Genomic DNA, 118,985 nt, shown 5'->3' on the forward strand with positions numbered 1-118,985 from the left:
TACATAGTTACAGTCTTAAGGGCATAAAGTGTCCAAGGTAAGGCATCAGCAATTGGGTACCTTCACTGGAGGATGGCCAATGTTGTCTGGAAAACCTCTGTTAGCTGGGAAGGCATGTGACTGGTGTCTGCTCCAGAGTTCTGGTTTCAAAAGGGCTTTCTCCAAGGACGTTCCTCTCTAGGCTGCAGCAGCTGAGTTCCTTCTGTCTGAGCTTCTTATATAGGACTCCAGTGATTTAATTAATAACCACCCTGAATAGGTGGGGTCCGTATCTCCATGGAAATTATCCAATCAAATGTTTCACTCATAATTGATTGTCACATCTTCATGGAAACACTCAATCAAAAGATTCTAACCTAATCAACAGTAATACATCTGCCCCTACAAGATTGCGTCAGAGAGCATGGCATTTTTTTTTTTTGGCTTTTATAAAGGGGGTTTATTTGGTTACAAAGTTACAGTCTTAAGGCCATTCAGTGTCCAAGGTAAGGCATCAACAACAGGGCACCTTCACTGAAGCATGGCCGATGGCGTCCGAAAACCTCTCTTAGCTGGGAAGGCACGTGGATAGCATCTGCTTGCTCCCAGGTTGCATTTCTATCTTTTTTTTTTTTTTTTTTAATCTTCATTTTACTGAGATATATTCACATACCATGCAGTCATACAAAACAAATCGTACATTCGATTGTTCACAGTACCATTACATAGTTGTACATTCATCACCTAAATCAATCCCTGACACCTTCATTAGCACACACACAAAAATAACAAGAATAATAATTAAAGTGAAAAAGAGCAATTGAAGTAAAAAAGAACACTGGGTACCTTTGTCTGTTTGTTTCCTTCTCCTATTTTTCTACTCATCCATCCATAAACTAGACAAAATGGAGTGTGGTCCTTATGGCTTTCCCAATCCCATTGTCACCCCTCATAAGCTACATTTTTATACTATTGTCTTCGAGATTCATGGGTTCTGGGTTGTAGTTTGATAGTTTCAGGTATCCACCACCAGCTACCCCAATTCTTTAGAACCTAAAAAGGGTTGTCTATATTGTACATAAGAGTGCCCACCAGAGTGACCTCTCGGCTCCTTTTGGAATCTCTCTGCCACTGAAGCTTATTTCATTTCCTTTCACATCCCCCTTTTGGTCAAGAAGATGTTCTCCGTCCCACGATGCCAGGTCTACATTCCTCTCCGGGAGTCATATTCCACGTTGCCGGGGAGATTCACTCCCCTGGGTGTCTGATCCCACGTAGGGGGGAGGGCAGTGATTTCACCTTTCAAGTTGGCTTAGCTAGAGAGAGAGGGCCACATCTGAGCAACAAAGAGGCATTCAGGAGGAGGCTCTTAGGCACAATTATGGGGAGGCCTAGCGTCTCCTTTACAGCAACCATCTTCCCAAGGGTAAAACCTATGGTAGAGGGCTCAACCCATCAAACCACCAGTCCCCTATGTCTGTGGTCATGTTAGCAACCATCAAGGTGGGGTAGGCCAATATCCCTGCATTCTCCACAGGCTCCTCAAGGAGGCACTACATAATACATCCAAACTGGCACAGTCTCTAATGGAAAGCTAGAGGATAAAACATGGGACTGTATAACATAATGAACACTGTTGTGGATGATGACAGTGGTTAATAGTACAAATATAAGAATGTTCTTCCATGAATTAGAACAAATGTATGTCATGATTAGAAGGTTTTAATAATATGCTCTTAAATGGGAAAAAATACAGCTATTGCAAGCTATGGACTATAATTGACGGTAATATTTTAATATTCTTTCATCAATTGTAACAAAGTTACCACACCAAGGCAAAGTGTCAATAATAGGGGTGTATATGGGGTATGGGATTTTTCTTTTTTAGAGCAATGAAAATATTCCCAATTTGATAGTGGTGATGAATGCACAACTCTGTAATTATACCAAGAGCTTGATTGTACACTTTGGATGGATTGTATAATGTATGAATAAAAGTGAATAAAAAAATCAGTTGGCCATGGTTGCAAGGGTCTAGTTCTGAACTCTCAATTTGATTCCATTGGTCAATATATCAATCTTTATGCCAATACCATGCTGTTCTGAGCACTGTAGCTTTGTAATATGCTTTAAAGCCAGGAAGTGTGAGTCCTGATTCTTCATTCTTCTTTTTCAAGATGTTTATGGGCTATTCGGGGCCCTTACCATTCCAAATAAATTTGATAATTGGCTTTTCCATTTCTGCAAAGTAGGCTGTTGGAATTTTGGTTGGGATTGTGTTGAATCTGTAAATTATTTGGGATAGAATTGACATCTTAGTGATATCTAGTCTTCCAATCCATGAATATGGAATGTCCTTCCATTTATTTAGGTCTTGTTTTATTTATTTTAGCAATGTTTTGCAGTTTTCTATGTACAAGTCCTTTATGCCCTTGGTTAAATTTAATCCTAGACATTTGATTCCTTTAATTCCTGTCATAAACGGAATTTTTTTCTTGATTTCCTCCTCAGATTGCTTATTACTAGTGTATGGAAACACTACTGATTTTTGTTTGTTTATCTTGTATCCAGCCACTTTGCTGAATTTGTTTATTAGCTCTAATAGCTTTGTTGTAGATTTTTCAGGACTCTCTCTATATAAGATCATGTTGTCTGCAAACAGGGAAAGTTTTACTTCTTCCTTTCTAATTTGGATGCCTTTTGTTTCTTTTTATTGACTAACTTATCTGGTTAGAACTTCTAGTACAATGCTGAATAACAGTGGTGACAGTGGGCATCCTCATCTTGTGCCAGATCTTAGAGGGAAAGCTTTCAGTCTTTCACCATTGAGTATGATGTGAGCTGCGGGTTTTTCATATATGCCTTTTATCATGTTGAGGAAGTTTCCTTCTATGCCTTGTATTCTAAGTGTTTTTATAAAGAAAGGATGCTGACTTTTGTCAAAAACGTTTCCTTCATCAATTGAGATGATCATGTGGTTTTCTCATTTGTTATGTTAATGTGGTGCATTACATTAATTGGTTTCTCTATGTTGAACCACCCTTGCATATCTGGTATAAAACCTGCTTGATCATGATGTATAATTCTTTTAATGTGTTGTTTGATTCGATTTGCAAGTATTTTCTTGAGGATTTTTGCATCTATATTCATTAGAGAAATTAGACTGTAACTTCTTTTCTTGTAGTATCTTTATCTGGCTTTGGTATTAGGGTGATGTTGGCCCCATAGAATGAATTAGATAGAGTTCCCTCATCTTAAAATTTTTGGAAGAATTTGAGCATGATCGGTATTAATTCTTCTTGGAATGACTGGTAAAATTCCCCTGTGAAGTCATGTGGTCCTAGGCTTTTCTTTGTTGAGAGGTTTTTGATGACCATTTCAATCTCTTTACTTGTGATTGGTTTGTTAAAGTCTTCTGTTTCTTCTAGAGTCAGTGTAGGTTGTTTGTGGTTTCTAGGAATTTGTCCCTTTCATCTAGGTTGCCTAATTTGTTGGCATACAGTTGTTCCTAGTATTCTTTTACAGTCCTTTATATTTCAGTGGTGTCAATAGCAATGTCCTCCTTTCCATTTCTGATTTTTGTTATTTGTGTTCTCTTTTTTTCTTCATTGATCTTGCTAAAGATTTGTCAATTTTGTTGATCTTCTCAAAGAATCAACTTTTGGTTTTGTTGATTGTCTCAATTGTTTGTTTATTCTAAATTTCATTTATTTCTCCTCTAATCTTTCTTATTTCTTTCCTACTGCTTGCTTTGGGATTTGTTTGCCACTCTTTTTCTAGTTCCTCTGGGTGTGCATTTAGGTCTTTGATTTTAGCTCTTTCTTCATTTTTAATGTAAGCATTTAAATTTTCCTCTCAGTACTACGTTTGCTGCACCCCATAAGTTTTGATATGTTGTGTTTTTGTTTTCATTACCTCAAGATATTTACTTATTCTCTTGCAATTTCTTCTTTGGCACACTGTTTAAGAGTGTGTTATTTAACTTTCTTATATTTGTGGATTTTCCAACTCTCTGCCTGTTATTGATTTCCAGCTGCATTACGTTATGGTCAAAGAAAATTCTTTGTATACTTTCAATCCTTCTAAATTTATTGAGATTTGTTTTGTGATACAACTTGTTTCATGATACACTAGAGAATGATCCATGTACACTTAAGATGAATGTATATCCTTCTGTTTTGGGGTGCAAAGTTCTGTGTATACCTGTTAAGTCTAGTTCATTTATCGTATTGTTCAAGTTATCTGTTCCTTATTGATATTCTGTCTATATTTCTCTCTGTTGATGGCAGTGGTGTTTTGAAGTCTCCAACTGTTATTGCGGAGGTGTCTATTTCTCCCTTCAGTTTTGCCAGTGTTTACCTCATGTATTTTGGGGCAACATGGTTAGGTGCATAAATATTTATGATTATTATTTCTTCTTGTCCTTCTTTGTCTCTTATAACAGCTTTTGACCTAAAGTCTATTTTGTCCGATATTCGTACAGCTACCCCAGCTCTTTTTGGTTGCTATTTGCATGGAATAGCTTTTCCATCCTTTCACTTTCAACCTATCTATGTCTTTGGGCCTAAGGTGAGTCTCTTGTAAGCAACATACAGTTGGATGATGCTTTTTATCCATTCTGCTGATCTTTGCCTTTTTGGAGTTTAAATCATTAACATTCAGTGTTATTACTATAAAGGCAGTGCTTACTTCAGCCATTTTGCCCTTTGGCTTATATATATATATGTTATATATATATATATACAGTCTCTCATCTCCTTTAATGCCACCTCTTTTTTCTGCATAGTTGATCTTTTGTGATGTTTCTGACTGATCACTTTCTCATTTCTGTTTCCATATATTTTTAAAATACTTTCTTTCTGGCTGCCCTGGGGTTTGTATTACACAAGCTACATCTATAGCCTACTAACATGAAAATATACCATCTTAGCTTCATTAGCATATATGTTCTCTGGTCCCATATCCTTCTGTTTCCCCTCTTTAAGTTGTTTTTGTCCCATGTTACCATTTTATATTTTGCATGTCCATTATCAGGAAATATGCCTTTTTCTTCTGAAAAAGGGTATTCTGACTCTTATAGGAATTAAGGGTTGAGTTGTACATTAAGTATACAGTACTATTGGGTTTTGCATTTACCCTTTTAGTTACCCTTACTGATGATCTTAATTTCTTCACACTAGTCCAAGCCACTCTCTTCTGTCTTTTCCTTTCAACCTGAAGAACTCCCTTTAGTAATTCTCGTATGGCAGGTCTCCTATTCACAAACTCTCTCAGTTTCTGTTTGTCTGTGAATATTTTAAAATCTCCCTCATTTTTGAAGGAGATTTTTATCAGATAAGATATTTTTGGCTGGTAGTTTTTTCTCTTTCATTACTTTAAATGTATCATACCATCATCGTCTCGCCTCCATGGTTTCTGATGAGAAATTGGCACTTAGTCTTATTGAAGATAATCACTTTTCTCTCTCTTTTTTCAGAATTCTCTCTTTATCTTTGCCTTTTGATGTTATGATTAGTATGTGTCTTGTAGTAAGTCTATTAGCATTTATTTTGTTTGGAGTATGTTGCACTTCTTGGACATGTATATATATTTTTATGCAATTTTATTGAGATATAATCACATAACATATAATCAAAGTGTACAATCAGTTGTTCACAGTATTGTCATATAGTTGTGCTTTCATCACCACAATCAAACTTTGAACATTTTCACTACTCCAAAAAATAAAATTAAAATTAAAATAAAAAAAGGATATCCAAAATATTCCATTCCCCTCCTCACCCCATTATTTATTCAATTTTTTTAAATACAGTTTAATTGAGATATATTCACACACCCTATAGTCATCCACAGTGTACAATCAGTTATTCACAGTACCATCATATACTTGTGCATTCATCACTAGAATTAATTTTTGAACCTTTTCCTTAATCCAAAATAAAAATAAAAGCAAAAAAGAACATCTGAATCTTTCCATCCCCTCCATCCCACCCTATTCTTCATCTAATTTTTTCCCCATTTTTCCACTCATCTGTCCATGCTCTGGATAAAGGGAGGGTGAGCCACAAGGTTTTCACAGTCACACAGTCACACTATGCAATCTACATAGTTATACAATCATCTTCAAGAATCAAGGTCACTGGGTTGCAGTTTAACAGCTTCAGGTATTTTCCTCTAGCCATTCCAACACACTAAAGACTAAAAGGTGATATCTATATAGCATGTAAGAATACCCTCCAGAGTGAACTCTCAACTCCATTTGAAGTCTCTCAGCCACTGGAAACTTATTTATTTTGTTTCATCTCTCTTCCTCCTTTCGGTCAAGAAACTCCTCTCAATACTCACAGTGCTGGGTCCAGGCTCATCTCCAGGAGTCATTTCCTGCCTTGCCAGGGGGGTTTACACCCCTGGGTTTAATGTCCCACATGGGGGGAGGGTAGTGAGTTCACCTGCTGAATGGGCTTAGAGAGAGGAGGGCCACATCTGAGCAACAAAGAGGCTCTCTGGTAGGGTACTCCTAGCCACAATTATAAGTAGGTTTAGCCTCTCCCTTGCAGCAAATAGCCTCACAAGGGAAAGCCCCCAGATTGAGGGCTTGGCCCACTAAATTGGCAGTCCTCAATGTTTGCGGGAAAATCAGCAATAGCCCAGGTGGGGCAGTCCAACACTTCTACATTTTCCCCCAGTTCCTCTAGGGGGCCAGCAAATACACTTATACTCTCTGCCCATATCACTCTGGGATGTACCAGGATTTCACCTCAGTCTGTACAAACTCACCAAATCCCACTTCCCATTCAAAGCTCCATGCACCTATGGTGTTCAAACAAACTGATCATACAAGTTAAATTATCTAGTGTGCTACAGAAAATCTAGATCCTGCACCAGATAAACATCTCCTCCCTTGGTCTCATACATAAGTTGTAGTTTTAAAACACGTCACTATTGTCCTTTAACCTTAGGCCTGATTTGCCTTAGTCCTAACCACATCATCTTTATTCATATCTCTAATTAAAGTCTGAATTTTTTTTCAGCTCTTTCAACAGTTGCATATGGGGTAATACTGACATTCGTAGCTGCCAAGTTATAGCTCCAAGTCTCATCTGTCACACAGATACCCAAAGTTCCAGAGACTGACCAGGTTATACACAAGGAGCTCAGCATCTCAGGATTTAGAGATAACTATTACAACTCAGGAATAGATGTGACTGCTATAAGAGTTTACAATCTAGGGACCCTTTCAATAAGCATTTGCTTGATAAGCTGTGCTCTAAGATTCAGTTCTCAGAGTTTACACATTATAGTTAGTCCATATTAGTGAGGCATTATAATGTTTGTTCTCTTGTTTCTTGTGTGCTTCACTCAAAATGCTATATTCAAGATCCATTCACATAGTTGTGTGTCTCACAGCTTCATTTCTTCTTGTAGCTGCTCAATATTCTATTATATGTATACACTACAGTTCACCATTCTGTTCGTCAGTCAATGTACTCTAAGCCCACCTCCGTCTATTGCAAATAGTGAATACTGCTGTCATATATACTGGTGCATAAATGATCGTTCATGTCCATGCTTTCCAATCTTCCAAGTATATATCCCATACTGAGGTTGCAGGAACTTGAAACCCCCACATACCTTAGCTTCTTGTGGGACCACCATACTGTTGGACATGTATATTTATGTCTTTCATAAGACTTAGGAAGTTTCCAGCCATTATTTCCTTAAATATTCTTTCTGCTCCTTTTCCTTCCTCTTCTTCTGGGATACCCATGACACATGTTTGTGCACTTCATGCTGCCACTCAAATCCCTGAGACACTGCTCAGTTTTTGCTATTCTTTTCTGTACCTGTTCTTCTGACTGTATAATTCTGATTGTCCTCTCTTCTAGTTCACTGATTTCTTTCTTCTGCCTATTAAAATCTGCTGTAGTATACCTCTAGTATATTTTAAATCACTACTATTGTGCCTGTACCCCATAATTTCTGCTATGTTTCTTTTTATACTTTCAAATTCTTTATGTTCACACATTGTCTTTTTAATATCCTTTATCTATTTATGCATATTTTCCCTCGTCTCCTTGAATTGACTTAGGAGAATTGATTGAACTTCTTTGATTAGTTGTTCCAAATTCTAAGTCTCCTCTGAAGTTTTCATTTGTTCCTTTGACTGAGCCCTATCTTCCTATTTCTTAGTATGGCTTGTAATTTTTTGCTGATGTCTATGCATCTGATTATCTTGATGAGTTAACTCTAAAGGTCTGTTTCTCCCTCTTATCTAGGGTTTTATTGTTGATTGGCTTTGTATTAAGGCTCTTCTTTGACACTTGGTCCAACTTATTCTAGACCTTTAGAATAGCCCTTGTTTAATTGTTCAGATTTTCTCAGCTTTTCTTCATCTGATTCTTGCCATGGATATGTGGTACAATTTTTAAGATTGAACATTTTGTGCAATTGTTTCACCTCCAGGAGAAACCTTCCTTTCTTCTGTTCCTTCTCCAGGAATCTTGACCTGTTCTGTTTGTTTTTGTGCAGAATTTTCTCCCCAGCTTTTATGATTTGTTTAAATTCTCTCCTTCACTCAGTACCCCAATTTCCTTGCACTTTTCAGTTCTGGAACCCATCCTATCTTACAGCAGTTCAGTTTATCCCCCTGCCCCCCTTTTATTTCCTGTGAGGATTTTCTGCATCCAGTTTCTTCCCCATTAGGGTATCCCACCTTGGGAAGCCAGATGAGTTCAATCTGGAAATGTGGGTCACTCCAGAAAAGTCCATTTTGTGTTTAGGTGATCTAGTCAACAGAAACTGGATTGAATGACTGCTCAATCAGTTCTTGCCAACACTTCCAATACAGTTTCTCTCTCTTTTTTCTCCCACCCTCCGTGGTCCCTTTTGTATGCAGCACTCTTCAGCAGCTTGTGTTCCCCCCAGGTCTCTATGGACTTGGGTCCCTGTGCCTGGATATGCATGGGGTTCTAACTCACTGCTGTGAGTGGTGCTATAGTCTATGTATGGTGGAAGGGACCCAGGTTGCTGCCTCTGAGTGACTCCCAAGTGTGAAGAACTGAGTGAGGGGGAGGGGAATGGACCAGTAGGTCCAGGACAGGAATTTCTTACCTGACATTTTCTTTTTTTTTTTCTTTTCTTTTTTTTCTTTTTCTTTTTTCAGCTCAGCATTTGTGGAGTCCTTCTCCAGCCTGTATTATCTTCCAGAGTTCTAAGCAAGTGGGATTTGTCTCTTTATTTTCTGAATCTCTGGGGAGGTTTTCCAAGGGGATGTCTTATGTCATCATGTTGATGACATCACATCCATATAGTTTTATTTTCTATAAAAATGCCTTAAATTTCTTCTTTCTCTCTCAAACATATTGTTCTATTAAAATTCACACTCCAGGAAGACATCTGTCTTGTGGTATTGTGTACCTTCTGCACGCATCTGTATTCCACCTGGGGTAGGAGCACACTGGCCTTGATGAGGCTTTCCTTAACTTACTCTTTGTGGATTTACACTGGATGATGAAGATGGGATAGTCAAGAGATCAGGGCAGTGGGAAGGCCCTTCACATGCTGAAAAAATGAGAAAATAGATATAAGGCACCTGGAACAGTCACTGGAACACAGAAACCCCTTGGTAATTGTTATCTATGGTTTTTGTATCATCATTACCCCCATTGTCTCTGGGAAATCTGAATGTTGCACATAAGCTTTCTTACGGAAATTTGAAGGCATGTGAGGGCAGTGAGATGTCTCGGCTTTAATTGGGATAAAGGCTACATTCTCCCCATCATGAGGACAGATCCTGTGGTCAGGAATAAAGGGAGTCAGTCCACTCACTGAGGCAAGATCATGGTGAGAATGGGCACCCTGAGAATACCCCAAAGAGCTACACAGTAAAGAAAAACTGACCTAGCAGGAGACAGGGTCCACCATTGGGAATAGACTGAGGATTCCCAGAAGGAGTGTGGCAACTGGATTTCAGTGATGGAGCCTAAGGCTCAGAGCTCATAAACCAAGATCCAGAGTATCTCATGGCCATGGGCCTTAAGAGTCAGGGTCCCCTCCTGTAGGAGAATCCCTCTTGGAGGGATTTATGATAGCCTGCTGAAGCTCCTGACCAGGCTCCTGCCCCAATCTGAGAATAGCCCAGCTCTCCTGCCCTGTTTGTTGATCCATTGCCAAGACCTCACAGGCAACAGACCAAGAAGGACAATCAGAGAAGCCAGGGTAAGAGAGCCTGGTTGTTTTCCAGCACTGCTCAGGGAAGAACTCTGCCCCGCAACTTTATCATTCTTCTTGCTTCTCTCTTGATTTTTCTAGCCCAAGTTTGCCTATACCCAGTTTCCTAGACTTTCATTCTGTTCACATTATTCTCTTCTTTTCCCTCTTCTCTCTCTCCCAGGGATATTGTTAGAGTGGTTCACAAAGTAATTGGGGAGACAAATACTCATAATCTCAGTCTCATTTATGAATTAGTGTAGTAATACATGTTACCAAGCCAGAGAATAAGGATGGGGTAATTAGCTAGTCAAATGCCAGGACTTCAGGGCAGTCCACTGTTAGGAGTAAGGGCTCCCCACAGTCACCTATTCTGGCCCCAGGAGGTCTACTAGGGATAGGTGAATTGTTTGGCAGAGAGTTAGCTGAAAATCTAATGTGTTGTGACCAGAGAATCAAACTACCTTAAGTAGCCATTTCTCTTCTGAAGCTAACTTTATATCTGCATTCACTTTGTCCCTGGGTGAATTTTACTTTAAGACTTCTGCATCCCAGCTTGTCACAGCCTTGATATCTGCAGAAAGCAGTGCTTAGTTCTTCTCACAATTCTGTCATAAGTAACTGATCATAGCAACATAGATACCATTAGTCACAGGGACTTCCTAATATACAACTTCTATAAACAGATCCCACCATCGCCCTTTACTGAGGGACCAGGAGCCAGCTCTGGACAATCTCATATATGCCCCAAGCACAGGATCACAAAATGCACATCCATTTCCCCCTCAGCCACTCCTAGTGACCCTGGCCCACTTCTCAGGAATTCCTTTTCTTCTTGAAGGGTCCAACTTTCACCAAACAGGCAGCTGTCTGGATGATGGTGCCTGTAAAACTCTTTTGGGAGTGGCACTTGTAGTTCAAAGACTATACTCATGGTGCTACCGTCCTTCAAGCCAGCAACCCAGACTGACTTTTCTGGCCCCCTTACCCAGCCCTCCTGGGGTATCTGGAAAAAATTGGTCTTTAGGGGATAGTTGCTCTTTCTTTTCTCTCACTCCTTGGAGCCACCTTCACATCCTTCCATTAGGCCTCTCCTTACATTCTAACCTAGCTTCTAGCATTTTGAGGTTTTATCTTTTTTTACAGAGTGTCAGAGCCAGGTTGCATTTTAGTAATTATGTGACACAAGTTATTCATATTACTAATGAAGAGGAGACTGAGAAGACCAGGGAGATGATTCAGTTCAACACACTGGGTCCCACCCCCTGCTGTGAGCTAGTAATGTGTGGGGCACTATGTTGATAGACAGGAAAGGACCTGATTCCTGCCTCCATCTAGTTGGGAAGATTGGATACACATGTAAGAGTTAAATAACAAAACAAGGTAGTACTTAATCATCCAAATGAGTGGTACTGAGAGTAAATTCTAAAGGAGGTTATGTTTAGCAGGGATCAGCCTGAGTTAGAGTTGGCCAGGAAGATTCATGACAGGTGTAATCAAGCTGAGCTCTAAAGAATGGATAATAATTAGGAGTTGGCTCTTGATGAAGAAGAAAAAACAAAAGCAAAGTTAAAGAAAGCAAAACATCCCCTGGAGACAAAACGGAGACCAGTCCATTAGAATAGAATTTTGATAGAATAGTTTGTGTTTAGAGAGCAATGGGAGAGGCCATTGGTAGGAGATGAGTGGATTGGAGACGGAGCGAATAGGAGAAGGCTTTGATGCCAGTCTGGGAACTTTGACTCTTACCTTGTAGAGAACCACTGTAGATTTTTTAAGGGAAGAATGATGCAAGTAAAAGAATATTTTAACAAGATTCATACAATAATGTTGTATATGCTCAGTTAGACACAGGAGAGAGTTTAGACAAGGAGGCAGTTAGGAGGGGATGAGAGTCATCCAGCCAGTTGGTGGAAAGGGAAAGAAACATACAGAAGAGAACCAATAAGACTAAATGACTCAGGTCCCCACCAAGCTTTGACCATGCTGGGCCTTCAATATGATGGTCTACTAATGGATATGGGGATTAAGGGTAAGAAAAAGTTAAAAAGGAGACTGGTGACTTAGAGTTACGTACCCCAGAAATACATGCTCTCAATCTTAATTCATTCCTGTGAGTGTGAACCCATTGTAAATAGGACCTTTAGAAGAGGATTACTTCCATTAAGGTGTGGTCCGATTGAACCAGGATGACTCTTAATTCTATTACTGGAGGCCAAATAGAGAAAAGGCCACAGGGAACAGCCAGAAGCTGGAAATCAGTGGAACCCAGAAGAGAAAGAAGATGCTGCCATGTGCACTGCCATGGGATGGAAAAGCCAAGGAACCCCAAAGATTGCTGGCTGAAGATTCTGACCCAGGGAGAAAGCAAGCCTTCAAACCTCTGAAACTGTGAGGCAATAAATTCCTGTTGTTAATCCAACCCACTGTGTGGTATTTGTTTCAGCAACTGGGAAACTAGATCAGTTTTTAGTACCAAGAGGGGGTGCTGCTATGACAAATGCCTAAAAATGTGGAAATGGCTTTGGAATTGGGTAATGAGTAGAGGCTGGAGGAATTGTGAAATACTTGATAAAACAAAACAAAAAAAGCCTAGATTGCTTTGAAGAGCTCATTGGTATAAACATGGACATTAAAGTTACTTCCAATGAGGACTTAGAAGGAAATGATGACGAATGAAACTCGAGGACATTATGTTGAGTGAAATAAACCAGAAACAGAAGGACAAATATTATAAGACCCCACTAATATAAACTTACTATAATGAGCAAATGCTGAGAATTGATTTTGAGAGCATAGGTTATCAGGGGATGGAATGTGGGCAGAAATTGGACAATCAATGATGCAGGAATACAGAATATTCAAGAAGGCTTATTGTAAAAGTTCCTAGGTTGCAAACTCTTACAGCAGTCACATCTATTCCTGAGTTTTAACTGTTATTTAAGAGATGTTTATTTGTTAAAAAGTTTGTATTCTCTGTAGCACACTATCTAATTAAACCTGTATGTTCAGTTTATTTAAACAACATAATTACATGGAACCTAGAATAGGGAATGAGATCTTGTTATTCTGTACAGGTTAAGGTAATATCCTGATACACCCCAGAGTATTTTGGGCAGAAAATAAAAAAGAATTTGCAAAGTCACCGTGAGGGACTGGGGAAAAATGTGAAAATATTAAACTTTCCCACCTGGGGAATTCTGATATTCTTGCAAGCATTTGGGACTCCCGATTTAATAAACCAAGCCCTCGATCTTGGGGCTTTCCCTTATGAAATTTATTCCAGCAAAGGAGAAGCTAAGCCCACTTATAATTATGCCTAAGAGTCACCCCCAAAGAACCTCTTTTGTTGCTCAGATGTGACCTCTCTCAACCAACCTGCAAATAAGCTCACTACCCTCCCCACTAAGTGGAACATGACTCTCAGGGGTAAAAGTCTCCCTGGCAATGTGGGACATAACTCCCCAGGATGAACCTGGCCCTGGCATCATGGGATTGAGACTGTCTTCTTGACCCAAAAGGGGAAAAAAAAAAGAAACAAAATAAAATTTTAGTGGATAAGAGATTTCAAATAGAGTTGAGAGGTCATTCTGGTGGTTATTTTTATGCATTATATAGATATTCCTTTTTAGTGTCTAGTGCATTAGAGTAGCTAGAAGGAAATATCTGAATCTATTGAACTGTAATCCAGTAGACTTGATTCTTGGAAATGATTGTATAACTATATATATATATCTTTAATCATGTGACCATGTGATTGTGAAAACCTTGTGACTGACACTCCCTTTAACCAGTGCATGGGCATATGAGTAACAAAATAAAGAAAAAAATATATATATAGGGGGTATAAGGAGTATGGCATGTTTGGGGTGTTCTTTCTTATTTTTATTTTTATTATTTTCTTTATTTTGGAGTAATGAAAATATTCCAAAATTGTGGCAGTGAATGCACGACTATATGATGATACTGTGAGCATTGTTTGTACACTTTGGATGGATTACATGGTGTGTGAATATATCTCAATGAAATTGCATTTTTTTAAAAAAAAGCAGGAAATGATGAATGTGTTATTGGAAACTGGAGGAAAGGTGACCCTTGTTTTAAAGTGGCAGAAAACTTGGCAAGATTGTGTTCTGATGTCAGATTGAAAGCAGAACTTGAAAACAGTGAACTTGGCTATTTAGCTGAGGAGATTTCCAAGCTAAGCCTGGAAGGTGCAGCGTGGTTTCTCCTTGCAGCTTATAGTACAATGCAAGAGGAAAGGGATATGCTGAGATCCAAACTCTTAAGCACAAAGAAACCAAACACTGATGGTCTGGAAAATTCTGAGCCTATCCAGATAGTATGCTCTGAGACTAGGGCCAGAAGCAGCCCTAACAGGGACCTCCCTGATCTTCCAGGAAGTGAGTGTCCAGGACAAGTCTCCATGTGAGGGTTTAACTCTGAAGCCAGACAGAGGTCAATATTTTCAACTGGAAGTGCCAAAAACAGAAAAAGAGAACTTACAAGAACTTACACAGAACATACAACCAATTTTTGAGAAAAGTTGAATTCTCAGATAACAGAACCGGCTGCTAGGGAAATTAGTTAAAAGCCATGTCACTGGTGGCGTTCAAGCTCAAAAACCATCTGTTGGGAAAGTTATAGAGAATATTCCTCCAATCAGGGAGAGGGATAGGATTAGATGAAGTCTGAAATTCCTTTCAACTTTGACATTCTATGAAACTGGGTCCCTGTGAAGTGTAAGTGCCTTGCCCAAGGCCATGCAGCTAATTAGTGACAGAAGTAGGACCAGAACTTAGGGCTCTTAATGTCTGGTTCAATATTCTTGCACCTATACTATTTTTACTTTGCACCTTGATTCATCCCAAGGTTGGAATTTAAGTTGTCCTCTGTAGAACAGCAAAAGTACCCATATAAAAACAAAATCAGTAGGGATCATTTCCAAAATGAAACAAAGTCATATTCGATTCTGTTGCAGTGCAGCCTGACACAGTGGATAGGGCATGGATTTGGAAGTCAGTTTGACTGGCTCTGTTACTCGCTACTGTGCTGCTTTAGGCAAGTTACTCAAGCTCCACCCACCCCCACCCCACATGGACACTGCTTCCTCATCTGTAAAACAAGTGTAAATATGCCTATCTCATGAGGATGCTATAAGTGAGGAGATGGTTTTAGATAGAGATAGATCAATAAATTGATTGATAAAGACATGCATGCACACACACGCACACACACACACACACACACACACACACACACACTGCTTAGCTCAGTGTCAGGAACATAGTAGACAACAAGGATGAAATTCCATCTGTTTATGACTGGGAGGGCACAGGCACCTACCAATCAGAACTTAACCAGTTGATCTGCCATGCCAGTGTCCAAAAGGTAACAATCAATAAACAGGAAAGCAGTGTGGCAGGTAGAGACAACACGAACTTTGAACCTACACAAATCTCACTTTTAATCCCAGTCCTGTCACTACTAAATCTATGACCTTAAAATGGGGATGGTAGCATGGAATACATAATATTGTTGTATATTGTTGCATATAAAACTGTGTGTAACAAAGCACAGAGTTAGCACTTAAAAATGATAGCTATTATTTTGAACACAGTACTTAGCACTATATCAAGCACCTATTAGATGTTCATGAAATGATGGTTATCAGTATCCCCTTCCTCCCGTTGCTGTTATACGGCCCTGGACTAACCTGATCCATAAATAGTGTGGTGTATATCATACTGGCTGCCTTTAGTAAAGTCAATATCACATTATTTTTAATACCACCATATTCCTGGGCACTTCAACATTTCATCACATCATGTGGACTATATAAAATATATATTCCTCCTTCAATATCATTTTGTAGAAAAATATTTGAGAGGATATTAAGTTTTATCTTTGAAATTATTTTACTACAAGTAATTTGTTTGTTATTGGTTCTGTTCCCTCCAAAATCATGGTACTTGGGAATTCCAAAAAATGGAGAAAATCTAACCTAAGATCACTTTCCAATGTAAAGAACCTTTTATGAGCACCAAATTTCAAAATAAATGAAATTGATTTTATGTTACTTTGGTAACTTTTAAAATTTGATTTTGCAGTAGACTTTTCCTATATTAGAGTCAATATTTTTTTTCCCCAATCTCAAATATTGCAGGACCTTGAAAACCTCCTGGAACCTAGCACTGAGCTTCTAGTGCTTAATGGATAAAACAGCCCTGAGACTGGGGCAGCTGGAAAGACACTTGATGAATGATTAGGATCAAAAAACACAATTGGAAGAACCCCTTCCCTGGGTCTCCCTGAGTGAGACTGGCTAGCTGCAGGGCCAGCACCTATTTGAATGAAAACATGTTTGCAACTTCAGAGGACAGAATTTGCAAAGTCAGTGTTCAGCCATAAATGTTTAAACTAGCTCTCAGCTCCTGGTGCTGTTCCCATCCTCTCTCTCCAAAGCTCTGAGGCTTGGGTCTGCAACTATTCATGAATGGTTACCTGGTAATCCTTCCATCCCAATGGAAGAGGCTCAGAGGTGAGCCAGCAGAAGAGAAATTATTTCCTGGGGAAAGAAAAAAAAAAAAAAAAAAAAAAGATTTGCTCCCTGGTGCCCCAGTCAACTTCTTGCTGGGTTCAAAATCAATGTTTTGTTATCTTTGTGGGAGGAGTACATGAAGAGATTCCCACTGCGGAAAGGGTGAGTTTTCTTGGCGAACCAGATTCCATCTTGGAGGTGGAGGCACAAACATCCCAGAAATTTCCCATTCAGCAATGTAGATACTAGGATCCTCAGTGATTTTTATCACTTTGGGGAACATTTTATCTCAAAGGCAGAGAAGTCACAAAGCCAGAGGTAAAGGTGCTAAGTGGGGTCCAACACATGAACACAGACTTGAGAAGTTCAGTGCAGAGCAAAGTTCCCCCAACTTCAGGAATCTGCTTCTTTCCTTGACAATTTTTGCATTATCTTCTTACCTCCAGTTTTGTAATATACTGAATATTTATTAACTCATTTAATTCAAGTAACTCTTTGAAAATGGAACTCTGTAACAACATTCCAAAGAGTACTAGCATCACTTAAAAAATAGAAGTAAAAATAAATATAATATAATACAAAACAGTTTTATTAAATTCTCTCCAGATATTTTCAGCTGAAGACTCAGCCTGAGACCTGCTGTCTCTGTTGAAAAGAGAAAGAAGCAAACGTAGAGAGTGTAAAAGAATTTCCCTTCTTGTCCTAAGAGAAGACTTTCTGATTGATGTCATCAGGAGGATTAGAAAAGAATTAGTTAAGGCAGTGTTCACGCACCACCTAAAATCACAGAGACACACTCACCACGCTCTGCCTCCTTCTTCCACTGAGGGACACACTTTCACTTTTCAGCCTGGCACCAGATCAGAGGGATGGATTGAGAGTCAGGAAATTGGCTCCTTGACCCAGCTTTGCCTTTCACTCCACAGCCTTGGGAAGGGCCCTTTAGGGAATTTTATAGGCCCTTTAAGACCCTTTAAGGAACTTAAGCTCTTCATCTGTAAAATGAGGGAGAAGATTGAGATGCCTTCAAAAATCTCCTCCAGCTCTAACCCTCTGTCATTCCAAGACATTCTCCAACAGGAAAGAACTCAACTCACCATGTTCTTTCTTTGGCTGAAGCAGTGATTCCCTTACTGGGGTGACCATTCCAGCTTCAGTGAGAAACTGGGCCACCTAAGAGAGAAGAATCAGCCTGACACAGCACCCTTAATAGAGATACTTTCAGGCATGTCTGAGCTATCATGGGAGAGTGGTATATGGACCCTTGACCTATTTTTCTTCCAAGATTAGTTTCCCTTCAGGGTATGACTTCTCAGAGTTTCAAAAAGAAGCAAGGGAGAATGAAAAGAATATGGGTTTTAGAAGCAGAAAGGTCTTGATTCAAATTCTGTATTTGACACGCTCTAGCTGTGTGATGATAATGGTCCATGAACCTTTCTGAGTCTCAGTTTGCTCATATATAAAGAGGATAATGGAGCTCACCTCATAAACCTATGGTGAGAGCTAAACAATAGCAGTGTTTATTGGGTATGTAATAAGGGACATTATCTGCTGTGATTGAACAATTAATTGTCAGTGGTGCTCTGAAATCTCTTAGTGGCCCTGCAATTACTGCCTTACAGTATGAAATTCTTAGGACTAGTAGGGCTCACCAATGATGACCTACTCAATCACTGGCTCCTCCCCTCTGTTCCATTGTCCCCCTTAGGAGAGATGGCATCAGCCAAGACAGAGTTCCAGTCCCTGATATCACTCCTGTTGCTGGGGCTCTGGGTGGGTAAGGTCCCAATCAGTGCTAAACCCAAGCACATGACTTCAACTCAGTGGTTTGAAACTCGGCACAAGCAGCCCAGCCCTCAAGAATGCAGCAAGGCAATGAGCAGTGTCAATATACACAAAAAAACTCCAAAGACCTCAACACCTTTCTGTGTGACTTTTTCTCTGTTGTTGTATCCACCTGCCAGACCCCCTTCACAGCATGCAAGAATGACCATAAAAACTGCCATCAGAGCCAAGGGCCTGTGTCCCTGACCCTGTGTTAGCCTACCTCAGGGAAGTACCCAGACACAAGTGGACACATCCTTCATTGTGACCTGTGACCCTCCGCAACAGTAGGATTACCCGGGGTACCCACTGGTTCCTGTGTACTTGGATAATGTTGCCTCAGGCCAGGTGCTCCCTCACCCCCACCCCAAAGTTCTGCAGACTGCTGAGTCTGGGGCTGCATTTCCTCCTAGAGTTCATTACTGATCCTTACTGTCTTTGCAAATACAATTTCCCTCCCACACACTCAACTTCACATGCTCTTGGTTCTTTAAGGGCTTTTATGGATGCTCCAAATGATGAGGAAAGGGGTGCCATTCTCTTTAGTACTTCACTGCTGCTTGCTTGGCTTTCTGGGTGTTTAGCACCTTCTGGCCTTCCTGGAGGCAAGCACTCAGTATCTCAGCAAGAGAGCGCATCCAGGTTTTGTGGGGCCTGTGGCTAATGGAATTTTAAGACCCTCTTAAAGAAAAAGAATACAAAATTACAAATCAAAAATAAGGTCAGATCCTTCCTTGGGGCTGTGGTTGGACATTTCAGAGGGACCCCAGGCAGGTAAGATTGTATAAGGAGGGAGGGCAGAGGAATCTGTGCTGGGCCAGGACACATGGGTGATTTTACAGCAATAAAGAACTTTGTTGTTCCTGATTGAGTGCATATTACTGTCCGGGTAAAGTACGGGGGGTAGGGGTAGGGGGGTTGGAGCTCCTATACAGAGGTCCCTGAAATCCCTTCTCATCTCTGTGAGACATCATTCTTACCTGCCCTGCAGGTGGGAGAGAGAGCAGCACCCTCAGCAGGCACAGTCTTGGAAGTGCAGCCTTGAATTTGTCTTCCATCCCCTGGAGAAATGCCTGGTGGTTCCAATCACAGGAAGGGGAGGAAGGAGGCAAAGAACATGCCGGTCAGATTTGGGAACTGACCCCCTTGTCTGTGCCCATCAGCTGATTTCTTGCCTCACTGACAGGACCCAGAGCAGGAGCCTCAGTCATCTGAAGTGAATTTCCTTCCCTTGAGAGTTTCAGAATCAGTACCTGCCAAGAATCTTGATCTGGTCTTAACCAGTGCTTCTCTAATTAACTGAGGTGAAGGATCATGCTTACACCTAATCTGTCAGAGACCCATAGTTTCATAAAATGCAATAAAATGAATTACTAAGACAAATGAAATTAAAAACACAAATACAGAAAATACAGCCCCCGAATTTTTTATTATTAGATTCAATTAACATAACATCACTCTGCCAATTTGCCATAAAGGTTTTCAGTGCTTCCTCTCAATTTCTGCACTTATTTTGACATGGACCAGCAGCAGTTTGCACATTGGTAGTTTTGAGTAACAGTGGTGTAGATCAAGAGGCACAAACATCACAGGGTAACTGACTGCTGAGGATACTGAAAAGAGTGGACTTTTTCTTGGGGAATTCTCAAAGCCTAGGCCAGGGCTCCCAACATCGCTAACAATTCTCCAGGAATACTAAGCCTCCTCAAGCACAACACAACACAGATACTCACACAGAGAAACATACACACACACACTGATACATGCACACACACACACACACACACACACACACACACACATGCTCACCAGTAAGGCATCTCCTTCCCTCTTCCACCCCTGCCTCTTCCTCACACTTTCCTTCACATATTTAGAAAGAGGTTTTCCTACACAGAATCTAGCTCAAAAGGAAAGGATGTTTGGCAAAACATGGGGTGGCAAAGGAAACAGAGAATCCAGAAATTCTGATTCCCAGCCCCCTTTCTTGCTTTCTAGAACCACAGATCTCAGGCAGAACTCATGGCAGCCCAATAAGCCCACACTATCCCTCCCCAACTGTAGTTTCCCCTTTGGTACCAGGCAGCCCCTCCATCACCGCACTTGGCCAGGGAGGACATGCTGGTAGAGATAGAAAAATCAGCATTCTTCTTCCCCAGGGTCCCTGGCAGGCTCCACTTCCTCCCTCTGCACCTTAAATGATGGTGTTTCTCAGGATCCTATTCTTGGTTCTTTTTTTCCTTCTCATACTGCACTCTCCTTGAGTGGTTTCATATACTTTCACGGCTACAATTGCTACTTACCTGCCCCCAAAAGCATATCTCCAGCCCAGATTTACCAGGTTCCAGACACAAATGTCCATCTACTTACTGCTACCAGCCTTCTCAGTATTCCACAGGCATCTCAACCTAATCGTGCTCAGAACTAACTGAGCTCACGATCTTCCCAGCTTCCAAACTCCTCCTCCTGCAGCCTCTCTCAGTTTTAGTTAGTGGAAATGTCATACCAAATCGTTCAAGCTTCTAATCTAGGAGACACCTGTGCCAACTCATTCTTTTCTGTTTGTTTTATTTTGTTTTGTTTCCCCAGTAATTCCCCATGTAGCCTAGTTAGTTTCCCAGGGGAAAATATGGAGGTTTGGAGCTCCTGTACAGAGGCCCCTGAAATCTCTTCTTATCTTTGTGAGGGATCAGCCTCACCTGCTCTGCAGGTGGGAGGGAAGGCAGCACCCTGAGCAGATGAAGGCACAGCCTTGAATCTGTCGTCCCTCCTCCTGAGATCTGCCTGGTGGTCCCAAGTCTTATGAAGGGGAGGGAGGAGGTGAAGATGAGGCTGAGCCCTGGGACGCCGGTCAGATCTGAGGCCTCAAGAGGGCACAAAAGTTCTTGGCTTTCCTTTTATTTTCACTTTTTGAAATATCATTGGGTTCCTGACACATGCTCAACATGCCTTGGAAGGGGTTGTGATTTGGAGCTAACCAAACACAATCAAGGATTCACTATCTAGTTGAGGAGGCAAGATTCAATAATACATATGAAAGACTATCAAACAATGACAGAAGAGACCAATGAATCAAATGGATTCCCTAACATTTTTTCCTGCCTGCCCCAGGATTTTATTAATCCTGGCCTCAAGCTCATTCTCTGTTTAAAGTTAATCTTCCTGCTGTATCTCTCTATCCCAGCCTTAGGTCTATAACCAGGGTCAGCCAAGAGAAATTCCACTGCTCAATATCTGTAAGAGTTGTGATTCCAGAAGCAGAGAGGATTGTGGAAATAATTCAGAATACAATGAATCCTTAAATAGACTAGTTGTATCCAAACAAGTGGTGTAGCAACCTGGGTGGGAGTTTCTGACTTCCTTGTGGAGGCTGAAGAACTACAAGTGTCACTGAATCTAGGGACTGTGCCACTGGCCCATTTTGGAAGTAATGTCAAAGCACCCACAAAACAGGGCTCAGCAGGGCACTGGGTGCCTGAGAAGAGCTGTTCTGGAAGCCTGGGGATGAAATCTCTGCTGGTTATGATCTCTGGGCCACTGAGAACGTGTTCCCAAGAAGTCACCTGGGAAGGGGCTCCCCAGCCATTTGCGAGGGCATAATTATTTCCTGTTGGGTAAGTATGTTTTAATATTCTGATAATTTACAATTTAGAAATATTTGAAAGAATCAAATACATAGCATTAAATATGTTTGTATTAAGGTATTTCTACATGTTTGGTATTTTAGGTATTCGCAGTTTCAGAGGATTTGGTCTGCTACAGTAACAGATTGGAATTGTAATTCTAATTTAAAATGGGTAACTGGTTTAGACACGTGATTCAGATAGGACTTTCTTTTAAAATTAGGTTTGAACATTTAAGAGAACTTGGGAATTGAATCACCATGTTTATAAATTATTAGATTCATAAGAGTTTTTTTCACTACTCAGGGTTGTTTTCTATGTTAGTACAGATGATCAAATTACTTTTAAAGGATATGAAATATAATAAATTTATAAAATTTGTTTTTTAATGTTTAAAAATTTCATTAACTACATTTATAAATGAGTTAAATATTTATCAAATACCCCTTTTTAAGTGATTACTAAAAGTAACTAGTCTGTAAGTTAAGCATAAAAGCTTAAGGAAGAATTGGGCTTCTGATTTGCAGCTTTAAGATAGGAATATATATTTTGAAAAAAACCAAAACCTAAGTGATCTTCTGAGTATTTTCTGGGCATGAAAGCCACCCTAAGGGACCTTTTAAAAACTCACATTGATACTGCAAGACCAGTGCATTTTCTGTGCAGTTAGCTTTGATGACTGTATCTTCTGTTCTGATGTTTGTTGGTTTTACTGAGCCTTTTGGAAGGGAGGGGAGCCAGTTATGATTCAGGAGCCACGGCTCTGGCTCAAGGGCATCCAGCTGACAGTGGAGGCCCAGGAATTGAACGCAGGCTTGTATCTCTCCTCAGCAAGCTCTCTCTCCTCCCTCTGCACTATACCTCCTCCAGGTGGATCATGCTGGTGAAATGGTGAGGGTCTCCCATTGCATTCTGAAAGAACCGAGAAAGGGAAGCTGATCTTCCCTGTGGCCAGAGTGATGGTGACAGAGGAAATCAGCAAAAAAACACTTCCCGAGAAAGAGAAAACCTCGGGGTCCACAGTCTCCAACCTCAATAGAGGCTTTTCCTCCTTGATTAAATTTGAAGGCTTGAGATTACATTTCACTTAATGAGGTGGCTTAAAAAAAAAAAAACAAATAAAAACAGAATGTTAAGCAACTGGTTCCTTCAGTAAATCAGGCCTCTCATCTAGAAGTATGTGTGTGTGTGTGTGTGTGTGTGTGTGTGTGTGTGTGTGTGTGTGTGTTGTAAACACACAAGTATTCAGGGTGAGGTTTTCTTAAAGAAAGTAGGAATGCTTTATTCCACAAAGTACAGCTTCTTTGGGTTTCCCAAATCCTCATTTGGAGTGCAAATATCCTTTGAAAGAATCAAAACAAGATAACATAATAATTACTTGGAATCAGTGACTTGGGTACTAGTTTTGGCCTGGGAGCATTTGGAGGCATGGCACAGTATATAGAAAGAGAACACTTCATAATTGAGTTCTTATGAGTAGATGAAGATTTACCAATCCACTAGATGAAGATGGGGGGAGTATGGACAGAGCCGAGGATACAGACAATGAGCACAGAAAAAAGGATGTCAAGAAGCTGGATATAAACTTTTACCCACCTGCTTGGCTCTTCTGAAGACTGGGGGAGGAGGGAGGTCTGCATGCTGTTTTAATTCCTAGACAGCCTGCCCTAGGAGGGTCTGCTGGAGATCTGTTGATAAGGGCAAGGGGCTGCTGCTAGATATACCTTGTTAGGTCTTAATAGCTGCTTGTTGAACAACATTTGTTTTTTGGAGCAAAGGAATGGGGCTAGGAAAATATACAGATCACAAATCTGGAAAATTTATAAAACAATTTCTTTTAAAACTCTCATTCTGCTTAAAAGTCTCCAATGAAGGGGAATTTACTACCTATGGAGACAGCTTGCCATTTTCAGGCAGCTCTAAATATGTAATGCTCTTTTACATATAAACTAATCTAATTCTCTGTAACTGCAGCAATTCACTGATGCAAGTCCTATCATTTGGAGCTATTCAGAATAAATCCAGTTCCTCGTCACAATCAATCTTTTAAATATCTTAAGAGAGTTTCACGACCTCTACCCTCCAAATATTGTTCTCATCTGGTAATAACAAGAGCTATAAAATGAGTTCTACTCTTTGACCCAGTAATTCCACTTTGTAAAATACACCAAAAGAAAATAAAAGAGGAGAGGAGTATATTTGGGCAAATCTGTTTATACCTTTTCTTTGTGTAACAGAGAAAATTTGGAAATAATACAAATTCCTCGAAATCAAGAATGAATAATGAAGCAACTACTTGATGCTTTAATTGAAGCATCAAGTTAATGCTTTAACTGAAGACAACATAAGCAGAAATAATATCAATACATGGAAATATGTTTGGGCAATGATACAGGAAGAAAACAGGACACAAAATTGTATTTTCAATTGGGTTACAACCATATAAAAGAATATCTGGGTTTGTACATCAACAATGTCTATCAGTGGATTTGGAACCTTCTCAGAACTCCTTCTCAAAACCATATTTCCTCCAGACTCTCCTAATCCAGTGAACCTACATCTGATGCAGAAGACTTTCCACATTTGTTTTTAATTCTGCCCTGTGTATCTTCCATTTGCAAATATCCTCGAATGGACAAAGAACTTATGAGGGCTGAGTCCAGGAAGAAAGGAAGGCTAAGCAGCCAACCCCAAGGCTCAGCCTCCTTACTCTTGCCTAGTTTTTGTCTCTCACTTCCATTCCTTTTCTTCGGAACTTTCTGCTCCACTTACAGCCTTAGCCTAGATTAATAATATTTTGGGGGGACCTAGTCAGACATTTAATTTAGGTCTCCTACTTCAAGGAGCTTATTTTTAGATGATATTTTAGAGGCAGGGATGTCTATTATGAAATATGTACATAAACAAAAAATAAATGCATAACCAAATAGAAATAAATGCTGTGAGAATTTTTTTTTAATAACATTATTGGGAGGGGCCATGGGTGATAGACCATATTAGACCAGGCAGTCAGGGAAGACCTCTGAGAATGCATCACTTGAAGTTGAGACCCGAAAGATGAGAGCCACTAGAACTATGAAAAGAATGTGCCAGGCAGAAGGAAAAGAAAACAGAAAGGTGCGAAATTAAGGATAAGCAAGACACATTTGGAGAACTGAAAGAAGACCACTGTGGCTGGAGGGTCTCTCGTGGTTTACCACATCAAGGGAGGTAAGAGATGAGTAGAGAGAGAGAGGAAGAAAAGGAGTCATGTTGCAAATGGGAAGATCTGGCTACGGTGTGGAGAATGGCTTCTCAGAAGGTAAGAGTGGAGCATGGAAACCAGTATGGAAACGATTACACTAGGCACAGGGGAGACTGTTGGCCATGTGGACAAGACAAGTTGCAAATTTTTAAAGAAGTATTGCCAATAAAATAAAGTAAAAACCAAGGGAAAATTAAACAAATAATAGGATTGGCATATATACATTATGCAGACTTCTTATTCTAAATAACTAAGGTTTGGTCCCCAGTTTCCTTGGAAGGCAAGCTAACAAAAACATATTCTCTCAAGCTGTTCCTGTCTCCAAAATTCCCTGTCATTAATTCCCCCTTACCTTGAAGCATGGGACTGAAGCAGAGCGCTAGCCACAGGCTCCAAATGGACAAAGAGTGACCAGCCTAAACCCCAATCCAGATAGAAAGGCAATAACATTTCTTGGCACATAAGCTAGGTAATAAACATTACAGGCACAGATATTTCTCTTGCCTTCCCCCCAGGTTAAGATAACACCTCATGCCCTGTAAAAACATATTGGAAATTTCTTGGAATTTATTTTAACTATTATTTATTCTAGAAAAAGTCTAGAGAAAATGGTTTTTAACACTTTTAGGAACTCATTCAACACCAGCTACTACAAAAACAGAGTTAACATTTTGAAAAGGTGATGCAGTATTCAAAGCATTTATTTTATAGACTTTGACAGCTTAGATGAACTTAAAGTGGTTGAGAGTGAAGGCTCTGGAGGCAGACTGCCTGGGTTCAAATCCTGGCTTCACCACCTACTGTATAGCTTAGAGCTAATTCCTAACTTCCATAAGCTTGTGTTTCATCTGTCGTATGGGAGTCTGATAACCCCCAAAGAATCTGAAATTAAATTGGTGAAACATGGTGAGAACTGTTTGTGAATGCAGGAGAGGGCTTCTAAGCCCTTGTCTATTTCCAGTCTCTAATTCCCCCATTATAACCTTACCTCTTAGACAACCCCCCCACCACGTTCACACTCTTATGTACCCCCCACACACATTCACAAACTTCTAGGTAAAAGCCTGCACTCTTGGAGAAAGAGGTATTTAACCACTACAATCATAGTGACCTTACACAATAAAACAAACTCTTCTAAAGTAGCACAGATGAAAAATTTCTGGAAAAAAGGGGCAACTGGATTCCATATCCTGCGCTCAGACTCCCTCCCTCCATTAGCTCAAAAACTCTCAATGGCTTCTCTTTACCCATGGGGGAAAAAAACTGATCAACTCTTTTACCAGGAGTTCATGGATCCCCATAGATTTACATTCCACTATTTAACTATGGACTCTATCAACTGCTTGTTTCCCATTTGCTTCAGTAGAGTGAATGTAAGACATGTTAAGAGAAGGTTCAGACTCTCTCAACACTGAGAATATGTGAGCAGGTTTTGAGACAAGTGAATAAGTTCCACAAAATCTCCTCTAAGACATTTCCTAAATGCTGACATCTGTAACTGGCTTCTGGGCAGCACTTATGGAGTGGACACCAGGGGGTAGCAAAAGCTCACTCACTGTCCCAGCTTCCAGGAGCTAATTACAAGGAAGAGGGAGAGTCTCTGTGAGACCGGTTGTTGGAAAAGAGTTCTAACTCTGCTGGGAATAGGCCACTGGGTTTTGCTGCTCTAGATTCTTTTTTGACTCTACGGAGCAGAGGGGTCTTCTCACCTTGAAGACAGATGAGCATTAGCTCTCCTTGTCTTCCAGACTCAGAGGAGTGGAAGAAGGGTGGTATTTAGCGTTCTGAGGGTGCGAGGGAGAAAAGAGCCAGCTGGTCACCTTGGTGACGCCCCCGCTTCCCCTCCCGCTGCTCCAGCGACTGCCCCGAGGCTCCGGCCTGTGGGCCTCATCAGAACTGCATTCACTGATTCACTGGCGGGACATTTTCTACACGTCATCCCCAGCCGCAGTGGTACATGCCTTTAGTTCCCTCTCTGGGGACTCTTTGGCTTTCCAATCTTTTCCTCAGAAGGGGAGACCCTTTGGAAGGGCCCACCTCACTGCGGGGCTTCCCGGTGTCTGTACAAAGGAGGGGAATGGCATTTCCCATCTGCCCACTACCTGGCTCCGTCCCTGCCGGGTACTGCCTTCACCCTTTCTTTTCTTGCTCCTCTACTCCGCCCCTTCCTCCATCCTCCCTTTGGTTGTGCCTATGCCTCTTCATCCCTCCTGGGAGTACACCGCTGGACCTTCATTTCCCATCTGGATGCAGTGAAGATGCCCGGGCTTGTGAGGCAGAGAGGATGAAGCTAGAACTTTCTTAACTAGCCTACACCCTTTGTCTACTGTGTCCAACACCCGTCCCCACTGTCATGAGCCCTAGAGGCGTTGGGAGATTCTCTGTCGCCATCCTACAAGGACCACGGGTCTGGGGTCCAGTACTGAATCATTGATTCCGATGGGGGACCTGTTGTTTTCTCTCTGTAGCCGAAGAGGGAGAGATAGGGAATGTGGAGTGGAAGGGGCAGGGAGCAGAGAACTCAGAAAAAGTTTGCCGAAGTGCATGCCCCTACAGGAGGATCCTGATCGGGAAACCCTGCCCTCTTCAACCACAGTGTTCACCCCCCACCCCCACCCCTACTCCTAGCCTTCACCGCTCCCTAATTCCCCCATGCACTGCCCTCCCCGGGGTGCACACAGGAGCCCATTGTCGGAGCCCAGGGGCTTGAGGCCAGAGGAGATGGGAGGGGAAGGAGGAGGGCCGGCAAGCCCACGGAGGGTTAGGGAAATCCCCTGATTTCCCTGCCCTTCTCTGTACCGAGGATCCTGTCTTGAGCCCCAGGTATTGCAGAAGTCTGGCAACCGACGGGTCGTGGGTCTGCATGAAGGGAGAAAAGGGCCCCAGGCGATTAGAGACCGGAGGCTTTCAGCCGCCGGACGACCCCGGTCCTAGCTGGCGACCCCAGGGAATTCACGCACGCCCCAGCCTCTGGAGTGTTCCATGCGGAGGCTAAACGGATCCACGGATCCCGCCGGGCGCGGGGTGGTGGCGGGAAGAGAGAGGCATCCTCGCCGGGGCGGGTCCCCGAGGGTCAGGGTCGGGGCTACCCAGTGGAGGGCGGGGCGGAGGTGGAAGAGGGTTGTTGGTGAACTGGAGTCCTGGGTGGATTGGCTGGGGGTGTCCCGAGAGTCGAGCGCTGTAGAAAGGCTCGGTGCGGGAGAGGGAGTCCCGGCTAGGGGTCCCGCGCAGAGGCGGGGGGCGGGCGCTGAAGGGCGGGGCGGGGCGGGGCGGCCGTCTCGGCCCTCCCTGGCGGGGCCCCGCGGCCTGGGAGCCGAAGCGGGCCGAGCCGCCACTGCGGCCGGAGCTGTCCCCTAGCCAGACTCGGCGAGACGCGACCGGCGGGAGAGAGGCGGTGGCGAGCCTGGCCCCGCCCGCCCGCCGGAGCTCCGGACGCGACCCCGCGCTGAGCTATGGTGAGTCCCGCGTCGCAGCCCCGGAGTCCTCTCGGCCTTCACGCAGCCCACTCTGGGCTCCCAGCCCCGAGCCTCCAACACAGAGCCTCCTGCGCCCGCCTTTGAACTGCTGAGCGCTTCTGGGACTCTCCTTCCTCCGATTCCCCCTTCTCTTGTTTTTTGGTCTGTCTGTCCATCTGCCCACTACCTGGCTCCGTCCCTGCCCGGTACTGCCTTCGCCCTTTCTTTCTTGCTCCTCTACTCCGCCCCTTCCCCCATCCTCCCTTTGGTCTCTCCCTAGTCCACACCTCCCCCCATCCCCCCACCCCAGTCTTGACCTGCGCCTTCCTTTGCAGGCTATTCTCTACCCCTCCCCCTCCTGGTCCCAGCTCCTTACTCGGGGGAGATCCCTGCGGGCTGGTCCTGCAGCGGCCCTGGAAGGGGACCGGCCTCGGGTCATGAGAACTGACCAGCCTGGAACCACCATTTTCCATCCCAGTCCCCAGCCCGGTGAGGCGGGCCCACCCATCCGGCCCTGGGGGACCGGCCACAGCTGTGGCTGGGCCGGGGCCAGAGGCATGACCAAAGGGGGAAATTCCCGCCGAGAAAGAGGGACTGCCTTAGGGTAGTGGACCGAGTGGGGAGGAGGACTCACAGTGCCAGGGGGCGTGAAGCAGCCAGAGCAGACAAGAGATTGGGGGGAGCGGGGGTTGAAGTGGGGGGTGAAGTGTCCCCAGCTCACGCTGCAGGGAACAGAACCGCAGCCTCAGAGCTCTCCTGCTGCGAATAGGAGGGAGCACGAGTGGGAGCTCCCTCAGGGGCTAGGGGGAGCCTGGCAGCAGCAGCTCAAAGCACAGGAATCCGGAGGGCACTGTTAAGGCGAAGCCCACATCAACTGGAGTGGATACTCTCCCGGGAACTTTCACTCCAGGAGTACAGTCTGAAGAACCATTGCAGGGAGGAGTGGGCACTGCCAGTGCCCACAGCCAAGTGGGGGAGGAGGGGAGGCAGGGCCAAGGGGGCGCTCACTGAAGAGAGTGGAGGAGGGGGAGAGGCCCCTGCAAGGGGCCGCTCACCGTAGGGCGTGGAGGAGGGGGAGGAGCACCGCCGGGGCCGTTCCCTCAACAGAGGGAAGGGCACCCCTGGCAAGGAGGCTGGAGCAAGAAGAAAAAGGATCTGGGCCAGGGAGAGCTGACTCAGTCTCTCTGGTCTCTTCTTTGGTCTCGACCAGCAGGAGGCCTCCTCTCTATGCTCCCGCCCACCGCCTCCCGCCCCAGACCCCTCCTCCCCTCCCGCCGCTGCCGCTTCCTGTGGCAGAGACTCTCGCTCAGCCATGAGCTCACCGCCTCTAATGGGTTGCAGCTGCCTCGCTGCTCAAGCTCTAGCTCCCCCCTGCTGGCCTCGGGGCCGATGGCCCACTCGGCCTCCCGCCCCCCGCCCATCTCCACCCTCCTCCCACCCACGCTCGCAGCACCCGCCGGTCACTGGAACACTGGGGGTCTGTCTGCTCGCCCACACACCTTGGGGCCGAGTCTCTGTGCTGACGCATTGAATGTCCTTCTCTGGAGTGGCTGCCCAGCTTCTCACACAGTCAGGATAGGCCGGCAACTCTGGCTAGAGGAACTCCGAGTAACAAATACCAGTTTGCGTTCAGAGCAAAAGCTTCAGGGGGACGGTAAAAGAATAGGTAAACACAGTCCTCAGCATCCCATTCCCTATTTACTGCAAAGAAATCTGGTCAAAGGAACTTCAAAGGCCATCTTGAAAGAGAAATTAATTTGCATAGGAATGGCCGGAGGGGTGGCTGTTTAGAGTAGGGGTAGAGTTGGGGTAAAAGGCCCTCCTCTTAATTCACTTTGGGAGGGGGGTCTGGATGAAGCAGGGCTGAGCTTTGTGAGAGTTGGCTCCAGGTTGAGGTTGGCAGAGAGAGGTCCCATTGGAATCAGAAAAGATTTCACCTCTAATGCATATCATCACTGCATCCTACTCCCTTCAGCACGAGTTTCTTTTGTGACTTTTTCCTCTTTCAACTGTCTCCACCCAGTTCTTTGTAACCCAGTGCCACAAAGAATGGACAATTGCTTTAGATCCACTCTTGGAGATGAGTGCTACAAAGACCCAGTGACGGACAGTCCTTCTGTCCTCCTTCTGCCTCCCACCCACCCCCCATCTCTAGGATATGATTGCTTATGGCTGGTGCCGCTTGTACTTAGTGGGGGCTCCAGGTGGTGAGCACTGCGAGGAGGAGCTGTACAGGTTGGCTGTGTGAAAGTCCCCCAAACCCCGGAGTTCTAAGCCATCACCTTAGTCCCCTGATGGCGCAAAAGCCTGTATCTTCCCTCCCCAGGAGGGAAGTCACCCCAATTCACAAAAAGCAAGAATGGCCCTGGTCAGAAGCATTCACAACAACACATTCTCCCAGGATCTCCAAAAGAACTTGGATATAGACTGTACCACTAGGCCTGTGCACCACGACTGGCCCAGCCCCACAGCTCCCATTCAGGTAGCATTTCCCCACTGCCCACACTGTGCATTGTTCCGTGGGGCCACTTGGGCACACAGCCACTCCCACGCCAGAACAGCCCACAGGAGCCAGGCTCCGGTAGTCTGAGCCTGGTCCTGTCTCTCCCAGGAGCCTGAGCCAGTGGAGGACTGTGTGCAGAGCACGCTCGCCGCCCTATACCCACCCTTCGAAGCGACGGCCCCCACTCTGTTGGGTCAGGTGTTCCAGGTGGTCGAGAGGACTTACCGGGAGGATGCACTGAGGTACACGCTGGACTTCCTGGTGCCCGCCAAGCACCTACTTGCCAAAGTCCAGCAGGAAGCCTGTGTGAGTGGCTGCACATCCTTGTCCTACATTCTCTAAGAACCACTGCCTCACTCTAGAGACTGACCAGGCTGCCTGATTTCCCGCCACTCTGAGATGCAGCCTCCCCTAATACTGATCCTGCCAGAGGCACTTAAGCCTCATTCACCGACCTCCCTCAAACTTTGACCCTCAGAGGCACTGATCTCTGATACTAATTCAGATACTAACACACATACACTCAGACACTAATCTTCCCCAAATATTGACCCCTAGGAAACACTGACTCCCAAAGACCCTGACCTACAGACCCAATTGCAGATGCTTTCCCTTTTTCCCTCATCTCAATTGCTTCAGATACTAACTCCCCCAGATATGACTCACTAGAGATCCTTCACTTCTACAGATATAAAGACCTAAGAGTCTTCAGTTCCTCCAAGACAATGGCATCCCTGACCATGCCTTTGTAATGACTCAGTTTTTGCTACTCCCTCCTATGGACTTGCTTCCTAGAGAGTACTACCACCAGAAGTTGACCAGTCCCAATCCCTTCTCTACCAAATGAATACCCCAAGATATCCCTTCCTGCTCCTCTGAGACTGTAACTCACTGGTCCCAAGACCAGCCCTACCTACGTGATCCTATTCTAACTGCCCCCTCCTGCTGGTTTCATCAGCAAAGGCCTGAGCACAGACTCCCTCCTCTCTCCCCAGGCCCAGTATAGTGGTTTCCTCTTCTTCCATGAGGGCTGGCCTCTCTGCCTGCATGAACAGGTGGTGGTGCAGCTGGCAGCCCTGCCCTGGCAGCTGCTGCGCCCAGGAGATTTCTACCTGCAAGTAGTGCCCTCAGCGGCCCAAGCACCCCGCCTGGCACTCAAGTGCCTGGCCCCAGGGGGTGGGCGGGTGCAGGAGCTGCCTGTGCCCAGTGAGGCCTGTGCCTACCTGTTCACACCTGAGTGGTTACAAGGCATCAACAAGGACCGGCCAACAGGCCACCTCAGTACCTGCCTACTGTCTGCGCCCTCTGGGATTCAGCGGCTACCCTGGGCTGAACTCATCTGCCCACGATTTGTGCACAAAGGGGGCCTCATGGTTGGACATCGGCCAAGCACGCTGCCCCCAGAATTGCCCTCTGGACCTCCAGGGCTCCCCAGCCCTCCACTGCCTGAGGAGAGCCTGGGTACCCGGAGTCCCGGGGATGGGCACAATGCCCCTGCTGAAGGACCTGAGGGCGAGTATGTGGAGCTGTTGGAGGTGACACTGCCCATGAGGGGAAGCCCCACGGATGCTGAGGGCTCCTCTGGCCTCTCCAGGACCCGGACAGTACCCACCCGCAAGGGTGCAGGAGGGAAGGGCCGGCACCGAAGGCACCGGGCATGGATGCACCAGAAGGACCTGGGGCCTCAGGACCAGAGTGAGGCACGCCCATCTGGGGTGGGGAGCAGTACTGGAGCCACCCTGGGGTCTCCCCTGGGAGCTGAGGCTCTCCCAGAGGTAGCAGTCCTGGAGATGTCTGAGCCCCCAGCAGTGGCTCCAGGGGAACCTTCTGAATCTTGTCCCCTGAGGCCAGGGGAGTTTGGAGGAGGACCAGGCCAGGGGGCCGAGGGACAACCTGGCACCCCTCGGAGAATAGGCAAAGGACACAGGAGAAAGAAGCGAGCTGCAGGCAAAGGGGCTCCTAGCCGAGGAGGGGACAGTACCCCACTGAGGCCTGGGGACAAGGAAGAGACTGGCCAGCAGGAAGCCCTTGTCAGTCTTCCTCCACCAAATGAGCATGAGCTTCCAGAATGCAGCCTGGTTACAGAGGAGCATGATGGCTCAGGGAAGCCAGAGTCTGAGCCAAAAGAGGATCTGAAACCAGGAGAGGAAAAGAAGCCTCAGCCCCCAGAGGCCTGTGGGCCTACCAAAGAGGGGCCTCAAGAGACAGAGCAGGAGGGGCCGAGCCTGGTGTGTATGGCAGGTGAGAGGACACCCAACCAGTGGAGGCAAGGGCCAGAGCATGTCGGTCCTAGGGAAGGGACTGGAGGAGGAGCTGGGGCTACATGGGGGCAGAAGAGCCAGACCCATCCTCATTCCAGGCCACATCTCTGCCTGTGTCTGTGCAGGACCCACAGGCCCAGAGGGACCCCTCTCTGACTCCTCCAAACCACCCCTGGAGACTGTGCATGAAGTGAAAGGGGACAGCATCCCAGAAGAGGCCCTTCAAGTCTCCACCTCTGAAGACCTTGATGTAGCTTGGGACCTGATGGCATCTGGATTCCTCATCCTGACTGGTCAGCAGGCATCAGTGGTGAAGGGGTCAGGGAAAGAGGAGCAGTCGAGGTGGGCTTGGGAGGGAGGCAGGGTGGATGGGGGTAGCCAAAGACTGTCCCCAGCCAGGACAGCCTGGCCGTTTTGTGTCCTCAGGAGGGGTGGACCAGAGTGGGCGAGCTCTGCTGACCATTACCCCACCGTGCCCTCCTGAGGATCCCCCACCCTCTCAAGACATGCTGAGCACTGCTCTTCATTACTTCCATTCACTGCTCAGGTAACCGAGGCCCAGAGCTAGCACCCTGGCCATTAACCTCCTGGGTCCTGAGGACCCTGACCTTCTCTCTTCTCAGAGCACTGACCTCCTGATCTCCAGGACGACTGCCTCTTCACTCCCAAATTTGCAACTCATTGACCTCTGACCTTACTGGCCCCCACCCTCCAGGATAATATTTTCATCAATCCTCAAAATAAACACTCCTGACTTTCATTATCCTAACACACTACCTAGATTTTCAGTACATCTCTTCAGCCATTCAACAGCTATTTGAGCACCAAATACCTCTTAAGTAGCATCTTAAGCAGAGGAATTTAATTCATACCCTTCCAGGACATAGAGTTCCTACCTTCCCAGACCCTGGTCCTTTGACCAGCAGCCATGTGAATATAGACTCCTGATTCCTAGGTCATGGCCTCTTGGACATGCATCCCAGACTTTGGCCCTTTGCCCATTACCTCTCAAACATACTAGGAACTAATTTCTCCTAAGGACTATGCTAAAACCAGACCCTGTGCCTCTGTCCTTCCCTGTCTACTCTTCCCCAACACACACACTCTCTCTCTTTCTCTCTCTCTCTCTCACACACACACTGCAGCCTCTTTGGCTTTTCCTGTCCCCACAGGCCTGACCTACAGGTATTGGGGCTTTCCATCCTGCTGGACCTTCGCAAGGCGCCCCCTCTGCCCCCAGAGCTCATTCCTGCCCTGAGTCAACTTCAGGTAACCACTTCCTTGAGACAGGCACTTTCCCTGCATCCTAAGTCTTCCTTAGTGGCCATTCTGGACCACCCAGTTGCCCACAGTTGAGGGATGTTGCTCTCTGCCCTCAGGACTCAGGAGACCCTCCCCTCATTCAGCGGCTGCTGATTCTCACTTGTGATGACCCTCCTACTGATCTCCGTGGACCTCAGGTTTGATGAGCCCCTCACTCCCATGTAGTCCCCCATTTGTAGTGGAGAGAGGAATAGAGGCTGGTTGGAGCCCCAGGCCAGTCCCTGACACTCCAGGGTGCCCAGGCCAGAAATCCCCTGCCTCTATATGTCTACAGGGCGCTGAGATGCTGTCAGAGAATGACCTGAAAAGAGTGGCCAAGCCAGAGGAGCTGCAGTGGGACATGGGAGGTCACATGGACCCCTCTCCCAGCCGCTGGGTAGAGATACATCAGGTAGGTGTCACCCCCTTCACCTAGGACACTGGGCACCAGGATGACTCAACTGAGGACATTCTGAGAGGACAGATCTGAGGCATGACCATGGGTTGAGAAAAAGTGGTTTCAATTCAACAAGTGTTTACTGAGTACCTACCATGAGCAAAATGTGATGCACTCTGTGGGCTGTTGCAGAGATGAGAGGAGCATGCTAAATAAATTCGTAATAGGACAGGAGTAGTATAAGATTTTTGAACGGTGATAAATCATGAAACAACTGGAGAAGAATGCAAAAAGTGATGTTGGGGTTTTAGAAAGAGCCAAAAGTCAGGAAGGCCGTTTCTAGTTCCATGCACCTTGGACAAGTTATTACCTCACTTCCTGAGATGGTGCCCTTTTCTATACCTGCTCCCTGCTACCTACTTCACCTAAAAAGTATAGCAATTATGATATGGCCTCTAAAGGACCTTCCAGCACTTACCTTCCATGATTCTGTAAATTTAAGTGCTGTGAGTATTCAAGAAGAGAGGAAAAACATGACCTGAGCTGAGTATCAAAAGAGATCTGAAACACAGTCTCTAGGCTATTTATCAAAGGGCAGTGGACCCGAATAGGCAGACAGGAGGGTTTTCCAGGGTGAAGACGTGGTACAGACAGAGGGAAAGGAGACTCACACTTGCTGAGTTATACAGTATGCCAGGCCCATGCTAGATGCTGAGCTGGCATTATCTCTTTATACCTCACAAAATCCTCTGTCTTATCCTGACTTCACAGTTGAGGAAACTGAGGTTCAGAAAGGTTCTTGAACCTGTCCGAGATCATACAACTAGTAAATCGCAGAGTCAGGAAATGAACCCAGCTTTGCCTCCATAAAAGAGTCTCTGGAACTGCCCCACCCCCATCCTAGAGCGTAGGTTGCTCATCCTAAACTCTCCCCTTGATCCATTTGTGTGTGCATGTGTGTGTGTGTGTGTCTCAGGAAGTGGCAAAGCTGTGCTGCCTGTGCCAAGGTGTGCTGGGCTCTGTACGGCAGGCCATTGAGGAGCTGGAGAGAGCAGCAGAGCCAGAGGGAGAGGTACAAAATGATATGAGGCAGTGGGGATGGGGATGGGAATGGGGCTGGGGCTGAGATGATGACTCTCTGGTGGAACCCCAATTGTCAACTTCCCCCAGGAGGCAGTGGGAATGCCCGAGCCCCTGCAGAAGGTGCTGGCAGATCCCCGGCTGACGGCGTTGCAGAGAGATGGGGGAGCCATTTTGATGAGGCTGCGCTCTACCCACAGCAGCAAGTATGGGGGCTGGGTGTGCAGGGGCCAGTGGGAGTGCATGGTGAAGACAGCAGAGGGCTGCCAATAAACCTTAGCTGCCAAATTATTCTTACTGAGCATGTATCTGGGCAAGATATCATGATTTACACATAATATCTCATAACCTTCACCATATCATTATGTTCTAGTTATGATTACAAGTGGGGATTTGGAAGGTAATAAATGTTAAATATCTTGGTCAAAGTCACTCACTAAATGGAAGAGTCTGGATTCAAATCCAGGTAGTCTGAGTCAATGCCTTTTCTGCCCCTCTCTCTACCAGACTGGAGGGCCCAGGCCCAGCAACACTGTATCAGGAGGTGGACGAGGCCATTCACCAGCTCGTGCGCCTCTCCAACTTGCACGTGCAGCAGCAAGAGCAGCGGCAACGCCTGCGCCGACTCCGGCAGGTGAGCCAGGACCCCCATAACCCTCCTACTCAGCCTGTAAGCCTGGCCTCAGCACCCCCTTTCCACTGACCCTGACAGCTGATGGTGTTCTCCTAGCCTGATTTGGCTGAATACCCCTCGCTCTCTCCTCACCTCCCTGGGAGTTTGATCATGATCAGTGTGAGATTCAATAGGAGGGCGGGAGCATCTCAGCACCAACAAATGAAGCTTGATCTTCCCCTCTCCACTGCTTGATCAAGGATCCTTAGAGACTGCAAGAGATACTTGAGTGCCCTAGAGGATTCTGGAAGGAGCTGATTGACCCTGGAGTTCCTTCCTCTCTCGCTTAAAAATAATGAATGCCTAATGATACCATTTTTTCAGCTACACTGCTGCCCATCCTCCCTCAACTCTTTATGCAATATCATCCCCCAAACCTGAGGCTAAAAGGTGCCACCTCCCTCCGCCTTGGAAAGAGAGGGCACTGAGTGTCCCTATATGCCTTGGGAACCACAGGCCTCTTTGCAGGAATGAAGCTGGCTTCTCTGAACCTTGATTCTTCTCCCCTGGGGTTAAGAGTCCGTAAGGGTACCCATGTGGGACAGAGGGGCTTTGATATCTGGTTGTCCCTCCCTAGCCCCAAGCATGGTGAGTGAGCACCTCGTGGACCTCACATGTGGGCAGCAGGACTTTCTGTTTCCTGGAATTCCTGTATATTGGCTTTTTCTAACCCAGAGTCCAAGGGGTTGAATCTCTTACTGTTTGTTTGCTGCTTGCTTACTTGTGAACTTTTTTTTTTTTTTAATTTTCCCTGTTTAAAAAATGTTAGCTCACAGATTTGGAGTCTAAAGTACTCTGCTTGAGTCTTAGCTCTACTGGGTGAGGGATGTTGGCCAAGTCATGAAGCTTCTCTGAGTTCCCAAGTCCTCATCTGCAGAATGGGGATGATAATTACACTTAATTCACAAGGGTGTTAGGATGATCAAATGAATTCAGCAGTGGACTATAAAAGTGTTTATTAGCCTTCTCAGATTTCTTGTCCTCAGGCTGTCCCACCCCAGTTTCCAGCCTTTCTTCAGAGGAAAAATTACCATCCCTTTTTGATCAAACATCCCAGAACCAGCATCAGAGTTCCTATAATCCCGAAATAGGCAACAGGAGCTGTACACACACACACACATACACACACACAGCTACTGTTTGCATTGTATCTCTACATCTGGTCCTGGAACTCCTGCCTGCAGTCACTGCAGAGTCACTTGGTGCCAGTGGGGTTCAGGGAATATAAAATTTCTCCTGGCCCTTGGTTATCCTAATGCCTCTTGTTCACACCAGTTTTAGCCACTTTATCCTCCAGGCATAGCCTTGGAACCCTAACCCACCTTTCTCTGTGCCTCCTGCCTGCCCAGCTACTCTCTCATCTGGTACTTTGCAAAGGATTTCTTACCCACTTTCTCACTCCACCCTTGTGGATACTATGATCATTCACTGTGATAATTTCCACTTTACAGATGAAATGACATGGCTTGGCCATGGATCTAGAGAGCAGGGTGGTGGGGTTGGAGCTGGATCTCAGCCTTTCCTTCCGACTGCATGGCCTCCTGCCCTCCCACCCCATCTGCCTCAGGTGCTGCAGTGGCTCTCTGGCCCCGGGGAGGAGCAGCTGGTGAGCTTTGCTGTGCCTGGGGACTCCCTGCCTTCCCTGCAGGAGACAGAACTAAGATTCAGGGCTTTCAGTGCTGAGGTTCAGGTGAGAAGGGGGAGGGGGAGGCAAAAATGAGACATGCAGGGAGGGAGGGAGGGACTAACTGGGAGTGGGAAACAGGTCTGAACACAGCCCCCTTCTCCAGGAGCGCCTGGCCCAGGCGCGGGAGGCCCTGGCCCTGGAGGAGGACGCTGCCTCCCAGAAGGTTCTGGACATTTTTGAACAGCGACTGGAGCAGGTTGAGAGTGGCCTCCATCGGGCCCTGCGTTTACAGCGCTTCTTCCAACAGGTGTGTGTACAGCCTCTTGTGGGCTCACCACTGCCTTTCTTCTGCCCAGAGAGGCTGATTAGGTAGCTGTTGAGAGGGTACAGCCCATCTGGTGGCCCTGCCACCTACTTGCTGAATGATGTGGGGCAAAGTACTAAGTGTGAATGTGCCTCTGTAGAAACTTAACCTGTGGTGCTGCTGTGGGGATAACATAAAAAGCACTCTGTACAGGGCCTGCCACTTCTAAACTCCATATAGGTATTAGCTAGTCTTTATCTAGGTTCCTCGGTCTCTATACTAACTCAGAGTGACATGTTATTTAGGCAGGGATGCTGGGATAGTAAGAGATGTTTTCTGAGAGGACAGGGAAGGTGATGGGCATTAGGATGCTATCAGCAAAAGAGGAAAAGAGCTCTCACGGGGCAGCAGATGGGAACTGAAGAGGACCTCACATCTTTGTCTCCCCATTCCCTTCTCCTTTGGCCATATAGGTACACGAATGGGTGGATGAAGGTTCCGCCCGGCTGGCAGGAGCTGGGCCAGGTCGTGATGCCGTGCTGGCAGCCCTGGCCCTGTGGCGAGCCCCAGAACCCAGTGCTGGCACCTTCCAGGAGATGCGTGCCCTGGCCTTGGACCTGGGAAGCCCAGCAGCGCTGCGAGAGTGGGGCCGCTGCCGGTCCCGCTGCCAAGAACTGGAGCGGAGGATTCAGCAACAACTCGGAGAGGATGCAAGTCCTCGGGGCCACCGGCGACAAAGGGCAGACAGTGCCAGCAGCAGAGGGGCCCACCAGGGCCCACACAGCCCTTCCCCTAGCCTCAGCTCCCTGCTGCTCCCCAGCAGCCCTGGGCCCCGGGCAGCCCCATCCCATTGCTCCTTGGCCCCCTGTGGGGAGGACTGTGAGGAGGAGGACTCTGAACTGGCTCCAGAAGCAGAGGGCAGGCCCCCACGGGCTGTGCTGATCCGAGGCCTGGAGGTCACCAGTACTGAGGTAGTTGACAGGACGTGCTCACCACGGGAACATGTGCTGCTGGGCAGGGCCGGGGGCCCGGACATGCCCTGGGGACTAGGCACCCCCCGGATGGACCACAAGCGAAGCATCAGGTGAGGGCCTAACCCAACTGCTCAGCGGGAAAGTAATTGTTGTGGGTTAGGAAAACAGTGGTGACACCCTCCCATGCCCCAGGTGACACTTCCTTTGCCACTCCTTGTGCCTGCAGTGCCCAGCAGCGCCTGGTGTCTGAGCTGATTGCCTGTGAGCAGGAGTATGTGGCCACCTTGAGTGAACCAGTGCCACCCCCTGGGCCTGATCTAACCCCTGAACTGCGGGGCACCTGGGCAGCCGCCCTGAGTGCCCGGGAAAGGCTTCGCAGCTTCCACCGGACACACTTTCTGCGGGAGCTTCAGGGCTGTGCCACTCACCCCCTGCGCATTGGGGCCTGCTTCCTTCGCCATGTGAGTGATCCTCCAAACCTCCTTCCAGGTCCTCTCCCTTCCCATGTTTCAGCCCCACCAACCTGCCCCTCCTTCTCTGTATCTGCCCCTCCCCCACAGGTGTGCCTTCCAATATTCTGATGTCCAGCCCTGTTCTCTGGGCTTATCTCAGCCCCTGTGTCCCTAGCCTCAAGTACTGCCTGGACTTCACTCTCTCCATGGGGAGCCCATTAGTTTCTGGGCAGATTGAGTGCTTCCTGATGGCCTGTGCCTTCTTTGGGCTGCAGAGAGGGATGGAAGATGGGGAGGAGGAATGGAAAGGCTTATCTGCAGGGGCCTCACTGGGGATGGCTTACCTGTTCCCTACTGGCACAGGGGGACCAGTTCAGCCTTTACGCCCAGTACCTGAAGCACCGACACAAACTGGAGAATGGTCTGGCTGCACTCAACCCCCCCACCAAGGTAACCTTTTCTCCAACCCTCATGGGAAGGGCAGAGGGGTCAGGAAGACCTAAACCCCACCCAACCTCAGAATCCTTCAGGGAAATAGAGCTTTTCTGGGTGTACTCAGGCATGTCACATGACAATGACATCTCCCAGAATTGGGAAGAATAGGACAAGTACTGGATCAGGGCCTCCATTTCTACATCTGATAAATGGGGGCAATATTCACTGAATCCAACTCATAAGGGGCTCAGAGGATTGAAGGACCTCACATCAGAAGATATGAAAGTGACTTGAAAAGTGCAAAGCCAGAGACTATAGGGCATTATTATTATTGCTATTCTTCCATTTCCTGACAAGATATAAAGCATGATTGAATCTCCTGCAGGCACCCCACCTGCTTTCTTTCCCAGGAGAAGACTTTAAGCCATACCTTTGGGAGTACCTAGGCTTCGTCTATACCCAAAAGCCTAGAATCTCATCCACCTTCTCCCCAGAGCTTGTCCCCCACCGACTCCAACCCCTCCCCTCATTTCTCTCTGTCTCCTCCCTAATGTAGGGTTCCGTGGAGGGTGGCCCTTACCTGCCCCGGGCCCTGCAGCAGCCCCTGGAGCAACTGGCTCAGTATGGGCGGCTCCTGGAGGAGCTCCTGAGGGAAGCTGGGCCTGAGCTGAGTTCTGAGCGCCAGGCCCTCGGGGCTGCTGTGCAGCTGCTCCGGGAACAAGAGGCCCGTGGCAGAGACCTGCTGGCCGTGGAGGCAGTGCGTGGCTGCGAGGTGAGGCCGTGGCTCCAGTCGCCTCTGCTCATACTGCCAAGCCCAGCAGCCTCAGAAGCTGTGTGGGCTGGTGATAAGATAACTGGACTTGAGGTCAGAGGGCTCCAGGCTCTAATTTCTAACTAGCTGGGTGGCCTTGGTTGAGTTATTGAACTTCAATAGGCCTCAGTCCCCTCTGTCAATAAGGAAGCAATGTCCTGCCAGACTTGAAAGTCCCATGATCCTATAGCTACCTCATACTCTCCTATTCCTAATTCTTATCTTTCCTCATCTATTTAACACTCAACACATACCTTATTCTCCCTCTACCTAGTCTCTTTTTCCATCCCTGAAGTTCTAGAACAGGTTTAACCTCACTTTGGACGCTGCCTCCTCTGGGATAGACTTCTTTTCCCTTCAATTCTCTGCAGCTTCTCTTCCTGTGGCTAAATGGTGCTTTAGTCCCAAAGGTGAAAAGGCTTCCCCATGGGAGCCTAGAAACCCCACTGTGCAATGCAGCTGTCCCTCTTTAGAGGCCAAGCTGTGCTGCAAGGCCAGGTGTGTTGTGTGTGGTGACCAGTGGATGGTTTCTAGGCTGAGGGCTTCCATGATTTCCTGACTCTGCCTGAGAATCAGTGCATTAGGTCCCTCAACTCATAAATCCCATTCTTACTCCCCACAAAACACACACAAAGGGCCCCTGGGCCAATGGCCTTTCCTTTTTGTTTCCCCAGATAGATCTGAAGGAGCAGGGACAGCTCCTGCATCGGGACCCCTTCACCATCATCTGTGGACGAAAAAAGTGCCTTCGCCAGGTCTTTCTCTTTGAGCATCTCCTCCTCTTCAGCAAGCTCAAGGGCCCTGAGGGGGGATCCGAGACCTTCGTTTACAAGCAGGCCTTTAAGGTACAATGCCTAGAGTATGGGGGGTGGGGATGAAAGGGATGAGCAGAGCTGTTTCTTCTTGAGAATTTAGGATGCTCTGGAAACTCAAACCCAACCTAGGTCCAGAATCTGTGTCATCTAGAAAGAGGCTTTTGCCTATAATCACACATCACATTAAGGTATCTGGGGGTGATAATAGTCCCTGACACAGGTCTTTCCCAAGGGGTTTTCATGCAGGAGACTCATAAGGCATTCCTTGTGAGTCCATAATAGAGGAGGACCCCTCCCATTAAAAATACACATGCCCTTCAAGATCTTGTGGTAGGCAGTGTTTCTTAGAGTTTACACCCAAAGCACAAGCAACAAAAGAAAAAATAGATGAATGGGACCTCCTCAAAATTAAATACTTTTGTGCTTCAAAGGACTTTGTCAAGAAAATGAAAAGGCAGCTTACTCAATGGGAGAAAATATTTGGAAGCCATATATGAGATAAGGGTTTAATATCCAGAATATATAAAGAAATACTAACTCAACAATAAAAAAACAAACAACCTAATTTAAAAATGGGCAAAAGACATGAATAGACACTTTTCCACAGAGGATATACAAATGGCTAAAAAGCACATGAAAAGATGCTCAACATCACTAGGTATTAGGGAAATGCAAATCAAAACCACAATGAGATATCATTTCACACCTACCAGAACAGCACTATTAAACAAATGGGAAACTACAAGTGTTGGAGACGATATGGAGAAACAAAAACACTTATTCACTGCTGGTGGGAATGTAAAATGGTACAGCCACTGTGGAAGGCAGTTTGGCAGTTCCTCAGGAAGCTATGTGTAGAACTGCTAGCTCCATTACTAGGTATATACTCAGAAGAATTGAAAGCAGGGAGGCAAACAGACATGTGCACAGTGATGTCGATAGCAGCATTATTCACAATTGCCAAAAGATGGAAACAACTCAAGTGTCCATCAACCAATGAATGAATAAACAAAACGTGGTATATACATATGATGGAATATTACTCAGCTATAAGAAGGATTGAAGTCCTGATGCATGTGACAACATGGATGAACCTTGAGGACATCATGTTGAGTGAAATAAATCAGACACAAGAGGACAAATACTACATGGTCTCACTAATATGAACAAATTATAATGAGCAAACTCATGGGTTTAAAATCTAGATTAGAGATTACCAGGAGATAGATTGAGGGTAGAGTATGGGGAACTGAGGCTTAATTTGTAGAATTTTTAATAATGTTGATTGTAAAGGTTTGGAAATGGATAGAGGTGGTAGTAGAGTATTATTGTGAGTATAGTTAACAGTGCTGAATTATGGGTGTGACTGTGGTTGTAAGGGGAATCGTAGGATTATGTATATCACTAGAAGAAAAGCTAGAGGACAAAACATGGGACTGTACAACACAGTGAACCCTGTTATGGATGGATGATGACTGTGGTTAGAAGTGCAAATATAACAATGTTCTTCCATGAACTAGAACAAAGGTACGTCACTATTACAAGGTGTTAATAATAGGGTGGTAGATAGGAAAAAATACAATTAATGCAAACCATGGATCATAGTTAACAGTAATATTATAACATTCTTTCATCAGTTGTAGCAAAGGTACCATACAAATGCTAAGTGTCAATAATTGGGGGCTATAAAGGGTATGGGGTTTTTCTATTTGGAGCAATGAAAATGTTCGCAAATTGATTGTGGTGAATGCACAGCTCTGTGATTATAATTAGAGCCATTGATTGTACACTTTGGATGGATTGTATGGTGTGTGAATAAAACTTTTGTTTTGTTTTATTTAAAAAAAAAGCACAGTAAAAAAAATACACATGCCTTTTGAGTTAGGGACAGTCCCTAGGAGAGGGGCAGTGGGGGGTGGGGGAGGATACTATATATATATATATAAATTTGGCTGAACTGAGGGACTCAGGAAGAGGGAGGCCTTGCTCTACAGAACCTGTCTGGGTACTTTGATAAACGTCCATAGCAACCTAGAGTCTGGGCTCAGGCAGTGTGGAATGATTCTAAGGGTTTCTAGAATTTGTCCCCCTACCCTAATTGCAGCTCTTCAGAATGGAGTATAGCCTAGAGGAAAAAGCCTAGGTTGGGAATTATATAGACATGGGTTCAAATCCTGACTCTCTATTAATCTCCAGTAAGCTCTTGGGCACACTGCTTCCTGTCCCTGGGCCTCATTTCCCCTTCTGTGAATAAGAGTTGTTATGAAGACTAAATGTAGAGCACTTGGCACATGGTAGGTGTTGAGTAAACGTTTACTGAACACTTAACAGATGCCAGGCACTTGGCTAAGTATGGTCCTTGCCCATGTTGTACTGTCAAGCCGGGACCCACTCCATATTCACCCACTCCCCTCTGCTTTTCCTCAGACTGCTGACATGGGGCTGACAGAGAACATCGGGGACAGCGGGCTCTGCTTCGAGCTGTGGTTTCGGCGGCGGCGTGCACGGGAAGCATACACTTTGCAGGCAGCCTCACCAGAGATCAAACTCAAGTGGACAAGCTCTATCGCCCAGCTGCTGTGGAGACAGGCAGCCCACAACAAGGGTACCATGCCGAGTTGGGGAAGGGCGTGCTTGAGTCAGGGTTATGGCAGGAGGTTATGTGTAGAGTGTGGAGACTGCTTGGGAAAACAGGGTGTAGGATAAGGAAAGAATGACTTATGAGAAAAATCAAGATCTGATTTGAGAGAGGTTGCTGAGATAGAAATTAGTCTAAGGCATTCCAAAAGGGAAGAAAAAGCTAGCAAATTTCAAGGAAGCAAGAGAAAATGGCTGGGTAAAAGGAGGTAAGAGACTGCTCTCTGGGCTTGGGTTCAAGACCTTGCACCACTTGCTTGTGGCTAGTTTTTTCTGTTTTGTTTTGTTTTGTTTGCTAGCTTTTGATTTTTATTTTTAATTCTCTGAACCTCATTCCACTCATCTGACAAAATGGATCTAGTAATATCTACATCTTAGCATGACAGTGAGGACTAAATAAGGTGATACATAAACACTTTGTAAATTACCAAGATACACAAAAATGTGAGTTTTGTTCTTGATGCCCAAAACCAAGGGAAGAAGGTGGGTGTTAGAAGAGAAGTTGGGTAGCTGGGATGTCAAATGGGCAGGATCCAACATATAGGAGGAGAGAGACAGATGTCTGGGAAGGCAGTCAAAGACCACCATCACCATCCACTCTGTGACAGTCAATGGGAAGAGTAGTAAGACAAGATACCAGAATGAGAGGGAAGAAAGAAAGTTGGGAGGGAGCAAAAAAGAGTGAGGTCAGTGTTAGGGCTGGGGCAGGGGATGGGCAGAAGGAGGTCGGTAACAGGGTCTGTGTTCCTCAGAGCTCCGAGTACAGCAGATGGTCTCGATGGGCATTGGGAATAAACCATTCCTGGACATCAAAGCCCTTGGGGAGCGGACGCTGAGTGCCCTGCTCACTGGAAGAGGTGAGGGCCAGGGTTCTGGTGGTGGTCCCCAGAAGTCAAGGCCCTGAAAATGAGGCATGATGGGAAGGCGAGGTGGAGTGAGGAAGGGTAATGAGTGGGCATCTCTTCTCAGTAACTGTGGGACTGACTGGGAGGCCCTCTGTGAGATTGAGGCTCATTCCAGGGAGCCAGGAGGGCTTTCCTACACCAGCACCCCACCCTCCCTCACCCCCACTCTCTGCAGCCGCCCGCACTAGGGCCTCCGTGGCCGTGTCATCCTTTGAGCATGCAGGCCCCTCCCTCCCCGGCCTCTCACCGGGAGCCTGCTCCCTGCCTGCCCGCGTCGAGGAGGAGGCCTGGGATCTGGACGTCAAGCAGATTTCCCTGGGTGAGGGACCTCTCAAGGGGTGGCTCCCAACAGCTGGATCACGGCAGTGATGTTCAGGTTGCTTACTGCTGAGCAATTCCTCTTTCTAGCCAAGTAGCTCAGTTGTCATGACAACTGTGTACAGCTTCCCCACTGCTAAAAGAGCCTACCATCTGGTTGCTAGGGTGATGCTTACAGCAGCCTGTTGCTAAGAAGCACTCCCTCTGTAGCTCTCCAGCTCTCCTTCGGTTTCTATGGAAACTGCCTCAGCTTCCTGTTGTACCTTCCTGGCTCACCACGGCAATCCTTATACTTTCCTGTTGCTTCTTCCCTGGTTGCTCTAATGATGCTGCTGACAATTTCCTGCTTCTTGGTAGGGGATGTTCTCTTGCAACTGGATTGCTATGGTGACTCACAGCTTCCTGTTGCTATGGAGCTTTTTCTTCCCTGAAGGAGCAGCTTGGTTGCTTAAGGTAATCCGGAAGGATTCTATACCTGCTCTCACCCCAGCTTCCCCTCCAGCCCCAGAAACACTTGACTCTTCCGGAGATGTGTCCCCAGGACAAAGAAACAGCCCCAGCCTGCAACACCCCCACCCTGGGAGCAGCACTCCCATCCTGGCTAGTGGAGGGATCTTAGGGCTATCCCGGCAGGTAAGTTACTGCATTAGAGCTGGGAATATGGTAATTCTTTGGCCATTTCCTGGGTGGACTCTTCTGATCATTCAACCCATGGCTGGGGGGGGGGGTAGTTATCCTGCACACCCAGTAGAGGCTACAGATTGGATTTATCATCTAGTCTGCCACTCTCCTCAGCCCCAGACCTGGCTGAGACGCATCAAGGTGAAAAGGACTTTTTAACAAGGAACATAGTGCTGTAGTGAATGGAAAGGGGAGAATGCCAAGGGCCTGGTTTGGACTTGGGTTAAATTAGCAAAATTCAGGAACCTTGGGGAGGAAAGAGGTGAACTGACAGACTTGGGAGAGAGAGTCAGGGAGTGTGGGGAAGAGGTAATTTCTTCTCCTTAAACTCACTGTACCTTTTCTCCCCCTCAGAGTCATGCCCGAGCCCTGAGTGACCCCACCACTCCTCTGTGACCTTGGTGAGTCAGTATTTGCCTTCTACCACATTCAACACTCCTTCCCCTCTTCCTTATATCTTCCTTCTAACCCCCTGCCCCCAGTTGCTTGAGAGCTTCTCCCCTCTCCCAACCCATCTCCTTTTCCCCTGGCTTCTGTCTTCCAGAGAAGCTCCAGAATTTGGCTGCACCCCTCCTCTCAGCACGTTTTGGGCTGGGATGGTGGTGGAACATAACGGAGGACTGGAGAACAATGAATTCCTCCCTCTGCTTCCTGGACAGAGAGGAGGTCAAAGACCAGTGCATTACCTTGCTACCACTATCTCTAGCTCTCCCCAGCCTGGTGCCTTCTCCTGGTAGAATCATAGTGGTCACACTTGCTTGCCTTCAAACCTGTAGACAAGGAAAGGATCTGTCTTCCAGTTCTTCCCCATCCTGGGCCATTGCATATGCCCAGGACACCACTCCCACTCCAGCCCTCCCCTGCCAGTTGAGTCTTCTCATCCCCTGGTTCTCCCTGAAAAGACTCATCTCTGCTTCATCATCTGGGGTTCCCAGTGACTCCATTATGGTGTGTCACAGGAAACCGAGCTATGCAATCCATTATAGAAGGGTGGGGTGGGAGACTGCAGACTTTATATATGTAATTACTGTTATTATACTATTGTTATATTAAATGTATTTACTCACGCTTTGCCTCCCTGGAACTAGAGCAGTCCTCTGGGCTGAGATGGCACTACTAACTTGAGCACTTCCCCTCACCCAACCATTAACTAGAACACAGGAAATAAACCAAAGGCTGCAAGCTACCCCTATCCTTTACTGGCCCCAAACTGGCTGTGCATGAACCTGGAGAATGTGCCTCCTCCACAGTGGCTCCCAGAGGCTCAATGCACCCTCTGAAGCTCCTCTTCCCACAGTAACACCCACATCTTGCGGCTAAGCTGGTCACCAACAAGCTGGGATTCAGCACACTCTAGCAGTTCTCAAAGGAGGTCCTCAGGCCAGAGCATGAGAAGCTTCTAGGCTACTTGTTAAATTCTCCTTCCTGGGCCCTATCCCAGAGCTACTGAATCTGAAACCCAGGGGTAAAACCCAAGTTTCTACGTTTTTATCAAGCTCTTTTGGTGATAACTAAGTGCCTCGGAGAAGTAACTATTTCCTGGGCAGAGGGGCCTAAGGAGAGGGACTGGACATAGGCAGACAGACATAGCACCCTGTGCCTCAAGACACCTGTTTATTGGGGACACGACTCTGCGACAGGGATCGTACCAAAAATAGCAACATCTACAAGGCCCCTGATGGGGCTAGAAGGGTACAGTGCCCCCCACCCTCACCCCTTGTACAAAAATAAACTCTCATGCCTACGGACCAGCAAAGACTGGCAGAGCCGCTCCTCTACAGGGACACAACTCTTTCTGCCAGCCCTGGGACCTCATTCTGTGACCCTCACCCCTGCCACTTCTAAGGCACTGTGACTCTCCCCTGGGCTGGGTGGGTACCGCCTGACCACCCTTCTATGCCCGCTGCCCCCTCGACCTCTGGTCCTCCCGGGGCTGGGATACAGGTCCCACACTGTCCCCTGCTGGCTGCTCTACCCAACTACCTCTAGCGCTCCCCCGCTCCGGCAGGGTAAGCTCACTAAACTAACAGCCCCTAAGAGGGCTCCCTACCGTTCTTGCCCCCCCATTCCCGCCTCGCCCGGTCTCGACAGCCCGGGGCCCTCCTCCCCTTGCTGTGGAGGACTAGGAGGGGTCTCCCCCGATGGGGCTCGGGTATACGGAGGGGATGCGTTGGCCTGGGGTGGCCGGCGGCCCCGAGCCCGGCGGCTGTGGTGCACTTGCAGGTGCAAGGCCATGAGCTCGGGGGCTCCAGTGGCAAAGGGACAGAAGAGGCAGCGGTGGAGAGCGCCCCCCGGCCCGGCCTCGCCTCCCGGCCCCGCCCGCAAGGACAGGTCCAGGGGTTCGGCCTCACCGCCTCGCCCGTTGCGCAGGGTCCTCCCGGGACTAGCCGGCTTCCGACGGGAGCCGGGTGCAGCGCCGCTCGAAGGAGGCCGGGGACTCGCCGCGCCCTCCACCCAGGTCGCAGGCTGTGGAGCAGGCTTGGACCCTGACGGCTGGGCCAAACCTCGCTGGGAAGGGGGCGGCGGATCCGGGGGTGGTCCAGGGCCTGCCCCGCTCCTCTGCTCCCGGTGGTGGCGCTGCAGGTGATACTTGAGTGAGCCGGACTGAGTGCCCGCGTAGTCGCAGTGCGGACACTTGTAGGGACGCTCACCTGGGGAGAGGGAATGGAATAGGGTCACGGGCCACAATCACTGCGCGCCCTCACCCGCATTTCGTTAAACTTACAGACCTCATCATCCTCAGAACAAGTAAAAAATACTGCCTTGCCCACCTCCTCTGATTTAATAAAGAAGTGTTTCCCAATGAGCTCATCTGGCCAATTTGAGATCTGCTGAACGTAACCTCAGGGCGTTTCCAATAGCCCCATTTTTCTTCCTGCCTCCCAGTTTCCCCTTCACTGCCCCCATCGGTTGTCCCCGTCACCTGTGTGCACTCGCAGATGCACTTTGAGGTGATGCGCCGAGCGGAAAGATTTTCCACAGAACGGACAATCCTTGCCGGTGGCCCCCCGGGTTCCTTCAGACCGGGTCCCCGCAACCAACAACCCATTCTCTTCTGCAATACAAACGTTAAGAAGAAGTCAGAAGGCCTTTAGCCTTGTCGCTGGCAGGGCCTTGTACCCTACATCCACCCCAAAAGGCTGTTTTCCATCAGGGCCCAGGAGGAAACTCCTGGGATTGGGGAAACCCAAGGGGTTGGATTTGCTGTGAGTTGAGAGTTGGTGCCCTCAGAACGTGGTAAAGTCTTGGGGAAGAGGGGAGGAAGACAGGAGAAATACAAAGGGCTGTTTTACAATAAGAGAATGGAGGAACCCATGGAGGGGAGTCAGCTGAGGGCATGGGAAAGCCCGGAGAGTGGGGACCCTCAACAGTGACCCCCTACGTACCCTGAGTGGCCGCTGGCCTTGCCTGGGCCCCCGCAGCAGGTGCAGAATGGCCTGGCCCCTCGCCTGGGCGCGGGTGCAGTGAAGCCAGAGGAACCAGTGCCCTGCTCCGGGCCCAGGTCTCCTCCTCCGCCTCCACCACCTCCTCTTCCGCGTCTGGCTCCTCCGCACGGTGCCGGCGAGCCCGGGCTGGGAGAGTTGAGGACAGCGAGCCGAAGCCTCCGAAGCTGCGGCCGGCCCCGGACTCAGCACCCTCACCGTTGGGCCGGGCCTCCCCAGCTCGCAGGCTCAGGTAGCCCAGGAGGCTCGGGGGCTCGCGGCGCTCAGCCGGAGTAGGCGCCGGGGCCAAGAGGAGCGCGGGGCCCAGCGGCTCATAGGCCAGCAGACCGAGGTCAGGAGGCTGGGGAGCTCGGGCAGGCCCAGAGCCAGGCCCCGGGGCCCGCAGTGGGCCCAGCTTGCTGGTGTGCACCTTCATGTGGTTCTTGAGGAACCAGGGCTCCTTAAAGCAGCGGCCACACACGGGACACGCATGATCGAAGGAGGCCTTGTGCTTGCGCATGTGGCCTTTGAGAAACCAAGACTGCGTAAAGCTCTGACCGCACACTTGGCAGCGGAACTCCGGAGGTGCTGGGGGCTCCTCGGGAGTAGCCGGAGCGGGGGTGGAGGTTGCCTCTTGCTGGGACTCAGGCTCGGACTCAGATACCGATTTGGGATCCGGCTGGGGTGGAGGCTGAGGCTGGGGCGCAGCGGAGGTAGCCGCCAGAGGGCGCTCGGAAGCCCCGTGGGCTGTCAAGCTGTGATGCAGCAGCTCCTCCTCCTGGCTGGAGCCAAAACTACACAGACCGCACTTCCAGGGCCTATGCAGGATATGCAGGTGGCGTTCGCGTTCTGCCGCGGTGCGAAACTTGCCTTTGCAAAAAGGGCAACGGAAGGCAGATGACACAGGAGGTTGAGGCCGCGCCAGGCCCTCGGTGGCTGGAGTGACCTGCATGCCACCTGAGCCCCGGGCTCTCCCCAGTCGGGCCTCGCGCAGTAGCGCGCGCTCCTCCAGCTCGAGCAGCAGGCGCGCGGCAGGGCTACGCGGGCGCTCCGGCTGGTGCGTGCGCAAGTGCGAGCGCAGCAGAGCCCGCTGCGCTGCTCGGTGGCCGCAGTGCGGGCACTGGAAGGCCTGAGCGCCCGGGTGAGCCCGCAGGTGCAGTGCCAAGATGGAGTTGAAGCGGAAGCGCTTTCCGCATACAGGGCAGGGGAAGCGCCGCTCGCCTGCGCGACTCTCAGACCAGCCCACCGCACCCATCCCAGGCGACCCTGCGCTCACGCCTGGCCCGTTGGAGTAGCGTTGCAGATCCAGCTCACCGTCGAAGGCTGGCGACGACGGCGCTAAGTGGCCGCCGGGGGCACGGGGACGTGAGCCCTGTGTGGAGAAAGATGCGAGTAGAGCAAGGGGTGGAGAAGGGACAGGTATGAGGGAAGGTGCTGGCCAAAGGAAACCAAGGGAGGGTGAGTTGGGACCTGACACAAAAACATTGGGTGCCCTTTCCACTCACTTCGGGGAAATTGGGGGATGAATGAGAATTGAGATGCTGAGGGCAAGGAGATCACTTCTAATAATGGGAGGTCTGAGAGAGGTAGGGAAGGGAGGGCGTATAGCTGAAGGAAGCCAGAGCTTCACTCACCTCCATGGACCCCCTTCACATTCTTTGGTTCTGGGGAGTGCAGGGAAGAGGAGGAGGAAAAGCTGCTAGTGAAGGCAACAGGTGCTGAGGTGCTAAAGCAAGAGAGACAGATTTGGAGGAAAAGATGAATCCTGATTTTTAGCAGTGGAGTCACTCCCAACCCCAGATTCTTAGCACCCTGTATCCCTTTTCCCTCATTGCATTTTGAGGCACTGAGGATGCTGCCATCCTCAAAAACTGTACCCCTTGACTTGCCAAGTTCACAAGGCTCCCTGATAACCCAGATTTCTTCCCCTAAATTACTTTTTAAATGCCTGGTCCAGAACAACCATCACCACCACCACCCATTTCCTGGTCATCTTCCCAGGCCTATTTTCATGAACTATAACTCCATAACAGTATACACTTCTCTCATTTAGTTTAGGTTGTACAGCTTGATGAATTGATGGGGTGGGCTCAATTATGCAAGTGGAATGGTAGCTCTCAGAACCCTAACCAACCAGCCAGCCAAACACCATTCCAGGTTCCACAGTACTTCCTTCTGCCTTTACTCTCTCTGTCTGTCTTTCCCCCTCATTCTCCCTCCCTCTGCCTGGATTCCTGATCCATTCATTTCCATTCATTACAGAGACTCATTCATGCATGGGAGAGAAACACCTCCCAGCAGCAGAGAGTCTGGAGACAGACAGAGGGGGAGGGGCATGAAGGGGGAGAGAGCCAGAGAGAGGGGGTAGAAGAGAGAGTTGGGGGAGGAGTGGAATTTAGGGGGTGCTGCCAGTCTGGGAAGGGGTTTAAAACTGCAAATACCAGATAGGATTCATCATCTTGTTTCAAACCTTGGGGCCTGCGGTTTGATGGGGCATCTCAGCCCCTTTGTCCAGGGTTGTTTCGAAGCAGGCTTTCCTCTTCTCTGCAGGGGAGAGGCTCCCTCACACAAGAGGAGGATTACACTGGCTCTGAGCTCAAGAAGCTGGACTGAGGGACGGGGGGTGGGGCTGGGCCATCTGCACAGATAGGGGCTCAGCCCATGCTCTGAGCAGGAAGGGGTTAAAATTCTCCAGGCTAAAATTCCCTAGACCTGGGATGTGCAGAGCTCCAGTGCTAGGGAAACAGAAGAGCACAGAGAGGCGGGGAGGGCTCCCCTGATTCTAAGCTGCAGAGGAGGTCAGCATTAGGACTTAGAAGAAACCCCAGAATTAAGATCCATGGAAATAGTCCTGGGAGAATGACCAGAAGTTGTCCCAGTCTACCTTCCTACTCACATACAGAATTGTATCTGATCAAAGCCAGACAAATGTGGGCCTAAGCTTTTTTACTTTTATTTTATTTATTTTGTTTGAGATAGAAAGAATATTTGAGATATAAAGAAATTTCTCACAGTAGGCATTATGAAACTGAAATGGGTTACTGTGAAAGAAAAGGACTCAAGCATTCCTTGGCCTAAGGATCTTTAATAGAAGAGAACTGGGCCAGGAGTCAGCACTGCTTATCAGCAGAGAGAAGGCTCTGGAGGGTCCAATGCTTTTTTTTAATTTTTGACATTTAGTGGATGTGGTAAATCGCCATGAAGGGGCAGGTACTTGATACGTGTGGGATCTGGCTTAAGGGAATTTTAGTAATAGGAGATTAATAACAGTGACCTTGTCCAAGAGTCACTCAATGACCTCCACCACCACTTAATATGTGTATCTCTGTAGCTCCAAACTAGGACCTCCATCCTTATCCTCTGGATCCTCCAAATAAGCCCCTTTCTTAGGACCAAGAGACTAAATGGGCTCACTAAGTAATGTCATAAAAGGTGCACTAGAGCAGGACTGAGGGGTGCAAGGCTATTGTGGGCCCAGTCCAACCACTGATACCCTGAAACCTTTGGTAGGTCACTTAACCTTCCAGTTTACTCATCTGTAAAATAAGGAGGTTGGGCTAGTTTATATTGACATTCTCTTCTAGCTCAAAAATTTTGTGGTTCTAAGTCACAGTACTGTTTCTGGACCCCAGGGAGACATTAAAACAAATAGTCACCCCTTCAGTACCATGGAGAGTGCAGTGGGCTACCAGAGGAGCCATTTGGCCACCTCAGTACCATAGATAGAGCTATGAAGTGCTAGAGGGGCCATATTTGTCTTTTGAGCACCACAGATAAGGCACTGAAAAAAAGCGAGAGAATTTTTATTTATTTATTTTATTATTTATTTATTATTCCTATCGGGGACCCACAGAAAAAAACAGTGGTACCAGAGGGATTATTGGCCTTTTGGATGTCACTGAAAATAGACAGATGTAATAGAAAATAGATATAACTAGAAGAATTTTAATTAGCTATAAGGAGTGTCCTGACAGTTACAGTTTGTACATCCTGGAATGAGTAACTGAGGAATCGTATTTGGGTCCATCACATTCTGTTGCTCTCCTGAGGATTCCCGGAACATCCTGGTGTACAGCCAATCTGGTATATTCGGAGGAAGCAGATGGCAGGGAGGGGGGTGGGGTATGAGGCTGGGAATACTGCATGGTCATAGCTGACTAACCTATGGGCACATACTCTGATTCTGAGAAGATTCTTGGGCCCTTAAAACTGCCTGGAGAATACTAAGTGAAACACTTCATGGGAAGCCGGCCTCATATCAGAGGCTAATGAGTAGGAACAGGCAAAACCTCCCCTCCAAAATAAAACAAAAACAAAAACAAACAAACAAAAACTTGCTATGAGCATTTTCCAGGATGGAAATACAGTGATACACAAGAAGGCCCAAAATGAAGCTGAATTCCCTAGCAAGGAAAGTTTCCCCAAAGGTGCCTTAAAACCAGTAAAACTCACCAAGAGACCCTCCTAGGCCTAGTCAAGAACTCCTGAATCATCTCCACATCAAACCAGGTCCCAGGAGCCTGATCCCATTTTTCTCAAGAGGGGAAAGCACTGACAGGGCCCAGGATTCTATGAATTGGTTTGAAACCTAGGTCATGCCTGTATTGCCTGTGAGCAATAATCACAGATTTTTCTATAGTCAGGCCTTAAACACCATCGATGAGACTTCATCAGACAGTAGCACTGACCTACTTTCTATTCCACCTGGAATCAGGGGTTATCGTGCTCTTATTTGGGTTCTATAGAGATGCACGGCCAAGGATAGGGGTCAGAAATCTTTCCAAAGCAACAGGCCAATTTACTAACCTCTTAAATACTAGAAGAGCTGGTGGGGATGGGGGTGTGGACCATCAAACCTTACTGAGTAGGGAAGGAGAAGACTCTTAGAAAACACAACAGGGGCAGGTACATGGAAACATCTGCTAAATGAAAGACCATGAAGACTGCCCCTCAAGCCATGTGGATCAAATATCTTAGGGTCAGAGTATAAGGGGTATGAGTTTAAGACTTCCAGGGTCTAGTTTTGACTAGACCTCTATTTTGGTCATCTCTAATGTTTTCTCTTGATGTTTTTTCCACTGTAAAGAATCCTACACTTCTCAAGTCTGCTTTCGGAAAAAATATTATTTAACACTGCACTAGATGGGGTTAAGAGGACAGGGGCTTCTTGAGTAATCTGTTGTCAAGATTACCTTCATCACTCAGACATGCTACTAATTCACTTTTATGGTCTTCTGTCCATGGCCCTCTGAACCTTACTGCTCAGATAGCTCTTCCAAACCCATCTCACCCCACAGCTTGCCCACCCTTAGACTGAGTTATTGGTGAAGCCTCCTTCCTCCGTCCTCACTGTCCTAGTTGGGAGCATGGAACCTCAGTCATGGACTCCAAAGGTACAGAGGGAGGTGAGAGAAGGACACACCTGCTCACCTGCTGCCACCCTCCATGGTGAATCCTAACCTAGAAGCATGTCCCAACTTGACCCATGATTTGAAAGTTCTGGAGGAGCTGGATTTGGGGGAGGGGTAAATGTTGCCAGCCCTGAGTCCCCTTAAGGAGAGCTGGGCCTACAGCGTTCAGGGTCTTAGCACCCAAGTGTGGCTCAGTCCCCAGAGTGAGGGTGAGGGGAGGGGTAGGCAGGAGGGCCTGTACAAAAATCCCCTTACCAGAAATAGGTTGGCAAATAGAGTAGGACCTGTGGTCAGACACAAGAGGTTCATCCAGCAGCACCCCAGGCCCCTCGCGGGGGAAAACAAGACAGAAGGATGACCCGGGGCCAGGTTGGGGTATTAGGAGGCCAGGGCTCAGCTACCCCTGGCCAGGAGAACAAAAGCTGAGTTGCAGCCGCCTCTGCTGCTGCCACGGCCGAGCTCTTTGTGACACTTTGTTTGGGACGCAGAGAGGGAAGCACCCCCCCATCCTCTCCCCTCCCCCACCCCCGCTCCCGGAGAGTTTGGGGCCCTTCCCCCTCCCCCACCAGCCCTACTAGGGTCGGGGGGGGGCGCTCATCCACTCTGGCTCCCAGCTCTGCCACCCCGCGCCCCTAGGCCCCTTGCGCCCTCCCACCGGGCCCCTACAAAGACGCCCGCTCCCCCTCTTCTGCTGGCCCTTCCCCTTTGGTGTCCGCTCCCCCGGCTTCCCCACCTGGCCCCCACCTCCCTCGGGTGGCCCCCACAGATCTCCAGGCTTCTGAGGCCGCCGCCCCCACCCCGCCCCCCCAGGAGCTCTGGGCGAAGTTTGCTTGGGGCCGAGCCGGCGCCCCTCCCCCGCCCCCGCCCCCTGCACCTGCTCCGAGCCGGGCGCGCGGAGTGGCCCCCCCTCCGGATGGGGGGGAGGGGGCCGGGGGCGGGGGCCGGATGGCGGAGGGGGGGGCCGGGAGTGGGGGGAAGCGGCTACTCACGAGCCCCCGGCGGGCGGCGGTGGAGCGGGCGGCGGCAGCGGCGGCGGCGGCGGCGGCGGGCCGGCGGCGCGGGCGTCAGCGTTACGTGGGGCCGGGGGAGATGCGCCGGGCCCCGGCCCCCCCGCCCCCGGCCCGGCCCCCGCCCCCTCCCCGGTCCCCCGCCCCCGGCCCTGGCCCGCATTGTGTGCGGCGGGAGGCGGCCCGGCCATTAGCATGCGGGGGGCGGCGCGGCGGGACTGGGAACCGCGCGGCAGCGGGAGCAGGGCTCTAGCTCCAGGGATAGGGAACTGGGGACCCCCGGAGCCGCGAGACGCGGCCACCAGGGGCGGGGTACGGGCAGTTTGGAGACGGGGGGCGCTGTCAGAGGGAGGGAGGGAAGAAGCGGGGGTGGGGCGCACAGACGATTCTAACAGGAGACTGGAAGAGATTTGGAAAGGTCATCTTGTCCTTCCCCCAGCCTCCAAGCAGGGCTGCCCCTCCCACCCTAAACCCGGACATACCAGGGAAGGAGTTGGCTCTGCCGCTCTTTCTGCCCCAACATGCACAGACTCGGGAACTTCTTCCTGGGGTTTTATCTCAAAGCCTCTCCCTTACATTTTCTGTCTCTCTTTTTGGGGAGGAGGAGGGGCGATTATAGAGATAGTTAATGTCTGCCGTATAAGAAACATTATTAAAGTTACTCTTCGGTCCTTTCTGTTCTTGATAAACAATTCCCGCTCCTTCCTCTTGAGTTCTATTTTCCATTCCTTAAATCACTTTAACGTCTCTTCAACGCAACAAATATTTCCTGAGTGCTTACTAAGTACTAGGCATTATGCTCAGTGCTGTGTGAACTGCACAGATGAGGTGAGGAGGATATGGTACCTTCCTTAAAGGAGTTTGTAGTCTTAAATAGGGGCTTCAAACTTGTAAATAGCACACTCAGATTTAATCGATAATTACTGAAAGCCTGTTCACATATTTAATAGCATATGATCTTTACAAGGGCCCTCCAAAGTATAAGTCCCCACTTACAGGTAAGGAAAATGAGGCTGAAGGAGTCTCTTTCCCTGGCCAGTCACTGGCCGGCAAGCCCAGGAATCCTTAGTGCAAGTCCAGTGTCTCACATTTTGTCAAGCCATTGCCACCAAATAAAATTAATGCACATGGGGATCAAGGAGGGAGGAACAGACACACAGCAGTTCTCTGGGGCCCTTTAGAATCTGATTCCCACTCCCCAGAAAAGAAAAGGAAATAAGGGTGCATACAATGTTCCAATGAATGTTGGCCCAGCAATAAGCAGGGCAAAAAAGTGGCTTCCAAAGGCCACTTGCCTCCCAGGACCCTGCCTCCCAATACTAAGTCCCAGGGGTCTTCTGGCTCAGTCTTCTTCTACCATCAATAATAACAAACAATGATGATGATAATAGCCACTACATTTACTGCGTACTTACATGCCAGGCACTGGGCTGAGCTGGTTCATATGCATTTTCTCTTTTAATGCTCAAGGCAAACCCTTGAGACTGGTATTATTAACTGCCCATTAAAGACAAGGAAGCAGAGAGAGTAAATAACTTGCCCAAGGTCATACAGGTAAATCTGGGATTCGAACATAGTTCTGATTGTCTCTAGACCACATACTCTGTACCAAGATGGGCCATTCCTATCTTTAATCTATACAGCATATATTTGGGCCCAGCTGGTTCTGCTTCTTGCTATAGAAATAAATGCCCCCAGCTTAGCTCCTGAATAAGCCCTTTGTGGATATGGGCATCAAGCACAACACTATGACCTCATCAGCACCACTAATGGTTATTAAGCACCCACCCAGAGTCAACAGCCCTTCACGTGTCATATTATTAGCCCCCTTTTATCAGTGAACAAGCTGAGGCTGAAATAGGTGGAATAATTTATCCCAGGTCACACAGCTGGAAAAATACCAGAACTAAGACTCTAGGTCTGTCTGGCTGCAAAGCACATTCTATCTCTCAAAAATATTCATTATTGCAATACTGCCCTTCCCAAGACTGACCATTTGGGAACCATCCTCTACACATTTCTAGCTGTAGGTTACCACTAAGTTAAAACATTCCCCCACTATAAGTAGGGCTCCCCATCCATTTAGTTGGGGTCTGATCCAGAGTAAATCCTTCCAAAAAGGAAGGAGAAAGGAGAAACTGTACAAAAAGTGAGAGACAGGGAGGCCAGGGAATTAAACCTTTCCTGGTCTGGGGACAAAGCTCAAAGTGGTAATGATAGGGACCAATCCAGACCATAACGTGGGATCTCCCTAGGGAAGAGTAAGTAATTTGAGGAGAGGGACAAAGAAAGGAGAAAGAAAGGATGGAAATGGGGGGAAATGGGGGCCCAGGGTGATGGCATCCATGGATATGTCGTGAGAGACCAGAAGGGAACCCAGGGTGGGGAGAGATGGGCACAACAGGAAATAGGAACAGAGGGAGGCAGAGGTGAGAGACTTGTGGAGTGAAATGAGGCCAGTGTCTACCCAGGGCCACGCCCCTGGATCCTTAGGCCCCAATAGGGACCTTTGCCCCTCCACACCCCAGTCCTGACAACCTGCCTCTGCCAGGGCAAGTGTGTCGTCCGCTCTAAGCTACCAGGCCCCACCAGGAGCCCCAGGGCCCAGTAGGGTCCCATCCTTCAGAGTAGCTGCATCAGAGTAGGTAGGTGTGAGGCCATAAGCCTCTACTCCCTGGATGTTGGGTAGGGGCTGGGGGTGAGTTCTGAAAGAGACGTTGCAGCATGTCCCGCCTCCTGATAGGCCCCATAATGTATTTTTCCCAGCCTAGGAAGCACTGAGATCCAGTCAAGGAAGCCATGGAGGGAGCTGGTCAGCGAGAGCAGGAGACCCCCAGCCTCCGTCTGGAAAAGCTACAGCACTGGGCAAGGCACAGGCAGAGTGGGCACCTCTTGGTGCTGGCGGTGAGGCCAAGCTGCCCCACCCATGCCCACTTGGACCCTGATTCAATCCTACCCATGTTTAGTGAGCACCTACCATGTGCCAGAAACTATGCTAGGCTCAGAAGGGAGGGGGGAGGAGGAAATCCAGAAATAAACAAGGCAAGACCCTTAATTTCCAAGTAGCTTCCATAATATGGGGGAAATATTTAGGTAAGTAACTAAGCTACGACATGAGACAGAAAATTAAATTATAGCCCCTTCTTTCACTCTTTGGTTGACTACCCTCCCTGCCATGCATTCATCCCAATTGCTGATCTCTGAAAGAGGCAGGGTTTGTGAAGAAAGAAGGGAAACCCTGACGGTTCCCCCTCCCTCAACTGGTCCCCAGGTGAGTCAGCTATGGTTGGCAATAGCTGTGGTGCCCTTTGCTGTCTCAGTTGCCTGTCTGAACTCTGCTTGTCACATGGCTACAGCACTGCCCCTTGGGCCTGGAGCCTCGGTGAGACCTACCACAAGGGAGGGTGGAAGGAAGATCCAGAGGGTCCCCTCCCTAATATGGCCAAGCTCAACACTTGCCTTTCTCATCATTCAGGGTTTCCTCACTGGAATTGTCACCCTTGAGCTGCGCAGAGCGCCCCGCCTCTGGAAGGTGAGAGCAGAAAAGAATGCAGTACTGTCCCCCTCCCCTCCTCAAATACACCTCATACACACACCTCAGTTCAGGAAGTGACTCTGTAAGGGTTGACTCATCTTGTCAGCTGTTCTACCCTTGACTGGCCTAAAGCACTGAGGAGAGAAAGGAAAGTTAGAGGGCTGGTGGCCTGTTTGGAAATGGAGCTGCAGGGGCTGAGTTTTGTTTTTGGCTAGCTGCTACAGGTAGGGCTTGGGCTTGGAGTAGGTTCTCTAGCTGCACAGGGCTGAGCTGGTTCACTGGCAGGCACGGGAGATGATGATCTTCAACACCTTCAACCTGATCTTGGGTGTCATCGTGATGGTGATCGAGGTGATGAAGACAGCCTTGGGGTCTGCCCCAACTGCCCCCTCCCAGGTATGGGTGAATGAACGTGGTGGAAGGATGAGAAGGCAAAAGGAGATGGAGAGGGAAGAGGGGCAAACAGGTGCTGAGTCCCCTGCAGCATTCTCAGCTCTGTCTACCTGCAGCTGGATGGCTTGCTGGTGCTGGAACTCAGTGCTGAGGCCTTCACCCTAGGGGGAGTGCTCATCTCAGCAGATGCCCTATACCTGCTGAGCCAGAGAAAGCCCGGATGCTGCAGGAACCAGAGTCTACTCTACCAGGAGCTGCAGGAGGTATTGGGGGACAGGGAGGCAAATAATGGAGTGAATGCTGGCTCATATTTTCACCAGCTATCCTGGTTAGTAGTACTTAAGGGAAAACACTGGGACAGGAAGGACTTCTGTTTCCTAGACTGAAATTGACTGGCTTTCTGGCTCTTAATGTATCCCCCCCCAAATGATGGGTAAGAGGGACTTGGGTGGATATTGCCTAAATATTGGAAGTACAATGGGAACGTGAGAAAACAATAGGGATGGGGGGAGGGTTGCTTCTGTCTGGAGTTTCTCCCTTTTCACCCCTATAGTTTGCTCCCCTCACACTTGTGTCTGGTTTTCAGGGCCTCTCTGAGTTGGAGGAGGTTCCTGGCTTGGAGAACAGTCCCACGGTGGCTAGCACAGCAGTTGGAACAAATGAGTGAGCTGGCAAGGAAAGCAGATGGGAGCTACTCTCCTTCTACCCTGCAATAGCGTTGTCCAGACTCTCCAGCTCCCCTTCTCGCCGAGCTCAGAAGGTAGATGGACTCCCGAGAGACCTACATGAAGCTGGGCGTAGTGCCTTCAATTTTCCCTCATAACAGGTCCCTTTCTCTTCCCTTCCCCGCTACGGGTAGTTATTTCTGGACCAGAGTCCTCCCCCACCTCACCGCCCCGCAAAGTTGCCCAGCCTGCAGGACTTCTTTAAAATATCCTTGAGCTATACTCACTTCCTTGTTTGCATCCTCACCCTCGTTCCGCACCACCTCCCCGCACGATTTCACATCTGCCTCATCTCACTATCTTGGGTGCACTTCTCACAAACCCATCCAACTCCGATCCCCGGTTCCTGCATACGTCAACTCTCTGACTTCAACTTCTGGGTGCTTCAGTTCCTCCCCTCGATCTGGTTCCTTTCTATTCTAGAGGAGACTACAAGTCCCAGGATGCCCCGCTATCCCGTGACCTGCTGGGAAATAAAGAGCCTTCCCTCTGCTCTGGGGGCGCTGTGCATCTACTGAGTGCCGCGAGGCCCTGGAAGTCAGGGCCTAGCCGAGAGTTTCCCCGGTCGCGACCACTGGCTCCTGGTGCGAGGAGGGGCCGGGCGGGTCAACCTGCGCGGGGGCGTCGTCATCCCAGCCGCGGCAGCCGAGAGCTGATAGTAGGTCTGTGGCTAACTCGCTGGCGGCCTCGGAAACCGGCGGGCGTTGGGGGCCTACCCTCGGCGGAACTGGGGTTTCCCAGGTGCTGTCGCCGCGCCCCCTCGCAGAAGTGGCCAGGTCCAAAGTCCTGAGACTTGGAGTGCGCGCGAGAAAGGAGCTGGAGGTGATGAGTCAGAAGCGCAGAGCCTTTCTCGTCCCCCTCCCCTGGTGCCTGGGAGGGGGAGGGGGGGGGAGTGGATGGGGCAGGGAGAGGGAGGGACGCGGCGACCCGATAAGACTTTCCCGCCTCTCGGAGCACGCCGGCCTAAATAGCCCGCGTCGCCGCCACCCTTTCTCTCCAAGGCGGGAGCGGGATTGCGCAGGCTCGCTGTCTAGGCAGCCCGGTCGACCTTTGATTCCTACCGTAGTCGGGTTGATGAAACTTTGCTAACGCTCAGCCCCCACCGTTTGTGATCTTTGCAAGTGTGCAAAGATGACAGGCTCGGATGGGCTTGGGAAAGCCCAGAAAAACTGGGAGTTTTGGTAGCACGAGCCATGCAGCTTACTAGCCGTTAGAAAAACTAGAAATTGATCGGAGCTGGAGTGCTAAGAGAACTCACCCCAGATTCACATACTGCCCAGATGGCTGTACTCCTCACACTCATTTTTGTTGCCACTTGAGAACTCTGCTTTCCCTAGAGAATGCTGTTTCTCAAGGCTTAACCAAGCCCAGACACCAGTGAGGCAGAGCACAGCCTGGCTGCCTTGCTCTGGTACTGCAGTGGCACCAGATGCAGTGTCTTTCTGTTTGTGACACCTTGGAGGTGGTAATTGTTGTCCAATGGCAAGTTAGGTACAAATACAAGTGAGTGAGGGCAGTTCTGGGATCAGGCTCTGGAATGGAGAAAACAAGATCTGACAACCCCGTCCTCCTCCCAATTCTAACTGCCAGAATAATGGAAACCTTATGTGTGAAGGCCTGGGAGAAAACAATAATGTTCTTCAAAGTCAGAACGTGGAAATAGATGAGGAAGCTGGGGGAAAAACAAAACAAATCAATTCAGTCTTAGTCTCTCCCAGATGAAAGCAACAACTTCTAGTGATGTGATCAGAAGTATATAGAAATTATATACTAGTGCTTGGAGAAGCTCGTTGACCGTTAAAATGAACTTTCTGTTGGTCAGGTCAGCATAGGTTATGCTGCAGTAACAATGCCAAATCTCAGTGGCTTAAAACTATGAAAGCGTATTTCTCATACTACATTTCCAGGTCAGGCTGTTTGGGAGTTCTGCTAATTATTAGTTATTCAGGTACCCAAGCTGTCTTGAGATCCCATCATGTCACCAAGAGGCTTAAGGTTCTCCCCTCAGAATGAAGTATGCAGGAAGAATTGTTCATGGGCCCATAAATGCTTCTGCCTAGAAGGGACTCATGTCACTTCCACTCACACTTCATTGGCCAAAGCAAGTCACATAGCCATATCAAATTTCAAGAAGGCAGAAAGGGCAATCTTTCCATGTAACTGGAAGGAGAGGGGAAGCAGAAATACTTCATTAAAATAAAAAGGGTTATTGTGGTGATTTCTTGAATAGCTCAGTAGCTAGAATTCATCCATTCTAGCAATAGGCCCATATCTACTTTGGTCTGGTTCCATGGACCACTAAATAAAGTTCTTGAAAAAACTTTATTGTGTAAATTCAGGCAAGTCATATCTCTCTGAATTACATTTTTGCTCATATGAAGATTATAATCATGATATTCGTCCTTCCTACATTCCTGGAGTATCAAGGCTAAAATAAAATCACACATGGAAAAGTACTTTAAAATTATAAAGCACTTCAGGGGGTGAAAATAAATTGCCTTTAGGGCAAGGAATGGTGTAAATGAGTGAAGCATATGGAGTATGAGGCAATAGGGAGTGATGAAAACTGTAGCAAACTAGAGAGCACACATTCTATTTAGAGGCTATAGCCTTCTCTCAAACCCATCCAATTATTGCCATGTGGGACTGTGAGTCTCATATTGCCATAGCTTTAATTTTCCTATAGAAAGAAATTCTGATTCTTTGAATGTGAAAATCTTCTGATTTTAAACTGTTGATAAGTAATTTTTTTTTTAAATCCAAGGGCCAGATTCAGCTTTGGCAGTCTCCACAATATACAAACATATGTTAGGAATTTGAGTTTGGAAATGCAGTATGGTCTTATAAGCCTTTACAAGCCTCTTCTTTTGAAACACTAGAGTCTTGGACAGGTTAGACATTAGGTTCTTAAAACCTTTCTTATATCCCTTTAGGGCATAAGCTCTCAAGCGGAGGGGGTGATTTTGCCCCCACAGGGAACATTTGGGAATATCTGGAGACATTGTGTTTGTCACAGCTAAAGCGGGGGTGGGGGGTGGGGGCTATGTAATGGAAGGAGCATTGGATAAGAAGTCAGAAGAAGATCTGGGATTTAGTCCCAACGCTACTAATGCCCCCCCCCCCCTTTTTTAATCCTCTGCCACCTGTAAGAAAAGACTGTCTTAGACTTGTTCTGCGTTCCTCATTATTCCTCCCCCACACTATTGCCAGAGGCCCTTGCTGCTAAACCTGAAAGCACGGTGCTTTGCTGCATTGCTACCCAGCAACCACTGAACCTGGCCCTTTTTTCCAACAGTTTGGCAGCTCTCTGGAGGTCACTCATATTTTACTTAAATTGCTGCCCGTTGGAACCTCGTGGAAAGAAGTGACTGTGACAAGGTTCCTGCTGACGTCAGTTGTTAAAGGTCTCGACCCTTATCTCTTGCTTTAAGTCTTAGAGAAATATCTGATTAGTGGTAGGTGGCTTCATATGCAGCTGAATTCTGTAGTTGTTGGGAAATGCTGCATGTTAATTAATTTAACCTAATTTCTTTGAAATCCAATTGTTTATTCTGGCTTTGAATGGATGATTATGGATAACTGACGATACTTCCCAAATGAAATCGCCCCTGATTCTGGATTTGCTTTTGCACGTCTATCTAAAATGGTTCAATTTTGTGCCCCAGCCTGTGTTCTCTGCTGCCATCTCGTGGCTTCTCTTCTGCCCAGGTCGAGGTGTCACAAAGACCTCCCCCAGGGCCTTTGACAAGAGGCTTAGTTGGAGAAACAGTCTCCTCTCCACCTCGTGGGTGCGCCCCAAATCCATCCCCAGCAGAGGGTCCGCTTTGGGCAATAACACTGCGATCCAGACCCGAAGCTGGGTGTGGCGATGAGGTCCGAGGCCCACGGCTCTCTATTTCATCCACACCTCTTCCAGTCTGTGTGTCTGTTATGTAATCCTGGCCACGAGCCACCGAAATAAGTGAACTGAACTGCCCAGGAATATTTGGAACCGTCCTGGCCGGCCTGGCCTGGACAAGTGTTCTGCAGCCTCTTGCCAATCACCCCCTCAGGCTAGGATGTTCCTAATCGCAGTGAAAAATGAAGACTCACTCCCTCCATCGAGTTTCTGATTTTTTCTTTTCCGGGTCCGTTTTGTGTTGTTTTGAGTCCACGCCCTCATTGGAGGGCCCAGCCCGAGCCTCCTCAAGTTCGACATTCGATATGTGATTAATACCACGGGGTCTGTGCACTAGAGAGATGAGAGGTTCATCCCCTGAGAACAGGATATGGGAATCTGCCCTGAGCTGGGCTGCTGGGTGACTCGGCAGTGACTCACTGCAGCAGGGATAGCAGAAAACATTTTAGTTGGTGCTAAAAAGAATTTTTATTTTAATAATGGTCATATATATATACAGGCGGTTAAAAACTTCCAATTTCTCCAGAAAATTCATAGAGCTGTGTCTCATTGTTAGTGCTCCCTGTACATTTTCCATATTTTCTTTTTTCGTAGAGACCCCTGATTCCAATCCTTATATCCCTAACCCCGACATGCCCTCCCACGCCACCCCCACCCCCATCCCCATCCCCATCCCCATCCCTGGTCCTAAAAACAAACAAAAGCAGCAGCAGCAGCAGCCGCTGCCTTGGGTGTTTGTTTTAATTTGCTTTCCCCTAAATAATAATGCAAGAGGAAGGGCCTCCTTGTATAATTTCCTGGGGCCTCCAGAGTTACCAGGGAGAGTCATGCTTGGACGTAGGTGAGTGTGCTTCTCTTTAAAATTCAGATGTCATTTACCTAATGGGAGTTGTTTCTGTTGTTTCATTTTCTTTTAAGTTTTACCTTTTTTCCCTTCTTTTTCCACCTTTTTTCATTTATATTTTATATTGTGTGTTATTCTCGTTTCCACTTCTCTGAATCTTTGGTTTATTTTTCTTATCAGAAACTTTTCTTATGCTGTGTCCAGAGTTCATGAGTTTTCTTTGTTGATTCTTAAACCATTTTCCCTTGCCCTTGTAAAGCTTTCTTGATTAAAATGTTTTTCCCGAAGTCCAAGCTCCAAGGTATAATTAAATTTATTTTGTCTCTTTGTAATTATGTACTCCTTTTATGTATAAAGAAAGTGCTGTGCACCTACCCTTATGCTTTAGGTAAGGTGAAAGGACTGAAAGTCATGGCATACAAGAAACAGGATTTATAAATCGCAAAGATAATTATGATATAAAGAGATTTTTTTTTTTAAATGAACCTAAGAAGTGAAGTGGGTTTCTTGTTACACAGAGGCCGATTTTAGAACAAAAGAGATAAGAAATTGAACACCTTTCTAAAGATGAGCTGCTTTGAAACTGGGCTCTCAACCTGTGAATATGTTAGAGATGTTTTGTATAATGCCCTTTCTTGCACACTGATAGGTTGTTGAAGCAAGCATTCAAATATCAGCTGAATGATTAGATTTGATGACATTTAGTTTCTCCTCCAACACTCAGAGTTTATTGGTATCTCAACAGTGGTGGTGGTTTTAATTGATCCATCCATATTCTCTCATCTGAATGACTGACCCTGGGCAAAACTGTAAAGAAAGGTTACTAATATTCCTCTAGTCGCTATAGCAGATTTTATCCACCTTGACACTATTGACATTTGGGCCAGATAATTCTTTATTGTGGAGGGCTGTTCTGTCCATTGTAGAATGTTTAGTAGTACCCTTAGCCTCTCCCCTCTAGATGCCAGTAGCACCACCCCCCCCCCCCCAAACTCACACACCAGTTGTGACATCCAAAAATGTCCCCATACATTGCCAAATGTTCCCTGAGGAGTAAAATTGCCCCCTCCCTTGAGAACCAGTGCCCTAGAGGGGTATCATAAGAAAAGGTTTGAGAATGTAATGTCTAACCTCTTCAAGATGCTGGTATGTCAAAAGAAGAAGCCTGCAGAGGCCTACAAGAACCACATTGCACATCCAAAACCTGAATTCCAATCAGAGTGTTTGCCACCTACTACCCTTCCTGAATTTTCTATCTTAAAATTCAGATAGACTAATGCCAGACTCACCTCTCCCTCATTTCCTATAGCCAAATGCTCACCATATTCTATAAATTTTCCTCCTGATTTTGAATCAATCCCCTTCACCCCATCACCACCATTCTGCCCCAGTTGAGGCCCTCTCAACCTCTCATGCAACCACCTTCTAACTAGTTTCTATGCCTCCAAGCTTGTCCTCAGATCTGTTTTCCATAGAGCCACATAAATGTGACCACATCATTTCCCTGCTTAAAAGTCCATCAGTCCTCCCAAAACCAAGTTCAATGCTTTTAAAATGCCATATTGACCCCTGTGATCTGGCCCCTGCCTGCCCTTTCAGCTTCATTCCCCACATCCCTTCCTTTAGATTCACTTTTCAGTGACAGCGATCTAGGAAGGCGACATTGAAATGCAGCCTTCTATAAAAACCATTTTAAATTATTAATTAATATGTATGACAGACACCTCCACCCCATCCTTGAGTTTCACCCTTTCCCTGTCCTTTCTTTGCTTTTTGATTAGCCCAAGGATAATGATGAAACAGGACTGACTCAGCGATGGTCTGGGTGGGGGTCAGGGCTTTTTGTTGTGCATATTAGTGGGAAGTCAAAAAAGAGTTTTTACATCATTTTTGTCATGTGAAAATGGCTGAGTCACAATATCCCACTTTGGCACATATGTCTCTCACTTTTGTACCCATTTCTAGCTCCAAGCCAGACCTTCATGTTGTTAACTGCTACTTACCCTATGAGATTTAGCTCAGGCCAGACTTCCTTTGAGAAGCTTCTCTGGCCTCTCCCATCACAACAGTGACTGCACTCCTCCATGCTCCCTTAGTGCTCTATATACAGTTCTGTAATTATACTTAGAGCATTTTATTGTAATTATCACTATGTGTCAGCCTTGAAGCAGAAACTGTTTTCTTCATCTTTGTAATCCCAGAACATAGCCAAGTGAATGACATATAGGAGGTGTGCTGGTTTGAATGTATTATGTCCCCGAAAACGCCATTTTCTTTGATGTAATCTTCTGTGGGCAGACTTATCAGTGTTGATTAGATTGTAATTCTTTGAGTGTTTCTGTGGAGATGCGCCCCACCCAAATGTGGGTGATGACTCTGAGTGGATAATTTCCATGGAGGTGTTACTCCACCCATTCAGGGTGGGTCTAAATTAAATCACTGGAGCCATATAAATGAGCTGACAAACAGAAGGAACTCAGTGCAACTGAGAGTGACATTTTGAAGAGGAGCTACAGCCAAGAGGGACATTTTGAAGAATGCACAGAAGCTGAGAGAGTAGCTGCAGATGAGAGACACTTTGAAGATGGCTTTTGAAAGCAGACTCTTTTTCTGGAGAAGCTAAGAAAGGACAAACACCCCAAGAGCAACTAAGAGTGACATTTTTGAGGAACTGCAGCCTAGAGAGGAACATCCTGGGAGAAAGCCATTTTGAAACTACAACTTTGGAGCAGATGCCAGCCACAGGCCTTCCCAGGTAACAGAGGTTTTCCGAACACCTTTGGCCATCCTCCAGTGAAGGTACCCGATTGCTGATTTGTTACCTTGGACACTTTATGGCCTTAAGACTGTAACTGTGTGACCAAATAAACCCCCTTTTATAAAAGCCAATCCATCTCTGTGTTTTGCATTCCAGCAGCATTAGCAAACTAGAACAGGAGGCATTTGAGAAATGTTTGTCAAATGAATGAATAGAGTAAGTTCTGAAGGAGCCTTTGAAGGCATTCTGCTCAATATAGAAACTCCTTCTGACAGTTATCCAGTCTTTGCTTAAATGTTGACGATACTGGTACCACTGGAGAAAATCACTCAAATATGGCAGCTGGTGCCCCTATAAGTTCATAATCTCAAACTTGAATTAGGTCCTAAAGGCTGCACCATAATATTGTTATTGGCAGTTGTCAATCTCTATAGCTGCTACTTGAAGGTTTTTACCTTGTTCTCAGTAGTTATTCTAAAGTGCATCTGGAATATTAAATGAGTGGTAACAACTAGGAAAAACTCTAACAAGAAGAATAATAAGGTAAGTCTTAGTCTATCAACTATTAGTGTGTTTTATAAAGGTAAAAGAATTAAAACAGTGTCGTATTGGCTCCAGAATAGATAGATGGATGGATGTAATAGAACAGAGTTCAGAAAAGAGCCCAAGTATATAAGAAGGTTTTATATATTTTGATGGCACTATTACATAAAGGTCAATTAGTGGCCAGACTGGTTTTTCAATAAATGATGTTGGAACAACTGGATAACTATTTGCAAATAAATTAAAAGTGAAACTGCTGTGGGGATCCAGGGCCAGGGCCCCCTCTCCTCCATTCCGTGTAGCTGCCTACTTGACCTGGACAGACCTTAAAAGTCATCAGACCTCCCCAGGGGAGGAAAAAATGTATTGTAAATGAAGCATTGCAACTTCCCTCCCCAATCACTGTTGCTAACAAATCTCCATACTCTGGTGTCACAAGACCCTGCCAGAACTCTCTTCTCACACCCTCCTTGTCCTAACCCTTATAAACCATTCCCTGGCAACGTCTGCTTTCTGTGGAGTGCTAACTTCCGTATTTCCCAGCCCACCACCACCATGTAACCATATCTTCTGTAAGTAAGTACTATTAAACTCATATCTAACTCCATGCCTGGTGTGTTCTTCAGTCTGGGGGATAAACTGGGTTGTAACAACTCCTATCATACATCATTAACCAACATAAATTCTAAATGATTAAACTGCTGAAATGGAAAAATCAAAACCATAAAAATATGGGAAGAAAATATAGATAACTATTTATATAATCTCAGGTACCTGGGACCTTTCTAAGAATAAAACTAATGTCAGAGACTCAAAAGAAAAAGATTTTACATTAAAAATTTTGACCTTCCATGCAAAAAAAAAAAAACCATAAATAAAGGTAAATTTCAAGGGAGAAGTTGAGGAAGGATGGATGACAGAATTCCATATGGCCAACAGATTGTTAGTTTTAATGTAAAGAAAAGTTGATAAAGACAAAACAATTTATGAAAAAGAAATAAATTTAAATGGCCAAAAATCCATGAAAGATAATTAATCTTCATAGTAGTTAAAAATAAAAGCAATTTAAAATAAGATGCCAGGTTTTGCCAATCAGATTAACATTTTTTAAATGTGTACAAACCATTGTTGATGAGTATTCAAGGAAATGGGCACTTTCTTATACTCTGGTAGTAGTGTAAATTGGCACAACTTTAATGGAAGGCAATTTTAACAGCTTATGTCTACAGGTTAAGAATTGCCTACCCATGGCCCAGCAATTCTGCTTCTAGAAAGTTTTTCAGGAGTAATCTTGGACATGTGCAAGGAGTTACCTACTGAAATGTTCATTACAGCATTAATTTTAAGTTTAAAAATGCACACAATCCAAATGTTCAACAGTAAGGCAATTGATTTTTTTATAATAAAACTATAGAATAAAATATTGTACTACATTATACTGGCATAAAAATGATAAGGAGTAGAAAATGTCCACAGTATATTTTTAAGTTCATATTATTACAAAATGCTTGTAGACTTGATTTCATTTTTCTAGAAATATATGCATAGAAGAAAAGTGTAGAATGATAAACATCTAGTTATTCTGGTGGACTCTAGGTGGTCATTTAGGACTGTTCTAATTTTTTGACAGTAATCCTGGGTTACCTAAGTCCTTCACAAAAACATGCTGCAGAATATTTCATGAAATAGGGAAATGTTCATCATATATTCATATATTGTTTAGCCAAAACAATATATTGAGTGATACCAATTTTATTGTAAAAATACATGAATTACATAGAAAAAAAATAACTACTAAAAGTATATATGCCAAATGTTAACAGTGATTATGTCTGGGTAGTGTGATTAAAGGTGAACTTTATTTACTTTAAAAATATATATTTTCAAAATTCCTCCAGGGAATATATATTACCTCCATAATTTGAGTTTTATGTATTTTTAAAAAGTTTTTCCTTATATTGAGCCCCAAACTCTTCTTTCTTGTTAAATGAAAACTTTAGTTGGGGGGAAATTGAAAGGTAGAATTTTAAGGGTAAATAACACCAAAGAATCTGGAAACTATTAAAATAAAGGAGCGGTTGGGGAGGCAGAGGAGAAGGTTCAGAGAGACCCATAAACAGGTGTTTAGAAAAAAAAAAATCTCTTGCATGACTAATCAGCAGAGTCAAAGGGGTTATTATTGTAGGGAAGAAGTACCTTTCAAAGGAGAAAGGCAGGCAAAGAAAAAAGACTGAGAACACCACAAAATTATATGAAGAGGTACAGACTAACATTTAGAAAGGCTAAAGAAAGACCTTGAAGAACTTTTTGCAATAAATTGTAACACACAGTGCCAGGGAGTTAAAAAAAAAAAAAAAAGTCTCTGCAAAGAAATTAAAAAACTGTTGTTCAAAACCTGTGACCTCTGACTGCAGCTGGCTGTAAATGTGGCTTGTGTTTATGAGAAGTCCTTCAGAAGGGGCCCGAGAAAATAGAAGTTAGCATCTGTCATCATCATAATAAAGATAACTGCATCTGTAAGACTAATGTTTACTTAATAATTAATAATGCTTTCTGTCATGATTACAGTGTGCTTCACACTGTCCTAAGCACATTAGTGTTTTAGCTTATTTAATCCTCACAACACCCCTGTTCTGGTTTGCTAATGCTGCTGGAATGCAAAACACCAGAAATGGATTGGCTTTTATAAAAGGCGGTTTATTTGGTTACACAGTTACAATCTTAAGGCCATAAAGTGTCCAAGGTAAGTCATCAACAATTGGGTACCTTCACTGTAGGATGACCAATGGCATCCGGAAAACCTCTGTTAGCTGGGAAAGCACGTGGCTGGCGTCTGCTTGTCCTTTGCTCCCGGGTTGTGTTTCAAAATGGCTTCTCCAAAACGTCTGCATCAGCTTCCAGTGGCCATCTTCAAAATGTCTGTCTCAGCTCCAGCTATCTGTGAGCTCCTTCTGTCTGAGCTTTTATAGAGCTCCAGTGAACTAATCAAGGCCCAGGCTGAATGGGCGTGGCCACACCTCCATGGAAATACTGAACCAATAGGTTCCAACCTAATCCACACTAATACATCTGCCCCCACAAGATTGCATTAAAGAATATGGCTTTTTCTGGGGGACATAATATATACAAACCAGCACAACCCCTAAGAAGTAGGCATTATTATCCCTGCTTTACAGACAAGAAAAATGAGGCACAGAAAGGGCAATGTCACACACTGTTGATGTCAGATAGCTAGTAAGTGAAACAGCCGATTCATAACCAGGAGTTCATGTGCTTAACCACTGTGTTATACTGCCTCTAGGCCCAAACATCCCCTAAGGCCATCCCCTAAGTGCGGTCCTTTCAGGAAGCCAGGAGGTCAAACTATTTTCATTATAGTACTAAGATTTTATTTATTTATTTGTTTGTTTGTTTATTTGTTTATTTATTTTTGCCTTTTTCACACTCATTCTCTTATGAGTATATAGAGGAGTTTTCCAGAGGTGACAAGAAGTGTGATAATGTCATGATGCGGATGGTTTTCTAAGGTGAGCTCTTTGGGGTCCTAAAAACCAAATGTCTGAGAAACATTGTCCTAAGATAAAGAGAATGTGAATCCAGAAGAGATAATCAAGATGGATTGCTGGAATTCATCCGTTCATGCAGTAGTCATTTGGTAAATATTAATTGATCACTACATTCCAGATATTGTGCCAGGTATAGGGATCAGAGTGGTGGACAAAACTGACATGGTTCCTAGACTCAAGGAGTTTTGGGCATTGGTCCTAAAACATCAGGGTGCATTGGAATCCCTTGAGAAACTATTTAAAAATGCACATTATGGGGCTCCAACCCAAGAGATGCTGATCCATTTTTTAGGGGGTGGGAATCAGGACTTTTCATTTTTTACAAGCTGTTCAGTTTTCTGTAGCAAAAGATCCACTAACCACACTTTGAAAGCCACTGGTCTAGTGGTGGTTTAGCCTGAAGAGAAAACTTGGGGAAATGAAAGTGATTCCCATGTATGAAGACATGTGTAACACTAGAGAGCAGAATATATACCAGTAGGTGGAAGCTTACCTAGAGGCAAGTTTCCACCTCCTGTTAAGAGTGGCTGCTCAGCTGAGGCAGTGAACTCTCCATCAGTTCCAAGAGTTGAGTCTGCAGGAGAGCCTTACAACGGGCATTGTCATAAGGCGGAACATTTTTCTGTATGATTTCTAAGCATGAGGGAATTATTACAAAAACCAAGAGCAAGGATTGATAAAATGCATAACTGTTATAGTGCACTGATTTAAACATTTATTCTCTCCAACAAATGATGTCAACTTAGATAATAAGACAGACTCCTAAGTAACTACTTGGGCTAGGCCAGGCTACAGGGACTGGCCAAAATTCAGTGATTGGTGAGAATGAGGACAAAGCTGAAGCAGCTCTTCAAACCTTCCCTTGTTCCTCGTGGAGCTGTATCCAATGTTCAGTAACCTCAGAAGTTACTGAACATTATTTCTTTTTTGGATCTTGAGTGAGTATCTATGTCAGGCCTTATCACCACAACACCTGGGTTCTAGGTTCATATATTCTTGCTGTGCCATAGCAAAATAACCTAGTTATGAAACCCATATGCAGCAGCTCATAAAATTTAACTACTCAAGTTTCATTTCTTGCAGTCCTATTAGGCTTACTAGAAATATCTGTTCAGGAACCTGCATATAGGTGGAATGCATGCAGGTACAATAACCCTTGGAAGTAGACGTGCTTACCCCATTTTACAGTTGACTATAATTAAAGTAATTTTATGATACTTTATATTTCACTGAGAAAATAGAAGAATCCAAATTAAAACAACTGCATCTTCCTTCACCAAAGCTTCCAAATTAGCTGGGCCTATACTCATCTGCCTTCTCTCCTGTTAAAATGGATGAACGGGCTTTGCTTCTTTAATTATGCCTCCTCTCTCCTGCATTGATGGTTTCTTCCTTTATAACATTTTTCTTGCCAGCCTACAAATATGTTATACTAGCTCTCATTTTTTCCTATGAACAAGAATATTCATTTATGTAATCGCATTAAGTGTTGTTGAGAAGTTCAAGAAATTTAACATTGATTAAAAGCTTACATTCTGTATTTCATTTTTTCTTATGTCCCAATTGTGTCCTTTTGAGCCTTTTCTCCTCTATTCTTAGATCTCATCCAGGATCATCTATGGCATTTAATTGTCATTATCTATTTAGACTGTCTTTTTTCTCAATTGTGGAAACATATATACAGCATAAATCTTCCCATTCCAACCCCTCCCTAGCATTCCATTAGTGGGATTAATCACATTCACAATGTTGCAATGCCATCACCTTCCCACCATCCATAACTAGAAATTTCCCTTCACCCCAAACTGAAAACCTACACTCATTTCTTGTTAACTCCTCCTTGCCCCTTCCCCCCCTCTATGATTGTTATTCTCTGATATTTTCTTTGTGTTTACTGTGGGGCTTAAATTTAACATCCTAAATCTGTAACAATCTTGTTTTCTTTGATACCAAATTAACTTCAATAGGATACAAAAACTATGTTCCTATACTCCTGCATTCCCACACCTTTATGTAGTTCTTGTCAAAAATTACATATTTTACATTGAGTCCAAAACCACTGATTTATCGTTACACTTTATGTATTTTAGATCCTGTAGGAAGCAAATAGTGAAGTTACAAATCAAAAATACCATAGTATCAGTATGGTACTGAAAATCTTTATTTCTTCATGTGGTTTCAGTCAATTGTTTAGTGTCCCTTCCTTTCCGCCTGCACATTTCCCTTTAGCATTTCTTATAGGATTGATCTACTGGTGATGAAGTCCTTCAGCTTTTGATTATCTGGGAATGTTTTCATCTCCCCCTCATTTTTAACTTCCAGGTGTTTGTGAATTTTCTAAGTCTCTGATGGTTATGGACTTCTAATTGTATTCCATTGTGGTCAGAGAATGTGCTTTGACTAATTTTAAGTTTTTTACATTTATTGAGGCTTGTTTTATGTCCCAGCATATGGTCTATTCTGGAGAAAGTTCTGTGATCACTAGAAAAGAATGTGTATCCTGGTGATTTGGGATGTAATGTTCTATATATGTCTGTTAAATCCAATTCATTTATCAGATTGTTTAGGTTTTCAGTTTCCTTATTGGTCTTCTGTCTGGTTGATCTATCTATAGGAGAGAGTGATGTGTTGAAGTTTCCCACAATTATTGCAGAAACATCCATTGCTTCCTTTAGTTTTGCTAGTGTTTGTCACATGTATTTTGTGGCCCCATGGTTAGGTGCATAAACATTTATGATTGTTATTTCTTCTTGTTGAATTGCTCCTTTTATTAGTATGTAGTGGCCTTCTTTGTCTCTCATAACATCCTTGCATTTGAAGTCTATTTTATCTGAGATGAATATTGTTACTCCTGCTTTCTTTTGGCTGTAGCTTGCATGAAATATTTTTTCCATCCTTTCACTTTCAATTTCTTTGTGTCCCAGTGTCTATGATGAGTCTCTTGCATGCAGCATACTGATGGTTCATATTTTTTCATCCATTCTGCTAATCTATGTCTTTTCATTGAGGAGTTAAATCCATTTACATTCAACATTATTACTGTGAAGGCATTTCTTGAATCAGCCATCCTGTCCTTTGGTTTATGTTTGTCATATACATTTTTCCCCTCTCTTTCTTGTTGTCCTTTAATGAACCAATATTGAGTCTCTTTAGTACTGAACCTTTCTCCATATCTCTCTCTTCTTTCTTTGTTCCTCTGTCAGTAGTGCTCCCTTTAGTATCTGAAGTAGGGCAGGTCTTTTATTAGCAAAATCTCTCAGCATTTGTTTGTCTGAAAAATTTAAGCTCTCCCTCAAATTTGAAGGAGAGTTTTGCTGGATAAAGTATTTTGGATTGGAAATTTTCTTCTCTCAGAATTTTAAATATGTCATGCCAGTGTCTTCTTGCCTCCATGGTGGCCACTGAATAATCACTACTTAGTCTTATGTTGTTTCCTTTGTATGTGGTGAATTGCTTTTCTCTTGCTGCTTTCAGAACTTGCTCCTTCTCTTCAGTATTTGACAGTCTGATCAGAATATGTCTTGGAGTGGGTTTATTTGGATTTATTCTATTTGGAGTTCACTGGGCATTTATGCTTTGTATATTTATATTCTGTAGAAGGTTTGGGAAATTTTCCCCAACAATTTCTTTGAATACTCTTTCTAGACCTTTACCCTTCTCTTCCCCTTCTGGACACCAATGAGTCTTATATTTGGATGTTTTATTTTATCTATCATATCCCTGAGGTCCATTTCGATTTTTTCAATTTTCTTCCCATTCTTTCTTTTGTTCTTTCATTTTTCATTCTGTGGTCCTCGAGGTCGCTGATTCATTGTTCAGCTTCCTCTAGTCTTGTACTATGAGTATCCAGAATCTTTTTAATTTGGTCAACAGTTTCTTTTATTTCCATAAGATTATCTATTTTTTTATTTACCCTTGCAATTTCTTCTTTATGCTCGTCTAGGTTCTTCTTCATGTCCTTTATATCCTGTGCCATGCTCTTCTTCATGTCCTTTATATCCTGTACCATGCTCTCATTGTTTGCCTTTAGTTCTTTGATTAATTGCTCCAAGTACTGTGTCTCCTCTGATCTTTTGATTTGGGTGTTTGGGTTTAGATTATCCATATCATCTGTTTTTTTCATATGCTTTAAAATTTTCTGTAGTTTTTGGCCTCTTGGCATTTGCTTTACTTGATTGGGTTCTTTTAGGATATGAAGGATTATTCAAACACTAATTTCTAATTTGTCAGATCTATAGCTTGGTGGCATCTGTGAGTCACCTATTCCCCCCAAGTCAGTTCTCCCCAACTTTGTCTTTGTGGTGTGTGGGGGTCGGATTCTTGTGGGGTCCAGTTGGTGCACCGAGTTTTGGTGTGTTGTTGGTGCTGTCCACCCTGAATGTGGGGCTGTGTCTGAGTGGTTAGGGAAGCAGGGCAGCTTTAATAATGAAACCACTCAGGTGTTCCTGGAGATTTAAGGCTGTTGCAAGAGGCTAAGCCTTCATTTCAGTCTTGCCACAGATTGTGTCTGCCACTGACCCACAAGTCCTTGGTATTGGTGTATGGTCCCTGGGATTTCTGAGTGGGTCCCTCTTCCAAGCTGTGCCCTTCTCAGGCCTCTGCTGAGGGAAGGTTATGCTACATCACAAGTGTGCACCATCCCTCAAGGGAAGTTCTGGGCTGCTTGGCCATGCAGGTGCTTTCCCAGCCTGCCGTAAGGATGGCTGAATGGTGTGTTAATTTCCCCCTTTTCACACAGATCCTCCCTCCCAGCTCCAGGACAATTAGCTGTGGGTGCACGAAAGGCCACTGTCCATGCCTAATATTGTGATGTGTGCTGTGATGCTGGAAACACTTCCTGTCACACTTGGTTTTTTGCATGGCTCTGGGCTGTGGTGCCTGCACGGGACAGGAGCATTCCCAGCCCATTGGGGAGATGGCTGCAAGGGGCATTGTTATTTTCCCCTTTTGGCTCACCTCTGCCTTCCTTGCTCCAAGACAATTAGCAGTGGGTGTGCGAAAGGCTATCTTCCATGCCAGATATTGAGGCATTCGCACAGCTCATTCCTGCCACGCTTCACTGTGCGGGTCTCTCTGCTGTATCTGTAGCCGCTTTTGGGTTTTTTAAAAAAAGTACTAGTCTGTCTCCAAACACCAACCCACAGTTTCCCCACACTGCAGCATGGCTGCCAGACATTCAGCAGACTTACTCACTCACTTCAGAACGCAGACTCCTGGTTTCACCAAGTGCATGGTTCCTGTGGATTTAGCAGACCTTGTCCAGCCGGTGCATCACTGGAACTGGTGTTCTGGGTCACTTTCTGCATTTTATCTAGTATTTTTCACTGAGGTGTTTTTTTGCCCTGTCTCTCCTAGCCGCCATCTTAGGTTCTCCACTATCTCCCATTTTTAAAAAAAGAAAAAAACATTTCTATTATGACACGACTTCTTTTCTCTGCTCTCCTGCTATGTCAGTGTGTCTTAGGTCTGGTCACATATAACAGAAACCCCAAATTAGGGTAGCATATATAAGTTAGAGGTCTGTTTTCTGAGAAGTCTGGAGGTGGATATTATGGTTCCATATTGTCACTAAGTACCCAGGCTCCTCTGTCTTTCTGCTCTGCCGTCCTTAGCATAGCTTCCATCCCCAGTATGACTCCAACTCCTGACATTATATCTATGTTCCTGGCAGGAAGAAGGGGAGGGAAAAAGGAAGTATAACCCAGGCTTATCTCCATATCACTGTACTGAAACTACTTTTGTTAAGTTCACCAATTACCTCCATCTTTCCAAATCTCATGTTAAATTTTCTATTCTCATCATACTTGAACTCTCAGCAATATGTGACATACATACTTGACTCTCCCCACCCCACCCCCCATATTTTTTGAAACAGTGCTTTTATCTGGTATCATCTGGTTTTCTTTGTACTTCATTAGCTGTTTTTTCTTAGTCTCCTTTGCAGGATTGTCCTTCTTTTCCAATCTCTAAGTATCAGTTGCCTCAGGCTTCATTTTTTGGCCTTTTTCTTTAGAGACACTATTTCCTTAATGATCTCATCAGTCCTGTGACTTTAAATAGTCTCTGTAGGACTCCCTAAGTTTGTATCCCAAGATCTGACCTATGCTCCAAACCCCAGACCCATATCATCTCCACTTGGATGTCTAGTAGGGATTTCAAACATAACATGATCAAAACAGAACTTTTGATGCCCACCCTAAATAAAACTTCTCACTCAGTCTTTCCCATTTCAATTAATGGCACCAACATTCACACAGTTGCTCTGACCAAAAACCTAGGAGTCATTTTTGATTATTTTATTTTCCTCCCCATCCTCACCCATTCCTTTAGTAAGTCTTGTCATCTTTATGTCCAAGTTACAATCCAACATCTGCTTATACCTCCGTTACACCACCATTTTCTCTTGTCTGGTTTATTACAATAATCTCCTAACCCTTTCCTTTCTTCCAGTTTTGTTCCCGCTAATGGTCAGTGTTAATAGTTACAAACAACAGAAACTAACTGGCTAATTCAAGCAGAAAAAAGCAATAATTTGAAGAAATATTGGCAGGGAATTGAAGGCAAACTGGGTATACTGCATTGGTAGAGTGGATAGTGAAATGTAGCAGATAAAACCATGGATTATTATGCAGTTGTTAGAAGCAGTGTGCTGGAGCTGCTTAATATAACCCCTATGGTTACCATCCCCAGTGGTCTAGAATGCTGACACTAGTTTTGCTGTGAAGGAGTAGGCAATGACTGTCAGTCCCATATCTAAGAGCTTTTCTCCACCTGCTTTCTTGCTGTTACACTCTACCCAGACTGTAGCCTTCTCCACTTGCCCAATACCTCCTCATCCTCTTCCACCCCTCTGCAGAACTCTAGTTTAAGACAAACTCTAGTTTCCCTAGGGGTTTCTAACAGAGGGAGTGGTGACAGTGGTTAATTCCTGGAAAGCCATGCATCCCTCCTATTCTGTATTTTCTCCAGTGTTGTTTTTAGAGGAAGTAGCCAGCCATCTAAGCCAATTTGCCATCTTAACAGTTACTGGTGTATTCTAGTTCTTCACAGGTTCCTGCAGTTATTGGAGTCTGCATTGTTATTGAGGGGAGGGACTGGCCTGGAGATGTTTTTAACTCCCAAACTGCACAACTTATAAAATGCTGATTTACTCCCATTGGTGTAATAATTACAACCCTGGGAGGGGATCCAGAATGCTCTGTGGATTAAGGTTCATCTTAATTAGCTCAACAAGTGTCAGGGTGTTATCATAAGCCAGGCATGGTGTTAGGTGCTAGAAATAAAACTGAAAAGAAACTGTCCCTGCCCTCTAGTGGAAACAAAGAGAAATTATCTTATAATTCTAATATTATAAGTTGAGAAAATTGCTTTAATGGAGGTATGCGCAAGGTTAGTAGGAGTATAGTATCTTCCACAAAAGGATGCCAACAGTATGGTAACATCTGAGCAAAAAACTTGAAGGATGTGAGAAAGTTACTGGGAGATGAGTTGGATGAGTAGTCAGCACTAGGGAATTTAGGCTTTATTCTGTAGGTCAATGGTACTAACTTTTGGTAAAATTTTAAGAACAAATTAGATTTATCTCAAAATTTTAATAATAAAGACAAACTATAATGTCTTAAAAACAAAAACTAAAATAATTTTTTCATATTTTTGTAAAGGCTGATATTGTTTGTTATTTATCACTAAGGTATCTTTATCCAGCTCAATGACCTAAACAGAGCCACATCCATTTCTTACTCTAGTGTAGGTTGTTGGGCATGCTAACATGTATGGTGACTCTCTCAACGAGTTCTGGACCTTAGGCACAAACATAGGTCTGTCTGACAGTGTTTCTCATTCCACCTTGTGGGTATGAATTTCAATCCATTAAGTCTAGTTTGGAAGAAATAACTCATTTCTCTGTTTTATTTTGTTTTGTTTCTATCTCTTTTCACTGTAAAATATAGCATCCATTCAGAAAAAGAGTGAATAAAAGATGCATGTTTACCTTGGTGAACACCCAGGCATACAACAACCACCCAAGGCAAGAAAAGAAAAATTTCCAGCATAACAGTAGCTCTCTTTGTGTCTTTTACCAATCACAGCCTCCAGTTCCACCCCAAAATTAATCATTCTCCTGACTTTTATGGTATCTTTTCCTTGCTTTTCTCATCCTTTTATCACCTAAGTCTGCTCCCCCTACACACAGTAATTTAACCTTGCCTAGCTTTGAACTTTGCATAAATGGAATCATATTTATTCTTTTGTGTTTGGATTTTGGGGGAGCATACCACAAGTAGAGTTACTAGATCATAGGATATGCCTATCTTCAACTTAAGTAGAGTGCTCAACTGTTCAAAAATGCTTTTACAAGGATCTGAAAGTTCCTGTTGCTTCAGATCCTTGTTATCAATAGTCTTTGGTTTTAGCCATTTTGGTGAGTGTGTATCCATATCTCATTGTGTGTGTTTTTTACAATTGTATAAAAATTATATATATTTTTTACAATTATATTTGAATATAATTTGTAATTATAATTGTATATAATTTTTATAATTGTATATAATTTTATATTTTAATAGTAGTTACCTTTGTTACAATTGATGAAAGATTATTACAATTGTCTGTTGCCCATTATTTACATTAGGTGTATTTTTTCCCATATACAACCCTATTATTACCACCTTGTATTAGTGTTGTACATTTGTTATACTTCATTAAAGAACCTTCTCATGCTGTTAACTATAGTCCATCATCTACAATAGGGTTCACTGTGTTGTACAGTCCTATGTTTTATCTTTTAATTTTTATTCTAGTAATATATACATCCTAAATTTTCTTCTTTTAACCACATTCACCTATACAGTTCAGTGCTGTTGATTACACTCACAATAATGTGCTACCATCATCACCATCCATTTCCAAACCTTTACCATCAGCCTAAATAGAAAATCTGTACAAGTGAGCATCAATTCCCCATTCTCTACCCCCTATCTATCTCCTGGTAACCCATATCCTACATTATAACTCTATGAGTTTGCTTGTTATAATTAGTTCATAACAGTTAAATCATATAATAATTGTCCTTTTGTGTCTGGCTTCTTTTACTCAACATAATGTCCTCAGGGTTCATCCATGTTCTTGCATGCATCAGGACTTCCTTCCTTTTTATGGCTGAGGAAGGACTAAGAACTGGACCTCCCTACTCAGCCATCTCCCACAGAGGTCTCAATTTCTAGCTTTTTTTCTTTTCCATGCGTCTTTATTTTACTATTCATCTACCCATACATTGAATAAAGGGTGTGTCAGTCATGAGGTTTTCACAATCATGATCATATGATAAAAGCTACGTAGTTACATAATCATTATCAAAGATTAAGGCTGCTGGATTACAGTTCAACAATTACAGATATTTCCTTCTGGCTATTCTAATAAACTAGAAACTAAAAAGAAATATCTATATAATGAGTCAGTAGACATAATCATTTTGTTAAATCCCAATATCTCAGTTACACCTCCTCCCTATCATTTGATCATTCTCTCAATCTTCAGGGATATCTGAGCAATGACCATTCTGACTTCTTCATGATGGAAACAGGTGTTGACCTTATGGGTTGGAGGAATGAAACTGGTTGATGTTCCTGAAGAGACTGGTACCTCTGGGTTTCAGGGCTTATCTGGAATAGGAACAATCTGGAGACCTTAAGTTTCTGAAAAAATAAATTTATTAAGTAAAACTTTTGTAGTTTACTAAGTAAAACTTTTGTAGTTTGTAGAGTCTTAGATAGAGCCCAGGGTACTCTTTAGGGTTTTCAGGAATACGGTTGGTTGGGGTTTGGCATATGGTGACAATTTGCAATATCTTGCTGAAGCTTGCATAAGCGTCCTCCAAATGACCTCTCCACTCTATTTGAAATCTCTCAGCCACTGAAACTTTATTTTATGTCATTTCTTTTCCCTGTTGATTAAGAAGGCTTTCTCAATCCCATAATGCCAAAACCAGGCTCATCTCTTGGAGTCATGTCCAATGTTGCCAGCGAGTCTTACACTCCTGGGAGTCATGTCCCATGAACTGGGGAGGATAATGAGTTTATTTGCAGAGTTGGCTTACAGAAAGAGGCCACATCTGAGCAACAAAAGAGGTTCTCTGGGGGTGACTCTTAGGCACAATTATAAGTAGGCTTAGCTTTGCCATTGCAGAAATAAGTTTCATAAGGGCAAGCCCCAAGATCAAGGAGTCCCTAATGCTTGAGAGAATGTGAGGAATTTCCGTCATTGTGTTTTTCCCCCTCATTGTGTTTTTAATTAGCATTTCTGTGATTACTAAAAAATTGGGCACTTTTTTGTGCATTTATTGACCACTTGGATTTCTTCTTTTGTGGAGTGCTTGTTTCTCTTGTCTCTTTTCCACTAGGTTAGTTGTCTTTTTCTTTTTGGTTTATATATTCTGGATTCATGCCATTTCTTGCTTATATTTGTGCAAATATTTTTTCCCTCCCTGTGACTTGTGTTTTATCACTCTCAGTGATGTCTTTTGATAAAAAGAAGTACATAATCTTAAAACAGTCAAACTCAACAGTCTTGGGTTTATGATTTGTAGCTTTATGAACTGTTTTATAAATGTTTCCCTATCTCAAGGACATGAAGATATTCTCCTATATTAACTTCTGAAAATTGTATTGCTTTCCCTTTTCATTTCAATCTACAGTACACCTGGAATTAAAGTTTGTATATGGTGAGAGGAAGGGCACAATTTTGTTTGTTTGTTTGTTTGTTTGTTTTAGAATGGATTTCCCGTCATCCTAGCAGTGCTTATTGAAAACAGTTGTTTTGGTTTACTAAAGCTGACAGAATGCAGTATACCAGAAATGGGTTGGCTTTTACAATGGGGATTTTTATCTTACAATTTACAGTTCTTAGGCCATGAAAATGTCCTACTCAAGGCATCAACAAGACAATACCTGGAATCTGAATACAGGCTGCTGGCATACAGGACACCTCTGTCACATGGGAAAGCACATGGTCAGCATCTGCTGGTCCTTTGCGCCTGGATTTCATTGCTTTCGGCTTCTGGTTCCAATGGCTTCCTCTCTGAGCTTCTGTCCTCTCTTAGCTTCTCCAGGGCTTTTCTCTATGAGCTTCTCTTAATTTCATATCTTATAAAGGACTCCAAAGAGAGAATCAAGGTGGGTCACTTATTCATTGAAATAAGCTAATCAAAAGGTCCCACTACAATAGGTCTATACCCACAGTAATAATGGATTTTAAAAACATGACCTTTTCGGGGTATATACAGCCTCCAAACCACCACAACCATCTTTTCCCAGTGTTCTGATTTGTCTCCATTGTCAGAAACTGAATGTTTCTATGTGTTCCTGGGCTCTTTATTTTATTTCATTGGTCTTCTTATCCATCCTTGCACCAAAACTGTATTTGTTTTAATTTACTGTGGTTTTATAATGTTTCAATAACTGATAGAATAAGTGCTTCCCTCACTCCTATTCTTCTTCAAAAATGGTTAAGCAATTGTTGGCCATTTGCATTTCTATATGAATTTTAAACTCAGATTGCAAGACTCCACAAAAAATATTGTGATTTTGTTTGGGGTTGCACTGAATCTATATATTAGTTTGGAGAGAATTGATATATTTTAAAAATTTAGTCCTCTAATTCATGAACACTGTATATCTCTCCACCTTTTAGGTCTTCTTTACTTTCTCTCAATAATGTTTTATAGTTTAAAACTAAGGAGTCTCACTCATTCCACTGAACAACAGAATATACATTTTTTTCTCAAGTGTATGTGGAACATTTGCAGGATAGATCATATGGTAGGCCATAAAACAAACTTCAATAAATGAAAAAGAATGCAAATAATGGAAGGAATGTTATCTAACCAAACAATGGAATGAGATTAGAAATCAAAAATAGAAAGAAATTTGGGAAAGTCACAAATACATGGAAATTGAATACTGCCCTCAGACAATGTGTCAAAGAAGAAATCAAAAGAGAAATTGGAAAATCCTTTGAGATGAATGAACATGAAGACACAGCATACCAAAACTGTGGGAGATAGCTGAAGCAATGCATAAACATAAATTTATAGCTGTAAATGCCTATATTAAGAAAGAAGAAAGTCTCAATCAAAAACCAAACTTTATACTTAAAACACTGGGAAAAGAAGAGAAAACTAAACTAAAACAAGCAGAAGGAAGGAAATGATTAAAATTACTTCTGAAATTAATGATATGGTGTATTGAAAAACAATAGAGAAAACAGAAAAACCAGTTCTTTGAAAAGAGCAATAAAATTCACAAACCTTTAACTAGGTTGACTAAGAAAATCAGAGAAGACTCAAAATATTAGAATCAAGAGTAAACGGGAGGAGCCTGTTCTGGTCTGGGAAAACCTGATTTGGATAACCAAGGAAACCATGCCTAGACAACAGAAAATTACAACCTACACTAAGAAAAACAAAGTTACGGCCCAGACAAAGGAACAAACGTACACTTCAACTGAGATACAGGAATTTAAACAACTAATGCTAAATCAATTCGAAAAGTTTAGAGAAGATATTGCAAAAGAGATAGAGGCTGTAAAGGAATCACTGGGCGTATATATGGCAGAAATCAAAAGTTCAAAAAAACAACTAGTAGAATCTATGGAAATGAAAGACACAACACAAGAGATGAAAGACACAATGGAAACATACAACAGCAGTTCTCAAGAGGCAGAAGAAAACACTCAGGAACTGGAGAACAAAACACCTGAAAGCCTACATGCAAAGGAGCAGATGGAGAAAAGAATGAAAAAATATGAGCAATGTCTCCGGGAACTCAAGGATGAAACAAAGTACAATAATGTACGTGTCATTGGTGTCCCAGAAGGAGAAGAGAAGGGAAAAGGGGCAGAAGCAATAATAGAGGAAATAATTAATGAAAATTTCCCATCTCTTATGAAAGACGTAATATTACAGATCCAAGAAGCGCAGCATACTCCAAACAGAAGAGATCTGAATAGGCCTATGCCAAGACACTTAATAATCAGATTATCAAATGTGAAAGACGAAGAGACAATCCTGAAAGCAGCAAGAGAAAAGCGATCCATTACAAACAAAGGAAGGTTAATAAGACTATGTGCGGATCTCTCAGCAGAAACCATGGAGGCAAGAAGGAAGTGGTGTGATATATTTAAGATACTGAAAGAGAAAAACTGCCAACCAAGAATCCTATATCCAGCAAAGCTGTCCTTCAAATATGAGGGAGAGCTTAAAATATTTTCTGACCAACAGACAATGAGAGACTTTGTGAACAAGACACCCGCCCTACAGGAAATACTAAAGGGAGCACTACAGAGTGATAGAAGACAGGAGTGTGTGGTTTGGAACACAATTTTGGGAGATGGTAGCACAACAATGTAAGTACACTGAACAAAGATAACTATGAGTATGGTTGAGAGAGGAAGGTGGGGAGCATGTGAGACACCACAAGAAAGGAGGAAAGATAAAGACTGGGACTGTGTAACTTGGTGAAATCTAGAGTATTCAACAACTGTGATAAAATGCACAAATATGTTCTTTTACGAGGGAGAACAAGCAAATGTCAACCCTGCAAGGTGTTAAAAATGGGGAGGCATTGGGGGAGGGATGCAATCAGCATAAACTAGAGACTGTAACTAACAGAATCATTGTATTATGCTTCCTTTAATGTAACAAAGGTGATATACCAAGGTGAATGCAGATAAGGAGGGGGGAATAGGGGAGACATGTTAGACACTTGACATTGGTGGTATTGTCTGATTCTTTATTCTACTTTGATTTAAGGTTATTTTTCCTTTTGCTGCTTCCTAGCTGTCATTTTTTTTCCCTCTTTCTTTTGCCTCTCTACCTTCTTTGACTCTCCCTCCTGCCTTGTGAAAGAAATGTAGATGCCCTTATATAGATAGTGGTGAAGGTGGTGAACACATAAATGTATGAACATACAGAGAACTATCGATTATTTACTTGGGATGGAATGTATGGTGAGTGAACAAAACCATATTAAAAAAAAAATAAAAATGGGTTGATGACAAAACCTCGAGGGCAATATACTGAGTGAAGTAAGCCAGACACATAAGGACAATTATTGCAGGGTCTCACTGACAGGAACTAATTATAATATGTAAACTCATAGACATGAAATATAAGGTACCAAGATATAGGACGAGGCTTAAGAATGGGGAGTGGTTGCTTAGTATGAGCAGAATGTTCAATTAAGATAAACTTAAATGTTTGGAAATGAACAGGGGTGTCCGTAGCAAGATGTGAGAATAACTAACAGCACTGAATGGTGTGTGAATGAGGTGGAAAGGGGAAGCTCAGAGTCATGTATGTCACCAGAAGGAAAGTTGGAGGTCAAAAGATGGGAATTTATAAAACTGAATCCTATGGTGGGCAATGTCCATGATCAACTGTACAAATACTAGAAATCACTTCCACGAACCAGAACAAATGTATGCAATACAGTTAGAAGTTAATAATAGAGGGGCATATAGGGAAGAAATATATACCTATTGCAAACTATATACTACAGTTAGTAGTATTTCAACATTTTTTCATAAACAGTAATAAATGTACTATACCAACACTACGAGTCAACAATTGAGGGGGGTTGGTTAGGGATAGGGGAGGATTAGAGTTTCCTTTTATTTTTTTCTTTTTTCATCTTTCACTTTATTTCTTGTCTGGAGTAATGAAAAGTTTCTAAAAATTGAACAAAAATTAAGTGTGGTGATGTATGGGGTACCCAGGGGCAAGTGATTGTACACTTTGGATCTTTGGATAATTGTATGGTATCTGAACAATCTCAATAAAAATGAAAAAAAAAATAAAAAACATATGGCAAGGTTTAAAAAAAAAGAGTAAACAGGACATTATTACCAACATTATGGAAATAAAAAGGAAATTATTTGAAAGTGGTAAAAATGGTAAATTTTATGGTATGTGTATATATATATGTGTGTGTGTGTGTGTATATATATATATATATATCTCCAGAAAAAAAATCCCATAGAACTGTACAAAACAAGGAGAGAACCCTAATGTAAATCATAGACTATAGTTAATAATATAATTATAATAATGTTGGTTCATCAAATATAACAAAGTTACCACACTAATGCAAAATATAGGGAAAACTGTGTGTGAGGGATGGGTAATATGGGAACTCTCTACTTTCTGCACAATTTTTCTGTAAATTTACAACTGTTCTAATTTAAAAATTAAGAAATAAAGGATTATGAAAGAATAGTGTAAACAATTGTATGTCATTAAATTAAATAATTTAGATTAAAGGAAAAAATTCCTAAAATGACACAAACTACCAAAACTGACTCAAGAAGCCTGAAAATATGAATAGACCTATAATAAGTGAAGAGATTGAATTAGTAATTTTAAAACTGCCCATAAAGAAAAGCTAGGCCCAGACAGTTCTACCTCTGAATTATACCAAGACTTAAAGAAAAATTAATATCAGTTCTTCACAAACTCTTCCAGAAAAGGAAAGAACTGTTCCCAACTCATTCTATAAGGCCAATATTACCCTGCTACCAATGCAAAACAAATCACAAGAAAAGAAAACTACAGGCCAATAACTCTTATGAATATGGATGCAAAAATCCTAAACAGATTACTGCCAACCCAAATCCAGCAAGATATAAAGAGAACTATACACCATGACCAAGTAGGATTTACCCCAGGAATGCAAGGTTAGTTTAAAATCTGAAAATCAAGGTAATACCATATCAATAAAATTTTTAAACCTCATGATCATTTCAATAGAAGCAGGAAAAACATTTGACAAAACCCAGCATCTTTTCATGATAAAAGCACTCAACAAAGTAGGAATAGAAGGGAACTGACTTGAAACAATAAAGGGCATATATTCAAAACCCACATCAAACATCATACTAATGTTGAAAGAATGGATGATTTCCTCTTAAGATCAGGAACAAGACAAGGATATCTGCTCTCACCATTACTATTCAATATCATATTGGAGGTTCTAGTCAGGGCAATTAGGCAAGGAAAAGGAAATAAATAGCATAAAAATTGGAAAGGAAGGATACCTATTTTTATTCACAAATCATATGTCCTTGTATATAGAAAATTCTAAGGAACTGCTAAAAACTTAGAACTAATAAGCAAGTTCAGAAAAGCTGCAGAATACAAAACTGATATTCAAAAATAATTGTATTTCTATACACTTGCAAAGAACAATTAAGAAAATAATTCCATTTACAATGTCATCAAAAAGAATAAAATAGGAACAAATTTAACAAAAGAAGTGCAAAACTTATGCTCTGAAAATGACAAAAACTTTTTGAAAGAAGTTAAAGTTCTAACTAAATGAAAAATCAACCCATGCTCATGGATCAGAAGACTTAATATTGTTAAGATGGCTATATCCTCATACTGATCTACAGATTCAATACTATCCCTATCAGAATTCCAACTATGTTTCTTTGTAGAAATTAACAAGCTGATTATAAAGTTCATATGGAATTTCAAGGGATTCAGATTAGCTAAAGCAGTCTCAAAAAAGAACAAAGTAGGAGGACTCAGTTTCCTATTTCAAAACTATTACAAAGCAACAGTATTCTAGACAGTGTGGTACTGGCATAAGGATACACATATAGACCAATGGAATAGATTTGAGAGTTCAGAAATAAAACTATGTGCCAATGGTAAAATGAATTTCAACAAGGGTGCCACATTGGATGGGGGCAACAGTCTTTTCAACAATTGGTGCTGGGATAACTGCATTGCCATATGCAAAAGAAGGAAGTTAGACCCTTACCTCATACCATAAACAAACATAAATTTAAAATGGATTAAAAATCAAAATATACAAAGAAAATCTGTAAACTCTTAGAAGAAAAAAATAGGGAAAATATTCATGATCTCAGACTTGGCAATGGATTATTAGATATGACACCAAGAGCATGAACAACAATAGAAAAAATAGATTAATTGGACTTTATAAAAAATTAAAAACTTTTGTGGTACAACAGAAACTATCAAGAAAGTAAAAAGATGATCCACAGAATGGGAGAAAGGAATTTGTATCTAGAATATATGAAAGAACTCTTACAACTCGATAATAAAATGACAAGATTGCATTAAAGAATGTGGCTTTTCTGGGGGACATAATATATCCAAACTGGCACAGATGTTAACAACAGGGGAAACTGAGAGTGGGTTATATGGGAACTCTGTACTATCTTTGCAACTTTTCTCTAAACCTAAAACTATTCTAAAATAAAAAGCTTACTTTTAAAAAGTTCCCAGGTTCTGATAGTGCTGCTGGTTCACAGATTATACTTTAAGTGCAAAATTCTAACCTATCATCCTTAATGAGCAAAGGGTCTGAATATACATTTCTCCATGGAAAATATAGAAATGGCCATTGATCACATGAAAAGTGTTCAACATCACTAATCAGTAGGGAAATGCAAACCAAAATCACAATGAAATAACATTACCCACCCACTAGGATAGTTAGAATCGAAAAGTCCACAAGTTTTGTTGAGGATGTGGAGAAACCAGAACCCTCATACACTGCTAGTGAGATGAAAATGGTGTACTCACTTTGTAAAACAGTCTGACATTTCCTCAAATAAGTACACATTGAGTTACATGTGTCCCAGCAACTCCACTTCTAAGTATATACCCAAGAGAAATGAAAAGGTATGACTGCACAAAACTTTCACATAAATGTTTATTAGCAGCATTATTCCACTAACAGGTGGAAACAAACCAAATAGCCATCAAATGAGGAATGGATAAACAAAATGTGCTATACTCATAGAATGGAATGTGATTCAGCCATAAAAAGGAATGATGTGCTGATACATGCCACAACATGAATAAGCCTTGAAAACATTATGCTAAGTGCAAGAAGCCAGTCACAAAGGACCACATACTATACGATTCCACTTGTATGAAAGTCCAGAGTAGTCAAATCTATAAAGCAGAAAGATCAGTGGTTGCTCAGGGCCAGGGAGGATAGGAAGGTCATGCTAAAGGGTACAGGGTTTCTTTTAAATTTAAGAAATGCTCTAAAAAGTGACTATGGTGATGGCTACACATGTCTGTGAATTCATTGAATTGTATACTTTAAATGGGTGAATTGTATGGTATGTGAATTGTATATCAATAAAGCTATTTTAAAAGTATCAAGGTTATATATGTACAAAAAGACAATTTCCTGTTTTTTCCCAAGAAAAACTTTAAGGAATATTTTACTCATGAGCCCTTCTTGGATAAACTTAATCCAACCCAGAAGAGCTTTATCCAACTCAGACCTGATTGGGGAAGTTAACAAAATGACAAATGACAAGCATTGAAGATATTTAGTTGTAGAACTAAGACTAAAACAAAGACAGGGATAAGAGTGGCAGAATACAAGAGGATTGTGGGAAGATGGTGGAGTAGGGAGCTCCAGGACTCACTCCTTTCAACAAAACAACTATTTAACAGGCATGAACTATCTGAAACAACTATTTTGAAACTCCAGAGGCCAGAAGAACAGTATACAGTATCCAGGGAAAGAGTGGGAGGAAGAAGTTGATAAATTATAGTAAAGAATAGTTTGTTCTTTCCATGCACCAGCTACTGGAACCCATTCCCCATTTGTGGCAGACCACTGCCATGGGATCCAGCCTCTGGCTAGGTCACTGGTGATAGAGAGGGAAATAAAAATCCTCTACCCCAGACCAGGGGTGGGCATAGCTAATGACTGATCAAGGCTTTTGATTAGCAAATTTGGATTGTTGGGGGGCCCTGCTCTGAGAGCAGCCATTATTTCAACCCACCCAGACAAAGGCAGAGACAGCTATTGTTTCAACCCACCCTGGTTGGGGGTGGCAGTGGTAGAAACTTAAGGATGCTGTGCTTCCTCATGGCTGCATTTGCTAGGCAGGCCAAGAAAGCTGATTTTTGTGGTGCCATCAGAGAAGCTCTTGTCCCCATTCCTGTTCCCCTCCCTAGGGCACTTTGGAGCCAGTCTGCACCTGCTTCATGAGTCCCCAGCCCTGTTTTGGATGGGGAACACTGACTTGGTAAAGTCCTCTCTGGCATGCCCCTCCTCAAAGAATTTGCCATCCAAGTGAAAGCAGCTTGAGACAATGAAAGGAATGTAAGAAACTATGGTGTCAGAAGTCTTGCCAGTTTCAAATACCTGGAAGAGGGAGGTCTGTCTCCCGGGAAACAGAAGGGACAACCGAACTCCTGTAAACAGGAGAACTCCAAAACAACTAAGAATTAAAGCCCCAGGACAAGAAACAGGCCCAGAAAGACAGGAAAAACCTTGCACACTGCATTCTCATTAAGCAGACCTTCTTGAAATGAGGGCTGAAGCTCAAGAAAATATCAGTCTTATCACCAGCTGGTTACAAAGTCAAGAAAGACATCTGAGGAAATATATTCAAGTTGACATTCAAAAATTTTTAAATGTGCAATGTGCAACAAAATAGTATGAGACAAGTAAAGAAACATTAAACTATGGCCCATCCAAAGGAAGAGGATAAAAATCCAGAAAACACCACAAAGACCAGAATGTGGACATACCAAAGATTTTTTTAAAAATGATCTTAAAAATGCTCAAGGAGATGAAGGAAAATACAAAAATCTAAAGGCTATCAGGAGAGCAAGAAACGAGCAATATGTGAGTATTAGTAAAGCAAGAGAAATTTTTAAAAAGGAATCAAACAGAACCACTGGTGTTGAACACAACAATAAATGAAATAAGAAATTCTTTACAAGATGTCAATAGTAGATCAGAGCTAGCAGAAGAAAGAATCAGTGAACTCAAAGAAAAGAAAATTGAAATGAATCAGGCCAAGGAGCAGAAAGAAAAAAGAAGTATAAAAAGAGAAAATAGACTAACACACCTCTGCAAAACCATCAAGTGTAACAATATATGCATTATGGGAGTCCTAGGAGGAGAAGAAAGAGAGAAAGGGATAGAAGAAATATTCAAAGAAATAATGACAGAAAAATTCCCAAACTTAGCAAAAGATATAATATGCACATCCAAGAAGCCCAGAGAGCACTGAAAAGAATAATATGAAGAATAATACACTCTGTTATGTATCTATCACATGACTGAATGTAAAGGACAAGGAGAGAGTTCTGAAAGGTGCAAGAGAAAAGCAACATGTTATGTACAAGGTAGTCCCAGTTATATTGTTTTCCCATTAGAAACCATGGAGGCAAGAAGGCAGTGGGTTGAAATACTTAAAGTACTGAAAGAAAACAACTGCCAACCAAGAATTTTATATCCAGTGAGACTTTTTTTCAATAATCAGAGAGAGATTAAGACATTCTCATATTAAAAGAAAAAAAAAAAAAAAAAAAAAAAAAAGCTTAAGGAGTTCATCACCACTAGACCTGCCCTAAGGCAATGTTAAAGGGAGTTCCCCAAACTTAAAAGAAAAGACACTAGACACTGGTTCAAAGTGACATAAAGAAAGACCTGTGGTGAAGGTAACAATTTGGGTAATTATAAATGCCAGTAATATTGTTGTTTATTGTTTGGTATGTAACTCCACTTCTTACTTCCTACAGGCCCTGAATAGCTAAAGCCATCTTGAAAAAGAAGAATGAATTTAGAAGACTCACACTTTCTTATTACAAAGCCACAATAATCAAAACAGCATGGTACTGGCACAAAGACAGACATATTGACCAATGGAATAGAATTGAGAGCTCAGAAATGAACCCCACAATTATGACCAACTGATTTTTTATTGATTTCACTTCTTTTTTTTAAATTCAGTTTTATTAAGATATATTCACATACCATGGTATACAATCAGTTGTTCACAATACCATTATATAGTTGTGCATTCATCACCACAATCAATTTTTGAACATTTTCATTACCACACACAAAAAAATAATAAGAATAAAAGTTACAGTAAAAAAGAACACCCAAAACATCCCATACTCCCTGTACCTCCCTATTATTCATTTACTTTTTGTCCTCATTTTTCTATTCATCTGTTCATATACCGGATAAAGGGAGTGGGAACCACAAAGTTTTCACAATCACATGGTCACAAAGTGAAAGCTATGTAGTTATACAATTGTTTTCAAGAATAAAGGCTACTGGGTTGCAGTTCAACATTTGTGGGTATTTCCTTTTAGCTATTCCAATACACTAAATACTAAAAAGGGATATCTATATAATGCATAAGAATAATCTCCAGAATGACCTCTTGACTATTTGAGATCTCTCAGCTACTGAAACTTTATTTTGTTTCATTTCTCTTCCCCCTCTTGGTCCAACAAAGCTTTCTCAATCCCATAATGCCAGGGCCAAGCTCATCACCATGAGTCATGTCCCACATTGCCAGGGAGATATAAACCCCTGGGAATCATGTCCCACATAGAAGGGAGGGCAGTGAGTTTACCTGCAGAGTTTGGCCAATTGATTTTTGACAAGGTGTCAATGACTGCTCGATTGTGAAAGAATAGTCTTTTAAAACTGGTGCTGGGAGAACTGGATGTCCATTTGCAAAAAAAAGGAGGACCCCTACTTGACACCACATACAAAAAATACTCAAAACGTATCAAAGGCTTTGTGCCAGTTTGAATGTATTATGTCCCCCCAAACACCATTATCTTTGATGCAATCTTGTGTGGGCAGATGTATTAGTGTTGATTAGATTGTAATTCTTTGATTGTTTCCATGGAGATGCGACCCACCCAACTGTAGGTGATAACTCTGATTAGATAATTTCCATGGAGGTGTGGTCCTGCCCATTCAGCATGGGCCTTGATTAGTTTACTGGAGCACTATATAAGCTCAGACAGAAGGAGAAAGCTTGCTACAGCCAAGAGGGACATGTTGAAGAATGCACAGAAGCTGAGAGAGTAGCTGCAGATGAGAGACAATTTGATGATGGCCTTTGAAAGTAGACTCTTGTCCAGAGAAGCTAAGAGAGGACAAACACCCCAAGAGCAACTAAGAGTGACATTTTTGAGGAACTGCAGCTTAGAGAGGAATGTCCTGGGAGAAAGCCATTTTGAAACCAGAACTTTGGAGCAGATGCCAGCCATGGGTCTTCCCAGCTAACAGAGGTTTTCCAGACACCACTGGCCATCGTCCAGTTAAGGTACCCAATTGCTGATGTGTTACCTTGGATGCTTTATGGCCTTAAGACTGTAACTGTGTAACCAAATAAACCCCCTTTTATAAAAGCCAATCCATTTCTGGTGTTTTGCATTCCAGTAACATTGGCAAACTAGAACAGACCTAAATATAAGAGCTAGAGCTATCAAGCTCCTGGAAGAAAATGCAGGAAGCATCTTCAGGACCTTGTGTTAGGCAATGGTTTCTTAGATTTTATACCCCAAATCCAAACAACAAAAGAAAAAATAGATAAATAGGACCTCATCAAAATAAGAAAAATTCTGTCCCTTAAAGGACTTTATCATAAAAGTAAAATGACAATCTACACAATAGGAGAAAATGTATGGAAACCACATATACAATAAAGGTTTAATATCCAGTATATATAAAGACATCCTTTAACTTACCAACAAAAAGACAACTCAAATTAAAAATGTGCAAAGAGCAACATTTAAATAAACTTAGTAGATTAGATAATCATATTGTATCAGTGTTAAAACTGTGATATTTAAAATTGTTTTGTGGTTATATAAAAAAAGTCCTTATTTTTTAGGAAATGCATTGTCCTGGGATTGAATCATATACCCCACAAAATACATAATCTTAATCTGCCTTCCTATGGGTATTAACTCATTTCCAAATAAGACTTTTTGAATATGTTAGTAAAGTGTAGACAAATTGAAACAGGATGGGTCTTAATCCATATTACTAGAGGCCTCATAAAGAGAAGCCAGAAGTTAGAGAAAGCCACAGGAGGAGGGAATGAAGCAGATTGCCATGTGATGGAGAATTGCCATCACCTGAATGCTTCAGACTTTGAAAGAAAGTACAGCCTTGCTGTTGCCTTGATTTGGGATTTCTGACCTCTGAAAACATGAGCCAATAAATTCTTGTTGTTTAAGCTTTCCATTATGTGGTATTTGTCACAGCAGTTCTGGCAAATGAAGACATGCACAATAAAGTATTTAGAGATAAAACAAACAAAAAACACTGCACCGACATTCATAAAACACAAAGAACAGAAAATGAATACAAGGGGAAACAGAAACATACTAAAAACACATTTTAATGCACCACTCTCAACCTATGACAAAGTGGCAAAAAATGTATGGATATTGAACACCTAAGAAACACTGTCAATAAGAGCTTAAGGATACAATATTGAACTTTCCTTCTAATAATAGAGAATTTAATTTTTCTTCAAGTACTTTTAGAATAATTATAAAAATAGAGCAAACATTAAGTGACAAAAAAACTGAAGCAAAACTATAAATAAATAACAAAATGTGGTGTTTTGGAGCTGGATGTATCCCCAGAAAAACATATTCTTAAGCTTAATCCATTCCTGTGGGTGTGAAACCATTCTATGTTGGGCTTTTTAATGAGGTTACTTCAGTTAAGGTGTGGCCCAACCAATCATGATTGGTCTTAATCCTATTTCTGGAGTCTGTTTAAGTACAATGAAATTCAGATGGAGGGAGAGAAGGCCATAGGAAGCAAGAAGTTGAAATTCAGTGGAATCTAGAAGAGAACAGAAAGGCCATAAAAGGCTACAATATGCATTGCCATGTGATAGAGGAGCCATGGATCAAAGATCTCCAGCAGCCATCCACTGAATGCCAGTCTCTGGGAAGAAAATATGGCATTGATGACACCATGATTTGGACTTTCTCTTAGCCTCAAAAACGTGAGTTTAAAAAATCCCCACTGTTTAAGCCAACCCATTGCATGGTATTTGCTTGAGCAACCAAGGAAACTAAGACAAAGCCACAACTAAAATGACCTACCCTTGAAAGAACCAGAATATTATTTATGTCACAATTCTATTTTTATCAATTTTAATTTTAAATTTCCAAAACTTAGTCTACACCCACCAAACAACTCTCCTGCCCCTCATCCCAAGCTCTGATTATATCTACTCTATTTTCTGTCTCTACAAATCAGCTATTTTTAGATATTTCATGTAAGTGAAATATACAGTATTTGTGCAATGTGCCTTGCTTATTTCACTCAGCATAATGTTTTCAAGGTTCAGCCATGTTACTACGTGTCTCAGAACTTCATTCCTTCTTACAGCTGAATAATATTCCTTTGTATGTGTTTACTACATTTTATTTATCCATTCATTTGTTGATGGATACTTAGATTGTTTCTGTCTTTTGGTTGTTGTTAAATGTGACTTGTTTTGTGACCTGATGTATAGTTTATCCTGGAGAGTGTACTGTGTACGCTCAAGAAGAATGAGTGTTCTGCTATTGGGTGAATTATTTTATATATGTCTGTTAGGTATAGTTGGTTTATACTATTGTTCAAGTCTTCTGTTCCCTTATTTAAATTTTTTTATTCATTTTTCTTTAGAGAAGTTGAGGGTTTCAGAATGATTATGAAGAAAATACAGAGTTCCCATGTGCCCACCCCCCTTTTAACATTTTGCATTAGTGTGGTAACTTGGATATAATTGATGAGAGAATATTGTTATAATTGTATTATTAACTATAGTTTATAATTTACATTAGAGTTCACTGTTTATGTTCTACAGTCCTATGGTTATGTTTTTTAAACATTTTTGTTCTAGTAATGTGTATATGTGTATCTGTATACAAAATCATCTAAAATTTCCCCTTTTACCACACTCACATATATAATTCAGTGGTGTTAATTACATTCATAATGTTGTGTTTCCATCACCACTTCACATTACCAAAACTTTTACATCATCCCAAACAGAAACCCTGAACCAATTAAGAATTAACTCCCCATTCCCTACCCCTACCCCAGCCCCCGATAACTTATATTCTGACTCTAAAAATTTGCTTTTTCTAATTCTTTTGTATCAAATCATACAATGTTTTTCCTTTTGTTTCTGGCTTATGTCACAAACATGATGTCTTCAGAGTTCATCTACATTGTCACATGTTTCAGAACTTGGTTCATTTTCCCTGCTAAATAATATTCCATTGCATATAAACATTTTGTTTATCCATTCATCTGTTGATAGGTTGCTTCCATCTTTTGGCAATTGTGTATAATGTCACAGTGAACATTGGTGTGCATTTATCTGAGTCCTTGCTTTCAATTCTTTAGGGTATATACCTGGAAATGGATTTGCTGACTCACATGATAATTCTGTACCTAATTTTCTGAGGAACTGCCAAACTGTTTTCCACAGTGACTCCACCATTTAACATTCTGACCAACAATGAATGAATGTTCCTATTTTTCTGCATCCTCTCCAACACATTATTTTTTTCATTTTTTAATAGTACCTATTATAGTAGGTGTGAAATGGTATCTCCTTGTGGTTTTGATTTGCATTTTCCTAATGGCTAATGGTATTGAGCATCCTTTTATGTGCTTTTTAACCATTTGTATATCTTCTTTGGAGAAATATCTATTCAATTTTTTAGCCCATTGAAAATGTATTTTTTTTGTTAGAAAAGTTGTGGGTTTACGGAACAATCATTCATAAAATACAAGATTCCCAAATACTACCCTACCTCCAACCCTTGCACTGATGTGGAATGTTTGTTACAATTGATGATAGCACTTTTTATAATTGTCCTATTTTTTAAACAGTAGTAACCACCATTCATTTAGATATTCTATGTTCTAGGCACTGTGTGAAGCAATTTACATGAATTACCTCATTTAAAACACCCACTACACAGACCTGTGGAAGATGTCCTATTTTTTTAAAAATTTTTTAAATTAGAGAAGTTGTAGGTTTACAGAAAAATCATGTAATAAATACAATGTTCCCATATGCCCCCAACTATTTGTACTTTGTATTAGTGTGGTACTTTGTTACAATTAATGAAAATTATGCAAATATTACTATTAACTACTATTACATGTTGTCAATAGTTCTATGACAATGAAAACAGTATGATAAACTATTGCCTGTAGTTCACAGTAGGTGTATTTTCCCCTAATATAACACCCTGTATTAGTGTCACACATTTGTTATAATTCATGAAAGAACATTTTTAAACTTGTATGATTAACTATAGTCCATCATCTACAATAAGGTTCATTGTGTTATACAGTCCTATGTTTTATCTTTTAATTTTTATTCTAGTAACATATACAATCTAAAGTTCCTCCTTTTAACCACATTCACCTATATAATACAGTGCATTAATCACACTCACAATATTGTGCTACCATAACCGCCATCCATTTCCAAACCTTTACAATCAACCTGAATAGAAATTCTGTACACATTAAGCATCAACTACCATTCTCTATCCCTAATCTATCCTCTGGTAACCAATATTCTACATTCTAACTCTGAGTTTGCTTATTCTAATTATTTCATTTTAGTGAGATCATATAAGATTTGTCCTTTTGTGTCTGGCTTATTTCACATAACATTATGTCCTCAAGTTTCATCCATGTTGCTGCATACACTGGGACATCATTCCATGTATGGATGAATAGCATTCCATTTATGTATATACCAGATTTTGTTTATTCATTCATTGGTTGATGGACACTTGGGTTGCTTTCCATCTTTTGGTAATTGTGAATAATGCTGTTATGGATATCGATGTGCAAATATCTGTTTGAGTCCTTGCTTTCAATTCTTATGGATATATAGCTGGTAGTGGGATTGCAAGGCCATTTGGTAATTCTATATTTAGCTTCCTGAGGAACTGCCTGTCTGTATTCCACAGCTACGATACCGTTTTACAGTCCCAACAGCAATGAAAGAGTGTTCCTATTACTCTGCATCCTCTCCAATGCTTGTTATTTTCTGTTTTTTTTTTTTTTTTTAAATAGTAGCCATTCTAATGGTATTTCCTTGTGGGTTTTTTTTAAAGCTGTTTTATTGAGAAATTCATATACCATACATTCCATCTAAAGTGTACAGTCAATGTCTTCTAGTCTATTCACAGAGTTGTGCATACGTCACCATAATCAATTCTAGAATATTTTCACCCTGAAGAGGGTTCATTTTGTTATGCATTCCCATGTTTCATCCTCTGGCTTTCCTTCTAATGTAATACATGATCCTAAACTTTCCCTTTCAACCACAATTGTACCCACATATCATTGCTGTTAATTACATTCATACAATGTGTTCCCATCACCTACATCCTTTTCAAAACATATGCAATCAACCTTATTACACACTCTGCACAAATTAAGCATGACTCCCCATTCTCTGTCCTCATTTTATCTTCAGGTTCTAGATTTTAATACCATGAGTTTGCTAGTTATATTTAGTTAATATTAATGGGCTCAAATAGGAACCCTGTACATTATAAACCTTAACTTCCCATTCCTTATCCCCACACCATCCTCCTGGTAACTTATATTCTAGATTCCAACTCTATGAGTTTGCTTTTCTTATTTCATATCAGTGAGATTATACAAGATTTTTCCTTTTCTGTCTGGCTTATTTCACTCAACACAGTATCTTCAAGGTTTATCACTCAATCTGATGTTGCATGTATCAGAACTTCATTCCTTTTTGTGGCTGAATAATGATCCATTGTATCTATATACCACATATTATTTGTTTGTTAATTCATTGATGAACACTTGAGTTGTTTCCATCTTTTGGCAATTATGAATGATGCTACTGTGAACATTGGTGTGCAAATATCTATAAAAGTCCCTGATTTCAATTCTTTGGGGTATACACCTAAAAGTGGGATTGTCAGACATGGTGGTTTGAAGCAGAAAAATCAAGTTCTTAAAACTAATTCATTCCTGTGGGTGTGGACTGATTGTAAGTAGGACTGTTTTATTAAACTTTAAATTTTGAAATAATTTCAAACTTAAAGGAGAGTTGCAAAAAATAATACACAACCAATATAGAGAACGCCAATATACCCCATACCCATATTTACCAACTTTTAATATTTTGCCACATTTGTTTGAGCTCTTGGTGAGAGAGGTGGCTGGACAGGGACCATGTGGCTGGCTGGTGGAGATGGCCTCTAAGAGAAACAGCTGGATGTGGTAAGGGCCCTGCAAAGGCAGAAGGGTGGTATCTAGCCCTGGCTCTCAGAGGCGCTATGGATGGAAGCAGATAGAAAAGGAGGCAGCTGGATGGAGCAGGTGTCCAAGGAGGGCAGACTTGCTAGAGGGAAGATGTGGAGCTCCATTTGAGGGGTGAGTGGCAGGATGTCTTCTGAGTAAAAGAGGGCCTGTGGAGTGTCACATGCGTAAGAACTAGACCACACTGGACCTGGCCTAGAAATGAGCTCGATCTAGTGAAAGCATCTCCTTCCTTAAGCGGTGACTGCTGTGGCCCCCTCCAACCCTGTGTGGAGCCAGCTCCAGGAAGGTGATTCCCCCACTTTCCCCCTCCCTGGTTGCCCTTGGTAGCTATTCTCAGGGGTCAGACAGGGCTGAGGCTTGGGTGAGGTTCAGTTTTGTTATGTTTCAGTGAGTTTATCTGATTGATTGCCCTTGTAGGTATTCTGATGGCCAATTTTGATGGGCTCTTCTAATTATACCTAGCCTTTTACCAGGTAGGTAAACTGGGTTGGGAACATATGGACAGTTCCAAGTTATGTCTCCAAGTCACTGCTCTGAGCACAGAGGTGGCTTGGCCAGTTTATGTCAGGATGTACTAGGTGTGGGGCCAATGGTGACTTGGACTCACCTGGACACCATGAGCCAAGCATGGTACAAGCACCTTTTTTTTTTCTGCATACAATTTTTTATTTTCTGTATGGAAACAGAAAAATAGCAAACAGCAAACTAAGAAAAATACTAGCAATCCATATAACAAACAAAGGAATGAGTTTCTTAATATACAAAGGGCTCTCACAAATAAATCTAGTAAAAAAGGGGAAAGAGGATATTAACAATCAGTTCATAGAAAATGAGATTAAAATCATCAATAATGTGAAAGTTAACTTAAATACTTACAAAGAAATGAAAATTAAAACAACTAATGTCATTTGATTGCATATGACTCCAGGAATTGTTCTGTACAAACATGCACATTTATTCTATCACAGACCATTAAGGTTGACTTTTTCTCCATTCTTAGATTTCCCATGTGGGCTTTCAGACAGTTTTCACCTGTTTTCATACAGGGTTGGATCAGACTTTTTTAGCATTTTTTATTGTGAAATATGACATATATAGAGAAAAGTGATAACTTTCAAGCTACAATTTAATAAGTAGTTATAGAACAAATTTCAAAAATACATTATGGGTTACTGTTCCACAATTTCAGTTATTTCCTTATTGTGAAATATAACGTATATAGAGAAAAGTGATAACTCTCAAAGTATGATTTAACAAGTAGGTATAGAGCAAATTTCAAAGACTGTTATAGGTTATAGTTCCACCATTTCAATTATTTCCTTCCAGCTGTTCTAATATCCTAGGGACTAAGAAAATTTATTTATATAAAGATTCCATTTTCATAATCCTTTGTTAAATCTATCTTGTCTGTTGCCACACCTTCCTCTCATTTAATCACTGTCTCAATCTTCAGGGATATCTGGGCAGTGACCACCCTAACTTGTTTGTATTGAAAGGGGGTGTCAACATTATGGGGAAGGGGGATGCATCTGGTTGATGTTCTTGAAGAGGCTATCAACTTGGGGTTTGGGGACTTAACTGACATACTAACACTCTGGAGGATTTAAGTTTCTGAGAAATAAACTTAGTGAGTGAAACTTTTATATAGTCTTCAAAAAGAAAAGTCTTTCTTTTCCCCATTTTGGTCAAGAAGTCCCTCTCAATCCCTTGATGCCTAGACCAGGCTCATTCCTGGGCGTCATGTCCCATATTGCCAGGGAGTCTCACTCCCCTGGGAATCATGTCCACTGTAGACAGAAGGTTAATGAATTTATTTGCAGAATTGAGCTTAGAGAGAGAAAGTCCACATCTGAGCAACAAAAGAGGTTCTCTGGAAGTGACTCTTAGGCATAATTATAGGTAGGCATAGCCTACCCTTTACAGCCATAAGTTTCACAAGAGCAAGCATCAAGATCAAGGGCCTGACTTATTAAATGGGGGTTTCTAATTTCACATAGCATATATTCCGTCCAAGATAAACAATCAATGTCTCACACCATCTTCATTTAGTTGTACAGTCATCATCACTCTCAATTTTAAACAATTATCATAACCCAAAACACCCCAAAGCTCTTATCACCCCCTAATTATTTATCCCTAGTATTAGTGTGGTACTAGTAAGGTATTGCTACTAAATATAGCCCATAGTATGCAATAGGTAGTTTTTCCCACTATGATTCTGTTGTTAACTCTTTGTACCAGTGTCATACATTAGAAGTAGATCATGTAAGCACTTATTTATATTTGTAGACATAATCTGGGATATATGACTTTAAACAACCCCTTTTCATCAATCATGTTCACCTTCAATATAGCACTGATACTTATAATCTCATTAATGAACCATCATCACCCCTGTCCATTCTCATACCCTTATGCTCAGCCTCATTAACAGGTCTGTATATATTAGGTAATAATTTCCCCTTCTCTAGCTTCTATCTCTAGGTCTGCTATATTCTAAATTTTAAGACACAAATTTTTCATTATTCAGGGAGTTCATATTAGTGATAACATACATCTCTCCTTTTGTATCTGACTTATTTCACTCAGCATTATGTCCTCAAGGTTCATCCAAGTTGTCACATATTTCAGGACCTCATTCCTTCTTACTGCTGCATAGTATTCCATCATATGTATATATATTTTTTATCCACTCACCTGTTTAAGAACACTTAGATTGTTTCCATCTTTTCACAATTGTGAATAATGCTGCTATGAACATCAGTGTGAAAATTTCTGTTCATGTCACTGTTTTCAGATTTTCTGAATATGTGCTGAGTAGTGGAATTACCAAGTCATAGTGTAATTTGATATTCAATTTTCTGAGGAACTGCCAACTGTCTTCCACAGTAGCTGTACCATTGAACATTCCCACCAGCAGTGGATAAGAGTTCCAATTTCTCCATGTCTTCTCCAGCATTTGCAGTTTCCTATTTGTTTAATGGCAGCCATTCTTATTGGTGTGAGATGATATCTCATTGTGGTTTTGATTTTCATGTCCCTAACAGCTAATGAAGAGAAACATCTTTTCATGCACTTTTTTAGCCATTTTTATTTCCTACATGAAAAAATGTCTATTTATATCCTTTTCTCATTTTATAATTGGATTTTTTGTCCTTTTACTGTTGAATTGTAGGATTTCTTTATATGTGCTGGATATCAAACACTTATCAGATATATGGTCACAAAATATTCTCTCCCATTGAGTTGGCTCTCTCTTCACCTTTTTGACAAAGTCTTTTGGAGCAAGAAGTGTTCAATCTTGAGGAATTCCCATTTGTCTATATTTTCTTTCATTGCTTGTGCTTTGGGTATAAGGTCTAAGAAGCTACCTCCTATCACTAGGTCTCAAAGATATTCCCTATGTTTTCTTCTAGGAATTTAAGGTAGTGGCTCTTATATTTAGGTATTTTATCCACTTTGAGTTAATTTTTGTATAGGGTGTGAGGTGAGGGTCCTCTTTCTTTTCTTTTGATATAGATATTCAGTTTTCCCAGACCCATTTATTGGCAAGACTCTTCTGTCTCACTCCAGTGGATTTGGAGACCTTATCAAAAACCAACTGACCATATCAATAATTGGAGGGTAAGGGTAGGGGGTGATGGTATTTTGAGGTTTGTGTGTGTGTGTGTGTGTGTGTGCATGTGTGTGTGTGTCTATCTGTTATTTTTCTTTTTGGAGCAACGAAAATGGTTTAAAATTTAGTGTGATGATGATTGTGTAACTAGGTGATGATACTGTAATACATTGTATAATTTGGATGGATTATATGGCATGTGTCTGTTTCTTAATAAAATTTGCAGTTTAGAAAAACTGTTTGATCATTGAGCTGAGGATCTATTTCTGAACTGTCAATTCAATTCCATTGATCAATATTTCTAGCTTAGTGCCAATACCATGCTTTTTTGACCACTGTGACTTTATAATAACTGTAAAGTCAGGAAGTGTAAGTCCTCACACTTCATTCTTCTTTTTTAGGATACTTTTGGCTATCCAAGTCCCCTTTCCCTTCCAGATAAATTTAATAACTAACTTTTCCAAGTCTGCAAAGTAGGTTGTTGGGATTTTGATTGGTATTGCATTGAATCTGTAGATTAATTTGGGTAGAATTGACATCTTAATGATATTTAGCCTTCCTATCCATGAACATGGACTGTCTTTCCACCTATTTAGGTCTTCTTTAATTTCCTTTAGCAATGTTCTGTAGTTTTCTGTTTCAGTGTACAGGTCCTTTACATCCTTGGTTAAGTTTTTTCGTAGACATTTGATTCTTTTAATTGCTTGCTCAGTTAGGTCATTACTAGCATATAGAAACACTACTGATTTTTCATGTTAATCTTGTATCTGACCACCTTGCTGAATTTTTTATTAGCACAAGTAGCTTTGTCATAGATTTCCTGGGATTTTCCAAATATAGGAGGAACATGTCATCTGCAAATGAGTTTTACTTCTTCCTTTCCAATTTGGATGCCTTTTTTTTTCTTGCCTAATTGCTCTAGCTAGAACTTTGAGCACAATGTTGAATATCAGTAGTGACAGTTACCTTGTCTCATTCCCAATCTTAGGGAGAAGACTTTTAGTCTCTCATTGTTGAGTATGATGCTGGCTGTGGTTTTTTCATATATGCCCTTTATCATATTGAGGAATTTTCCTTTGATTCTTACCTTTTGAAGTGTTTTTGTCAAGAAAGGATGCTAAGTTTTGTTGAATGCCTTTTCTGTGTCAATTGAGATGATCATGTGATTTTTCATCTTCAATTTGTTAATGTGTTTTATTAAAATATGCTGTATTCTTGCATGCCTAGAATAAACCCTACTTGGTCATGGTGTATAATTCTTTTAATGTGCTGTTGGATTTGATTTGCAAGTATTTTGTTCAGAATTTTCCAACAAATTGGTCTGTAGTTTTCCTTTCTTGAAATATCTTTATCTAATTTTGGTATTAGAATGGTGTTTGCTTCATAGAATGAGTTAAGTAGTGTTCCCTTTTCTTGAAATTTTTTGGAAGTTTGAGCAGGAATGATGTTTGTTCTTGGAATGTTTGGTAAAATTCCCCTGTGGAGCCATCTGGCCCTGGGCTTTTCTTTGTAGGGAAGTTTCTGATGACTGATTGAATCTCTTTACTTGTGATTTGTCTGTTGAAGTCTTCTATTTTTTTCTTTTTTGTTGTTGCTGTTGTTTTAATTTTTATTGTGGTAACAGATATACAACATAAAATTTTGCACTTTAACCGGTTTCAAGTATACAATTTGGTGGTGTTAATTACATTTACAATGATGTACTACCATCACTACCATCCATTACCAAAACTTTTTCATCACCCAAAACAGAAACTCTGTACTCATTAAGCATTAATTCCCTATTCCCTGTCTCCATGTTCCTATAATTTTGCCTTTTCTAATTTGTCATATAAATGGAATCATACAGTATATGGTCTTTGCCTCTCCTTTTTTATTTTTATTTTTTTTTATTTAATGGATTATATTTTCTTTCTCCAGATAGGAAGACTACAATGTTATACATTTTGCAAAGGTCTAATAGTAATTCTTGATCCTTCAAAGAAATGAGCACAGGCTTTTCAACACTGGTTAGTCCTCAAGCCAAGCACACAATAGCCCTAGTGGGACAGGTTCAGCCAAACTGTTGCACCTTCTCTCAGAAAATGCAGGTCCAATTTTTTTTCTCTCAAGAGATCATGCATTCCAACTTGACAGTTGGAAAACTTGCTATAATAGAGGACAGATTGAATCAAGTGGAGAGAAGATATCAGGCTGATATCAATCCATTTATTGCCTGTGGCACATACGACTCCTGTGTGTCAGGACTCTTTTATCCAGCATAATGTTTTTGGGATTCATCCATGTTGTTGCTTGTATCAACATTTCATTCTTTTTACTTGCTGCATACTAGTCTATTCCATGGATCTACCATAATTTATCCATTCAGCGTTGATGGACATTTGGGTTGTGTCCAGTATGGGGTTATTACAGATAAAGCTCCTATAAATATTTGGGCATGGGTCTTTGGATATAATTTTTCATTTATTTTGGGTAAGTACCTAGGAGAAAAATGGCTGGGTCAAGAGGTTAGTTTAACTTTATAAGACACTCTCAAACCATTGGGAATCTTTTAAAACCCATTAAGATTATGGTTTTTCTAAAATCCTGCTTCATGACTTCTTTTTTTTTTCTTTTTTTCTTTTTTCTTTTTTTTCTTTTGAAATAAATTCAAAGTTATAGGAACAGTTGCAAAAACAATACTAAACCCATACACAGAATTCCATCATACCCTGACCCCCTCCCCCGATAGCTCAATCCACCAACTTTAACATGCTGTTACATTGCTATTTCTTTCCCTCACTCCCTCCCTCCCTATCATCCATCATCTATTGCTCTGTCTTCTGAACATATGAGAGCTAGCTGCACACATCCTTGAACATACACTATAATTCACATATACACTTCCCATGGACAAGAACATTCTTTTATGCAATCCCATTAAGCACAGCTAAGAAGTACAAGAGATTCAACAATGATACAAAGCTTACATTCTATATTTCCTTTTCCTTATGTCTCAACTGTGTCCCTTTGAGCCACCTGTCCTCTATCCTCCAATCCCATCCAAATTCATCTTTGGCATTCAATTGTCATCTATTTAGGCTGTGTTGTTTTTTTTTTTCAGTTGTGGAAACATATATTCAACCTAAATCTTTCCATTCCACCCCCTCCCTAGCCTTCCATTAGTGGGATTAATCACATTTAGAATGTTGTAATGCTCTTTCCCACCATCCATTACTAGAAATTTCCCTTCACCTCAAGCAGCAACCCTACACTCATTTCTTAACTCTCCATTGCCCCTTCCCCCTTTCTCTTAACCCAAACTCTACTTCTCATCTCTATGGTTATATTCTCTGATAATTTCTTTGTGTTTACTGTGGGGCTTAAAATTAACCTGTTAAATCCATATCAATCTTGTTTTTCTTTGATACCACCTTCACTTCAGTAGGACACATAAACTATGTTCCTATACTCCTCCATTCCCCCACCTTTATATAGTTGTCTAAAATTACATATTTTACATTGAGTTCAAAACCACTGATTTGTCATTAGAGTTTGTGTATTTTATATCATGTAGGAAGTAAATAGTGGAGGTACAGTTCAAAAATTATTGACTTCTATTTGTATTCCATTGTGGTTGGAGAATGTACTTTGAGTATATTCAATTTTTTTTTTAATTTCTTGAGGCTTGTTTTATGTCCCAGCTTATGGTCCCTTCTGGAGAAAGATCTGTGATCACTAGAGAAAAATGAGTGTCCTGGTGATTTGGGATGTAAGGTACTATATATGTCTGTTAAAATTCTCTATATATCTCTCTCCTTTCTTTGTTTTTCTGTTGGTAGGGCTCCCTTTAGAATCTGAAGTAGGGCAGGTCTGTTATTGTCAAAGTCTCTCAGCATTTGTTTGTCTGTGAAAAATTTAAGCTCTCTCTCAAATTTGAAGGAGAGTTTTGCTGGATAAAGTATTCTTGGTTGGAAATTTTTCTCTCTCAGAATTTTAAATATGTCATGCCACTGCCTTCTCACCTCCATGGTGGCCACTGAGTAGTCACTACTTAGTCTTCTGTTGTTTCCTTTGTATGTGGTGAATTGCTTTTCTCTTGCTGCTTTCAGAACTTGCTCCTTCTCTTCAGTATTTGAGAGTCTGATCAGAATATGTCTTGGAGTGGGTTTATTTGGATTTATTCTATTTGGAGTTTGCTGGGCATTTATACTTTGTATATTTATATTGTGTAGAAGTTTTGGGAAATTTTCCCCTGCAATTTCTTTGAATACACTTTCTAGACCTTTACCCTTCTCTTCCCCTTCTCAGACACCAATGAGTCTTAAGTTTGGACATTTATTTTATCTATCATATCCCTGAGATCCATTTTGATTTTTTAAATTTTTTTCTCCTTTCTTTCTTTTGTTCTTTCATTTTCTGTTCTGTGGACTACTAGGACACTGAGATGTTGTTCAGCTTCCTCTAGTATTGTATTGTGAATATCCAGAGTCTTTTTAATTTGGCCAACAGTTTCTTTTATTTCCATAAGTTCTACTATTTTTTTATTTACTCTTGCAATGTCTTCTTTATGCTCTTCTAGGGTCTTCTTTATGTCGCTTTTTTTTTTTAATCATTTTATTGAGATATATTCACATACCACGCAGTCATACAAAACAAATCGTACTTTTGATTGTTTACAGTACCATTACATAGTTGTACATTCATCACCTAAATCAATCCCTGACACCTTCATTAGCACACACACAAAAATAACAAGAATAATAATTAGAGTGAAAACGAGCAATTGAAGTAAAAAAGAACACTGGGTACCTTTGTCTGTTTGTTTCCTTCCCCTATTTTTCTACTCATCCATCCATAAACTAGACAAAGTGGAGTGTGGTCCTTATGGCTTTCCCAATCCCATTGTCACCCCTCATAAGCTACATTTTTATACATCTGTCTTCGAGATTCATGGGTTCTGGGTTGTAGTTTGATAGTTTCAGGTATCCACCACCAGCTACCCCAATTCTTTAGAACCTAAAAAAGGTTATCTAAAGTGTGCGTAAGAGTGCCCACCAGTGTGACTTCTTGGCTCGTTTTGGAATCTCTCTGCCACTGAAGCTTATTTCATTTCCTTTCACATCCCCCTTTTGGTCAAGAAGATGTTCTCCGTTCCACGATGCCGGGTCTACATTCCTCCCCGGGAGTCATATTCCACGTTGCCAGGGAGATTCACTCCCCTGGGTGTCTGGTCCCACGTAGGGGGGAGGGCAGTGATTTCACCTTTCAAGTTGGCTTAGCCAGAGAGAGAGGGCCACATCTGAGCAACAAAGAGGCATTCAGGAGGGGAATCTTAGGCACAAATATAGGGAGGCCTAGCCTCTCCTTTGCAGCAACCGTCTTCCCAAGGGTAAAACTTATGGTAGAGGGCTCAACCCATCAAACCACCAGTCCCCTATGTCTGTGGTCATGTTAGCAACCATGGAGGTGGGGTAGGCGAATACCCCTGCATTCTCCACAGGCTCCTCAAGGGGGCACTACATCATTTTTTTTTCCTTGTTTTTCTTTCTTTCTTTTTTTTTTAACTTTCCCTTCTTTTTTAAATCAACTGTATGAAAAAAAAAGTTAAAAAGAAAACAAACATACAATACAAGAACATTTCAAAGAGACCATAACAAGGGAGTAAGAAAAAGACAACTAACCTAAGATAACTGCTTAACTTCCAACATGTTCCTACTTTACCCCAAGAAAGTTACATAATATAGCAACCTTTCTGTGAACTTGTTCCTACTATATCCATCAGAAATTAACAGACCATAGTCATTTCTGGGCATCCCCAGAACGTTAAAAAGCTTATCTGTTCTTCTTGGATTATTGTTCCCCCTTCCTTAATTACTCTCTACTGCTAGTTCCCCTACATTCTACATTATAAACCATTTGTTTTACATTTTTCAAAGTTCACATTAGTGGTAGCATATAATATTTCTCTTTTTGTGCCTGGCTTATTTCACTCAGCATTATGTCTTCAAGGTTCATCCATGTTGTCATATGTTTCACGAGATCGTTCCTTCTTACTGACGCGTAGTATTCCATCGTGTGTATATACCACATTTTATTTATCCACTCATCTGTTGAAGGACATTTGGGTTGTTTCCATCTCTTGGCAATTGTGAATAATGCTGCTATGAACATTGGCGTGCAGATATCTGTTCGTGTCACTGCTTTCCGATCTTCTGGGTATATACCGAGAAGTGCAATTGCCGGATCGAATGGTAGCTCTATATCTAGTTTTCTAAGAAACTGCCAGACTGACTTCCAGAGTGGCTGAACCATTATACAGTCCCACCAACAGTGAATAAGAGTTCCAATTTCTCCACATCCCCTCCAGCATTTGTAGTTTCCTGTTTGTTTAATGGCAGCCATTCTAACCGGTGTTAGATGGTATCTCATTGTGGTCTTAATTTGCATCTCTCTAATAGCTAGTGAAGCTGAACATTTTTTCATGTGTTTCTTGGCCATTTGTATTTCCTCTTCAGAGAAATGTCTTTTCATATCTTTTGCCCATTTTATAATTGGGCTGTCTGTACTATTGTCATTGAGTTGTAGGATTTCTTTGTATATGCAAGATATCAGTCTTTTGTCAGATACATGGTTTCCAAAAATTTTTTCCCATTGAGTTGGCTGCCTCTTTACCTTTTTGAGAAATTCCTTTGAGGTGCAAAAACTTCTAAGCTTGAGGAGTTCCCATTTATCTATTTTCTCTTTTGTTGCTTGTGCTTTTGGTGAAAAGTCTAGGAAGTGGCTGCCTATTACAAGGTCTTGAAGATGTTTTCCTACATTATTTTCTAGGAGTTTTATGGTACTTTCTTTTATATTGAGATCTTTGGTCCATTTTGAGTTAATTTTTGTGTAGGGGGTGAGGTAGGGGTCCTCTTTCATTCTTTTGGATATGGATATCCAACTCTCCCAGCCCCATTTGCTGAAAAGACCATTATGGCTCAGTTCAGTGACTTTGGGGGCTTATCAAAGATCAGTCGGCCATAGATCTGAGGGTCTATCTCCGAATTCTCAATTCGATTCCATTGATCTATTTGTCTATCTTTGTGCCAGTACCATGCTGTTTTGGCAACTGTGGCTTTATAATAAGCTTCAAAGTCAGGGAGTGTAAGTCCTCCCACTTCAGTTTTTCTTTTTAGAGTGTCTTTAGCAATTCGAGGCATCTTCCCTTTCCAAATAAATTTGATAACTAGATTTTCCAAGTCTGCAAAGTAGGTTGTTGGAATTTTGATTGGGATTGCATTGAATCTGTAGATGAGTTTGGGTAGAATTGACATCTTAATGACATTTAGCCTTCCTATCCATGAACATGGAATATTTTTCCATCTTTTAAGGTCCCCTTCTATTTCTTTTAGTAGAGTTATGTAGTTTTCTTTGTATAGGTCTTTTACATCTTTGGTTAAGTTGATTCCTAGGTACTTGATTTTTTTAGTTGCTATTGAAAATGGTATCTTTTTCTTGAGTGTCTCTTCAGTTTGTTCATTTCTAGCATATAGAAACATTACTGACTTACGTGCATTAATCTTGTATCCCGCTACTTTGCTAAATTTGTTTATTAGCTCTAGTAGCTGTATCGTCGATTCCTCAGGGTTTTCTAGATATAAGATCATATGGTCTGCAAACAATGACAGTTTTACTTCTTCTTTTCCAATTTGGATGCCTTTTATTTCTTTGTCTTGCCGGATTGCCCTGGCTAGCACTTCCAGCACAATGTTGAATAACAGTGGTGACAGCGGGCATCCTTGTCTTGTTCCTGATCTTAGAGGGAAGGCTTTCAGCCTCTCACCATTGAGTACTATGCTGGCTGTGGGTTTTTCATATATGCTCTTTATCATGTTGAGGAAGTTTCCTTCAATTCCTACCTTTTGAAGTGTTTTCATCAAAAACGGATGTTGGATTTTGTCAAATGATTTTTCAGCATCTATTGAGATGATCAATTGATTTTTCCCTTTCGAGTTTTTAATGTGTTGTAATACATTGATTGTTTTTCTATGTTGAACCATCCTTGCATGCCTGGAATGAACCCCACTTGGTCATGGTGTATGATTTTTTTAATGTGTCTTTGGATTCAAATTGCAAGTATCTTGTTGAGGATTTTTGCATCTATATTCATTAGGGAGATTGGCCGGTAGTTTTCCTTTTTTGTAGCATCTTTGCCTGGTTTTGGTATTAGATTGATGTTAGCTTCATAAAATGAGTTAGGTAGTGTTCCATTTTCTTCAATGTTTTAAAAGAGTTTGAGTAAGATTGGTGTCAGTTCTTTCTGGAAAGTTTGGTAGAATTCCCCTGTGAAGCCGTCTGGCCCTGGGCATTTATTTGTGGGAAGATTTTTGATGACTGATTGGATCTCTTTGCTTGTGATGGGTTGGTTGAGGTCTTCTATTTCTTCTCTGGTCAGTCTAGGTTGTTCATATGTTTCCAGGAAATTGTCCATTTCTTCTAAATTGTCCAGTTTATTGCCATACAGTTGTTCATAATATCCTCTTATAATTTTTTTAATTTCTTCAGGATCTGCAGTTATGTCACCATTTTCATTCATTATTTTGTTTATATAGGTCTTCTCTCTTTTTGATTTTGTCAGTCTAGCTAGGGGCTTGTCAATCTTGTTGATCTTCTCAAAGAACCAACTTTTGGTGATATTTATCCTCTCTATTGTTTTTTTGTTCTCTATGTCATTTATTTCGGCTTTAATCCTTGTTATTTCTTTTCTTCTACTTGGTTTAGGATTGGTTTGCTGTTCATTTTCTAGCTTCTTCAGTTGATCCATTAGTTCTTTGATTTTGGCTCTTTCTTCCTTTTTAATATATGCGTTTAGTGCTATAAATTTCCCCCTTAGCACTGCTTTTGCTGCATCCCATAGGTTTTGGTATGTTGTGTTCTCATTTTCGTTCGTCTCTATATATTTAGCAATTTCTCTTGCTATTTCTTCTTTAACCCACTGATTGTTTAGGAGTGTGTTGTTTAACCTCCAGGTATTTGTGAATTTTCTAAGTCTCTGATGGTTATTGACTTCTAATTGTATTCCATTGTGGTCAGAGAATGTGCTTTGAATAATTTCAATCTTTTTAAATTTATTGAGGCTTGTTTTATGTCCCAGCATATGATCTATTCTGGAGAAAGTTCCGTGAGCACTAGAAAAGTATGTGTATCCTGTTGATTTGGGATGTAATGTCCTGTATATGTCTGTTAAATCTAATTCATTTATCAGATTGTTTAGGTTTTCAATTTCCTTATTGGTCTTCTGTCTGGTTGATCTATCTATAGGAGAGAGTGATGTGTTGAAGTCTCCCACAATTATTGTGGAAACATCAATTGCTTCCTTTAGTTTTGCCAGTGTTTCTCTCATGTATTTTGTGGCACCTTGATTGGGTGCATAGACATTAACGATTGTTATTTCTTCTTGCTGAATTGCCCCTTTTATTAGTATGTAGTGGCCTTCTTTGTCTCTCAAAACATCCCTGCATTTGAAGTCTATTTTATCTGAGATTAATATTGCTACACCTGCTTTCTTTTGGCTGTAGCTTGCATGAAATATTTTTTTCCATCCTTTCACTTTCAGTTTCTTTGTGTCCCTGTGTCTAAGATGAGTCTCTTGTATGCAACATATTGATGGTTCATTTTTTTTGATCCATTCTGCGAATCTATATCTTTTAATTGGGGAGTTTAATCCATTTACATTCAACGTTATAACCGTGAAGGCATTTCTCGAATCAGCCATCTTATCCTTTGGTTTATGTTTGCCATATTTTTCCCCTCTCTCTATTAATATCCTTTATTGTACCCATACCGAATCTCTTTAGTACTGAGCCTTTCTCCAAGTCTCTCTGTCCTGTCTTTGTTTCTCTGTCTTATAGGGCTCCGTTTAGTATCTCCAGTAGGGCAGGTCTCTTGTTAGCAAATTCTCTCAGCATTTCTTTGTCTGTGAAAAATTTAAGCTCTCCCTCAAATTTGAAGGAGAGCTTTGCTGGATAAAGTATTCTTGGCTGGAAATTTTTCTCACTCAGAATTTTAAATATATCGTGCCACTGCCTTCTCGCCTCCATGGTGGCTGCTGAGTAGTCACTACTTAGTCTTATGCTGTTTCCTTTGTATGTGGTGAATTGCTTTTCTCTTGCTGCTTTCAGAACTTGCTCCTTCTCTTCTGTGTTTGACAGTGTGATCAGTATATGTCTTGGAGTGGGTTTATTTGGATTTATTCTATTTGGAGTTCGCTGAGCATTTATGATTTGTGTATTTATGTTGTTTAGAAGATTTGGGAAGTTTTCCCCAACAATTTCTTTGAATACTCTTCCTAGACCTTTACCCTTTTCTTCCCCTTCTGGGACACCAATGAGTCTTATATTTGGACGTTTCATATTATCTATCATATCCCTGAGGTCCATTTCAATTTTTTCAATTTTTTTCCCCATTCTTTCTTTTATGCTTTCATTTTCCATTCTGTCATCTTCCAGGTCACTGATTCGTTGTTCAACTTCCTCTAGTCTTGTACTATGAGTGTCCAGAATCTTTTTAATTTGGTCAACAGTTTCTTTAATTTACATAAGATCATCCATTTTTTTATTTAGTCTTGCAATGTCTTCTTTATGCTCTTCTAGAGTCTTCTTGATTTCCTTCATATCCCATACTATGGTCTCATTGTTCATCTTTAGTTCTTTGAGTAGCTGCTCTAGGTGCTGGGTCTCTTCTGGTCTTTTGATTTGGGTGCTTGGGCTTGGGTTATCCATATCGTCTGGTTTTTTCATATGCTTTATAATTTTCTGTTGTTTTTGGCCTCGTGGCATTTGCTGAACTTGATAGAGTTCTTTTAGGGTTTGTAGACCTATTGAAGTCCTTATCTCTAATTTATCAGATCTACAGCTTCGTGGAGTACACTTTCTCTAACTAACCAGAAGGTGGCGTCCACGAGCCACCTGTTCTTCACAAGCCAGTTCTCCCCTGCTTAGCCTTTTTGGTGAGTGGGGGAGTGAGTCTTGTGGGGCCCAATTGGTGTACCAAGCTTGCGTGTGTAGTTGGTGTTGCCTGCTGTGTATGTGGGGCATGTTTCTGGGCAGTCGGGGAGGGGGGGTGGCCCTAACAATCAAATCTCCCTGGTGATCCTACAGTTTTAAAGCTGGTGCAATAGTCTAATCCTTCAGTTCAGTCCTGCCACAGTTTGTCTCTGCGACTGACCCACAAGTCCTTGGTATTGGCGTATGGCTCCTGAGACTTGCAAGTGGGCCCCTCTTCCAGGCTGTGCACCCCGGGTCCTCTGTTGAGGGATGACTGTGCTATGTCACAGGTGAGTGCCGTCCCCCCAGGGCAGTTCTGGGCTGCTGGGCTGTGTAGGGAGGCTCCCAGTCTGCTCAAATGATTGCTGAATGGGGCTTTGTTAATTCACACTGCTCCACCTTCCCAACTCTGGGACAATCAGCTGAGGTTGCAGGGAAGGCTAATGTCCACGCCCAGTTTTGTGGTGTGTGCCTGTTATTTGAAGCACTTCCGTCACACTGGGTTGTCTGGGGCAGCTCTGGGCTATGGGGCTGGCGATGGGCAGGAGTGTTTCCTGTCCACCAGGATGGTGGCTGTGAGCAGGACACCCCCCGTTTTCTTGGGAAGTTGTGGTAGTTTAGTGAATTTTCTCAGCCACTGAATTATTGCCTTTTGTCTCAGAGCTCTCTTAGTTCTGCTCTTGACTTGACGTGCCCAAATTGAAAGTCTTTGAAGCTTTCTGTATTGGGCTTCTTAGAGTAATTGTTTTAGAAAAAGAAAAAAGGATTAAAAAAAAAAAAAAAAAAAAAGGGGTCCTCCTCAGAGATCTAATGGGTTATTGAAATGCTAAGAGACAAAGCAACCAGGGCCATTAAGGAAAGGTCCACAGGGCAGAGAGATCAGCTTTTCTTCGGGATTTGCATATGCGCTTTAGGGCCTGAGCTCCGCCCTTCCCCTTTCTGTGTTCACCAGAACTCTAAAAATCCTCTGCTTTTATTTTGGAGTTTTTCGTGTTTTTTTTTTTTTTTTCTATGCCTGTCTCCTCTCTGCTGGGCTGGCTGCTCACAGATTCTCTGGTGTCTGGTCTCTGTCTATCTATGGTTGGAGTCTGGATCAGTAGAATGAGTTTCTGATAAGAGCAGCCACTGCAGTTCTCCCTTCTCCTTCCCGGAGCTGACAGCCCCTCCTCCCACGGGACTGAGCCTGGCAGGGAGGGGCGCGGGTCCCCTGGCCGCAAAAACTTACAGATTTCACTGATCTCAGCAGTTCGACATTTTCATGAGTGTTGTATGAAGTATGCCCAAAGACAGATTGCTCTGTGGTGTCCAGTCCACGCAGTTCCTGGCTTTCTACCTACTTTCCTGGAGGAGTAACTAAAACATACAGCTCACCAGTCTTCCATCTTGCCCAGCCCCTTCTTTATGTCGCTTATATCCTGGGCCATGGTCTTCTTGATGTCCTTTAAATCCTTTGCCATTTTTTCATCCTTCGATTGTAGTTCTTTGATTAATTGTGCAACGTAATGTGTCTCTTCTGAAATCTTGATTTGTGTGTTTGGAGTTGGATTCTCCATATCATCTGGTTTTATCATATGCATTAAGATTTTCTGTTGTTTTTGGCCTCTTGGTATTTGCTTTGCTTGATAGGGTTCTTTCAAGTTGTAAAAAAAAATACCTATCGAGGCAGGGCAAGATGGCGGACTGGTGAGCTGTATGTTTTATTTACTCCTCCAGGAAAGTAGGTAGAAAGCCAGAAACTGCGTGGACTGGACACCACAGAGCAGTCTGGCTTTGGGCATACTTCATACAACACTCATGAAAACGTGGAACTGCTGAGATTGGCAAAATCTGTAAGTTTTTGTGGCCAGGGGACCCGCACCCCTCCCTGCCAGGCTCAGTCCCATGGGAGGAGGGGCTGTCAGCTCTGGGAAGGAGAAGGGAGAACTGCAGTGGCAGCCCTTATCGGAAACTCATTCTACTGATCAAAACACCAACCATAGATAGACTGAGACCAGACACCAGAGAATCTGAGAGCAGACAGCCCAGCAGAGAGGAGACAGGCATAGAAAAAAACAGCACAAAAAACTCCAAAATAAAAGCGGAGGATTTTTGGAGTTCTGGTGAACATAGAAAGGGGAAGGGCAGAGCTCAGGCTGTGAGGCTCATATGCAAATCCTGAAGAAAAGCTGATCTCTCTGCCCTGTGGACCTTTCCTTAATGGCCCTAATTGCTTTGTCTCTTAGCATTTCAATAACCCATTAGATCTGTGAGGAGGGCCCTTTTTTTTTTTAATCCTTTTTTCTTTTTCTAAAACAATTACTCTAAGAAGCCTAATACAGAACGCTTCAAAGACTTGCAATTTGGGCACGTCAAGACAAGAGCAGAACTAAGAGACCTCTGAGACAAAAGGCAATAATCCAGTGGCTGAGAAAATTCACTAAACACCACAACTTCCCAAGAAAAGGGGCATGTCTGCTCACAGCCATCATCCTGGTGCACAGGAAACACTCCTGCCCATCGCCAGCCCCATAGCCCAGAGCTGCCCCAGACAACCCAGCGTGACAGAAGTGCTTCAAATAACAGGCACACACCACAAAACTGGGCGTGGACATTACCCTTCCCTGCACCCTCAGCTGGTTGTCCCAGAGTTGGGAAGGTGGAGCAGTGTGAATTAACAAAGCTCCATTCAGCCATCATTTCAGCAGACTGGGAGCCACCCTACAAAGCCCAGCAGCCCAGAACTGCCCTGGGAGGATGGCACTCACCTGTGACATAGCACAGTCATCCCTCAACAGAGGACCAGGGGGTGCACGGCCTGGAAGAGGGACCCACTCGCAGGTCTCAGGAGCCACACACCAATACCAAGGACTTGTGGGTCAGTGGCAGAGACAAACTGTGGCCGGACTGAACTAAAGGATTAGACTATTGCAGCAGCTTTAAAACTCCAGGATCACCAGGGAGATTTGATTGTTAGAGCCACCCCCTCTACCTGACTGCCCAGAAACACGCCCCATATACAGGTTGGGCAACACCAACTACACACGCAAGCTTGGTACACCAATTGGA

At 43.2% G+C, this 118,985-nt stretch overlaps 3 protein-coding genes and 1 pseudogene across 14 annotated transcripts; 3 read left to right on the top strand and 1 right to left on the bottom strand.

The window, feature by feature from the left end:
• Nucleotides 1-18,352: 18,352 nt before the first annotated feature.
• LOC119532935 lies at nt 18,353-18,979 on the top strand (annotated as a pseudogene).
• A 9,725-nt stretch (nt 18,980-28,704) lies between these two features.
• On the top strand, nt 28,705-48,114 carry ARHGEF40 (Rho guanine nucleotide exchange factor 40). Of its 7 annotated transcripts, none has more exons than XM_037834463.1 (24): nt 28,705-28,872; nt 31,484-31,681; nt 32,371-33,616; nt 33,762-33,929; nt 34,063-34,183; nt 34,809-34,905; nt 35,016-35,096; nt 35,234-35,350; nt 36,312-36,407; nt 36,506-36,621; nt 36,923-37,049; nt 38,656-38,778; nt 38,879-39,022; nt 39,493-40,103; nt 40,220-40,454; nt 40,809-40,895; nt 41,437-41,652; nt 42,366-42,536; nt 44,934-45,111; nt 45,896-46,000; nt 46,224-46,367; nt 46,800-46,999; nt 47,402-47,448; nt 47,592-48,114. In XM_037834463.1, the coding sequence occupies exons 1-23, from the start codon at nt 28,870-28,872 to the stop codon at nt 47,441-47,443; spliced, it is 4,626 nt and encodes a 1,541-aa protein (XP_037690391.1). In that variant the 5' UTR covers nt 28,705-28,869; the 3' UTR covers nt 47,444-47,448; nt 47,592-48,114. The 7 variants fall into 7 exon arrangements, with proteins under 7 accessions (XP_037690391.1, XP_037690393.1, XP_037690395.1 ...); XM_037834460.1 differs by lacking the exon at nt 28,705-28,872 and adding an exon at nt 31,199-31,354; XM_037834462.1 differs by lacking the exon at nt 28,705-28,872 and adding an exon at nt 31,199-31,354 and having other exon boundaries at nt 46,869-46,999.
• A 530-nt stretch (nt 48,115-48,644) lies between these two features.
• ZNF219 (zinc finger protein 219) lies at nt 48,645-57,565 on the bottom strand. 3 transcript variants are annotated; one of them, XM_037834470.1, is made up of 5 exons: nt 57,370-57,565; nt 52,104-52,195; nt 50,434-51,841; nt 49,971-50,102; nt 48,645-49,698 (listed from the first exon to the last, which is right to left on the bottom strand). In XM_037834470.1, the coding sequence occupies exons 2-5, from the start codon at nt 52,107-52,109 to the stop codon at nt 49,094-49,096; spliced, it is 2,151 nt and encodes a 716-aa protein (XP_037690398.1). In that variant the 5' UTR covers nt 52,110-52,195; nt 57,370-57,565; the 3' UTR covers nt 48,645-49,093. The 3 variants fall into 3 exon arrangements, with proteins under 3 accessions (XP_037690398.1, XP_037690396.1, XP_037690397.1); XM_037834468.1 differs by lacking the exon at nt 57,370-57,565 and adding an exon at nt 56,870-56,929; XM_037834469.1 differs by lacking the exon at nt 57,370-57,565 and adding an exon at nt 56,136-56,356.
• Nucleotides 57,566-59,415: 1,850 nt separating this feature from the next.
• On the top strand, nt 59,416-93,783 carry TMEM253 (transmembrane protein 253). 4 transcript variants are annotated; one of them, XR_005216500.1, is made up of 10 exons: nt 59,416-59,532; nt 59,654-59,791; nt 60,159-60,269; nt 60,363-60,419; nt 60,708-60,818; nt 60,932-61,078; nt 61,402-61,575; nt 64,836-64,944; nt 73,051-73,110; nt 93,737-93,783. XR_005216500.1 is itself a non-coding variant. In XM_037834472.1 (7 exons), the coding sequence occupies exons 2-7, from the start codon at nt 59,687-59,689 to the stop codon at nt 61,480-61,482; spliced, it is 612 nt and encodes a 203-aa protein (XP_037690400.1). In that variant the 5' UTR covers nt 59,416-59,532; nt 59,654-59,686; the 3' UTR covers nt 61,483-62,017. The 4 variants fall into 4 exon arrangements, 3 of the variants coding, with proteins under 3 accessions (XP_037690400.1, XP_037690402.1, XP_037690401.1); XM_037834472.1 differs by lacking the exons at nt 64,836-64,944; nt 73,051-73,110; nt 93,737-93,783 and having other exon boundaries at nt 61,402-62,017; XM_037834474.1 differs by lacking the exons at nt 60,708-60,818; nt 64,836-64,944; nt 73,051-73,110; nt 93,737-93,783 and having other exon boundaries at nt 61,402-62,017.
• The last annotated feature ends 25,202 nt before the right edge of the window (nt 93,784-118,985 follow it).

This window comes from Choloepus didactylus, chromosome 4 (genome assembly GCF_015220235.1).
Source record: "Choloepus didactylus isolate mChoDid1 chromosome 4, mChoDid1.pri, whole genome shotgun sequence".
Lineage (NCBI taxonomy): Eukaryota > Metazoa > Chordata > Mammalia > Pilosa > Megalonychidae > Choloepus > Choloepus didactylus.

What these genes read in the sequence shown, in the direction of transcription:
- ARHGEF40 (XM_037834460.1), top strand. Translation starts at nt 31,232, where the DNA reads ATGGCCCTGGTCAGAAGCATTCACAACAACACATTCTCCCAGGATCTC. An exon ending in GCCTGCGCCGACTCCGGCAG is followed by an intron (nt 37,050 to 38,655) that starts GTGAGCCAGGAC and finishes CATCTGCCTCAG; the next exon opens with GTGCTGCAGTGGCTCTCTGG. An exon ending in TTTACAAGCAGGCCTTTAAG is followed by an intron (nt 42,537 to 44,933) that starts GTACAATGCCTA and finishes GCTTTTCCTCAG; the next exon opens with ACTGCTGACATGGGGCTGAC.
- ZNF219 (XM_037834470.1), bottom strand. An exon ending in AAGGCCAGCGGCCACTCAGG is followed by an intron (nt 50,103 to 50,433) that starts GTACGTAGGGGG and finishes TTTGTATTGCAG; the next exon opens with AAGAGAATGGGTTGTTGGTT. An exon ending in GCATCTGCGAGTGCACACAG is followed by an intron (nt 49,699 to 49,970) that starts GTGACGGGGACA and finishes CCCTCTCCCCAG; the next exon opens with GTGAGCGTCCCTACAAGTGT.
- TMEM253 (XM_037834472.1), top strand. Translation starts at nt 59,687, where the DNA reads ATGGAGGGAGCTGGTCAGCGAGAGCAGGAGACCCCCAGCCTCCGTCTG. An exon ending in GGCACCTCTTGGTGCTGGCG is followed by an intron (nt 59,792 to 60,158) that starts GTGAGGCCAAGC and finishes ACTGGTCCCCAG; the next exon opens with GTGAGTCAGCTATGGTTGGC. An exon ending in CCCCAACTGCCCCCTCCCAG is followed by an intron (nt 60,819 to 60,931) that starts GTATGGGTGAAT and finishes GTCTACCTGCAG; the next exon opens with CTGGATGGCTTGCTGGTGCT.